General features: G+C 37.6%; 18 protein-coding genes, 2 non-coding genes and 1 pseudogene across 23 annotated transcripts; 12 read left to right on the plus strand and 9 right to left on the minus strand.

Moving 5' to 3' along the window:
- The first annotated feature begins 4,040 nt into the window (after positions 1–4,040).
- Positions 4,041–5,718, plus strand: LOC116200566 (peroxidase 15-like). Its single transcript, XM_031531402.1, has 4 exons — positions 4,041–4,211; positions 4,559–4,719; positions 4,869–5,038; positions 5,336–5,718. Exons 1-4 carry the CDS (start codon positions 4,041–4,043, stop codon positions 5,716–5,718), a joined length of 885 nt encoding a protein of 294 aa, XP_031387262.1.
- A 377-nt stretch (positions 5,719–6,095) lies between these two features.
- Positions 6,096–6,437, minus strand: LOC116200568 (aquaporin SIP1-1-like). The gene has a single exon (XM_031531403.1). It carries the CDS (start codon positions 6,435–6,437, stop codon positions 6,096–6,098), a length of 342 nt encoding a protein of 113 aa, XP_031387263.1.
- A 4,591-nt stretch (positions 6,438–11,028) lies between these two features.
- LOC116198862 (peroxidase A2-like) lies at positions 11,029–12,963 on the plus strand. Its single transcript, XM_031529114.1, has 4 exons — positions 11,029–11,378; positions 11,674–11,865; positions 12,001–12,166; positions 12,433–12,963. Exons 1-4 carry the CDS (start codon positions 11,163–11,165, stop codon positions 12,843–12,845), a joined length of 987 nt encoding a protein of 328 aa, XP_031384974.1. The 5' UTR covers positions 11,029–11,162; the 3' UTR covers positions 12,846–12,963.
- A 4,790-nt stretch (positions 12,964–17,753) lies between these two features.
- LOC116200569 lies at positions 17,754–18,602 on the plus strand. Its single transcript, XM_031531404.1, has 2 exons — positions 17,754–17,939; positions 18,027–18,602. The coding sequence occupies exons 1-2, from the start codon at positions 17,754–17,756 to the stop codon at positions 18,600–18,602; spliced, it is 762 nt and encodes a 253-aa protein (XP_031387264.1).
- A 5,110-nt stretch (positions 18,603–23,712) lies between these two features.
- LOC116200570 lies at positions 23,713–30,836 on the plus strand (annotated as a pseudogene).
- A 1,286-nt stretch (positions 30,837–32,122) lies between these two features.
- On the minus strand, positions 32,123–32,464 carry LOC116200571 (aquaporin SIP1-1-like). The gene has a single exon (XM_031531406.1). It carries the CDS (start codon positions 32,462–32,464, stop codon positions 32,123–32,125), a length of 342 nt encoding a protein of 113 aa, XP_031387266.1.
- A 4,665-nt stretch (positions 32,465–37,129) lies between these two features.
- On the plus strand, positions 37,130–39,065 carry LOC116199016 (peroxidase A2-like). The gene is made up of 4 exons (XM_031529306.1): positions 37,130–37,478; positions 37,774–37,965; positions 38,101–38,266; positions 38,533–39,065. The coding sequence occupies exons 1-4, from the start codon at positions 37,263–37,265 to the stop codon at positions 38,943–38,945; spliced, it is 987 nt and encodes a 328-aa protein (XP_031385166.1). The 5' UTR covers positions 37,130–37,262; the 3' UTR covers positions 38,946–39,065.
- Positions 39,066–46,304: 7,239 nt separating this feature from the next.
- LOC116199280 (cation/H(+) antiporter 2-like) lies at positions 46,305–50,077 on the plus strand. Its single transcript, XM_031529579.1, has 5 exons — positions 46,305–46,556; positions 47,154–48,143; positions 48,348–48,770; positions 49,042–49,478; positions 49,703–50,077. The coding sequence occupies exons 1-5, from the start codon at positions 46,404–46,406 to the stop codon at positions 49,968–49,970; spliced, it is 2,271 nt and encodes a 756-aa protein (XP_031385439.1). The 5' UTR covers positions 46,305–46,403; the 3' UTR covers positions 49,971–50,077.
- A 264-nt stretch (positions 50,078–50,341) lies between these two features.
- On the minus strand, positions 50,342–52,738 carry LOC116199254 (protein trichome birefringence-like). The gene is made up of 5 exons (XM_031529552.1): positions 52,023–52,738; positions 51,666–51,858; positions 51,378–51,571; positions 51,127–51,285; positions 50,342–51,039 (listed from the first exon to the last, which is right to left on the minus strand). The coding sequence occupies exons 1-5, from the start codon at positions 52,640–52,642 to the stop codon at positions 50,664–50,666; spliced, it is 1,542 nt and encodes a 513-aa protein (XP_031385412.1). The 5' UTR covers positions 52,643–52,738; the 3' UTR covers positions 50,342–50,663.
- A 172-nt stretch (positions 52,739–52,910) lies between these two features.
- TRNAA-AGC lies at positions 52,911–52,983 on the minus strand. Its single transcript has one exon. It is a non-coding gene; the product is annotated as a tRNA-Ala (tRNA).
- A 2,858-nt stretch (positions 52,984–55,841) lies between these two features.
- LOC116198835 lies at positions 55,842–56,518 on the minus strand. Its single transcript, XM_031529090.1, has one exon. The coding sequence runs from the start codon at positions 56,347–56,349 to the stop codon at positions 56,083–56,085; it is 267 nt and encodes an 88-aa protein (XP_031384950.1). The 5' UTR covers positions 56,350–56,518; the 3' UTR covers positions 55,842–56,082.
- Positions 56,519–63,977: 7,459 nt separating this feature from the next.
- On the plus strand, positions 63,978–67,512 carry LOC116200297 (metal tolerance protein 4-like). 2 transcript variants are annotated; one of them, XM_031531155.1, is made up of 8 exons: positions 63,978–64,298; positions 64,977–65,146; positions 65,333–65,531; positions 66,182–66,360; positions 66,454–66,604; positions 66,779–66,909; positions 67,021–67,249; positions 67,418–67,512. In XM_031531155.1, exons 1-7 carry the CDS (start codon positions 64,097–64,099, stop codon positions 67,198–67,200), a joined length of 1,212 nt encoding a protein of 403 aa, XP_031387015.1. In that variant the 5' UTR covers positions 63,978–64,096; the 3' UTR covers positions 67,201–67,249; positions 67,418–67,512. The 2 variants fall into 2 exon arrangements, with proteins under 2 accessions (XP_031387015.1, XP_031387014.1); XM_031531154.1 differs by having other exon boundaries at positions 67,021–67,454.
- A 119-nt stretch (positions 67,513–67,631) lies between these two features.
- Positions 67,632–70,412, minus strand: LOC116200298 (protein PHOTOSYSTEM I ASSEMBLY 2, chloroplastic). 2 transcript variants are annotated; one of them, XM_031531157.1, is made up of 6 exons: positions 70,255–70,412; positions 69,928–70,034; positions 68,997–69,162; positions 68,357–68,449; positions 68,127–68,257; positions 67,632–68,026 (listed from the first exon to the last, which is right to left on the minus strand). In XM_031531157.1, the coding sequence occupies exons 1-5, from the start codon at positions 70,325–70,327 to the stop codon at positions 68,127–68,129; spliced, it is 570 nt and encodes a 189-aa protein (XP_031387017.1). In that variant the 5' UTR covers positions 70,328–70,412; the 3' UTR covers positions 67,632–68,026. The 2 variants fall into 2 exon arrangements, with proteins under 2 accessions (XP_031387017.1, XP_031387016.1); XM_031531156.1 differs by having other exon boundaries at positions 70,246–70,409.
- A 2,987-nt stretch (positions 70,413–73,399) lies between these two features.
- LOC116200132 (casein kinase 1-like protein HD16) lies at positions 73,400–78,334 on the minus strand. Of its 2 annotated transcripts, none has more exons than XM_031530847.1 (16): positions 77,642–78,334; positions 77,159–77,287; positions 76,929–77,002; positions 76,776–76,845; positions 76,643–76,698; positions 76,393–76,464; positions 76,188–76,282; positions 76,007–76,073; positions 75,787–75,916; positions 75,492–75,710; positions 75,279–75,409; positions 75,024–75,201; positions 74,820–74,910; positions 74,452–74,609; positions 73,786–73,974; positions 73,400–73,693 (listed from the first exon to the last, which is right to left on the minus strand). In XM_031530847.1, the coding sequence occupies exons 1-16, from the start codon at positions 78,011–78,013 to the stop codon at positions 73,634–73,636; spliced, it is 2,091 nt and encodes a 696-aa protein (XP_031386707.1). In that variant the 5' UTR covers positions 78,014–78,334; the 3' UTR covers positions 73,400–73,633. The 2 variants fall into 2 exon arrangements, with proteins under 2 accessions (XP_031386707.1, XP_031386708.1); XM_031530848.1 differs by having other exon boundaries at positions 75,024–75,198; positions 77,642–78,333.
- Positions 78,335–79,355: 1,021 nt separating this feature from the next.
- Positions 79,356–81,039, plus strand: LOC116201268 (pentatricopeptide repeat-containing protein At5g66520-like). The gene is made up of 2 exons (XM_031532436.1): positions 79,356–80,033; positions 80,112–81,039. Exons 1-2 carry the CDS (start codon positions 79,483–79,485, stop codon positions 80,950–80,952), a joined length of 1,392 nt encoding a protein of 463 aa, XP_031388296.1. The 5' UTR covers positions 79,356–79,482; the 3' UTR covers positions 80,953–81,039.
- Positions 81,040–81,297: 258 nt separating this feature from the next.
- Positions 81,298–82,162, plus strand: LOC116201269. Its single transcript, XM_031532437.1, has one exon. The coding sequence runs from the start codon at positions 81,626–81,628 to the stop codon at positions 81,986–81,988; it is 363 nt and encodes a 120-aa protein (XP_031388297.1). The 5' UTR covers positions 81,298–81,625; the 3' UTR covers positions 81,989–82,162.
- Positions 82,163–86,564: 4,402 nt separating this feature from the next.
- On the minus strand, positions 86,565–86,969 carry LOC116200572. The gene has a single exon (XM_031531407.1). It carries the CDS (start codon positions 86,967–86,969, stop codon positions 86,565–86,567), a length of 405 nt encoding a protein of 134 aa, XP_031387267.1.
- Positions 86,970–103,058: 16,089 nt separating this feature from the next.
- On the plus strand, positions 103,059–104,503 carry LOC116198799 (transmembrane protein 45A-like). The gene has a single exon (XM_031529039.1). It carries the CDS (start codon positions 103,250–103,252, stop codon positions 104,180–104,182), a length of 933 nt encoding a protein of 310 aa, XP_031384899.1. The 5' UTR covers positions 103,059–103,249; the 3' UTR covers positions 104,183–104,503.
- A 7,189-nt stretch (positions 104,504–111,692) lies between these two features.
- Positions 111,693–113,143, plus strand: LOC116199105 (transmembrane protein 45B-like). The gene has a single exon (XM_031529398.1). The coding sequence runs from the start codon at positions 111,954–111,956 to the stop codon at positions 112,863–112,865; it is 912 nt and encodes a 303-aa protein (XP_031385258.1). The 5' UTR covers positions 111,693–111,953; the 3' UTR covers positions 112,866–113,143.
- Positions 113,144–121,122: 7,979 nt separating this feature from the next.
- On the plus strand, positions 121,123–122,581 carry LOC116199276 (transmembrane protein 45A-like). The gene is given in 2 exon segments (XM_031529572.1): positions 121,123–122,165; positions 122,167–122,581. Coding segments are annotated over 2 exon segments (918 nt in total). The 5' UTR covers positions 121,123–121,290; the 3' UTR covers positions 122,210–122,581.
- A 2,768-nt stretch (positions 122,582–125,349) lies between these two features.
- LOC116202121 lies at positions 125,350–125,456 on the minus strand. Its single transcript, XR_004156003.1, has one exon. It is a non-coding gene; the product is annotated as a small nucleolar RNA R71 (small nucleolar RNA).
- Between the last annotated feature and the right edge of the window lie 9,866 nt (positions 125,457–135,322).

Here is a 135,322-nt window from a genome sequence, read left to right on the forward strand (position 1 = left end):
CTTGGCTATAGTGGCGCTTTGCGTAGTTACGGGGTTCGAGAGAGGTCTTGCTCAGTTGTGTTGGAGAAAAAGTGGGAAGTGTGTGAGGACAATTGTCCCACACCGGTCAAAGAAAGATAGATTGGGCAGTTAATATAAGACAAATGCGCAGTAACCTATTGGCTTAAGCTTTTGGGTTGCATATGGACTCAAGTCCGAATTAGGCCCATTTTATTTAAAAATTTATCAAACTGGTATCAGAGCCTATGGTTACAATCCTGGGCGTGTAAGGCGCCGAAGTGCGTGTATGCGCGGGTCCGTGTGACCCGTAGGCTCCAGTGTATGCGTAACGTGCGCCTCGAGCAGGCACCCGTCATTGAAGTGAGGGCGGGTGTAGTTAAGTCGTGTGGTCCTGTCGATTGGTTAATGTCACGTGGCTCGTGTAAGATGACACGATACCACGTAAGTGGGAAGTGTGTGAGGACAATTGTCCCACACCGGTCAAAGAAAGAAAAATTGGGCAGTTAATATAAGATAAATGCCCAATAACCAATTGACTTAAGCTTTTGAGTTGCATATGGACTCAAGTCTGAATTAGGCTCATTTTATTTAAAAATTTATCTAATTTTTTTTTTAAAAGATGAACACAGCCCTTTCATTCATAAACTGAACAACCACACATACACTATCTGATATACTCAATACATATAAAGATAACACAACTGCTTTCGGCAAGTTACATTTAAAATTCAAAACACAACATCCACTTAACTGTCTACAAGAGACCAATTGACTTCCAATAACCAACTTATAGACAACATAACTGATAGAAAGAAAAAATACAGACAGACATTAACATGGATCAGTGAGTGATCCATCCTTCCAACACTCCTCCTTGGATCAGGAGCTGATACAAACACCAATATTTTGTCTGAGACGATTAAATCGACCAACACTAAAAGCCTTAGTGAACATATCTGCTAGTTGGTCCTCTGAGCTACAATGCTCTAGCTTAACTTCACCTTCCTGCTGCACTTCCCTTAAGTAGAAGTACTTGACTTTGAAGTGCTTTGTCTTCCCATGAAATACTGGGTTTTGTGAGATTGCTATGGCAGCTTGGTTGTCCACATACAATGTAGTAGCCTCCTCTGCACCACAACCTAAATCATTCATTAACTTTCTCAACCAAATTGCCTGATTTGCAGTAGTAGTTGTTGCAACAAATTCTGTTTCTGTAGTGGATTGGGCAATAATGTCTTGCTTTTTCGAACTCCATGAGAAACATGCTGATCCCAAAGAGAAACAATAGCCTGATGTGCTCTTCATATCATCCATCGAGCCAGCCCAGTCACTGTCAGAGTAACCATGCAAGTTAAACTGGTCACTCTCGCAAAACTTCACTCCCAATGATTGAGTTCCCTTCAAGTACCTGACCACCCTTTTTGCTGCCACCATATGAATTTCACTTGCACAACTCAAATATCTCGAGAGCATACTTACTGCATGCAGGATGTCTGGTCTTGTGGCAGTTAAGTACATCAGACACCCTATTAAACTTTTGTATCTGCTTGCATTAGTAGCTTCTGATCCATCATCCTTCTTTAGTTTTTCTTTCAAGTTCATGGGAGTTGAGGCACTCTTGCATTCTTCCATTTGAAACTTCTTTAGAATCTCCCTTAGATACTTCTTTTGACAGATAAACACCTCATTCTTTTTCTGTTGAACCTCCATTCCCAAAAAATAGGACATCTCTCCTAAGTCTGTCATCTCAAACACCTTCTGCAGATCACCCTTTAGCTTCTCCACTTGAACCTTATTATGTCCAGTTACTAAGAGATCATCAACATACAACGAGAGAATCACTATACTGTCCATTTCCTTCTTCACATACAATGGGGATTCACTCAAACATTCAAGTCCTGCAGATAAGTGTCTATCTTGTTGTACCAGGCTTTAGGTGCTTATTTCAGACCATAAAGGGCCTTTTTGAGTTTATAGACCCCATCTTCTGCTCCTTTTACTTTAAACCCATTTGGTTGCTCTACATAAATTTCCTCATCGAGCACCCCATTTAGAAAGGCAGACTTCACATCCAACTGATATATCTTCTAGTTCCTTTCTACAACAATTGCGAAGAGAAGCCTTATTGTGTCAAGTCTTGCAATTGGTGCAAACATTTCTGAGTAGTCCACTCCCCATATCTGAGCATACCCCTTGACTACCAGCCTTGCTTTATACTTGTTTACACTGCCATCAGAGTTGAGTTTGGTTTTATAAATCCATTTTACCCTAATGACTTTCCTGTTCTTAGGTCTCTCAACCAACTCCCATGTTTGGTTCTTCTCGATCATGTTGAGCTCCTCTTGCATTGCTGCAACCCATCTCCTATCTGCATTAGCCTCCTCAAAGCAGGATGGTTCAAGCACAACCACATTACACCTTTGGTAAACATCAGTTAGCAATCTGGTTCCTCTTACTAGTGGATCATCACCAGTTTCCTCTACTGAAGCTTCTCCAGTTTGAGTCTCAATAAGTGTGATCTGTGGCACACTCAACTGAGTTTTCTTCAACACTGACTTCTGCTGAGTACCTGCATTCCTATTCCACTCTTCATCTTCAAGAAACCTGATATCTCCGCTGATGATCACTCTCCCATTTGTTGGCTGGTAAACTCTGTAAGCTCTTGACTGCTCACTATACCCAATGAACACTCCAATTTCTCCTTTCTGGTCAAGTTTATCTTGTTTGACAGAAGGAATGTAAGTATAGCAAATGCAGCAAAATACCTTTAGGTTGCTCAAAATTGGCTTAACTCCACTCCAAGCCTCTAGTGGTGTCTTCATCTCCATTGCCTTGGTTGGCAACCTGTTCTGCAGGAATACTGCAGCATTAGTAGCGTCAGCCCAAAAACTCTTAGTCACATGCTTTTCTTGCAGTAGACATCTGGTCATGTCCATGATGCTTCTGTTCTTCCTTTCACTCACCCCATTTTGTTGTGGTGAGTATGGGACTGTGAGCTGGTGTTTGATACCAGCCTCTCCACAGATTTCTTTGAAACTGGCCGATATGTACTCTCTTCCATTGTCTGATCTTATACCAAGTATCTTGCATCCACTCTTCTTCTCCACGAGCCTTTTGAACTTCAGAAATACCATATTAACTTCTGACTTTGCCTTCATGAAGAATATCCAGCACATTCTGGTTTTGTCATCAATGAAAGTAACAAAGTACTTACTACCATTTAGAAACTCTACTGGCATTGGCCCACAAATGTCAGTGTGTACCAACTAAAGCCTGTCACTAGCCCTCCAATGATTCTTCTTGAAAGGCAGTCTAGTTTGCTTTCCTTCCATACAAACCTTACAGTTCTTCAGTTCTCTGTGCAGTGAAAGCAGCCCCTCGACCATTCCATGTTGCTGCATAAACTTCACCCCTTTGCTGTTGAAATGACCAAGCCTCCTGTGCCAAATCTCTTCCTCATCTTCCAGACTTGACATAGCAACATGTCTCTCCTCTAGAGGGTTGAATGAGAAGCACTTCTCCCTCATGGGAATCTCAAATGGAACCTGTCCCTCAGCATCACCAATCACACATTTCCCATTCTCAAACACAACTTTATAGCCTTTCTCGACCAACTGACCTATACTTAGCAGGTTTTGGTCTATTTCTGGAACAAATAGCACACCAGAAATCAATTTGGTGCATGCTGGGCCCTCAAGCATCACATCACCCTTTCCTTCAACAGCTATGAACTCTCCATTTTCAATCCTTACTCTGGACTTTACAGACTTGTCCAGAGTTCTAAATAAGGCTTCATTGCTAGTCATGTGATTAGTGCATCTACTGTCGACCAACCACCCATCCTTTACAACATTTGAGATAAAGCAAGTCACAACAAAGAGTTGCTCTACCTCAGTAATTGCAGCATTGTGACTGTCTCCCTGGTGCTCAATGTGTTTTTCCTTGCAGATGGCTTCCATGTGTCCAATCTTGTGACACTTCTTGCACTTAACATCCGGCATTTTCCAACACCTAAAGTGAGCATGACCTTTCTTTACACAATGCCTGCAGGAACCAGAACTCCACTTCCTCTCTTGAACACCAACTTCTACAGCAGTTCGTGCCCGAATGTTTCGGCCATTGTACGTGGAGTGATGGAGCAGGCCCAGCAGAGCGATGTCCAGATCGGGGCCAAGCCCATCCGCCTCCATTTCCACGGCTGCTTTGTCCAGGTTTCGATCTCTCTCCCTTAGCTATTGTATCACACTTCGCATGGCATACAAGCCCTTATTGAAAAACTGCACCTCATAGACAAACACATGTTTGAATTTTCTACTATGTAACCGGCTCTACCACACGCTGACGTCGGAAAAACATACTTGTTTTCAAATTAGCATAAGCGCAAATATATCAACTTATGTTATAAGGAACTGACCCATGTCTCAAAATCCAAGTTCCATAACTGGCCCCGATTCTTATGTGTGGTACTTCATTTTGTTTCCGTGTACATATAATTTTAAGGTAAATGGTATCATGTCAACTGGTAACCTGGGACTAAATTTGCTGCTAATAATTGTAGGGATGTGACGGGTTAGAGAGTGAACAAGATGCTAACCCCAATGCAGGCTCAGTCACAGGATTTGAAGTGGCCGACGACATAAAGGCCGCACTTGAGAACGCTTGCCCTGCCGTGGTGTCATGTGCTGATATTCTAGCCATCGCGTCCCAAGTGGGCGTCTAGTTGGTAATTGCTGGCATACACTCAGCTTTCTATATTTCTCATGCATGATTCAATGCGTTTCTACTAAACAAACTATAGAGATTGTTAATCGAAGAAGGTCGAGTTATCAATAAGATTTACAAGGAAGACTCATCTGTAAGTTCTGTAGCAGGCAGGGGGGGTCAGATTGGGAAGTTGAATTGGGAAGAAGGGACAGCAGAACAACAAACAAGGCCGAAGCTAACACTGCCCTCCCGAGTCTCTTCGACAACTTCGATGAATTGACCCACAGTCTCTCCGCCATGGGATTAGACTCCACCGATGTTGTTGCATTGTCTGGTAAGATGATTTCAAGCTTTCCAGGGAAGTCACGGTTCTAACCCAACCGGTACATAGTGAAGATTCAATTCGAGATCACGAGTGAAAGATATAAATTATCTATAGAGACGACGTACAGAAAAGCGTTGGCGAGATTTAGATGATCGAGATCATATAATTCGAATGATATATATATATATATATATATTAAAAAATAAAAAACTCCATCTCCTCAAAGTGTATAGATCATTAGATTGTACTACATTTGTTAGGACGATACGAACATCGGTGATTCATGTTTTTCTTCAAAATTCACAGTGGCACACACATTTGGAAGAGCCCAGTGCGGCACCTTTAGCCCCTGCCTCTACAACTTCAGTGGCACCGGCGGCCCCGACCCCACCCTCGACTCTGCCTTCCTCAACACACTCCGGCAAATCTGCCCTCCGTCCGACGATGGTGACACGATGACGGACCTCGATTCCTCATCTCCTGACAGTTTCGACAACAACTACTTCACCAACCTCCAGAACAACCAGGGCCTCCTCCGGACTGACCAGGAGCTCACCTCGGGCGCTACCGACATAGTCAACTGGTTCGCCGGAAGCCAGAGCGAGTTCTTTGACGCCTTTGCCAGGTCCATGGTGAAAATGGGAAGCAGTCGGCCACTAACAGGGAGTTCCGGGGAAATTAGAGTTTGATGGAATGGTTGGCCAGACCACTTAATAAATCAGATCCTTAATCTAACGTTATCTTCTTGCTCAATGGATGCCAATAAGTTATTGAAAAATGTATGAAACCAGTCAAATAATTACGATGTTGTTCAATGAATGATATTAATTATATTATTATTTAGGATTAATTACACCGGTGGTCCAAAAAGTTTCATAAATGTTTCAAGTTGGTTCAAAATGTTTTTTTGGTAACTTGATGGTACATTAAGTTTCAAAACCATTTCAATATAGTACATTCTGTCATCTTACGCTTGACGCCGTTATACTCCAAACTTTTTAAAATTGCAAAACGATCCAAATTTTTGAACTTTTTCAATTTTGCCCCAACTCCCCTCTCTCCTCCACTATTCATCGTCTTCCTCCTCCCCCTCCACTGTTCCTCCTCCCGCTCCCCTCTGTTCGACTTGGCAAGTTCCCGTCCAACGGCCCCTAGAGATCGGCGTAGAACGACGCTGTGGCGGTGGGGTTGAGCTCGCCTCGCCGATTGCTCCACCGATGACCTCGAAGACGATGATGAGGACGAAGACGAGGGCCATGGTGATGGCCAGGGAGGCCCACGGCAGGACATCCTGGTTGAGCCCGAGCAGGAAGGCGATGACCATTGTCGCCGCCCCGAGCGTTGAGGTGCAGAACACCCACCCGAAGGTCATTATCCTGTCTGCGACCGCCGGCTTGATTGCCCCCATCGTCCCGCCCTGTGAGACAGCAGAGAATCGAAGATAGAGGAGAGGGTTTGCAGGGCCGTCCAATCGAAGGGGCGGATCTCGGAGGTCGTTGGACGGGAACTCGACAGAGGATAGGTTTTACAGGGCCGTCAGATTGGAGGGGCTGATACGGGAACTCGCCAGAACTTGCAGAAGAGAGAGAAAGTCGAGAAGGAAGAGAGAGAATGTGGAGCAAAATTGAAAAAGTTCAAAAAATTTAGGTGGTTTTGTAATTTTAAAAATTTGGAGCATAACGGCGTCAAGCGTAAGATGACGGAATGTACCATATTGAAACGGTTTTGAAACTTAATGCGCCATCAAGTTATCAAAAAAATATTTTGGACCAACTTGAAACATTTATGAAACTTTTTGGACCACTGGTGCAATTTACCCTCATCTATCGTTATATTCTTGCTCAATGGATGCCAATAAGTTATTGAAAAATGTATGAAACCAGTCAAATAATTACGATGTTGTTCGATGAATGATATTAATTATATTATTATATATTGAAGTCAGTCAAGTTTTGTCTAGATAGAATTTTCATCTAACACATTGGCAACATTCTTTGCACATATATTTGATAAATGCATACTAAATGTATGTGTTTGAGTAACCAGTGCTAGACAATACATTATCACTTCAACGAACAAAAAGGAAAAAAAAAGTTGATTGATTTAGGTGATTTAGACACCTCTTTCCACGTAAGATCTAGAATTTTAGTTTTGTAAATAAAGAAAATAACTAACAAAGTATTGGTTAAGTGGTAATCAACTCTAATTTCATAAAGTAAAAAACACGGGTTTGAGTCTCGAAAAACGCACTTGTTAGGAGGGAATAATCTTTATACTTGATATCCCAGAATTAGATAGCAATGTCTCCCACAATATATATATATATATATATATATACACACACACACTAGTGGTAGAGCTCATGCGTTGCACGGGATGGAACGTAATTTTTTCATATTTTATTATATAAATGACTAAATTTACATGTTAATCAAATATTTACGATGTTGTTCCATGAATTATTTTGATTGTATTATTATTTATTGAAATCGGTCAATTTGTTTTTCGACATATAGAATTTTCATCTAACATATTGGCAACATTCTTCCACATATATTTGATAAATGCATAGTATATGTGTATATGTGTTAATGAGTAAGCAGTGCTAGACAATACATTATCACTTCAACGAACAAAAAGGGCAAAAAAAAAAATCGTTGATTGATTTAGGTGATGTTGGCACTCTTTCTTTAAGTAAGATCTAGAATTTTAGTCTTGTAAATGAAGAAAATAACAAATAAAGTATTGGTTGAGTAGTAAGTAGTTATAACCCCTTAAGGTGGAAAATACAAGTTCGAGTCCCAAAAAGCACATTTGTTGGGAGGGCGAATTTAATACATGATCTTTTAGAAATGCAAGAGAAATGTCTCATTATATATATATATATATATATGTATGTATATGTATGTATATACTAGTTGCGAAGCTCGTGTGTTGCACGGGATAGAATTTGATATTTTTTTAAAGAATTCTATAATATAGTGTATTAAACAGTTATGTATGTTAATATATATCATACATAAATAAAAAATATTTTTAAAGATATCTCATCATAAAAGTTGATTTCTTGATTTCATTAATAATGTATTCGAAATAAATGAGAAAATTTTATTATATGTATCGATATTATTTAATAATCTTGACTTTTTAAAATAAAAATTAATATTTCATCATATTAATATTACCATGAAAATAAGTATATATTAGTATATTTATTTATGCATAATATAAATGTACTTACTATATGATTACGTGGATATCCTTCAATATATATAGGAAGAAAAAATATATATAAGTTTTATGTTTTTATAGATATCTATTTTTAAAAAATAGATTAGATAATATTTTATAAATATATATGAATTATATTTTCTTTTCAGAAATAAATCAGATCCGTTAACCAAAAAAGGAAAACAATTCATATCATATTTTATCTATATTCTATATGATAGTTATAAATATAAATCATCTTACACATACACATGGTCCTATTCAGATCTCAAACAATACTACAATTAGACGCGAGCTCTTCAAACATATGTCTATTCTTAGGTGCAAGTGAGTTAATTAAATATATGCTTTGATTTTTTCTCTCATTTTTATCGTAATTTTTCATTTTTTATTTTTCTCTAATTTTTGCTTTTTTTTTTCTTCTAATATCATTTCTCAAGATTGGTGGTGTTACTTTCATCTCCCGAAAGGCTATCCTTATATTCAAGCTCTCAGAAAGTAAGTTCGTCTATCACTAAACATGAAGAAGGTTATTTGTTTATTGTGTTATTTATGTTTCACTTTTGACTTTTGAATGATTTTTTTTAATTCTCAATTATTAATTATAATTTCTTTTCAGGTATATTATCCTGTGCAATGCACGGGTTCCATGACTAGTATACATTATATAATTAAATATGAGAAAGACATCATATAGTAATCAGTAATTGGAAGTTTGCAGGCATGCCCATGCAACTCAAGATCTGCCCTCGACCAATCTCTATAGAGCAAAATATAATAAAAGATATCTATATAACCCCCAAAAAAAAAAGATATCTATACACATGCATGGAGTCCGCGCTAGAATCAAATAAAAGATATATATATATATATATATATATATATATATTCAAAAATAAAAAAACGAAACAAAAGATATCTATATATATGTACGAGTCCACGCTAGAAGCAAAAGATCTTGTTAGATTTTTATTGATAATTTTATAACAAAATTTTTTTTAACTCAAAATAATGAAAACAAAATTTCATTTAGAAACGGAATGTTTTGAAATCATATGAAAATAAGATAAATTACATAGGAAAGCTACAAAGAACAAAGGCTGAACTAATAGAATAAAATATCACAGTAAACAACTTCTTCAAATAATACAGTCCTTATAACAAATAATGTACAGTTCGTGTTACATTTAACCTAGGATACCCATCGTCAATATCACGCTAAACAGCTTCTTCAACATCCTACAGTAATATGAAGCAATAATATACAGATTTTAGAAAATATTGTTGATAATTTTAAATAATTTAAAATTTTAAAAACTCAGAAAACCGAGAAAATTTCATTCAGAAACAGAGCGTTCTGAGATCATTTGGCCGAGCCCACCTTCTATCTTGCTTATATATATGTACGGTGGAGTGTTTCCCACAATTTTAAATGGAGAAAATATATAATTAGGAGAGTTTTACTATTTAATACGCGACAATATTGATTAGTAGGAGCCTGTTAAATTTCCTAAGGGATACCGGGTAATGCAAACTGAAAAAGAAAAAAACGTAAATACGTAGGGAAATTCTTGTCCATGACCCTAAATCTAAATCATTGGACTCTTGGCAAAGGGGATCTACTCCGTGCGATATACCGAGGAAGCTGTATTCCCCTGTTAAGGTGACGTTGAACCGATAGCCCCTTCGTTTTCATTATGTAGGTGATAGAACAGTGACACCCCTTAGTATCATCGGATTCCCTATTGTTGCACCTACTATCATGTTTGGTCCATCGAACAAAAAGAATTTCAAAAGAAGATGATGATGTACATGTATATATCCTAGAATAATTTACCGCAACGAACACAGGAAGCTTTCATTTTGATCGAATTTGCCCTCATTCGGCTTGGGACAACTAGGGTCATGCAAGTATACTCGCTTCAATTTCGATGATAGTACTATTTTAGAGTTCTGTTGATCGCATGTAATTTTAAATGATGAATCCAGTATTGGCTTTCTAGAACATATACCTGAAATATGTAGTAATTTCTGTGAAAAATCCCCTCAGGGTGGCGTGCTTAGCAAGCGGTATAGGTACGCGATTAATTATTCCTTCTGGCAAGTATGGTCGGTCATGAAATTCAATTAGAAATGCACTCTGGTGAGCGTACGTATATCCATAATTGGTGAGGTTGACAGAGATATGGCGTGCGATGTGAACGTTGCGGGATATTTCTATGAACAAGATCCACATGTATGTTTGAGATTGTTAAATGAATGGTGATCTTTCTCCCGTTTATCAACGACGCGTTTGATGATCTACCTATAGCTTGTAATCCACTAAGGAATTATACCAGCCAGCTAGGTTTTGCAGATTTAGTAGTTTTCCTTTGATTAATTTCCTGGAAGTAGGTAAGGCTTCTAATTAAGGGGCCATACCAAGTCTTATTGCCCGCGTATGACATTCACATACATGCATACTCAGTCTAGAAATTGATAGCCCAACATAAGAGAGTGGACTTTGGCTAAGCCAAGCCCCCACTCCCTTAATCAATTTGGTTTATTTATTTACTCTTTTCCGTTGAATTAATTGACTTGAACAGTTCTCCTCCAAGCAGAGCGTGTATTTGTACTAAATTTCCATGGAAACTTTCTTCTTAAGTAATATTTTAAGAGAAGAAACATTAAGCAATGAACTGCCCAACTTGATTTTTATAATATCCACTTGATGCCGTCAACGTCCCTAGCAAATGACCCCTCCCTATAAATATATATGACCCCCATCGTGGTTGTCCCTCCTCACTCAATCCTCATTCAATTCAATTCAATTTCAAATCCTCCTCTTATTCATCATATTTGCTAATTTCAAGTGCATAAGAGTACCGAGAGACCTCTACTAGAGAAAAAAGAAGGAAAAAAAATGCCGCCTTCAACTCTCGTCGCATTGGCTATAGCAGCGTTGTGCGTAGTTATGGGGTTCAGAAGCGGTGTCGCTGAGTTGGAGGGCGACTTCTATGAGGATTCGTGCCCAAACGCTTCGGCCATTGTACGCAGAGTATTGGAGCAGGCTCAGCAGAGGGATGTCCGCATCGGGGCCAAGCTCATCCGCCTCCATTTCCACGACTGCTTCGTCCAGGTGCGGGTCTTCCTGATCTCCTAATCTATTCACTGCACGCTCAAGTTCACATACAAGCCCTTAACGAAAATGTGCACTTCACAAGACAAACGGTTGTATTCTAATTAATCAGCTCAGTTACCTACCGATAGAAACACATACTTATGTCTTGTTGAATAATTAGTGAGCTCGATATCTTTGAATATATCGGCTTATGGTACATGGAACTCGCCCATGTTGTCCCTAGTTCCTAGGCTGGCAACAATGCCCTATTCTTATATTAACACCAGGCCTAACTTTGCTGCTACACTTGTAGGGATGTGATGGGTCGATTCTGCTGGTTAATGCAGAAGGGATCGCAAGTGAGCAAGATGCACGCCCCAATGTAAACTCAACTGCGGGATTTGAGGTGGTCGATGACATGAAGGCCGCACTCGAGAACGCCTGCCCTGGCGTGGTCTCATGCGCGGACATTCTAGCCATAGCATCGCAAGTGGCCGTCTCCTTGGTAACCACTCATATACTCTCTCATATGTACCTCAAATTATGATTTATTGACATTGAACGAAGATCAAATGTCGATATGGTTAACACGACAAGCATTCCATTGACTGAAGAATTCATGTGAAAATTTTTGTCGCAGGCGGGTGGGCCAAGTTGGGAAGTTGAATTGGGAAGAAGAGACAGTAGAACTGCAAACAGGGATGAAGCCAACACTGCCATCCCGAGTCCTGTCGACAGCCTTGCTAACATGACTAGCAAGTTCGCCGCTGTGGGCTTAGACTCAACTGATCTTGTTGCATTGTCTGGTAAGATTTCAAGCTCTCATGACACTTGTGGAGGTCGTTATTGTTACCATGTCCATACATATTTAAGATTCAAGATCACGATTCAAGGATATATATGTTAAAAAATCTACATGGTCAGATTTTACAGATTGTACGATATCCGTAAGAATGGTATGACATTGGTGATTCTTTTATGGTTTCAGTGACACTTTCTGCCTGCAGACTATGGTCAGAGTTCATGAAATGGTACAGTCTGTGTGATCTCTGTCTTGGTTCAAAATTTTCAGGGGCACACACATTTGGAAGAGCCCGATGCACCACCTTCAGCCACCGCCTCTACAACTTCTCTGGCACTGGCGGCCCCGACCCCACCCTCGACTCCGCCTTCCTCGAAACACTCCGGCAAATCTGCCCCCAATCCGGCGACGGGAACACAATAACGAACCTCGACCCCTCATCTCCTGACAGCTTCGACAACAATTACTTCACCAACCTCCGGAACAACCGGGGCCTCCTCCAGACTGATCAGGAACTCTTCTCGGGTGCTGTCGCCGACACTGTATCAGCCGTCAATCGGTTTGCTGGAAGCCAGAGCGAGTTCTTCGATGCATTCGCTAAGTCCATGGTGAAGATGGGAGGTATCCGGCCACTCACGGGGAGTTCCGGTGAAATTAGAGCCAACTGCAAACGAGTTAATTAAGTGTGATTACATGTTTAATCAGTCAATTGATTAATTAAATTGTTCTTAATGTTACTATTCTTTATTTGATATGATCAATGAGCGGCAATAAATTAGTAATAAACTGTGAAATTAGTCATATATGTTTACGACTTACGATGTTGATTCTATTATTATTATTTATTGAAGTCACAATTTTGTTTCGGCGAAGTTGATTTTTCTTCCTTTCCTTTTACTTAATAATTCAAGGAAATGCACCCCTTGTCCAAGCTAATTAAAGGAATCTGACAAAAAGAAAAGATATGTGTTATTACTCAAAATATTAAAAAAAAAATCTTAAATGATACTATTATGATTTCTATTTCATTATACAAGATATGTGGACCTCTGTTGCAATCGAAAAAAATCTTAAATGATCTTCTTCTTCTTTTATAAATCTTAAATAGTTCTAATTCAAAGTGATGTGAAGAGAAAAAATCAATAAGATTACATCAATTATGAACAAATATAACAATTATTTGAGTAATTAGAACTCATTCTCTGTTTGTTTCAATCTCATCTAAGTGACAATGTAAGATCACTAAAAAATGCTTCAAACGAGCCCTCATACGGTACCAAATACAGAAAAGATGAACTTGAAATTATCCTAGGACATTCTAAAAAAAAAAAGTTATATATATATATATGCTAAGACATAAGAAATTATTGCTTGAATTTACGAGTTCAATATATATATCATGGTGCAAGCATTTATCTCTATCTGATCGTGGTGCCGGTGATTCCTAACATGATTTTTTTTTCTTTTCCTTTGGGCAGAGCTAACACGATTCTTCATGTCTCGATAAACTTATGGGTATGATACAATCGATGGTAAAATTTCATTCTTAAATTACCGCATATGCATTCTTCTAAATTCGAGTTAAGATAATATTATTACTCTGATTTGTGCTTGACTCACTGCCATGATTGCTCCAAAATTTAGCTGATTCCTACGAAGAATTCCTGAAAGAAACTCCAAGCTCAATCCCAAATCCAAACCAGGCAAGTTTTATATCAAATTGCAAGGGTGGTCTGTAGCTAATCTTTCTGTGAATGGATTATTGAGTTTAAAGCATGGGAAGTGTTTCTTTCTTGTGGCAGGCCAATCATTATGAAGATTGATCATCGCACTCTCGGAGCTGGTCAGTTTAGGACATACACACTAACACTATATTTTCATCCGTGAATCCATGATTAGGAATCCTAGTCAGGTATATGTGTTTGAAGTGGAGGCACTAGTACTAAAATCTACAGGTTATCTCAAATGTGAATATGGAATCGTTCGGCTGCACACATTAATAATAGATTACTTCCCTTCCTTCCTATTGTGATTTTCTTTCTCCGTGCCTTGTGAAGGGTCTTGACTCCTGAGGGCATGTTTGGTTTGTAGGAAATGATAAGGAACGGATTACCTAATCCGTATGGAATCCGAAATCTGACGTTTGGTTCGCATGTCATGCGGAATAGGTATTCCGGATAGTGCTACCAATCCGGCTTAGATCCGGATTGAGGGAGCCTCAGGTGGAGATCCGGATTAGCTAAGGAGCATCCGGAATTAACTGTGAAAAGACTAAAATGCCCTTGCAATTGTTTATTAATTACAAAAGCTGCCATCGTTTTATCTTCTCAAATCCGATCCTCCCTAAACCTGAAAGCTCGACGATAGCACATCCTTTCTGGAAATCTCGAAAGAACTCCGCGACTTCAGCGCCTCCTCCATCGAAGCTCGACGCCTCAACGCCTCGACGACGCCATTCCAGTCGGAGACTCCAGTCCGTGAGTCAAAGTTTGCTTGTCACTCACTTCCCCGCTTGAAGCACCTGAACTCCCGCGCTCTGCCGAGGTAATGCGCTCGGTTTCTAACCCACGAATCCATTGTAATTTGCCTTTTGCTGCTGCTTATCAAGTCAAAGCTTTCAATTTTGATTCTAGGGTAGTCGATTATCAAGTTAGGGTTTTCAATTTCAAGTTCCGGGAAGTGATTTTGAGGTTAGGGTTTGCGAATTCTCCCCCACAATTTCAATGTTTGTTTGTGGAAATATGTCTCAAGAAATGTATGCCATCTCTGTGATTTCACCTTTGAATTTGCTCGACACTGAAAGAGTCAAATGTGTATTGACTGGATATATTACTTTAGCATGAGATATGAAATTTTTGGCAAAATTCTTAGCCCTCCGAAGAATCAATTAATAGCTGCTTCCGAGTTGATTCTTTCTGGGGATCTTGCAAGGTTTGTCTGAATATTATCTGCTAAAGATCAGAACTTTACATCTCCTGCATCGACAGCAGATTTTATGTAAGACTAACGGCTTAATTGACGAAGCTGATTATGTGAAAGTGCAAGTTGATTAATCAAACTTATCTTTTCGAATTTCAAAACGCATTATTCTTGCTTCTTGGTTTTTTACAGCTACAGTGACCTGGTTGCCTTATTGGTTGTTTGGTTATTCCTGACTTTCTCAGAGAACTGTATCATGCAATGTGAAAAGAATGAATCTTGTACTGCTCTCCTTTGTTGCTTAGTGTGAGAAAATCAAGCTGACATCACAGTACATTTTGGACTTAATATCCAGTTGGTTAAAAGGAAACACACAGTTGGGGATTCTGTGCCTTTCTGGATATGATTGACTCACTTTAATGCTCACAAGATTCTCCTATTGTATTGTGCATATTTATGGGCTGATTCTTTTTCCTGCTTTTTGGTTGATCAATGAAATTTCTCATCTTTATTGTTAGAAAAATAAAGTAACCTGAATACCTGACATCTAGGTTGAGATGCTCCATGGTTCAAATTGAGCCAAAGAGGTTATTAATGATCAAATTCAGTCTCAGCTTAATCAGGTGCCTTTGTTTGGTTGAAAATATAGAAACTATTGTTTATATCAGGAGAAGTTATTCTTATGTTTGGAGAAAGTGTGGTAGATGGGTTGATGGATCTTCCTAAGCTAAACTTTGGTATAGTAGTGCCGCTTGCATTTTGCATTGAACTTCTGAGGAGTCAATTTGCTAAGATAGGTGGTACGTTTATGTGATGGGTCCTATAATTTTGACATAATCATACGCACCTATGAGATCCATTCTTATAATATATTTTGAATCAATTTTGCAATTATGGATCAGTTGAGTTTGCAGAGTAAGAGCAAGAAGAGGAAAGTCGTTGCTCTAACTTTCTTTATTCAAATGTGTACTATATTTAGGAGTCTGATGGGAATATTGTTAGAATTAGCTGCTCTATATGGTCCTAAGCCAAGCATTAGGTCGTACAAGTTAAACTATTATGGTAGTAGGGATTATATTAGGAGGCTTGTATATGCGGATGATGTGACTTGTACTGAACAACTAAGGATGGATAGGAATGCTTTTTTTAAGTTGTGTCATATGCTTCAAGAAATTAGGGGTCTGAAAAATACAAGAAATATGCATGTTGATGAACAAGTGGCAATGTTTTTATATGTTTTGGCTCATCATTTCAAGAATCGAGTCATTAAACACCAGTTTGGTAGATCGGGTGAAACCGTAAGCCGATATTTCCAAAATGTTCTCAAAGCAACTTTGCGTCTATAAGCTCATTTATATAAGAAGCCCCAACCAATAGCTGCTAACTCAGAGGATCAACGTTGGAAGTGGTTTAAGGTACCCAAACAAATGCTAAATTTAGTCTATTTAGGGTGCTAGAGAGCTAATATGGTGCTAATGTTACATTTTGGTTTAATGTAGAATTGTTTAGGTGCTCTAGACGGGACGTATATCAAAATTAGAGTGCCCGAGGTTGATAGACCTAGATACAGAACTCGGAAAGATGATATAGCAACCAATGTGTTAGGAGTTTGTACATCAGATATGCAATTCACATATGTTCTTCCCGGATGGGAGGGTTCTGCAGCTGATAGGAGAGTATTACGAGATGCTCTTTCTAGGGAACATGGACTTAGGGGGCCAACTGGTGAGTATAATAATTTTTTAGCATTCATAATATTAAAAGGTAAGCTTAATAACATATAAAGTAATATAGGTCTTTTGTCTATCTTTTTGAATATAGGTTGTTATTATCTCGTTGATGCTAGTTACACAAACTGTGAGGGATTTTTGGCTCCCTTTAGAGGTCAAAGGTATCACCTCAATGAGTGGCGTCAAAGACATCGACCGAGAAATGATGAGGAGCTTTTCAATTTGAAACATGCATCTGCTCATAATGTCATTGAACGGTGTTTCGGCTTGCTTAAGATTCGATGGGCCATTCTTAGAAGTCCTTCATTTTATCCTGTTAGGGTGCACAATAGAATAATAATTGCTTGTTGTCTACTGCATAATTTCATTAGGAAAGAAATGGCTTTTGATCCTATGGAAGACCAACTGAATGAAACGGTTGATGACAACTCTAATGAGGATGTTGATCTTATTTCTGAGATTCAAACATCAAATGTTTGGAGTAATTGGAGGAAACAGTTGGCAACTGATATGTTTACTGAGTGGAACTCATCCACTACATAGTTATATGTTGTGATTGGGAGTTGTAATGTAAACTTTGAGGGGTTGTTTTTTCATTTGCTTGGGATTGTATGTTGTACTGTCATTGCTTTCTGAAGACAATATGTTGAATCTATTTCAATGCGTTTGATTTTCAAAAACTCTTTCCATTGCATATATTCAATTAAATACAGCTCCTTATTGCTATTTATTATGCAAAATAATTATTTATATCATGTATGTGTTCTTAGTATTGAAAATGGAAGGCAGTTCTGCTTCTGTTACTTCCCAGATGAGTAAGAGTAGCAAAAGGAAATGGACTATGGCTGATGATGCAGCGCTCATATCTTGCATGATTGGAATATGGGCAGTCATAATGCCGACACAGGGTTTAAGTCTAGCTACTTGCCATAACTTGAGAAAATGCTATTCGAAAAGCTCCCGAATAGCAGTATCAAGGCGAGGCCTCACATTGAATCTCGACTGAAGACACTGAAGAGGGAATGGGCTATCGTGTATGATATGATGCTTAACACATCTGGCTTTGGATGGGATTCAACATGGAAGATGGTCACAGTGGAAGATGATGTTTGGGAGGCTTATGTTGCGGTAATAAATACATTATCTATGTATTTCGATATCATATCGTTATGTTTATATATTATGTTACTAACACTCTATTCTTTATGTTTTTAGAGTCACAAAGAAGCCGCTCCATTTAGACAGAGAAGTTTTTCTCATTTCGAAGAATTATCTATGATATATGTAAAGTATCGAGCTACTGGAAAAGATGCTCAATCTGTTGAAGATATTCTACAAGAGCTTGATATTGAAGATTTGACTGCAGCAACCGAAGAAGCGGATGTGAATCATTCAAATCCAAATGAATCTGGCAATGCAAATACCCCTACATCAGGAGATGTTTCCCGTGCTTATCAGCCACCTACAGATGCAACGGGAAGTGCTTCTGCAGGTAAAAAAAGGAAAAAGAGTGAAGCTAACTTCTCCACAATTTCTCATGCTGTGAATACAATGGCCTCCGACATGAAAGAGGCTTGCATTATGCTCTCGAAGAGTGTCCACTCGGACGTCCTTCAAGAGAAGTTCCTTGAACTTCCGGGAGCTCTTCGTAGTGTGGAGGGCCTTACTTCAGCACAAGTTCGCATGGCAATTCAAAAGTTCGGAAACCATCCGAATTATATCCTGTTTTTCTTTGGTACCGAACTAGAACACCGCTTGGAAATGGTTCAGGATTTCATTGCAAATCACTGAAGCAGGACAACTAGGTATATTTCTTCGTCAAAGCTTTTTGGGACCTTGCTGATATGATAAAAAAGCAGGTTGTGCTAATGTTGAAGTAGTAGTTTGAAAATAGTATTTTTGGGACCTTTCAGTAGTTTGGACTTCTATTATTGCAAATTTGTATTTGTGTTTGGACTTTCAGTAGTTTGGACTTCAATTATTCAGTTTGAAAGTAGTAGCTTGTGTTTTCGGATGAATGTTGTATCAAGAAATGTGTAACATCCCTTATGTTTGTTGTTATTACATTTTGCCTTGATCATTTAATTACGCAATATGTTGGGAATAAGCTAGTCGCGAATTTGGGAATAAGCTAGTCACGAATTTGGGGGCAGTTGCACAGGCGATCATCAAATTGTTGCAGAATGGTTTTTGATGATTCACAATACGAATGCAATTGTAATTCTTACGATTAAGTAAATGGTAAATGGCACTTTGCATGTGGGCCTATCCTTTAATAACTGTAAAACTGCCAAATAGTGATTATTTGAAATGTAAATGTAGTAGTGTCACTACCAACAAAATTCATATGACAACAAAATTAATTTTTAAAATTAATTAATTTTTAAAATTAATTAATTTTTAATTTTTTTTAATTTTTTTAATTAATTAATTTTTAATTTTTTTCCTTAATAAAAGTATTTAATATGCAAAATTATTTAATTAAACATTAATTACAAAAATGTTTTAAAATTAAATAAATTTTAAAAATTTTTAATTAATTAATTTTTTAAATTTTTTCTTAATAAAAGTATTTAATATGCATAATTATTTAATTAAACATTAATTACAAAAAATGTTTAATTTTTAAAATTTTTAAATTAATTAATTTTTAAATTTTTTCTTAATAAAAGTATTTAATATGCATAATTATTTAATTAAACATTAATTACAAAAAATGTTTTAAAATTAATTAAATTTTAAAAAATTTTAATTAATTAATTTTTTAAATTTTTTCTTAATAAAAGTATTTAATATGCATAATTATTTAATTAAACATTAATTACAAAAAATATTTTAAAATTAATTAAATTTTAAAATTTTAATTGATTAATTTTTAAAATTTTTTCTTAATAAAAGTATTAAATATGCATAATTATTTAATTAAACATTAATTACAAAAATGTTTTAATATTAATTAATTTTTAAAATAATTTACTTTAGAATTATTTAAAATGTTTTTAATTAAAAAAATATTACCATTAAAGTTATTTATTTATCTTATAAAACCCATTAAATTTAGCATCAAGGGCATTCTTGTCATTTCACCATATTTCTATTCTTTTCCATTCCTCATTCAATCCAACCAAACATCAAAATTTTAAATCTCTGTCATCCTATTCCCTCCAGCCAAATACAAAAATTTCATCAGAATTTCTATTATATTCCCTGTCTATTCTATTCCCTGTCTATTCCGATACTGCCCAAACATGCCCTGAGTATTTGAATTACTTGTAAAGGGTCTTGAGTGCTCGAATTACTTGGCCACACGACATTGAGGAGGAGAAAGCAATTTGAGTTTGCCTGCCTCTTTTCTCTCGATGAGCGGTTGGGTTCCATTGAAGTAGCAGGGACAAGTAAATTCTGTTATATATGGAGGATCCATGTTCCCCTACGCCCATGTTGGAGGCTCGGGAGAAGATCGACGTTGCCATCGAATTCCACCATACCCTTGAGATTAATGGACCAAATTATTGGGGAGGGAAAGGAGACGCTGAATGCAAGATTTCTTCGTTGCCTACTATTGATTGTCCAGAACTGTGGAATGCGATGCGATCATGAGAGAACACAGGACAAAATCTTTTGGAGTTACTGCACCGAACATCAGGAGAGTGGTCCGCAGCTTCGAGAATTATGATCATCGGATTTTTATGTTGTTATTGGTTCTTGTACTTGGGAAACTGGGTTACCATGATTAGACCACAGTGGATTGTACTTTCCATTGTGCTTTGAAGAGTTCTGTCTTTGACGTATTTTCCCAGAAATTGTTCCGACATCTCGAAGCTCAGTGACCAATAGATATTTTCCTGACCTATAATACACAACCTCATCATCATGGGACATGGAACTTGACCTTTTCATCATAAGTATATAAACCCGGAGAATTTTCATATCTGCGCTGTGCCTGCGTTTGTCAATCCTTGTTTGATGGCAGACAGTTTCCGGCTGTTAATGAGAGGGAGGGCTCCACTGGTCCGAGTTTATCGGTCGACCCGGCTTGTTTTAGTTGGCCAAGAAATATAAAATTCTACATGCAGAGGGTAAGCTTCTAAAAAGGTACATATCAAGTCTTCTCCCCCCGCGTTTGACAATTTACAGAGTCTAGAAGTTGAACCCACCCTTCGACGTGTCAGGCCATGGGCCATGATTATTTGTGTTCTTCGACCAGCCAACGTGTTGCGGTACTTGATAGGAAAGAAAAACGAAGGATTTTCTTCTCTTTTTTTTTCCTTTTTTTTGGTTGAGATTGGTAATGAGAAGAGGAGACGGAGACAGAGACACATGGATATACAGCAGAAGGTACGGATAGTCCTATCGAACATGCGGCCTTTAGGTCAACATTTGAGGAAGTACACCGCTACGTTACACCTTCTTTTGATACTTTCAAAGTACGATTTATTTACATTACATCAAACAAAGAGATATATTATCAAAGGAGGTCAAACAGAATTACTCAAAAAAAAGGAAGAAGCCAAATATCGAATGTGTTAGAATCCCTACATGACCTTTCTTGGTAACACAAGCTCAATTTCTTTTATAAGATGACAGATAGTCTTAGTATCTCCAGAATTGTTTCGTATGGGAAGCTCATCCTTAAAACCTGCTTCGTCTATGTTTGGATCTCTCTCCCTTAGTCTATTTTCTGTCGTAATACACTTCGCGTTGCATACGAGTCCTTACGGAAAACCTGCACCCCATAGACAGACAAATGTTTGAATTTTCTACTATGTAATCAGCTCTGCCACAAGCTGACGTCGGAAAAACATACTCGTCTTGAAATTAGCATATGCTCGAATATATCGACTTATGTTATAAGACCAATGTCTCAAAATCCAAGCTCCATAACTGGCTACGATGCCCAATTCTTATGTGCAGTACTTCATTTTGCTTCCCTGTACGTATAATTATGAGGTAAATGATCTCACATCAACTAGTAACCTTGTACTAAATTTGCTGCTGATAATTGTAGGGATGTGACAGGTCATTTTTGCTGAAAAACGCAGACGAGATGGAGAGTGAACAAGACGCACGCCCAATGCAGGCCCAGCCGCCGGATTTGAAGTAGTCGACAGCATAAAGACTGCACTTGAAAACGCTTGCCCTGGTGTGGTGTCATGTGCTGATAAATCTGTGAAGTTAGTCATATATATTTACGACTTACGATGTTGCTTGTATAATTTATTGAAGACTAAATCTGTACATAGTTGTGCTATTACTAAAATTGAAAAAAATAATTTTTTTAGTGAATGAAAAGAAAAATAACCTAGGTTGAGATAGAGATGGTGTGGGGTTGAAGAGAAGTAAGTAAAATGTAGAGTGAAAGATGATCATGTGTGAATTGACGGAGGAACGAGATAAGACATATTAATTTAAAATTTGAACAGTTTTATAGTTTTATTCTTGTATTAAGTTTTACTTTTCTTCAATAGAGTAAAAAAAAATATTTCATAAAATTATACAAAAACCTATACATATATTTAGATATAGTGATTTGTCATTAATATATTAATTTTGTATACACTTTTTTATGTTACACATATGCAAATACTATTATTAATTTATATACATATATATGTTTCCATTTAATTTAATATATTATTTATTTATTTTATTATAAAATTAAATAAAATAGTTTTTACAAATATTATTATTTTCCTTTGATTATTTTAATTTTAATTTTAATTTTTAAATACCCATGGGATCCACTTGGTAGATTTCTATGTTCCATGTCTATAATGTTAGTGCCATGTTAGAAAAATCCGTTAAAATTGACAAGAAAGTGATGGCACACTATACATGATAAAAAACTCATAATTTGTAATTTTTCAATTAAAAAATCCGTGCTAGAAATAATAAAAAGGCCAATTTTTTACTTTTTTGAGTCATCAATCCTCATAAATATTATTAATTATTTTTATTTTATTTATTTATAAATTAAAGTAAGAATATATTTTTAACTAGAAATGATTACAAATTCATTCAAAATGAAATACTATTAAACTCATAATTTATATTTTTTTAAAGAGTTTTCCCATATATTCTGTCATTTAAGTATTATGTACTTTAACCGTATCAAAGAAACATTATAAGAAAATGGTCTATGCTGATGCACTTTTGAACTTTTTTCAATGCAAAATTGTGTCAGCATAAACCTTGCCAACGCATCTTTCGACACATTTTTTTGCTTCATAATAGCTAGGCTTACCGACGCACCTAAAAAGTGCTTTGGCAGAAGCTAATCTTTGCTGACATAAAAAAGTGCATCGAGTCGAGTTCTCGTTGTGCTGATGCACTTTATGTGTCAGCAAATACATTTTTCTTAAAAAAAAAACTTGTGCTCATGCATTTGTGTGTCGGCACATGCTTTTTTTTAATTAAAAAAATTAACATGTTGAGAAAGGAGATGTAGTGCAGTGACTAACGCCCTCGCCTAGTAATCTAGAGGTTTCAGGTTCAATTATCATTAGTGGGACTACTTGTGCCCATTTATTTAGATTTTCTTTTCATTCCTTGTATTAGGTCATGAGTCTCCTATTGTAATCGAAAAAAAAAGCATATTGCCTTTGAAAGGCAGCATATTGTTTTTTTTATAAAAAAAAGAGATAAGAAAATATTAAAAAAAAGGAGAATCATAAGAGTTTTGCTTCCTTTTCTTCCAATTTCCAAATCAGCACCGCAAGCTTTGATTTGCTTCTTTTTTCTTTCGGATTGAAGCTGCCGCCCTATATCCTTCTTGCCCTAAAAGAATTGGCTGCCACTCCAATCTCCTCCTCCTTTCCCAACCGAGCTTTGCTACTCTTGTGCTCGCTCCTCTGCTCCCTCCGAGCTTTGCTGTTGTTGGTCGTTCTTCCTCCCAGCCCCAATGAGTTATGTTGCTGCTACTTGCTCTTCCTCCAACTCGCTGTTGTTGCTGCTCTTCCTCCTACCGAACTATGCCGCTTGCATGTTGTTGGTCGTTGCTGCTCCTCCTCCCAGCTCGGCTGCTCCCTTCGACTGTTCTGCTGCTTGGTAGAGAGAGATTGAGAAGAGACAGATGAGAGAGAGAGAGAGAGAGAGAGAGAGAGAGAGAGAGAGAGAGGAGTAGAGAGAGGAAGGGAGAGACAGATGAGATTGATTAAATTTTCAAAATTGGAGATGGTAGAAGTGTCAAAGTGGGAAGGGATGATTTTAAATGTGCTAATCAAATTCTTCAAAATGGATGAGAGGGAAATTTGTGTTGAATTTCATTTCCAGCCTATCCTTTCCGGATGCTATTTGTGTCGGTACAGACATGCACATATGTCGACGCACAAAATTTGAGTCGTCCCGTGCCCCTTATATTGCCAACACTAAAAATGATTCATCCTGCAACACAAATTGTATCGGCATAGCCATCTTCCAAGGCCGACGCACTATAATCCGTTGCCAAAACATTATTACGTTGCCATATAAAAAAATTTACCGACTCACTTTAAGTGCGTCGGTGTAGCCCAATATTTGCTGACACACTTTTTTGTGTCGATAGAGGTCACTTCATACAATCTTTTGCCAACGCACTTAAAGTAAAAAAGCATTAGGATAGACGTTCTCTTTTAGTGAATGTTTCATTTGCAGCACACGTATAAATTCACTAGTATCAATAAAATTCTCTAGCAAACAAAGTCCTTAGTTGCCAAAAATGAAAATACTGAGCAAAACTAAAAAAAATTCTAAAATAGAAAATAGCACCCTAAACTCTTCATTAGGCCAACTAAGAGAAAGTCGACCCCAGCGATGGGCCTTCCTCTTGAAGAGAGTTTCCCAGAGACAAGGGGAAGACCTAAATAACGCACAGGAAGCACACCTTTCTTAAAACCAGACCAAGTCATCAGGTCAGTCACAGACTCTCCAGAGATGCCTCCCGTAGACTTTTCAGGGTTCAACTTCAAACCATACCAATAATAAAATGTGTTCAACATATCAAGAATGACAGTGATGGACGTCTTAGAACCATTTGTGAAAAGTAGCAAATCATCCGCAAAGCATAGATGGGTTAGTTTAAGTGACTTACATCTTGGATGATAGCCAACTTTACCTTCAGCTGCAGCCGAATCCATAAGCTGCGAGAACACCTCCATGGCAACGACGAAAAGAAATGGGGATAGCAGGTCACCCTGTCTGACACTTCACTGGCCTGGGAAGTATCCTGCTAAGGACCCATTAATAGCCACAGAAAAATAAGGCGAGGTGATGCAGCCTTTAATCCACCAGAGAAAAATGGGAGGAAATCCCATGGCTTACAAACTATTGAGAATGAAATCCCAACTTAACGAGTCAAAAGCCTTCATAAGATCTATCTTTATAGCACATCGAGGGGATACTCCTTGCCTTTGGTAGTTCTTGACAAGCTCATGAGTAAGTAAAACATTATCTGAAATTCTCCTTCCTTGCAGAAATGTTATTTGGTTTAAGCTTATAATATCAGTGAGCACTTCTTTCAATCTATTGGCAAGCACCTTTGTAATGCATTTGTAAACTACATTACAGCACGATATAGGCTGAAAATCTTTCATGCAATCAACTTTCTCCTTCTTTGGAACTAGGGCAATGATAGTCAATTTTATCTCCCTTCGAAACTTTCCTAAGGAGAAGAAGTGCTGCACAGCACTAGTGACATCCTTCTGAACGATGTGCCAGGCATGCTTATAAAAAAAAGCTGTGAAATCATCCGGGCCCGGTGACTTGTCATTACCCATCGAGAATAAGGCTTCTTTGATCTCCGTATCCACTATGGGTGACAGGAGCATATGATATTTGAAAAGGGGAACTTTCCTCTTGAGGATGGAGGAAAGCATAGAGGTCGAGACTCCCCTGATGCAGTCATCCTTCCTCCCTATAAGACCCTCATAGAAATTTATCTGCAATTTTCCTTCTTCATGCCCTGTGAAAGAGTCTTGGGTTCTCCATAAGTTGGCCTCATGATATAGAGGGAGGAGGAGAAAGCAATTGGGAATTTGCCTACCCTTTTACTCTTGACGGGCAGTTGGGTCCTCATTGAAGCAGCAGGACATTCGGGTATGAAAGAAGTTCACCTATGCCTGTTGTTCCCTGGGGGCTCGGCAAGCGTATGTGCCATCGAATTCCACCATCTCATTGAGCTTAATGGAGTAAGTAATGAGTTCCATCATCTTCTTGAGCTTGATGGAGTAAGTAATCGGAGAGAGAAAGCAGAATCGTGGTATTTGATCATTCAAGGACTCAGGACAAGTCTTTTGGGATTTATCGCACCGAACATCAATGGGATGGTCTGCAGCTTTCAGAGTTATGATTATGGGATCCTGTTATCAATTCTCGTAGGCTCGTGTTGTTATTGAAACTTGTAGGCTGTATGGGCATTACGTTCCGATAGGAGCTCTTATTCCTTGGGGAACTGGGTACCATGGTCAGACCAGTATGTATTTGGACTTTGAATCTTCCCTTTAGTGACGACTTTCATGCTAAAAATGAACAGAAGTTTGTTTAAGAGACTGCGGCTTTGATGTATGTTCCACGGAAATGGTTTTGACCTGATGAGCTCAGTGCCCTATCTACAAGTATCACTAGATGAAATCCATAATGTGGATCCAATCAATATCCGTGGGAGGGTGGGAGCTCGTACGCCCGATGGATACTTCCCTCATTCGATCATGCACGACCACCTCACAGGGACGTGGAACTCCACCTTTTCATTAGTAAACCTGAAGAATATTCATCTGTTGATCGTGCGATTGTCGGCGCTCGCTTGATGGTAAAAGTTTGCTAGCGGACCATTCGAGCAAGCTGGGCTTCTGTGGTCCCAGTTTACTGGTAACCCCGGCCATTTTAGTTGGCCAAGAAAATAAAATTCTACTGGAAGGCAGAAGAGAGCTTGCAAGCAGGCAGGATGAAGGGACGGTAGCAGTTTCCCTTTGACATTTACGCAGTCCAGAAGCTGAACCCGAAAGATTGGACCAAGCCCCTCCCGTTCTCCCATCTTCATCTCGGGGCCATGGGACCCCGCAATGGGACCGAATATTTGCTGAATGGGTTTTTTTTTCCATTGAAATGCGATCACACGTGTGAATAGCCCTCGAACTCAAAGGCATTTTGATGCGGCAGACGAGCTGGAAAATTGGTACATGAAGAAAAATAGGTTTTGACGACTTTATCTCATTGGAAATGGTCTCCGGAGCAAAACTCATAGCCTTTGGCTATGAAATTTCAATATTTTAGGCGAATTTCATCGTTTAGGGCCTCAAACAGGTAATTTTATGTTAATTAGGGTGTTTTCGTAATTTTAGGAAAGTTTATTTCTTTTTGTGCGATTTAGATTTTTTTTAAACCCTATTTAAGCTTTGTAAGCCCTTGGCTAAAGGAGTCGTCTTTTGGATTATCAATAAAAATTGGAGCTTTTGTGCTCTTTGCCCAATTCTCGGATTTGTTCGAGTTGGATACTAATTTCCTAGGAATTCGAAGAATCAATAGGGATTGAAGGTCGTAGTTCCGGTATTCGTGCGCGAATCAACGGGTCTGTGACAGGTTACTTGCGTGTACGCTGCATCAGTTGGTACCAGAACGTAGTGGCAACGACATCAGAGATAATTCGGACTATGACAATTCGAGAGCGAATTCTCTCCATCCATGGGAGAATGATGCGGCAGACGAGCTGGAAAATTGGTACCTGAAAAAAAAATAGGTTTTGACGACCTTATCTCATTGGAAAAGGCCTCCGGAGCAAAACTCACAGCCTATGGCTGTGAAATTTTCGATATTTTAGGAAAGTTTATTTTTTTTTGTGTGATTTAGGTTTTTTTAAACCCTATTTAAGTTTTGTAAGCCCTAGAGCTAAAAGGAGTCATCTTTTGGATTATCAATAAAATTCAGAGTTTTCGTGATTTGTCCAATCTCGGATCGATTCGAGTTTGATGCCTATTTTCTGGTATTCGTAGAATCAACAGGTATAGAAGGTCGTAGTTCCGGTATTCATGCGCGAATCAACGGGTCTGCGACAGGTTACACGTGTGTACACTGCGTCACATTTACATCAGAAGCTTCCGTTCGGCGGGAGGAGAATGAACGTCAAGGGAGCAGGTTAGAAAAGGTGTTGCTATTGCCTCGCCCTTGTATCGGGCACTTGCGCCATGACGATTTTGGAAATGCGTTGAATGGATATGGTACCTCCAAACCAAGAACAAGGCGTTGTAGCACTTGATTCTCTTTAGGTGCTTCGGTTCTTTACGGCATATCCAGGCATCATGTACGTATAATACATGATTGTTCGGAATCTCTTTGCAACTTCCTCGGAGGCCATGGGACCCCTATAATGGGAGCGAGTACGTTTCCATAACCGTAATCAATTAATGGGTTTTTACAAGAGACGATTGAATGTGTCATAGCCTCCAAAGGTGTTTGCCTTGGCGGAGAATCGAACTCACAGCCAGATGAAGAGCATGCGCTACACTAAAACGCGATAGACCACCTCAGAAAAGTCAGTCGAGATCCCTCTCTGTTTCTTCTTTAATTAATTTTTGTTTTTTCCCTTATATTTTTTTTTTGGTTACAAAGGAGGAATAAAGCCTAGTATAATGAAAGAGAAATTCTAAATAACTAATAAAGGGGCACGGATAGTCGCACTAGATATCGAACCTGCGATCTCTAGATCAATAGACTAGGACGTACATCACTGCCCTATACCTTTTTAAATTTTCTTTGAACAGTTCTCCATAGGAATTGCCTTACGTTGCAGTTAAGTTCTTTAGAAATATTCTTCTTGAACCAACCTAAGTTGGTTTAAGTAGTTCGGTGCTTGTTCTCTTTAAATAAGGTCTTGGAATTCGAGTCTTGTGAATGAAGAAATCGACAGTAAGAGAGTTTTATCCCTTAATGGGCCCAACTCGAATTGAGTCAGTCGAGATCTATTGAACTTTTGGAGTGCACCCCGAAAAATGAAATATTCTTCTTGAAGTTCACATAAGAAAATTAAGCAATCCACAGCCCTAATGTGAATCTAAATGTCAACCCAAGCATTGCCTCTCCTCCCTCCCTATAAAAATGGGCTCCGACATTGTCCTTCTCGCTCACCACTCATCATTCATTCAATCATTTTCTTATTCATCATCTTTAACTTTAAACAAAGAAGTAGTTAAGTAGTAACCATACTGGAGAAAATGACTTCGTCTCCTCTCGCAGTCTTGGCTATAGTGGCGCTTTGCGTAGTCACTGGGTTTGAGAGAGGTCTCGCTCAGTTGAACACCAACTTCTACAGCAGTTCGTGCCCGAATGTTTCGGCTATTCCATGGAGTGATGGAGCAGGCCCAGCAGAGCGATGTCCAGATCGGGGCCAAGCTCATCCGCATCCATTTCCACAGCTGCTTTGTCGAGGTTTCGATCTCTCTCCCTTAGCTACTGTATCACACTTCGCATGGTATACAAGCCTTTATTGAAAAAACTGCACCTCATAGACAGACACATGTTTGAATTTTCTACTATGTAACCGGCTCTACCACAAGCTGACGTCGGAAAAACATACTTGTTTTTGAATTAGCGTAAGCTCTAATATATCAACTTATGTTATAAGGAACTGACCCATGTCTCAAAATCCAAGTTCCATAACTGGCCCCAATTCTTATGTGTGGTACTTCATTTTGTTTCCGTGTACGTATAATTTTTAAGGTAAATGGTATCATGTCAACCGGTAACCTGGTACTAAATTTGCTGCTAATAATTGTAGGGATGCGACGGGTCGATTTTTCTGATCAATGCAGTGGTATTATGTCAACCGGTAACCTGGTACTAAATTTGCTGCTAATAATTGTAGGGATGCGACGGGTCAATTTTGCTGATCAATGCAGACGGGATAGAGAGTGAACAAGATGCTGACCCCAATGCAGGCTCAGCCACAGGATTTGAAGTGGTCGATGACATAAAGGCCGCACTTGAGAATGCTTGCCATGCCGTGGTGTCATGTGCTGATATTCTAGCCATCGCATCCCAAGTGGGCGTCTCGTTGGTAATTGCTGGCATACACTCAGCTTTCTATATTTCTCATGCATGATTCAATGCGTTTCTACTAAACAAACTATAGAGATTGTTAATCGAAGAAGGTCAAGTTATCAATAAGATTTACATGGAAGACTCATCTGTAAGTTCTCTAGCAGGCAGGGGGGGTCAGATTGGGAAGTTGAATTGGGAAGAAGGGACAGCAGAACAGCAAACAAGGCCGAAGCTAACACTGCCCTCCCGAGTCTCTTCGACGACTTCGATGAATTGACCCACAGTCTCTCCGCCATGGGATTAGACTCCACCGATGTTGTTGCATTGTCTGGTAAGATGATTTCAAGCTTTCCAGGGAAGTCACGGTTCTAATCCAACCGGTACATAGTGAAGATTCAATTCGAGATCACGAGTGAAAGATATAAATTATCTATAGAGAGGACGTACAGAAAAGTGTTGGCGGGATTTAGATGATCGAGATCATATAATTCGAATGATATATATATATATATATATATATATATTAAAAAATAAAGACTCCATCTCCTCAAAGTGTATAGATCATTAGATTGTACTACATTTGTTAGGACGATACGAACATCGGTGATTCATGTTTTTCTTCAAAATTCACAGGGGCACACACATTTGGAAGAGCCCAGTGTGGCACCTGTAGCCCCTGCCTCTACAACTTCAGTGGCACAGGCGGCCCCGACCCCACCCTCGACTCTGCCTTCCTCAACACACTCTGGCAAATCTGCCCTCCATCCAACGATGGTGACCCTATGACGGACCTCGATTCCTCATCTCCAGACAGTTTCGACAACAACTACTTCACCAACCTCCAGAACAACCAGGGCCTCCTCCGGACTGACCAGGAGCTCACCTCGGGCACTCCCGACTTTAGTCAACTGGTTCGCCGGAAGCCAGAGCGAGTTCTTTGAATCCTTTGCCTGGTCCATGGTGAAAATGGGAAGCAGTCGGCCACTAACAGGGAGTTCCGGGGAAATTAGAGTTTGATGAAATGGTTAGCCAGACCACTTAATAAATCAGATCCTTAATCTATCGTTATCTTCTTGCTCAATGGATGCCAATAAGTTAATGAAAAATGTATGAAACCAGTCAAATAATTACGATGTTGTTCAATGAATGATATTAATTATATGAGTAAAATGCAGTTTGCACCCCCACCATTGAGCTTAGTGGTAAAATGCCCCCTAACCTTTAAAATTTTACAATATGCCTCCTGACCTATTTAAAAGGAAGTAAAGTGCATCCCGAATTACTTTTCCAACCACTTTTTTTTGGCCAAAAATTAATTTATCATTAATTTCAATTTCAAAATTTTAAAAATAATTTCAAAAATTAAATAAAAAGAAACAAAAGAACGTAAGAGAGAGAGAGACCCGCTGCCAGTTTGCCAGGTGGTCGGGCAGCTAACCCCCACCTCTCCCCTCTCATCCCAAATCTCTCGCATATAACATCCTTGCTCTTCCCCGTTTTTCACATAAATGTGATTTCATTCAACCTATGTTTCTCGTTACAATTCAGCCTTTTCAGATTAATTCAATTGACCGATTAACCAAAACCCACAGTGACAGCTACTTTGTTTGGTTGTCCTCACATAGCAGATTGTGCCTGCATGCTTCAGCTTCATTAAGTTATAAGGAAATGAAATTTGTGCATAAGCTTTTGATCCTCTATAACAAATCAAATGCCTGCAATTTTCGTATTGAGCTCGTGGGTGAGAGTGTAAGCGTTGTCCTGTTCGTGGATGGTTGCGTTTGTGTTAGAGAGAGATTTAGAAATAGAAGCTCTCTTTTCCGTTTAGGATTTGGTGGTTCTTCCTTTAATTTCATATTTAAAATTTTCAAATTATATTTTAAAAACTGAAATAAATAAATTGATAATAAATTAATGTTTGACCGAAAGAAGTGATTGGAAAAGTACATGCGATGCACTTTGCCCTTTTTTAAATAGGTTAGGTGGCATAGTCCAAAATTTTAAAGGTCGGGAGGCAATTTGCCAACATGCTTAAAGGTGGGATGCAAACCACATTTTACTCTAATTATATTATTATTTAGGGTTAATTGCATCGGTGGTCCAAAAGGTTTCATAAATGTTTCAAGTTGGTCCAAAATATTTTTTTGGTAACTTGATGGTACATTAAGTTTCAAAACCGTTTCAATAGGGTACATTCTGTCATCTTACGCTTGACGCCGTTATACTCCAAACTTTTTAAAATTGCAAAACGATCCAAATTTTTGAACTTTTTCAATTTTGCCCCAACTCCCCTCTCTCCTCCACTATTCATCGTCTTCCTCCTCCCCCTCCACTGTTCCTCCTCCCGCTCCCCTCTGTTTGACTTGGCAAGTTCCCGTCCAACGACCCCTAGAGATCCGCGTAGAACGACGCTGTGGCGGTGGGGTTGAGCACGCCCCGCCGATCGCTCCACCGATGACCTCGAAGACGATGACGAGGACGAAGACGAGGGCCATGGTGATGGCTAGGGAAGCCCACAGCAGGACGTCCTGGTTGAGCCCTAGCAGGAAGGTGATGACCATTGTCGCCGCCCCGAGCGTCGAGGTGCAGAACACCCACCCGAAGGTCATTATCCTGTCCGCGACCGCCGGCTTGATTGCCCCCATCGTCCCGCCCTATGAGACAGCAGAGAATCGAAGACAGAGGGGAGGGTTTGCAAGTCCGTCGGATCGAAGGGGTGGATCTCGGAGGTCGTTGGACGGGAACTCGACAGAGGGTAGGTTTTACAGGGCCGTCAGATCGGAGGGGCGGATCTCGGGGGCTGTTGGACGGGAACTCGCCGAAACTTGCAGAAGAGAGAGAAAGTCGAGAAGGAAGAGAAAGAATGTGGGGCAAAATTGAAAAAGTTCAAAAAATTTAGGTGGTTTTGTAATTTTAAAAATTTGGAGTATAACGGCTTCAAGCGTAAGATGACGAATGTAACATATTGAAACGGTTTTGAAACTTAATATACCATTACGTTATCAAAAAAACATTTTGGACCAACTTGAAACATTTATGAAACTTTTTGGACCACCGATGCAATTTACCCTAATCTATCGTTATATTCATGCTCAATGGATGCCAATAAGTTATTGAAAGCAGTCAAATAATTACGATGTTGTTCGATGAATGATATTAATTATATTATTATTTATTGAAGTCAGTCAAGTTTTGTCTCGATAGAATTTTCATCTAACACATTGGCAACATTCTTTGCACATATATTTGATAAATGCATACTAAATGTATGTGTTTGAGTAACCAGTGCCAGACAATACATTATCACTTCACCGAACAAAAAGGAAAAAAAAAAAAGTTGATTGATTTAGGTGATTTTGATACCTCTTTCCACGTGAGATCTAGAATTTTAGTTTTGTAAATGAAGAAAATAACTAACCAAGTATTGGTTAAGTGGTAACTAGCTCTAATTTCATAAAATAAAAAACACGGGTTTGAGTCTCGAAAAGCGCACTTGTTAGGAGGGAATAATCTTTATACTTGATATCCCAGAATTAGATAGCAATGTCTCCCACAATATATATATATTAGTGGTAGAGCTCATGCGTTGCACGGGATGGAACGTAATTTTTTCATATTTTATTATATAAATGACTAAATTTACATGTTAATCAAATATTTTACGATGTTATTCCATGAATTATTTTGATTGTATTATTATTTATTGAAATCGGTCAACTTTTTTTTCGACATATAGAATTTTCATCTAACATATTGGCAACATTCTTCCACATATATTTGATAAATGCATACTATATGTGTATATGTGTTAATGAGTAAGCAGTGCTAGACAATACATTATCACTTCAACGAACAAAAAGGGCAAAAAAAAAATCGTTGATTGATTTAGGTGATGTTGGCACTCTTTCTTTAAGTAAGATCTAGAATTTTAGTCTTGTAAATGAAGAAAATAACCAATAAAGTATTGGTTTAGTGGTAAGTAGTTATAACCCCTTAAGGTGAAAAATACAAGTTCGAGTCCCAAAATGCCCACTTGTTAGGAGGACGAATTTAATACATGATCTTTCATAAATCTAAGAGCAATATCTCATAATATATAGATATATATATATATGTATGTATGTATATACTAGTTGCGAAATTCGTGTGTTGCACGGGATATAATTTGATATTTTTTTAAAGAATTCTATAATATAGTGTATTAAACATTTATGTATGTTAATATATATTATACATAAATAAAAAATATTTTAAAGATATCTCATCATAAAATCTGATTTCTTGATTTCATTAATTTTTATAATTTATATAACGTAATGTATTCGAAATAAATGAGAAAATTTTATTATATGTATCGATATTATTTAATAATCTTGAACTTTTTAAAATAAAAATTAATATTTCATCATATTAATATTACCATGAAAATAAGTATATATTAGTATATTTATTTATGCATAATATAAATGTACTTACTATATGATTACGTGGATATCCTTCAATATATATTGGAAGAAAAAATATATATAAGTTTTATGTTTTTATAGATATCTATTTTTAAAAAATAGATTAGCTAATATTTTAAAGATATATATATATATATATGAATTATATTTTCTTTTCAAAAATAAATCAGATCCGTTAACCAAAAAAGGAAAACAATTCATATTATATTTTATCTATATTCTATATGATAGTTATAAATATAAATCATCTCACACATACACATGATCTCATTCAGATCTCAAACAATACGTCTACAACTAGACGCGAGCTCTTGAAACATATGTCTATTTTTAGGTACAAGTGAGTTGATTAAATTTATGATTTGATTTATTCTCTCATTTTTATCGTAATTTTTCATTTTTTATTTTTCTCTAATTTTTGCTTTGTTTTTCTAATATCATTTCTCAAGATTGGTGGTGTTACTTTCAACTCCCGAAAGGCTATCCTTATATTCAAGCTCTCAGAATGTAAGTTCGTCTATCACTAAACATGAAGAAGGTTGTTTGTTTATTGTGTTATTTATGTTTCACTTTTGACTTTTGAATGATTTTTTTTAATTCTCAATTATTAATTATAATTTCTTTTCAGGTATACTATCCTGTGCAATGCACGGGTTCCATGACTAGTATACATTATATAATTAAATATGAGAAAGACCTCATATAGTAATCAGTAATTGGAAGTTTGCAGGCATGCCCATGCAACTCAAGATCTGCCCTCGACCAATCTCTATAGAGCAAAATATAATAAAAGATATCTATATAACCCCAAAAAAAAAAGATATCTATACACATGCATGGAGTCCGCGCTAGAATCAAATAAAAGATATATATATATATATATATATTCAAAAATAAAAAAACGAAACAAAAGATATCTATATATATATGTACGAGTCCACGCTAGAAGCAAAAGATCTTGTTAGATTTTTATTGATAATTTTATAACAAAAAAAATTTTTAACTCAAAATAATGAAAAAAAAAATTCATTCAGAAACGGAACGTTTTGAAATCATATGAAAATAAGATAAATTACATAGGAAAGCTGCAAAGAACAAAGGCTGAACTAATAGAATAAAATATCACAGTAAACAACTTCTTCAAATAATACAGTCCATATAACAAATAATGTACAGTTCGTGTTACATTCAACCTAGGATACCCATCGTCAATATCAAGCTAAACAGCTTCTTCAACATCCTACAGTAATATGAAGCAATAATATACAGTCTGTGTAACAAATAATATACAGATTTTAGAAAATATTGTTGATAATTTTAAATAATTTAAAATTTTAAAAACTCAGAAAACCGAGAAAATTTCATTCAGAAACAGAGCATTCTGAGATCATTTGGCCGAGCCCACCTTTTATCTTGCTTATATATATGTACGGTGGAGTATTTCCCACAATTTTAAATGGAGAAAATATATAATTAGGAGAGTTTTACTATTTAATGTGCGACCCGGTTAAAATCTTGATTAGTAGGAGCCCGTTAAATTTCCTTTCGGATACCGGGTAATGCAAACCGAAAAAGAAAAAAAACGTAAATACGTAGGGATATTCTTGTCCATGACCCTAAATCTAAATCAGTGGACTCTTGGCAAAGGGGATCTACTCCGTGCGATATACCAAGGAAGCTGTATTCCCCAGTTAAGGTGACGTTGAACCGATCGCCCCTTCGTTTTCATTATGTAGGTGATAGAACAGTGACACCCCTTAGTATCATCGGATTCCCTATTGTTACACCTACTATCATGTTTGGTCCATCGAACAAAAAGAATTTCAAGTTAATTAATGAGGGAAGTTAATGAGCCGGAGGAGCGCATAAAAGAATATGATGATGTACATGTATATATCCTAGAATAATTTACCGCAACGAACACAGGAAGCTTTCGTTTTGATCGAATTTGCCCTCATTCGGCTTGGGACAACTAGGGTCATGCAAGTATACTCGCTTCAATTTCGATGGTATTACTATGTTAGAATTCTGTCGATCGCATGTAATTTTAAATGACGAATCCAGTATTGGCTTTCTAGAACATATACCTGAAATATGTAGTAATTTCTGTGAAAAATCCCCACAGGGTGGCGTGCTTAGCAAGCGGTATAGGTACGCGATTAATTATTCCTTCTGGCAAGTATGATCGGTCATGAAATTCAATTAGAAATGCACTCTGGTGAGCGTACGTATATCCATAATTGGTGAGGTTGACAGAGATATGGCGTGCGATGTGAACGTTGCGGGATATTTCTATGAACAAGATCCACATGTATGTTTGAGATTGTTAAATGAATGGTGATCTTTCTCCCGTTTATCAACGACGCGTTTGATGATCTACCTATAGCTTGTAATCCACTAAGGAATTATACCAGCCAGCTAGGTTTTGCAGATTTAGTAGTTTTCCTTTGATTAATTTCCTGGAAGTAGGTAAGGCTTCTAATTAAGGGGCCATACCAAGTCTTATTGCCCGCGTATGACATTCACATACATGCATACTCAGTCTAGAAATTGATAGCCCAACATAAGAGAGTGGACTTTGGCTAAGCCAAGCCCCCACTCCCTTAATCAATTTGGTTTATTTATTTACTCTTTTCCGTTGAATTAATTGACTTGAACAGTTCTCCTCCAAGCAGAGCGTGTATTTGTACTAAATTTCCATGGAAACTTTCTTCTTAAGTAATATTTTAAGAGAAGAAACATTAAGCAATGAACTGCCCAACTTGATTTTTATAATATCCACTTGATGCCGTCAACGTCCCTAGCAAATGACCCCTCCCTATAAATATATATGACCCCCATCGTGGTTGTCCCTCCTCACTCAATCCTCATTCAATTCAATTCAATTTCAAATCCTCCTCTTATTCATCATATTTGCTAATTTCAAGTGCATAAGAGTACCGAGAGACCTCTACTAGAGAAAAAAGAAGGAAAAAAAATGCCGCCTTCAACTCTCGTCGCATTGGCTATAGCAGCGTTGTGCGTAGTTATGGGGTTCAGAAGCGGTGTCGCTGAGTTGGAGGGCGACTTCTATGAAGATTCGTGCCCAAACGCTTCGGCCATTGTACGCAGAGTATTGGAGCAGGCTCAGCAGAGGGATGTCCGCATCGGGGCCAAGCTCATCCGCCTCCATTTCCACGACTGCTTCGTCCAGGTGCGGGTCTTCCTGATCTCCTAATCTATTCACTGCACGCTCAAGTTCACATACAAGCCCTTAACGAAAATGTGCACTTCACAAGACAAACGGTTGTATTCTAATTAATCAGCTCAGTTACCTACCGATAGAAACACATACTTATGTCTTGTTGAATAATTAGTGAGCTCGATATCTTTGAATATATCGGCTTATGGTACATGGAACTCGCCCATGTTGTCCCTAGTTCCTAGGCTGGCAACAATGCCCTATTCTTATATTAACACCAGGCCTAACTTTGCTGCTACACTTGTAGGGATGTGATGGGTCGATTCTGCTGGTTAATGCAGAAGGGATCGCAAGTGAGCAAGATGCACGCCCCAATGTAAACTCAACTGCGGGATTTGAGGTGGTCGATGACATGAAGGCCGCACTCGAGAACGCCTGCCCTGGCGTGGTCTCATGCGCGGACATTCTAGCCATAGCATCGCAAGTGGCCGTCTCCTTGGTAACCACTCATATACTCTCTCATATGTACCTCAAATTATGATTTATTGACATTGAACGAAGATCAAATGTCGATATGGTTAACACGACAAGCATTCCATTGACTGAAGAATTCATGTGAAAATTTTTGTCGCAGGCGGGTGGGCCAAGTTGGGAAGTTGAATTGGGAAGAAGAGACAGTAGAACTGCAAACAGGGATGAAGCCAACACTGCCATCCCGAGTCCTGTCGACAGCCTTGCTAACATGACTAGCAAGTTCGCCGCTGTGGGCTTAGACTCAACTGATCTTGTTGCATTGTCTGGTAAGATTTCAAGCTCTCATTACACTTGTAGAGGTCGTTATTGTTACCATGTCCATACATATTTAAGATTCAAGATCACGATTCAAGGATATATATGTTAAAAAATCTACATGGTCAGATTTTACGGATTGTACGATATCCGTAAGAATGGTATGACATTGGTGATTCTTTTATGGTTTCAGTGACACTTTCTGCCTGCAGACTATGGTCAGAGTTCATGAAATGGTACAGTCTGTGTGATCTATGTCTTGGTTCAAAATTTTCAGGGGCACACACATTTGGAAGAGCCCGATGCACCACCTTCAGCCACCGCCTCTACAACTTCTCTGGCACTGGCGGCCCCGACCCCACCCTCGACTCCGCCTTCCTAGAAACACTCCGGCAAATCTGCCCCCAATCCGGCAACGGGAACACAATAACGAACCTCGACTCCTCATCTCCTGACAGCTTCGACAACAATTACTTCACCAACCTCCGGAACAACCGGGGCCTCCTCCAGACTGATCAGGAACTCTTCTCAGGTGCTGTCGCCGACACTGTATCAGCCGTCAATCGGTTTGCTGGAAGCCAGAGCGAGTTCTTCGATGCATTCGCTAAGTCCATGGTGAAGATGGGAGGTATCCGGCCACTCACGGGGAGATCCGGTGAAATTAGAGCCAACTGCAAACGAGTTAATTAAGTGTGATTAAATGTTTAATCAGTCAATTGATTAATTAAATTGTTCTTAATGTTACTATTCTTTATTTGATATGATCAATGAGCGGCAATAAATTAGTAATAAACTGTGAAATTAGTCATATATGTTTACGACTTACGATGTTGATTCTATTATTATTATTTATTGAAGCCACAATTTTGTTTCGGCGATGTTGATTTTTCTTCCTTTCCTTTTTCTTAATAATTCAAGGAAATGCACCCCTTATCCAAGATAATTAGAGGAATCTGACAAAAAGAAAAGATATGTGTTATTACTCAAAATATAAAAAAAAAAATCTTAAATGATACTATTATGATTTCTATTTTCATTGTACATGATTTGCAGACCTCTGTTGCAACCGAAAAAAATCTTAAATGATCTTCTTCTTCTTTTATAAATCTTAAATAGTTCTAATTCAAAGTGATGTGAAGAGAAAAAATCAATAAAATTACATCAATTATGAACAAATATAACAATTATTTGAGAAATTAGAACTCATTCTCTGTTTGTTGCAATCTCATCTAAGTGACAATGTAAGATCACTAAAAAATGCTGCAAACGAGCCCTCATACAGTACCAAATACAGAAAAGATGAACTTGAAATTATCCTAGGACATTCTAAAAAAAAAAAGTTATATATATATATATATGCTAAGACATGAGAAATTATTGCATGAATTTACGAGTTCAATATATATATCATGGTGCATGCATTTATCTTTATCTGATCGTGGTGCCGGTGATTCCTAACATGATTTTTTTTTCTTTTCCTTTGGGCAGAGCTAACACGATTATTCATGTCTCGATAAACTTATGGGTATTATTGATGAGTAAAATGGGATAAATCTCACATCGAAAAGAAAAGGAAAATCCATGGGTTAATATATGGCTTGGGTACCACCACTTATCAGCTTGAGCTTTTAAGTAGAAATGGGATCAGGTCCGTATAAGCCCAGTGAAAATTCAATATGGTATCAGAGCCTAGGTTACGCATATACGTGCCTACGCGAGTGTGCGCACTCACACCACGCTAGGCCCAGTATGTCGAGTGCAGCCAAAGTGTGCGCCTCGTGTTAGTCCCCCCTCGCCCGAGCACGGAAGAAGAGCCCGACTCGAGGTCAATTGTTGAGGGCGGGTGTTTAAGGGCACGTGACAACGTGTAAGTAAAAATGGACCACACGTTGCACGTGAGGGCAAGTGTTGATGAGTAAAATAGGATAAATCTCACATTGAAAAGAAAAGGAAAATTCATGAGTTAATATATGACTTGAGTATCACCACTTATCAACTTAAGCTTTTAAGTGAAAATGGGCTCAGGCCCGCATAAGCACAATGAAAATTCAATAGGTATGGTACAATCGATCGTAAAATTTCATTCTTAAATTACCGCATATGCATTCTTCCAAATTCGAGTTAAGATAATATTATTACTCTGATTTGTGCTTGACTCACTGCCATGATTGCTCCAAAATTTAGCTGATTCCTACGAAGAATTCCTGAAAGAAACTCCAAGCCCAATCCCAAATCCAAACCTAGCAAGTTTTATATCAAATTGCAAGGGTGGTCTGTAGCTAATCTTTCTGTCAATGGATTATTGAGTTTAAAGCATGGGAAGTGTTTCTTTCTTGTGGCCGGCCAATCATTATGAAGATCGATCATCCCACTCTCGGAGCTGGTCAGTTTAGGACATACACACTAACACTATATTTTCATCCGTGAATCCATGATTAGGAATCCTAGTCAGGTATATGTGTTCGAAGTGTAGGCACTAGTACTAAAATCTACAGGTTATCTCAAATGTGAATATGGCATCGTTCGGCTGCACACATTAATAATAGATTACTTCCCTTCCTTCCTATTGTGATTTTCTTTCTCCGTGCCTTGTGAAGGGTCTTGACTCCTGAGTGCTTGAATTACTTGTAAAGGGTCTTGAGTGCTCGAATTACTTGGCCACACGACATTGAGGAGGAGAGCGGTTGGGTTCCATTGAAGTAGCAGGGACAAGTAAATTCTGTTATATATGGAGGATCCATGTTCCCCTACGCCCATGTTGGAGGCTCGGGAGAAGATTGACGTTGCCATCGAATTCCACCATATCCTTGAGATTAATGGACCAAATTATTGGGGAGGGAAAGGAGACGCTGAATGCAAGATTTATTCGTTGCCTACTATTGATTGTCCAGAACTGTGGAATGCGATGCGATCATGAGAGGACACAGGACAAAATCTTTTGGAGTTATTGCACCGAACATCAGGAGAGTGGTCTACAGCTTCGAGAAGTATGATCATCGGATTGTTATGTTGTTATATGTTCTTGTACTTGGGAAACTGGGTTACCATGATTAGACCACCGTGGATTGTACTTTCAATTGTGCTTTGAAGAGTTCTGTCTTTGATGTATTTTCCCTGAAATTGTTACGACGACTCGAAGCTCAGTTACCAATCGATATTCATGTGAGAGCGGGAGCTTATACTCCAGATACATATTTTCCTGACTGATAATACACTACCTCATCATCACGGGACATGGAACTTGACCTTTTCATCATAAGTATATAAACCCGGAGAATTTTCTTATCTGCGCTGTGCATGCGTTTGTCAACCCTTGTTTGATGACGGACAGTTTCCAGCTGTTAATGAGAGGGAGGGCTCCACTGGTCCGAGTTTATCGGTCGACCCGGCTTGTTTTAGTTGGCCAAGAAATATAAAATTCTACATGCATGTTTGACAACGGTAGGAGTTTCCTTTCCTCTTCCTGCAGAGGGTAAGCTTCTAAAAAGGTACATATCAAGTCTTCTCTCCCCGCGTTTGACAATTTACAGAGTCTAGAAGTTGAACCCAAGAGAGTGGACATATATAGGCTAACTCCCTCCCCTTCTCCTTTCTTCTTTTTTTTTTTTCCTTAAATGTCAAAGGTTTTTAAAATTTTGCGGGGCGAAGGGTGATGGGACCTTACAATGGGACCAAATTTTTGTCATATCTGCGATGAATGGTTTTTTTTAACTTAATTTTTATTTGGGCCTACATATGATTTAATCGAAGCGTTAAATCCAAAGGTTTAAGCTATCAGGTGATCACACTCAATCCTTTTAATTATAATCTAATGGCTTCTTGTTATTTTTGCTACGAAGGATTTTATGATCCTTAACACTTGAAATATGATCACACATTCGAATAGCCTCCAATGGTGTTTACACATCGACAGCCTCCGCTTGGCAGGACGGCAAAATGCAGGTGGAGGAAGCAGGGAAGAAAATGTTATCGTTATCGCCTCACCCTTCGACGTGTCAGGCCATGGGCCGTGATTATTTGTGTTCTTCGACCAGCCAACGTGTTGCGGTACTTGATAGGAAAGAAAAACGAAGGATTTTCTTTTTTCCTTTTTTTTGGTTGAGATTGGTAATGAGAAGAGGAGCCAGAGACAGAGACACATGGATATACAGCAGAAGGGGCGACAGAATCAGAAGCAGAAGGAAGATAAAATTAATTTGGGAAGCACTAGGGTCCTCAAATCTCATATAAACTCATAGTTATTCTTTTATTTTTTCTACGTGGGATTATCATTCCCAACTGCTTCAAACACAGTAACTGTACGTATTTGAGAATGACTTCGTCTAGAATTCGTCTTGGCTATAATGGCCTTGTGCGTAGTTACGGGGTTCAAGAGAGCTATCACTCGGTTGGAGACCAACTTCTGCAGTACATCATGCCCAAATGCTTTGGCCATTGTACCTAGTGTGACGGAGCAGGCCCAACAGAGTTAGATCCAGATCGGGGCGAAGCTCATCCGCCTCCATTTCTATGACTGCATCGTCCAGGTTCGAGTTTCTCTCTCCCTTATTCTATTTTTGCCGCCATAATCACACTTCGCATGTTATACGAAGCTCTCATGGAAAAACTGCACCTCATACACACACGATGAATTGTACTGTAATCGACTTCATGATCACCTACTGGGGAAACACCTGCGTATTTATCTTTTTGAATTAGTAAGCTCGATTAGTATCTTCAAATACATCAACTTATGTTATTTGGATTGGCCTTGCTGCATCAAAATCCAAGTTCCATCACTGGCTACAAAACCCTTATTAACTAGAGTAACTTGATTTCTATTTGCTGCTTAGTGTAGGGATGCGATGGGTCAATTTTTCCGAACAATGCAAACGGGATAGAGAGTGAACAAGACGCACTCACCAGTGAAGACACAGTCGCAGGACTTGAAGTGGTAACACAAACTCAATTTCTTTTATAAGATGACAGATAGTCATAGTATCTCCAGAATTGTTTCGTATGGGAAGCTCATCCTTAAAACCTGCTTCGTCTATGTTTGGATCTCTCTCCCTTAGTCTATTTTCTGTCGTAATACACTTCACGTTGCATACGAGTCCTTATGGAAAACCTGCACCTCATAGACAGACAAATGTTTGAATTTTCTACTATGTAATCAGCTCTGCCACAAGCTGACGTCGGAAAAACATACTCATCTTGAAATTAGCATATGCTCGAATATATCGACTTATGTTATAAGACCAATGTCTCAAAATCCAAGCTCCATAACTGGCTACAATGCCCAATTCTTATGTGCAGTACTTCATTTTGCTTCCCTGTACGTGTAATTATGAGGTAAATGATCTCACATCAACTAGTAACCTTGTACTAAATTTGCTGCTGATAATTGTAGGGATGTGACAGGTCATTTTTGCTGAAAAACGCAGACGAGATAGAGAGTGAACAAGACGCACGCCCAATGCAGGCCCAGCAGCAGGATTTGAAGTAGTCGACAGCATAAAGACTGCACTTGAAATCCTTGGTGTGGTGCCATGTGCTGATAAATCTGTGAAGTTAGTCATATATATTTACGACTTAGGATGTTGCTTGTATAATTTATTGAAGACTAAATCTGTACATAGTTGTGCTATTACTAAAATTGAAAAAAATAATTTTTTTAGTGAATGAAAAGAAAAATAACCTAGGTTGAGATAGAGATGGCGTGGGGTTGAAAAGAAATAAGTAAAATATAGAGTGAAAGATGATCATGTGTGAATTGATGGAGGAACGGGATAAGATATATGAGTATAAAATTTGAACAGTTTTATAATTTTATTCTTGCATTTAGTTTTACTTTTCTTCAACAAAGTAAAAAATAATATTTTAAAAAATTATACAAAAACCGATACATATATTTAGATATAGTGATTTGTCATTAATATATTAATTTTGTATACACTTTTTTATGTTACACATATGTAAATACTATTATTAATTTATATACATATATATGTTTCCATTGAATTTATATATTATTTATTTATTTTATTATAAAATTAAATAAAATAGTTTTTACGAATATTATTATTTTCCTTTAATAATTTTTATTTTTAATTTAATATTTAAATACCCATGGGGTCCACTTGGTAGATTTCTATATGCCATGCCTACAATGCTAGTGTCATGTTAGAAAAATCAGTTAAAATTGACAGGAAAGTAATAGCACACTATACATTATAAAAAAACTCATAATTTGTAATTTTTCAATTTAAATAATAAAAAGGCCAATTTTTGCTTTTTTTGGTCATCAACCTTCATAGATATTATTAATTATTTTTATTTTATTTATTTATAAATTAAAGTAAGGACATATTTTTAACTAGAAATGATTACAAATTCACTTAAAAGGAAATACTAGTAAACTTATAATTTATTTTTTTTAAAGAGTTTTCTTATATATTCTGTCGTTCAAGTATTATGTATTTTAACCGTATCAAAAAAACACTACAAGAAAAGGGTCTATGCCGATGCAGTTTTGAACTTTTTCAAATGCAAAAGTGTATCGGCATAAATCTTGCCAACGCATCTTCCAGCACATTTTTTTGCTTCATAATAGCTAGGCTTGCTGATGCACCTAAAAAGTGCTTCGGCAAAAGCTAATCTTTGCCAACATAAAAAAGTGCATTGGGTTAAGTTCTCGTTGTGTCGATGCACTTTATGCGTCAGCAAATACATTTTTCTTTTTTAAAAAAAAAAAAACTTGTGCCCATGCCTTTGTGGGTCGACAGATGCTTTTTTTAATTAAAAAAAATGTTAATTGTACCGGTGGTCCAAAAAGTTTCATGAATGTTTCAGGTTAGTCCAAAATGTTTTTTTGATAACTTGTTGGTATAAAAAGTTTCAAAACCATTTCAATGTAATGCATTCCGTCAATTGCCGCTAACGCCATTAACATTTTGCCGACGTGGCGCGTTCTATGTGTCACTTTTATTACATTGAATTAATCATAGTGTGTCACGTCATTTAAGAGGATATAAAATTTGAAAAAGTCAAATAAAAATACAAAAAATAAAAAAATATAGAAAAATACTAAAAATATAGAAAAATAAAATAAAAAAAATATTTTTAAAACTTTTAAATGTTTTAAAACTTTTAAAAATAATAATATTAAAAATAATATTATTATTATTTTTAAAAATTTTTAAAAATAATTTTAAATTAAAAAAATAAAAATAATTTAAAAGTTTAAAATTATTTTTAAAAGTTTTTAAAATTTTAAAAATAATTTTTTTATTATTTTTTGTATTTTTATTGGACTTTTTCAGATTTTATATCCTCTTAAATGACGTAGCGCACTGTGATTAGTTTCATGTAACAAAAGTGATACATATGACGCACCATGTCAGCAAAATGTTAATAGCGTTAGAGGCAATTGACGAAATGCACTACATTGAAACGGTTTAGAAACTTTTTGTACTAATAAGTTACAAAAAAATATATTGAACTAATCTGAAATATTCATGAAATTTTTTGGACTATCAGTGCAATTAACTCATGGAAAATAGCACCCTAAATTCTTCATTAAGCCAACTAAGAGAACGTCCGACTCTAGGGATGGGCCTTCTTCTTGGGCTTCTATCTATCAATCCAGTCCATGAATTCATTGGCCTACTCAATTTCTATTCGATCTGTCTCGCCAATAATTCAACACGCTCTTCATGTCCCAGTGAACTTATGGGCATGATAAGTGTAAGATCGTTAATTCCGTCATTAAATTATCAGTTATGCATTGCTTCTACGTTCAAAACCATAATAAATTATAAGATTCGAGTGAAGATATATATTATTATTACTTTGATTTAAAGGAAAAGAAAAGGATAATGAAAAAAAAAAGAAAAAAAAACATCATGCTTAAGAGAAATTCGTGTTATTGACCCCTAAAACATCGGTCTCTTGTTAGATCAAAAGACAAGAAATGGTCAACACTCGATCGAAACTGAACTCACTGCCACGTTTGCTCCAATACTTAGCTGATTCCTAGGAAGAGAAAAACTCCAATCCCAATCCCAACCCCAATTCCGATTCTTCTTCTTCTTTTTGTCTGTTGTTGTTGTTGTTTGTTCTGCTTCCGGGTTACATTATATTTCTGATCTAGCTGTCTCGTGGAAATCTATGAACGCGACACAAACGTTCATATGTCAATCCGACTTGATCAACCCTCTGGCCACCATGGGCCTTCAGATGTCCTGCATCCTGGTCCTCTCCCACATCTTCCACCTCGTCCTCAAGTCCATTGGCCACTCCGGCCCCATCGCACAGATTCTGGTCCGTATCATACACTATTCCTAGCTAGGAATCTTCTTCGCGCTGATCTTTTGTATCATTAGTTTTTCTCTTTTGATGAGCTCAATCTTTGAATACCCCACCTCACAAGCACAAGCATTTGGATATATAAGCTTCATAATCATATGGTGCCTTTATCTCACTAAAAAAAATCGAGGGCAAGCCAGTGGAAACCGAACCTAATCGGGGGACTAGTCATTGAGCTTCACATGTCCTTATTGCTGCTCGACCAACAGAACATACATACATATATATATATATATATATATATATATATGTTAAACTGTTGGATTCTTGTTATCTTTTGGGTGGATAAGATCTATGTATCTTGCGTTTGGTACGATCAACATGGTTTCTTGTTTCACTCTACAAGAACACCTAAATCATTCTACACCAGAGAAAAGAAATATATATGTTGCTTGATCAATCGTAATGCACTCAATATGTTGAGCGGAATCGATTCATATGGATTCCACGTAATTTTATGTCTCTAATTCTTTTCGAATGCCATGCCGTCCATGATCTCAACTCTCAAGTTGCAGCCAACAATTTTCATCTATTTGTGTTCTGTGCTGGCAGGCTGGATTAGTGTTGGGCCCCAGCGGGCTGTCCCGGATCTCGAAGATCAAAGAATTCTTCTACCAGCCATCGGCTTACGACTACTACTCGGTCATTGGGTTCTTCTTCAGCATTATATTTACGTTCCAGCTCGGCCTCGAGACAGACATCCCCTACACCGTCCGGACCATCCAAACTGCAGCCACTGTGGCATACTGCGGCATCCTATTTAGCTTCGTGTCGGGAGGAATTGTCTCCATCTTCCTCTACAAACACCTGGAATTCATTGGCAGCAACTACTTTGTTTATGGCTTGTTCGTGATCATGATACTGGCGGACACAGCCCCACAGGGAACTGCCCGCATGGCAGCCGAGCTCAAGATTGCGACCTCTGATGCTGGCCGATTGGCTGTCTCCTGCTCCCTGATCAACGACCTATCATGCATTCTGTTATTCTGCCTGATAGTCAGTCTCAACTCCGGGAAAGGATTTGGGCATGGGATTGTCTGCCTCCTGATAACCATTGGGATGATATTCATCATCAAGTACTTGGTGAAGTGGTTCAACCGGCGGAACCGGAATCAGAAGTATTTAAAAAACACGGAAGTCTTTGTAATTTTATCTCTCGTGATTGCGCCCTCAATTATCATTGAGTTGATGTCCTTTAACAGCATGGTGAACTGTTTCCTGATAGGCCTCATGTTCCCTAGGGAGGGAAAATCCGCACGAACTTTATTGTTCAAGCTCAGTTACTCGCTTCACAACTTCATACTCCCGATTTATTTCGGATACATTGGGCTTCAGTTCAATGCTGAGTATTTAGGAAAAGTGAAAAACGTGGTGCTCGTCTTGATCATAGTAGGGCTGAGTGTTTTGGGGAAGATTTGTGGGACCCTTGCAGCTTACCAGTATCTGAAGCTTCCATTGAATGAGGGACTCGTTATGGGTTTTCTCTTGAACTTGAAAGGGCATGCCGACCTTGTCCTCCTCGGTGGCATCTCGAAACTCATCGTAAGTTCATCTCGGCTTCGTTGATGATTTCGGAGAATGGTCTCCACTTTTCTGTTTTCTCATGGATAAAGCTTTCATGCTTTTGACTGAAAATACTTCCAAGGTGCAGTTGAAACAGAGTTATCAACACTTAGAAAAAAAAACACCAATTTTTCTCATCATCTCGGGCTAGACATTCTGAGAATTTCGTGTTGGTTTTTGCAGACATGGACTTTGAGATCGCGTGATCTGCTGACAATAACAATAGTACTGAACTCAGTTATATCAGGTATAGGCATTGCTGTCTTCATGAGAAGAGAGGAAGCGAGACTGGCCCACAGGTACCGTTTCCTTGAGCCACAGGATACTGACCAGGAGCTTCGGGTCCTCGCCTGCGTGTACGGGTCCCGTCACCTGGCAGCCACGATTGCGGTCATCTATGCCCTCAGAGGATCCAAGACCGCGCCCATCGCCCCTTACCTGATGCACCTAATCGAGCTCTCTGAGAAGCAGAAGTCCTTGAAGTCGTACCACGAGCTTGAGGAAGATGAGCTTAACAGCGAGGAAAATTATGGTGGGAATGATGTGCTCGAGATCAATGATGCTGTGGATGCCTTTGCCGTCGACAATAAGATTTTGATCCACCAGGTCAGTCGGAACAAAAATCCAGCAGTTTGATTTCATTAAATTTCAGTTGAAAGTATTTCTAGGTGAATGAAACTATTTGGGTATGTATGAACTGAATCGGAAAAATTGATATTGTCCAAAACACGCGCAAGAACAAATAATATGAACGGATTGAATTTTATCAGCCGAGCTGCATTGTGGCTTAGTTTAATATACCCGATCAGGATTTATGCATTCATCTGCAATTTATATTGAATTTGATGACTTTTTTCATTGGCTGAAACTTCGGCAGCTTAAAGCCGTATCATACTTTTCCACCATGTACGAGGATGTCTGTGATGGGGCCGAGGATCTCCGGGTCTCGATCGTACTGATCCCTTTCCATAAGCACCAGCGGATTGACGGGAAGATGGAGAGCGGGAAGGAAGGGATCAGAACAACAAACCAGAGGATCCTCCGCCATGCCCCATGCTCAGTGGGAGTCATTGTTAGCCGGGGCCCTGCCGGAGTCCCAGGTTTCACACAGATCCTGAGCGGTTCAGTACAGCACGTGGCATGCCTCTTTTTCGGCGGGTCTGATGATCAGGAGGCCCTAGCCTGCAGTAAGCGAATGGCTGCCCATCCAATGGTGAATTTGACGATTATCAGGTTCGTGTCCATGTCCTCGTCCCTGTCTGCGGGCTCATCAAACGTGGAAGATGATGTCTACTTTACAGACTTTTACAACAGGCAAGTCATCAACTTATCCTAAACCTTTAAGCTCTGGTAGAAAGTGCGCTAATGTATTAATATTCCTGTTAACGTGCAAGCAGAGCTGGACAGATGCGGCTAAGGGTGGATAGTAACATTAGATTATATAGATAAGATTTAGGAGATTAGCATGCTTCAATTCAAAACCAGAGTTTATCCTAATTACCAAGTTAAGTGACTTTTTCAGTCCTGTCGACTTTCAGGTACATAAGGTCGGGGCAGATTGGGTACGTGGAGAAGCACGTGAGGAACGGGGCAGAGTCTCTGGGAATCCTCAGAGAGATCGGGGAGATGTATTCTCTATTCATAGTAGGAAAAGGAAAGAGGGGGCACTCCCCGATGACGACTGGCATGAGCGACTGGGAAGAATGTCCCGAGCTCGGGATTGTTGGAGACATCCTGGCTTCCTCAGAGTTTAACATTGGAGGCTCGGTTCTCATAATTCAGCAGCATAGGAACACAAATGTTTAATGGTTTTCTTTAAACGAAAGCGATTTGGTTTTAAGGACAGCAGCAATAGACTTCTATAATAATTAGAAATTTTTTAACATGCTTGATCAGTGCACGTTGGTCTTAAACTCCCATATTTGTTCTGAGAAACTCCCTATCAACTTATATGCTGGACATGCTGAGATCGACTGAACTACATTGAACTGAATTCAAATCGTTCCTGTTTATAGAGGTCAGAAGAATCGAACCATAGTTCCGATAAATGATTGAACTTACAAGAATGAAAACTGTACTTGGGTGATTGGCCCATCGTTAGAGGGAAAACAGAGCTATCAATCAGAGGAGTCGGGAAAGCTGGTTCTTCAACTGGAGAAAGAATGAATGCCTGAAATGTTCCGAACGCGGGAACTCATCTTGCTCGATTACAAGGATTTAGCAAATTCCAACAGAAGAAAGAGTTACCTCGCAGGGTGGCTTCACCATCTCTATCACTTTCTATTATGAGCTATCGGCTTCATGAGCTTTGCAAATTACAGGCTACAGATTACAACATGACAAACACAAATACTATATTAATCGGACTTACATGGAGAAGATCAGGCTTCTCGGCTCCATGGAGGTGAATAAATCGAAACTCTGGGACCTATATATCTAAAGAATAACAATAGATGCTAGTTCCTATAAATTGAACTCTACTCTCTAAACTCTTTTTGGCTACAGTCCTGTCCTCAATTTTCCCTGCCACTGCCTCTTATGCCGCTTCTCGTAAAGCCTTGTGAGAAGATGGTAGTACACGAGCTCGTTCCACGTGTCGGGAACTCCGGGGAGGCACCAGTGGCTGCAATCTTGTGGGATAGACGGCGATCTTCTCTTCTCTTCGGTGGAATTCTGTTCCCTGTAGATTGAAGGGTGCGCATCCTTCCTAAAGTCGGACATCTTCGTGATGTTGAGAAAGATCACGGGCGTCTTCATCCCCTTCATTACTGACTCAAGGATCCTCATTTTCTGTGGATAGAATGACAATTTTTCCTCGTCCAGTATTGGCTCGGTCTCTTTGTCGCATTCCCCACCCGAGTTCCACTGCCCCCCACTGCATAAGACGTTCTCAGTTTCAGTTGCTTTTATCTTAATGATATCGCAATTGCAAAGAAGCAGAATTTTCATTGCTCAGGCTTACAAGAAATGGGAAGAAGAGTAGCCTCTGAAGAACACGGTGGTCCTGGTCGGGTCCACATTGGAGTCGACCCATCTAGCCCAAGTCAACATCGCCTTCCAAAAGGCTAGTCGAGCACTCAATTCACTGTGTACATGCTCGCCTTCTTGATAATAGCCCTTCCTGAAAATTTAGTCTAAATAACATTTCACTTATGCCAGATGTTTATAGTTTCCGTTATGAAAAGATTGGTGAAACTGGAAACTAGATATTACCCCATAAGAGTCTTCTCGTGAGTCCACCAATGGCCCGTGTTGAAGATGAGAACATCGGCATTCTTGTACTTATCAGATGATCCCTCCACCAAATCGAGACGAAGGGTCTCCTTCTTCGACCCATTTTTCTCCGGGACTTCCCATTCCCGAACTAAAAATGGCGTTCTGAAGAACTCCACCGAGGAGTTATAGTCCTACAAATGGATCAGAACAATAGCGATTGAGATCTTCATTCGGGATGAATATGACCATCAAGAAACCATCAGACATTGCACACGAATGGTGTACCTGAAATATGAATGAGTAGGATCCCTCTGCTCGGAATTCCTCCTTCCCGGAGGCCTCAAAAACTTTGCTCTTGTCCGTAACCGAATTTCTCAGTATACAAACAAGAGACTCCCACATGTTCCGGTTGAGGGAATCGCCAACGAACACGAGCCGCTTTCCTGTCAACATCTTGAGCATTTTCTTGCCATTCAACCTGCAAATGACATCAATTTACCGAAACAAATGGATCAATGGACAGAACAGTCCGATAAACGATAACTGTGAATCCCCGTGCCTTCTTCTAACAGGGCTTATGCTTTTAGATCAGATAGCGAGCGATCTCTTCAGAATTGACGAACTCGGCTTGAGAGATTCTACCTTGGGATATTGCAACCCCGGGGCTGCCACCGGTACCAGAGAAACCTGGAGTCAGGCCGACCATTGAGGTGGCAGTCGAAAGGCTCGTCGATGTGGGGGCAAGATCCGGGCGGGTACAGAGGGTAGTAAGAATCATCTTTCACCCATCTCCCTTGGTATAAATTGCAGGTCTTGCGCTTCTTCTTCGCCGGCCCATTTCGCCTCTTCCGCTTCCTAGAGTGGGGGTGGGGAGAGGCGGAGGCGGAGGCGGAGGCGGAGGCGGAGGCGGAGGCGGAGGTAGAGGAGGAGGCGGAGGAATTGGGACGGTTAGGTGGCTGGGAAGAAGGAGGAGGGGAGGTGGCCGGGGTGGTGGGGAGGACGATGAAGTGGGAGGAGGGGCTGGAGCTTGTTCGGAGGAGGGGCTGGAGCCAAGGGGAGGAGGTGGAGGAGGAGGAGGAGGGAGTGAGGGCGACGGCGAGGAGGAGGGTGAAGAAGATGACGGTGAGGGCGAAGCTGAAAGCGATGGCCTTGGTGGTCGGAGCGGTGAGGAGGAAGGAGAGCGAGGACTTGTGGTCAGGTTTTTTCGGAGTGTGGAGGTTCACAGGCGTTGCAGGCGGCCGCGGTGATGGTGAATCCGCCATGGGAAGTGATGTCAGGGAGAGAAGGAGGAGGAGGCAGAGTAAGAAGAGGTGGAGAGAAAGTGAGGGAGCAGAGAGTTCGGTTGGGGAAGGGAAGAGAGAGAAAAACGCGAGGGAAGAGACACAGTTTGACTGATTAAAATCATTTACTTTAATTTAATTATAAATAACAAAAGCATTTTTGGGGTGATTAATGTGCTTCGAAATCGAGACAGACAATTAAAAGTTATTAGCAGAAAATAATAGAAGCAAAAAAAAAATGAAAAAGGAGTGGAGATGCGGGGCATCGATCCCCGTGCCTCTCGCATGCTAAGCGAGCGCTCTACCATCTGAGCTACATCCCCTGCGGTGTACACGTGCTCCTAAGAAAACTAAAGCGTTAAAATGAAGAAATGGATGTGGTCCGATGAGCCTCTTTGTGGGCAGGGGCGAGGCGACTGACCCCCTCAATCCATCATCGGTCCATCCCTCGTTGTAACCCTTTAAAATGGTCTGATCGCACTTCAGCCTAAAAGCCCATATATAATGTTGAAGCCTGTTAGTTGATTAGCTGATAGATAATCCAATCCAATATATACCATTTTTGCTAGATCTTATTAGGGCTGGCAATTTGTGTTGTGTCGTGTTTATACGTGTCGTGTCTAAATGGATTTGTGTCATCAAAGTCATAACACGTACACGACACGATTATTAAACGGGTCAGGTTTTGGAAACACAAACACGACCTGTTTATATTCGTGTCAACCCGGATATGACACGTTTAAACCTGTTTATCGAAACGTGTCATAATAGGTACACATGTCCGTACACGACACGATTATAACCGGTTACCCGACACGTTAACACGACCCGTTTATCCAATCAACCCGATTATACGGACATGTTAACACGACTCGTTTATTCGACACGTTAACACAACCCGTTTATTCAACACGTTAACACAATTACAACCTGTTTAACACGACCCGTTTATTTGACACATTAACACAATTATAACCTGTTTATTCCGAATAAAAATTTCGAAAAAGTTAACCATACTTATTTCATTCATAGAAATGGATCATAATTTAGGAAGTACAAAGATCATGAGATATAAGTCTACTCTTAAGTCTTAAAATAGATTACAATAACTTGTAATAGCATCATATCATTGATGCTTCCAAAGTAGGCATTCATCATCAGAACTCAAAAGGAGCATAAACACATATAAATATATATGTTCATAATCACCTTTAAAACTTTTCTCTAATTGTCCAATCATCTTGAAGAGCTGATCGAAATGGGGCTTGCAGTATAACACTCCGTCATAGGAGGAGTAATTACTCAGCTGCAAAACATACATGAAGTCAAACACTGAATGGCATAGGAACCGGAGAACTCAAACTCGTCTTGAACTTATCAATCTTCACAAGAGAAGGCCATAACAAGACAATCATTCCAAGATGCAGCTATCGATGAATATCGAACCATTGACTAGACAGATCAATTTTAAGGAACTAATCAATGAGTTGCCGTCATGAATCATGATCATCGAGCTGGTCCTTGATGTCAAATGGAAAGAACTAAAACACAGGCAGGACAAAGTACTAGAAAACAAAAACTTCAGCTTCAACCAATTCTCGCTAGTGTTTCTGAACAGATTCATAACCTGGCTCAAGCAAACACATATAATCGGTCCCATTCAATTCAAGGCACAACATGGCTTTCTTTTCCATTATCAATTAATTTGATGAAGCAAAGCAGAGTGAAAAATTAGACGAAATCAAAGATGCAGCAAAGCAGAGCAGGGAAGGGGAGTGCAGCGGGCGGGTCTGCAGAGCAGCAGCAAGGATACCTGAGGTCGAGGTCGTGCGGTTGAGGTCTTGGTGACGTCGCAACGGCTGAACAGTTAGAGGCTCAACGGTCGACGACTCGAGGGTCGCGGGGTGGAGGTCGCGGGGTTGAGCTGGGTTCGAGGTCGACATCGTATGAGGTCGAGGACCGAGCCAACATCGCTTCGTTTGAGACTCTAAGGTCAGAGAGAGGGCTCGAGTCGAGGTTCGGGGGGTCGCGGTCACGGGGGTCCGAGGTCGCAGGGTCGAGCGAAACAGCGGAGCGAATCGTGGACGATGGAGCGATGGAGGCTTCTTCAGTTCTTCTGCTGACAAAGGTGGAGGCGGAACGCCGGAATCGAAGGAGGAAGGGAAGGGACGAAGTCACTGACTCACTGTCACGAAGGGTTACGGGGTAAGGTTTCGCGATCGAGCGTACAGGAACACGAACGGGAAGGCTTAGGCAATCAGTACTCAGTAGCACTAGCACCGCAGGTCGCACCGTCGCGGATTCGCAAGACAGGAGGCGCGACTCACAGGACAGGAGGCAGGAGCAGGGCTGCAGGACAGGAGGAATTTCAAAATTAGGGTTAGTGGAAGGCTATATTGGTAAATTCGATTAGATAAACGGGTTAACGGATTACACGATTAAATAACACGATTAGACACGTCTAAATAAACAGGTTTAATTGTATCTAATCGAGTTATGCGGGTTCAACCCGTTAAGACACGTTTATTAATCGTGTCTAAACGGGTTGAACCCGTTTAGACCGAATATCAAAAAACCTCAACCCGAACCCGTTTAACTTCGTGTCGTATCCATGTCGTGTTATCCTGTCGTGTCAAATATTGTCGGCCCTAGATCTTATCATGCTTGAATTTTATACCCTTGCTTGCTCGATTTTTGTCGAGAGGTCGAGCGAATCCTCACCACATCAAAAAAGAATATCTGATGATGCTAGAATTGTTCATGAGGATATACGTACATCGCATTCATACGAGCTTCTTGCATCGTACAACTAAGTTTGAACATTTCACTATCATAACATCATTTCATAATTTTATCCATATATACTCTGCTTACTAGGTATGCCTTGATTTGATTGTGACCCCCCCGGTTCATGTCCTTGACATTATCAAACCTGAACCCAAGGGAGAGTCAAGAGTCTTGCTGTCCACGGAAGGCTTACCCGATCAAACTAAAACGTATATCCTATCAATAAGTTCGACAAATTCGTCATATCATGGACGACCCTCTCAAAAATTGGCACGATGATCTGCTTCCGATATTCCCTTTTTGTCTAGTATATTTAGCATCTCTACATCGATAATTTTCAATTTCGAATGCATCTATCATTGTAGAACCTGCTGCATAAATTCAGAGAATCGAGTTTTCCACCCAAAATAACGTTTGATATTCTTCTTATTGAAATAAACAACAAAAGAATCATAATTTACAACAGCATCTCTTCAAAAAAACCGCACACACTAACTTATATATATGCAAAATCTCACACTATCAATGATTCAAATCCTGGTAAAAAGAAGATTTAACTCTTTCATATTATACAATCAATCATTAATTAACCGATCTGCACCGGTTCGGTTGCGCAATATTCCTCGGGCTCGTACTCAGTCCTCATGGGTGGTCGTCAGACTCGGGGGGCTGCGGGGAGACGGGGATGGCTCGCCGCCAGCAGGCATGTCGGAGAGGGCGGCCATGAAGCGGCGGATGCTGACCGAGCGGACGGGCCGGAAGCTGAGTGACTTCTTGGCCTTGTCCTTGGAGAAGACGTCCGAGGATTTCGAGAGGATGAGGTAGACCAGAGCCTGAACCAGCACGAACATCCCCACCTTCAGGAGGACATCCCCTAGCGAGTTCGTGTCCATCAAGGCCATCGATACACAATACCGAAGATCGATCGATCGATCAGAGAGTTATCTGCCGGGATTCGAGATGTGGTGAAAGTTCGGATTCGCAGAGGTAATAGTTGGATGTCGGGAAAGGACGATGAGATTCCTAAGACGAACAATCGGTCGCTTTATATATATAAATTGCGAGAGAAGGATAAGGGCGGAAGTAACCTGCGGAGAAGATTAGAAGATGAAGGAGGGACGAAGAAGCAAAGCCGCCTCTTTGACTTGGAAAAGGAGTTAAATTAAAGGAGTCGTGTTTTGACTCCATGTCAGCTCACGTAATGACACGTGGACGTGGACTTTATCTGGTAAAAAGCGCGTCCCGGTTATTCTTTTTGTCACGTGACCTAAATCTAAGGATCTGGATTCCGCACGTGGCTGACTAGGTACTGCCCAAATCTAACAAGGGGAAGGTCCTATCCCTGAAAGGGCGGAGTGGCAGAATGGTAAATACGGGGAAATCCGGGGGGTTTTCTTTAATTCTATTTAGAGGAGGAGGTAGTCTAGAATTAAGGATTAAGAAAATCGCAAATCGAAAAGTTAACAAGAAAATTATAGATTTATGTGCAGCTCGAGTTTCTAGATGGATATATGCTCAATCCTGTAAGCTCAATGGGAATTTCATAAGGTATCAAAGTAGATTACATATACGTTGAGCTCAATTTCGAAAGCAATCAAAGTGTGCTTTATGTTAGTTCAATCCGAATGTGGAGTTTATGGTAAGCAAGTTTGAGTGGGAAAGAGTAAGCCCATCTTGCGATCATAGCACGTGATGCCCACACATTGTTACTTGAGGTTGAGAATTAAGGATTAAGAGCATTTTACATAAGAAAGTTAATAAAAAAAAACTATGAATCTATAAGATGATTCACGATCACTTGAGCTTTTGGGATAAATGGTAGACTAATCGCTTGTAGGATTGGATATGAGAAAGAACTAATTAATTGAATTGTACGGAACAAACAAATGAATTAATCATGGGATGGGCATAATATGCAAATGGTATCCATCTTAACGGATTTAATTTCTTTCTTGATCTTTTAATTTTTTTTCTTGATCTTTTAATTTCTTTTTATCAAATTGCAAGTTCTCTTCTTTTTCTTGTTTTTGCTCAATAAGTTTTCTTCTTTTTCTCTCCCCCGAGGAGTTGCATTTCTTTATCATTTTGGAAATTCTTGTCCTAAAAAAATCTATGTTGTCGTGCTCTCCTTCTATAAGTTCCCTCAATTTCAAAGTTGTCTTCTCTTATTACTTAAATTTGATAATGTATTCTCAAAATTACCTTTCTTATATATATATATTAAATTCTACCACGGTCGGCTAATGAAAATAACTATGTTGGTTGTTTTTATTTTAGTTGTTAGATTTTATTATGTGAGATCTAAACCATACACGTGTCCATATTTTTGTAACACAAATATTCCCTACCTATATTTTTAGCTTTTGATGTTTTCGGCCACATATATTTTCAAAAATGCTCGGTTGCACATGAAGATGAATTGACCTGATTCGTATTATTTCCATAATGAACCGGCAAGTTCATTAAATTAAAAAAAATCAATATATATAATTTTAAAAAAATCAATTGATATAATTTAAAAAATTCAATTTATGTAATTATTTCCAAAGTATATAAAAAAGCAATAGACAATAATTAAAACCCCATTAAATGTTAAATAAAAATTCCAATTGACATTTCCTCTGCAGATTGAACTACAATCAAAACCAAATTAAACATTAAACAAGAAAGAGGAAACCCCTAATTGACTATTTAGATTGTGTTTTCTTCGATCAAAATAAAGGATTTTGTTTGTATTGATCACCAGCAAATTCGAATTCTAAAAAGCAGAAAAAGGAGATCTTTGTATATGAAGAACTGTGATTTGTTTCAACTTTGATTTTATAATTGAAAAATTACTATTATTTTAATAATAAAACTATCTTGTAGGCCACCCATTACGCGAGCGCTTTGCATTTTTTACTTTTAGTTAATATTGTTGTATTTATTAATTTTATAATACAAATGGCTAGAAATAAATAAAAGACATTAGGAGTAATTTCATTAACTAATATCTCTAAATAAATTGTTAGAATTTCTTTGGAAACATCTAGTAAAATATATATATGATATATAAAACTAAAAAAGCGGAATCATGATAGCTCAATTTGCGAACACTCAGCTTCTAGTAAGAGGTTCTTGATTGCTCGAATCATTCCATTTGATAACCCCCAGCTCTATGTAAATTGACCTTTCATTTTTAGTTAAATGAACTTAAACTATATTTTATTGGTGTTATATTCAACGAATATTAAAAATTTGTCTTGATTATTTACATATAATAATACATAATAAATTATTTCTAAAAAATTAATGTTTCATCGATAATCAGAAAGAACTCATCGAAATACGCAACATTCTTCAAGTTCAACGTGCTAAATTCTCTATATATACCAGACAAAATTCATTTTATCCATCATTTTTCTATTCACTATGCTCTTTTCTTAAGCGATAATACATATTACAAGATTACAGTCTCTTTATAAGTGTATTGTTCACTTTATATGTCTAGAGTATGTGTTTGTTTATTGTGATTATGATTTTACTCATGTGACATTTTTTATGTGTATTTTTTTTTATCTATATTCATTTATAAGTCAAATGTGTTGATTATTTAATTTGTAAAAGAAGATGAAAAAGCTTTATATGTCTACAACATGTGTTTGTTTATGTGATCATGGTTTTACTCATGGGGTCTTTTTTTATATATATTTTTATCTATATTTGTTTGTAAGTCATATAAATTGATTATCTATTTCGTAAAAAAAGATGAAAATTACAGCGCAATGTGCGCGGATCAACTAGTTAATTATAAATATATTATGGAAATCTGGAAAAAAAAAGAATGAAAAAAATATGAGTATATATTAAGAGGGAGACTTGAAGAGGCGATCGATTACTAGCTAATGATTTATCCAATATACTTATGTGGAAAACCCTTGTTGTACGAATGGGAGAATTCGGTGAGAGTAGACTAAATTAATATATATATATATATATATGGATATAGGTGGGCCGAATCTGAAATGTGAGATTAAAATAAGAATTAATAACAAATGTTAGACCCTGTTTGGTTTCATAATATTATTTTAAAATCACAATTCTAACTTAACTCTATCCACTACAAAATAAAATAACTCATATAAAGTCAAAGAGTGGGCCCCATTTATACCACTTTTTTCCACAACAAAACAACATAACTCATACAAAGTCAAAGGGTGAGTCCCATTTATACCATTTTTTTTTTAAATTAAAATCTGATTTTAAAATCCTACTATGAAACTAAACACAACATAAAATGAACCTGTGCAACACAGTGGAGGGAAGAGTAATAGTTTTGAAAATTGCAAATGTCACATAAGACGATTTCTGTTCTATATGTTAAAGGCATTTACTAATACATGCCCCACTGATCTCTTTCTCATTTCCCCGGATGATAGGTAACCATTATTTGCTGTGGAGGCAATGCCATGGAGGATAGATGTCGTTAGCTATAAATGATCATCGTGGATCGTGAATTAGATCATATACACTTTTATTACATGTGCTGCATGGTGCGATACATCGATTTAAAAAAAAACCAGAAAATGCATAGTATATATTCTACATAATAACTATTTATTTATTTATCAAGTGAAAATAACACATCGATTAGGCATTTCATCATTATCCCATTGTATTGACATGCGATATCGAAACACGACGAGATACCTTCCTGTGGAGTGAATCTAGTGCTGTGTATCTAACGTACGTGGTAAGAAATTATTGTTTGATCTAAATATATCTGCTTTCTTTGTCACGAATTTAATGAACTGTACTTTTTAAAAGAATAGAAAGGAGAAATACACGTACGAATCTAGACCACATAATATAGGAATAGGATTCTCCATAAAAATTCGGGGGAAGATCCTCCGGCTATCTCTCACAACAAAAGTTGCCTTTGACTTTTCTGAAAATTACAAAAGTCGTTTCGAAAGATACCATCATCATAAATGCATACAAACATTATCCACAAAGAATCAATTTCCCCTCGCTACTCTAATTTGAATTTCTTTTTTCCGTACATTAATTCAAGAAAATTACAGCGCGTTTGTACAAAATTAATTTTTTTTAGTCGGGACATTCGGTTTCAGGGTTCTACCTAATTCTCATCTACATATGTTCGAGCAGGTCATAATACATATACACTGCAAGCTTTACGAAAATTACTTTTCTCGCCTTATTTACTGTGGAAGAGTTTTACTCTTTAATAAGTCGATCCAGTTCGAATTGAATTAGCTGGACGAACACAAGAGTACACGCCGAAAATATAATTTAAACTTACAATGTCAAGTAACGAACAAGTTCACCAACGTGGCTTTGCTCTTTTAGAAATCAAAACTTATAATTGGAACTAAAAGAGGAAAGAGTCTTAATATGGTGGCACGACACGTCGACTCTAAATCAGGAGGTCCTAAATTTAATTCTCACGTATGAAATTTATATATCTCTTTATTCCACCTTATTTCATATTCTTAGGCTCATCAACCTCCTAAAATAAAGAAAAAAAAAATCCAACTTGGACCGGTCATTCCAACCAATTAGAGGCACACATACTGGCTGTCCAACTTGGGTTCTACCAAAACACGTAAGCAACATATATGGAGAAATACAATTGACGGGAACTCATCCCATTTTCTCTTGCGTAGCGTATGCTTCAACATAGTTTCTTCATCCATTGCAAGATCATTACACTGTCTCTAGCGGGGTCTCTCTCGCGACAAAGACTCTGACATGACATCGGGAGAGACGCCATGTGGAGAGACCACCTGCTGGGACGCTTAGTCTCCGGCTCTCAGATCCTTCTCTCAAACGAGAGACGAATGGGCTGCTACGCGTGGCAGTTTTTGAACCACACGCAATAGCTTTTGCTACTTTTTTTTTCTTTTGTTTATTAAATTTAAATTATGTGATGCACTTTAGAGATTATAGTTGGAGTGGTGAGTCTCTTTTTTTGTTGAGTGTGTCTCCGAATAATACTGTGATTATGTGACAGTGAGAGACTCATTTTAGAAACTCGAATTAGAGTCTTAGAGAGAAATGATCTGATCTTATTATATATTTAATGGTATCGTACTTAGGTGAGTGATTGTATATATTTTCGATAAAAATGAAATTTTACAATTTATCCAGTAAGAAAAAAAATTAAAAATAAAGAAATAAAGTGATCACATGTTTGTTACTTTATCAAGTCCCTTCAAGTCTCCATGGAAATTATTATTATTTTTTTCTCGGTACCGATCTCTATTGGTTTATTAGATTAGTTCATAGATTAGCGACATAAAAAGTTGACCCGACCATTATAACAATTCGGGACTAGTTTTCAAGGGAACAATAGATAGATAGATAGATCTTTATATTATTCATGAAAAAATAGATCTTTATATTAGCCAAGAGACGGGGTCGTATCTTTATATTACGACAGATGGGGCCACAGAAGCTGGAGCCAAAGTTGACTTGCCATCTGTGTGAGTAACTTGTCGAACGGCCAACTAACTCCAATTATATACATAATATATAAATATACATATTCGATAAGTACCACCTAATAACCACTAGTCCAATGAGTTTCAATTAGTTCATATTGTCGTGATGTATCTCGGGCCAGCATGGCTAGCTCGAGTTTGACTGAATGGTTAGGAGACAAAATATATGTCCCTACTCAAGACTAAGGCCGACAGTATTTGACACGACATGAATACAATACGGAGTTAAGCGAGTTTGGGTTAAGATTAAATGTGTTTTGTGTCTAAACCGATTAAATCCGTTTAGACACGATAAATAATCGTGTTTAAACGAGTTCAACTCTTGTAATCCGTTTAGACACGGTTAGACCTGTTTATATTATGTATTATCGTATTAATAAATTTTTTTTCGCATATTATATCAATTTATAAAAGAAAATACATTAAAATCATCTAAATTTGTTTATATAAATCACCTGTTTATAATATTTTTATCATGTCAATCATGTAGTGATATGTAATTAAAGTTAATAGTGTTATATTATGTAGGTAAAATAAATACCTAAAGGTAATATTATCATATCGTGTAAGTAAGTATACATACACATTTAGACACGTTTAGTTAAATGTGTTAGAAGTGTCATGTCCATATCAATCCGTAATTAAACATGTCGTGTTCGTGTCTGAAAATTTTGACACGTTTATTAAACATCTCATGTTCGAGTTTAGAATTTTTTGACATGAACTCGTTTAAACACGACTCATTTAAATACGATACCACACATATTGCCACCGCTACTCAAGATGGAAATAACCTATTCGCTCTATTCAAGAAAAACTGGGAGCCGAGTTCTTGCAATTTGACCTTTTGATTCGTGCAATATTTCGATAAGAGGATTATGCGGATAGCCCGCATAGTAATTCCTCATATGGTGTAATCATACAGGTCTAAATGACATCGCATAATATTTCATTTTAGAGATAGAGTTTTACGTTTCCTTTTTTCCATCTCTTTAATGATTAACGGAATTTTTCATCTCAATTTTGAAAATTTCTTTATCAAAATTGAGTCGGACTTGTTCCGTCTCAAAATTTCGTCTTCATATAAGCGAATTCCTATAGTGATACTATTACTGCAAGTAGGTTCGATAATAAATATTTTGATTCATGCGATAGTTTTCAAGTACCTATCCCATTAGTAATCATAATCAGAGAAATTTCGTATACAATTTAGTCAAGATAATTAAAGTGATATAGGTTCCATCGCGATCAATGTCGGGCCAACAACAATGAATAGCACCAGTTGCTTTCATGCAAGAGATACGTTTCATGCCCGATGCAGGCAAGAAATTTTCGTTGAACAGCAGCAACACTTTGAAGCAAAGGACACCCATGAGCACACATTTTTACTGTTACCACGAGAATCCAAACCGAAGAATGTAACTATCAGCGAATTTCTTGAGCGATCGAAACTGGGTGCTTCACGTGCATGGATCGTGAACACGACATTTTTTTTTTTACTAACTCGGGGTATTCAGGTTTTGTCCGACTAATTTCGGGGCTCTGTGAACCCCGGCGGCGCACATAGCGGATAATCACGCTAAAAGCGCTCCAATAGCTTCAAGGGGATTTGAATCCGGAATCGGGTGTAAACTTAAGCGCACCTTAACCGCTAGGCCAAACCACTTCACGACATAAATATAAATCAGAGGCATAATTTTTTTTTTTCGGTAGGCTGTCAAACAATTGCTTAGTTACATTTTTCTTGGGCACAATCATTCATTTTCCTTTTATATAACGATTTCTGGCTCTTTTTAGTCGAACCAGGAAATTTAATTATAACAATGATGATCCTGATTTAGCATTTTTATTATTCGAATATCCCCAAATTTTGTATGACCATCATAATTGGAAAAGGAAAAAAAAATGATAAACACTTCCCGTTTCCCGACAGTACATAACCGATTTTTTTTTCCCAACCTTTTGATATAAAAAAAAATTTGGCAAAAAAAATCTTTTATTTTTTTAAAATTTTATTATTTTTCAATCTGATTCGGACCTTTTACAGGGGGAAGAAGTCTTGCCTTGGCTTTCTTGAACTGCGTCATCTCCTCTCTATATATTGCCCGTCGGCCGTTTGAGTCGGAGGAAAAGAGCGGCCGAGTTCATGGATTCAGGCTCGAAGTCTCCGCTGCTTACGGCGGCGAACGGAGGGAGGCGGAGTGGCCGCCTGCGGCGCCGCAACTCGGTGGACACGCTCAGGACCGACTTCGTGGCGAAACTGCCCGATAAGATCCGCTCAAGCATCGACGTCGATCCGGAGTCTCCCTATGACATTGACTTCTCCAAGGCCAGAGGCTTGAGCAAAGGTCCCTTCTCCCTCCCTCTCTCCCTTTATGACGTGTCCATGAATGCCCGAGTATGGATTGTAGCCCGTAATGGTAAGAGCTAGCTGGGTTGCTTGCGTGCTTAGCCTTCGGCTTTCTGCAGGGAGAAGACGATGAAGCGACACCATTGGAGAGTTGTTTATGTTTATCGCGGGAAAGCCATCTTTTTTCTTGTTCCTGCTCGGCCTTTGTCTTTGGCTAGAATCTTCTCCAATTGCTTTTTGTCGTGTCTGGCGTTTGGTTCCCGACAAAGGGGAGCCAACAGCACGGGAGAATATGAAATAAAAAGCCCTCTTTTCCTATTTCATCTCTATCGAATTTGAATATCAGAATAGTGGATATAGTCATGATTCAATGGGTTAGGTCTACTTACTTTTTCTTTTCTTGATTTCTTCTCCCACTTTGACTGGAGAATCTTCAAAAGTAGAGAGTAGTAATTTAAGTTTGTTCAAGTCAATTGTACATGTGAAAGATGCTTTCTTTTTCGATAATGAGATGCTTTACCCAAAGTCCTGATGCTTCGATCCCGAGCTTAAAGGTTCTCTATTGTGATGCAGTGCGACAGTCACCCCAAATTTTTTCCTAGGGGGTTCTGCAGCTAATAAGAACTTTGTCGGAATGAACCCTTTTTTTTTTTTTTTTTTTTTCACCCCATTGCAGGGCAGAAGGAATACTATGAAAAGCAGCTTGCTACCTTGAAATCGTTCGAAGAAGTTGATAGGTTGGTGGGTTCTGACAGTATTGATGAGGAAGATCTCGCAGAGCAAGCGCAACATGAAAGAGCAATGAAGATTTCTAATTATGCTAATATAGTCCTATTGGTGTTCAAGGTACGAACCCGATTTCTATTGCTTGTGGAGGACTAAACTTTTCCTTGTTCCATAGACCATGGCTATGAAATGGATCATGGCATGTGACAATTGTTTTATTGTTGTTATATGGTCCTGCTATGACTTCCTTACCCCAAGAATTTTTTCATTAATTGTTTGCCATACAATGTGTATCACCATATGCAGATCTATGCTACTATAAGGAGTGGATCAATAGCCATAGCTGCATCAACCCTTGATTCTTTACTCGATCTCATGGCTGGTGGCATACTTTGGTTCACGCATCTGTCAATGAAAAGCATAAATATCTACAAGTATCCTATTGGGAAACTGCGAGTGCAACCAGTAGGCATTATCATCTTTGCTGCCATCATGGCTACTCTTGGTAATGAAAACATTTGCATTTCTCTTTATTCCCAGAAAATTATAATTTAATTTATTGGACTTGGGATGTTTGTTCTCTGTCATTTGCTTCTTTAGCATCACCTTAAACTTCCGGAAAAGTAATAACATGTTTTTGTTTATGAAGATGAAGTATAAAGGATGTTGCATATTTTTTGACATTTGAAATTTTCTAGTATCAATGGTGGATAGCCTAAAGATGTTTTGAAATAATTTATCTCATTTTTGTGTAAAGTTTTGCATGACATTTCAATGACCATTATGTTGAGTAATATCTCAATATGTTTACATAAAATGTGTAATGGGGTTGAGCAAAAGAGATGTGAATCTTTGGAAGAATTATTTGCTCGATATAATTGCAAATGCATGCATGAACTAAATGAAAAAAGATGTTGGAAGCACTCCAGCCATGTTCAGTTATACAATATGGAAGGTGTGTGGAAGGAGCAATTACTTGACAAGTCCTTCATTTATATTATTGCTAAAGCTTTGATTGAAAATGCTTTGATACTTGTGGTTGAATATATGGGTGGCCCCAATCTGGCAATCCTAGGTCCCACTGATATTGCAACCCAAGCTTCAGTTATATGCTAAGCTTAGTGATCTTAAAAAGCCACTCCAATTCGTTCATAGGCTTTCAGGTACTGGTTCAAGCTGTAGAAGAATTGGCCAAGGATGAAGTTCCTGATAAGATGAGTGAGAATCAATTAGTGTGGTTGTACACAATCATGTTATCTGCGACTGTAGTAAAACTCGCACTCTGGATTTATTGCAGAAGTTCGGGGAATGAAATTGTCCGTGCTTATGCAAAGGTACCGTGCAACGACTTTGAGTAGTCGCATTCGATGAATTCTTTCTGCAACTAGGTTGAAATTCTGATTTCTATGAGAATGTGGCATTTTCAGGATCATTATTTCGATGTCGTAACAAACATAGTTGGTTTAGCAGCAGCGGTGCTTGGTGATGAATTTTACTGGTGGATTGATCCTGCTGGTGCTATACTGCTTGCACTTTACACCATTTCTAATTGGTCTGGGACGGTCATGGAAAATGCAGGTATGCTTGTCTGCATTTCTGCAAGTTTATATTATCTTCCAACCTTATGGAATTTTGGGGAGAGACGGTGCCAGGGACTATGATCAAGAGTTTCAGTGTTTAAACTTCGATGACATTTTTGGTCCAACATACCGTTTACCCGATGATTTATTATAGAAGTGCTTCTTTGTGCAGCCTCACTTGTGGGACAATCGGCCCCTCCTGAATTCTTGCAAAAATTGACATACCTGGCGATACGACACCCTCAAGTCAAGCGCATTGATACTGTTAGAGCTTACACATTTGGTGTTCTATATTTTGTCGAGGTGAGTCTTTCCAAAAGATCATGAATGTCAGAAACTGATACTAGGGTAATCATCTTTTGTTTTCCTTTTTCAGCTGAATGAAATCAGAACTTATTTACAAATCCCGTGCAGGTTGATGTGGAGCTTCCTGAGGAGACGCCCTTGATTGATGCTCATACAATAGGGGAGACCTTGCAGATCAACCTCGAAAAACTTCCAGAAGTAGAGCGAGCATTCGTCCACTTGGATTACGAGTGTGATCACAAGCCAGAGCACAACATCCTTAGTCGGCTGCCTACAAGAGAGCCTTGATAGATTCACAGCGTCATTCACTTGCACGATTCAAATTCAGGATTTACAGGTATTGTATTTTTAGCCAGAAAATCTCTAAGGATGGAGGAGGCTACATTTTTTTTCGAAACAGATAATTTCTCTGGGTGATTCGAGATTGGAATCCTCCGTATTCAGTACATTTTTGTAACTTTAGTGCATGTCTGATGTATGCCTTCTTACCTTATAAATTACATAGGCAGGTCGAAGGCAGAGCCCCGTATTGACTTCCATTATATGGATCAATCCGTGCAAGAGCAAGTATAAAGCAAATTTTATATCCTTGAGTTGTCATGTTCCGAATTACAGACCAGTCTGTAATTAGACCCTCATGTTTTATGACTCTCATGTACACCAACCAATTCCAGTTCGGAGATATGTGAGAGAGGATTGACAAGGAGACGCACGTAGAATTGATGATAAACTGATATTGCCATAGCTCTTCAACAGTCTCAAAGCTGCATAAATGTTCACTGTAATTCTTCCGAATGCCTCTAATAGACCTTTAGCCGGTGGGAGCACTAAGACCAAAATGCAAAACTTAGCATACAGGGAGACTGATTACAACTAAGTATAGTGCTCAAGGATTAGTACGAAACATGCTTCAGTCGTGAAGTAGATCGTGTTTACTTGAGCTAGTATCAGAGCATACAATCAAACTCGGGAGCCCTCTCTAGCGTTCAACAACCACCTGAGGAGAAGATGGAGGACAGGACTCTTTCCCTAGGCACTGCTGTTATGTAGACACTGCCCCCTTCAATCGAAAATCAGAATCAGAAGCTCCATTTGCATCCGAAGAGCCACCAAGCTGCAGAATTTTGAAATTATCACGAAACCTCGAATAATGCAAGGCCAAAAGAATGAGTTGTCACAATGTTAAGCTATCCAATGAAGGAAAGACAGCTCACCTAAGACCTTGGAAGTAGTCGACCATTATACATCTTATCAAGCAAATCTCGAGCATCAGGTCTCCTAAGGAGACCTTTGTTGTTTGGTAAACCCGTCCCCAGACAAACTGGGCATACAAGTTTTCCCCGTCCTGCAAAAAGAAGTTTCAATCTGATAATGGCAAAGAGAAGTTGAGACCCTTTTCAGACATGACAACTACTTAATTCACTTAGACGAAGATGGTTCTTACCATAGCAATTTGGACATTCTGTAAATTCATACACATCTTTAGCCCTTTTCCTGTTGAGAGCTTTCCATTTTCCTGTACCACCACACATGTCGCCTAAATAGAAGCAGATAGAAATCTCAATAAACTTGCAAGATCACAGAAATTTGGGGAAAAAAAAAAAGAGAGATATCTACTTCTAATAATGCAAGTTATCAAACGGTAGCCACTTAGAAACCCGAACACTCGATTTTGTGGTGGAATAAACTTGGCAGGAAAGTCTATGTGATAGCTTCATCCGTCAATACTAAGACAACTTATCAATTGAAAAACAGAGACAGGTTATCAGTTCAGGAAAAGAGATGAGAAGGTTAAGATCATAAGCATAAGGGGTTCAATTATACAGCCAAACCCTGTAGTTTTGACCACTATTAGATGAATGTAATACTGATTTCAACTGTACAGCCAATCTCCATAACTTTGATCACATTATGTAGTCGAATCCTATAGTTTGACTTCCCAATTAGACTCCACAAATTGACCAATAATTTCATGGAGGAATAGGCATATTCAAACATTATGAAGAGCCTAGATTACACACAGATACTCTCACTATGTGACTGAGTACTAAACCCGAAGAGATAAAGGAGGGGACCCAACTTACAGAGTACAGCACCACTGCCTCCGCAGTTCCGACAGACTGCTCTTTCCTTTCCGTCAGGCGCCATAGTCTTTGGAACAGCAATGGATGTCCCAGAATTGCAAATCAATCCAATGGATGAACATAAACATGTAAGACACCACCTCCGTGAAGTTGACGACTGAGACCCCTGCAATGTTGATGATATACTTGCTAAAGAGCCAGGAAAGAACATAAAGTAGGACAGCACATCATCATAACAGAAAGATGAAATGGTTAAAAGGAGAAAAAGAAATTCATGATCCCAATTCTACCTTTTCAACCTTCTTTCGGTTGACAAAGAACGGAAAATTATTTCCCTTTACTCCCACCAAGTTCTCTCATTTCAAGTCATGGAACGTAATCCTACTGTACGGTTAAGTGAATATCAATATACACAAATTCCATTCCGTACTTCCACCATGGAAACAAGAAATACAGAAGCTTTGCTAGGCAACATTTAGCAGCCTAAGACTTCATACTACAGAAAAAGATTGATATCACCGAAATTGTTACTAAAGCCATGTATATTTACTACATTTGGACCTATCTCATTATATACTCAACATAGCGACACCGATGCTCCTAGATGCTCAAAACGAAGAGCCTCTTCCTCTCCTTTACTCCCTTGAATTATAATATCAAAAACCCTTTGGACACCCATAGAGATATCGAAAAAGAAAAATATTCAAGGTATGTCAAATGTCGATTAACAACTGCCAATATTTACTGCTAAATAAGCTTTTCCGAATAGCAGTTCTCGTGTTTCGATTCCCGATTTGCCTCTTCTTCTATTCAGGCTGTCCAAGCAAATGGAGAATGAAATAGCACAACCACGAAAATAAACTTTCTGAATGAGTCTGCAGCCGCATAACAGTGCGAAAAAAGTAGAAATAATGGAAGGTGAGAGCGAAACCTTTGGTCCGTCTCTTTCCGACGAGGAGGACGGACCCGAATCGGGGGTACTCCGGTTACCATCAACGGCGGTGGACCTCACCCGGAACCTTATCGAATTTGAGCTAGCTGCAAATTGTTTCAGATGATAGGACATGATAAGGCCGCACACAAAAAGTTAACCACTAAGAAGCTTAAGCCCCCCCCCCCCCCCCCCCCACATATAGAAGAACCTCTGGGCAACTCCGGCAGATGCTGATTGTTCCCATTTGAAACAGAAGAAACTAAACTTGACAAACCAGAGGGAGTGGGAAAGAGACAGAGAGAGACAGAGAGAGACAGAGCTCACGGTGGTTCAGGTGAGAAGTCGAGGTGAAGGAGAACCGGTTGGGGATGGCAGAGAGATGAGGAGAAGACGCCATTCTCCCTCTCTGCACCTCTCTATCGCCTACTTTCTCTGGTGTAGGAGAAGCTTCTGTATATTCGTGGATGGAGGGGAATTATCTTCGGAAGATCTTATTTTTGTTTTTTTGTTTTTAATTATTATAATTCCTTAATTAATTCTCGTTTCCCCGCTCTCCGTTTGAAGTATGGTAAGTTCGCCATAGTTGGATTACGTGTGAAACTTGGATTACACTTGACCCAATAACATTCTGCAGGGAACGCGGCATCGAATATGAAATTATTGTATTTGATAAGTATATTAGATTACTAAAAATATAGATAATTTGATGCGCCCGGTATGTAAAATAAATTGATAAAAATGAATATTATTTTACAATAATATCCCTCTCTGATAATCAAATATATTTAAAAACCAAAGGAAAGTCCCACTAGGGTTCACCTAGTGGATAAAGGATGGGACGATCAAGAGGGAGTTCCAGGTTCAAATTACGTCCCGAACGTCATGCAGGAAAATTACTTTCTATTAGGTCATCTGCACAACTTGTGACCGAACTTACATGTTCCGTGGGCTTGCAGAGTGTTCACTTGAACCGTTGGATTAGTTTTACAGAATGTTCATGTAAATCGTTGAATTAGTTGAACAAAGTCCGAACACTCTCGTTATCAAAAAAATATATATATATATATACATATTTAAAAACAATAGTTGATTGAACAATTTTGCAGTCAACCGATCCAGTTTACAGTTAAGACTGGGGCATTCTGCAGTCGCCTGCTTTGCTCTCAAGTATAGTCCACTCGGCAATTTTCGCAATTTCTCCCTGTGAGTAGAGGCTATGGAAACACTATCCAAAACTGCATCCGCTGCGACATTCGCTAATTGGTTTCTCTCGTTCGGGGGCACGGGTAGCCTATCAAAGTACTTTAGTAGCTCAGGGTCGGCCTCATCGAGGCTATTGAAGGTGGGTTTCTTCTTCGGGACTGAGTAGTAGCAATTGTCCTGGAAATTAATCGGTGTGTGCTGGTCATCCGACCAGTTGGACTCGTTCATAATCATGATCTTTCGACGTTGGGCTCCTTCATAATTATGAACTTGTCAAAAGCCTTCCACTTTGTCTCGAGCATTTAATCAAGTTCTTTCCTTGAGCTTTGATACCAGAGGAACAATCTCCTTCGTGAGCCTTTTCGGGATCGGAGCGAGTCAATGTCCACAATGAACTCGTACTAATTGTTGTAACTGTTGAACTTAAAGACAGGGGCAATCTTCTCATCATAAGTGGAGGCCGAAGTCGAGGGGTTACATTGGTTAGGGCTTGGTCTCGTACCCGATATCAGCATCGACTTTGAATTGCTGCAATGGAGGAAACGAAGAATTCTTGAGGTGGATCGGTGACTGGGAAAGGTGCGGGAGGTGAGAAGAGGAGCGAAATGTGTGAAATAGAAAAGGGTATGTTAGGAAAGATGTTGCTTTTTTCACATTACAATAAAGAGCCCAACTTCTTAATCTAAGAATACCATGCGTGAGAAAAAGCTTTATTTGGATTAATTTATGTATGAATTCTTGCCCCAATCTGGAAAATGTTATTCGTAAAAAATTAATTTTTAAGTAATAGGTTAATTATACAATATATGAAAGAACTAAAATTTATAAGCATAAAGTTTGATATATATTGTTAGACTATTGCAATACAAATATTCTAAGATTTTAAAATTATCATGAAAATTTTATCATAGCAAATAAAATTTATATTATGTATAACAAATTAATCTTTTAATTGCATAAAATGATGACATAATTAATTGTGCCTTGGATCCTGCTTAGTTTATGAAAACTACTTTATTCAAATTGAAATTATAATTAATTTTGAAATATATAAAAATTCTCCACTGAGGAAAAAAAAAAAAGAATTTTAGTCTTACATCTAAAGGCAAAAAATCCAACAACTCGACATAGAAGTTGCATAGGTTAAAAATTCTAGTATAATAGTAATAACAGTAATACGCTGATGTTACTTATATCTAATTTTATTTTCTCTAAAAATACTCAGCTATCAAATTAAGAGAAAGTTAAGGAATGATACAATAACATACAATTACATTTTAGCTAATCCATTTTGAAGTTTCACGCTCTCACGGTATCTCTTTCCGTCACCTATCGCCCTTTTTTTCTTTCCTTTCTGAATTTCAACGAGTACTTTAGTTACGATTTAAAAATCGTTTTCAAAATTTTTAAATTAAATTTTATAATCGTTTTAAAATTTTACTATAAAAGTTCACCAAAAGAGAAGATCTATTACAAAAGATATTTTTTAAATTTCAAAATTGTAAAAATTGATTGTACATATATTAGAGACAACGAAATAAGATGATGCATTGCATAATGGGTTGTTCAAAATCTGATCAAAACTAGAAAGGTAATTTGCATTATATCGCATACAACACGGCATAAATCTTCTTCTTCTGTTTTTTCAAGAAAATTACAAATACTTAACCCCGATTGGAACGATGAACATTTCGAGCCTCTGAGATCTCCTCCTCCCTATCGCACTCAACTTTTTAAGTAAATAAAATCGGAACGATGAACATTTCGAGTCGCTGAGATCTCCTCCTCCATATCACACTCAATCTCGACAGCATGACCTCCGAACCCCAGGCAGCCTCTCCCTGACCTGGCTACAACCATTAGCAACCACGAGTATGCTGCTCCGTGATTTTGTTGCTCGGTCAGTCTCCATCTGCTGCTCCCATTCGTTCCTCCTCTCTGCTCCCTGCTGCTCCAGCCTTGCCCCTCGCCCATATCGCCGTAACTCCTCCCCGATCCCGACCTTGACCTGCTGAGCCTCCTCTCTCTTTCCCTGTTGCTCACTCCCTTTCCAACTGCCCCTCAAGCTTAAGCTGCTCATTTGATCACGAGTCATGCTCGCGCTTGGCTGTTCAAGCTCTACTTCATATTCCCACACGTCTATAGCAATCACAAGTCATTATTCTTCGAACTTGAGTTTGAACTAAAACAGAAGAGGCCCATTGTCGGCCTATCTTTTACGGCAAGGAGCCCCACCCCTCTCGGGTTCAAGGATTGAGGAATAATATGTTGTGTTCAAGAGAAGGGATTAAATCACGAGTATCACAGGATAAATAGATACGGCTTCTGCATTTTAGATGTGTATACAAACAACAAAACCCTCTCTACAGGCAGGCCCGAAGGCTCGTACAAATCGATTTTACAATTCGAAAAAAAAAAAAACAGGAAAACATTTTCGAATACAACCTAATTTAGAACCCTACCGATCTTTCCTCGTTGCAAAAGCAGCAATACAGTTGGATCAGGCCACTGTCCGTCCATAGCACAAACAAGAAAGATAGAGATTCTTTGCCCATTTTTCCTGCACAACCCCAAAAAATGTTGGAACAATCTCACAAAAGATCAAATACTAATATATGACTAAAAATTTGATAAGGATAGAAAATGATGTACCTTAACATGTGTGCTCGGAAATTGGGAAGTGCGCAGAGTTTCCTGAGTTTCATCACCAGGTCTGCGCCTAGGAATGCTCAGAATAAGGGCGGCTTGATCCCAAGTCGCAGCTGTGGCAGTTATACGATACCCATTGTCCCATCTCCTGTGGATTCCCTCGCTCGGGTAAAGAAAATCAAGCTCCACAACCTACGAAGATTAACAATAAGATTGAGCATACACGAGAGAGATGACTGAAATTATTGGTCCATAAGTGGAACCATAATCAAACAAATGAGTCTTTGCTTGAGTAGAGCACTGTAGGTTTTGATTCTGACATTGTAATATGAGCTAATTTCAGCTACTCGAAAGTCGATTTGGGTTAGTGGAGATTCCATGCATAACTTTTGTTCAAATAAGATGCCTTATGCAGTTCATTTGAGTTCCCTTTGTTACTAAGGATGCATCCAAAACTCAAGTATCTTCCTCATCCTCTCAAACTCGAGGCGACTAGAGTTCGTTGAGAAACAAAATATCAATTCTCAACAACTTGCTGATCCAGAATAAACAAGCATAATTGAGATAGTCCTTCAACCCTCCAAAGTCCAAACGCAAATTGAAACTAACAATGGTTTCATCTTTCATTCGACAATCAAAGAAATTTAAGGAGAGTTAAAAGAGCTCAACCTGGTCACTAAATCCAGCATTCCGAGACATGACCACACCCCATCGGGTCCCAGCAGTTGCCATGGAGGTAACATGAAATCCTTCTTTCCATTTCTTGTTTATCCATTTGAATGGAAAAGATTCGCTTACTTTGTAAGACTGTTGAGTGTATTGAGTACCTGCAAAAATAATCTACTTAATCAATTTTTCGACTAAGAACAAAACATACATGATAAAAAAGTTACTAAAGTATAACTGCCAAAGCAGCCCAGTTCATTCATCTGATCAGTTCATTAGAAAGAAAAACGCTACTCTAACAGACCAACTCATAAGGATAAAGATATTTAACATGGGAAGTGTTCAACCGATATGGTTCAGATATCACACACCTTTAGACATTACAACAAGGGAGCTTCCATTAGTTGCACCAGCTACAGAACTAATATAATAGTTCTTTTCCCAATGTTCCATAATCCATTCCTGTAAGTTAAGAGGGGTTTAAAAATCCGATTAATTGCTGTATAATCTGAAAGGGAATACTAGATACATTAAAGAATAAGAGAGACAGAAGAAAGGCAAGAGGGATAAATCACCTTGTGAAAGAAGATAGGTGAAAGCTCATAAACTTGGTTAGAGAAACCAGTGCCAGCATCCATGATAAGTGCCCAAAGATTGGAACAAGATGCTACGCAGCTTATTAGGAGACCATCTGCCATTCCTCTCTCTACGTGTTGAGGCAACCTAGCATCTGCAACGTTATAGTGATACCTGCTAAAACATAAGCAGTCGATCACTAAAAGGGATAAGCCCGTGTCAGAATTAACATGTAATTTTTCACATTCTTCAACCTTTGCTTCATTGGTAATCTTGCATTATAAATTGAGATCCATTGTGTAGCAGGAACACCCAAACGAACTTTCTTCTTTGGCTGGCCATCATCATCTTCTTCAACATTCAACCTTCCACGCTTTTGTCCAACCTGACAGACGACAAAGGAAATGTCATATTAACAGTCCACACCCCCAAAGAACATTTAAGCATATTAAGCAGTAGCTATTTACCTTCTGAGCACCATCAGTGTTTATTGGCCGTACAGCCGGATTGGGACCGATTAAACTATCAAACAAAGAAATTAACTTCGAGTAATTGGGCTCTTCATCAAATTTCATATTCACCACAATCTCAAGAAACTGTTTGAGAGGTGATGGGCAGAAACAACAGAGCATTTCAGGAGAAGTTGCCATCTTCTTTTTGCAAACAAGGAATGACTTGTTGTCCCCCTGATCAGGAAAAAGATATGGCTCAAGTTAAAGGTCAGTTCAAAAGGACAACAAATTTAATGATTGCTAGCACCACCTGATAGCCTTGCCAGGGTAGCCTTCCTCGATGAAGGAATATCAATGTATATGCAAGAGATTCAAGATCATCTCTTCTACTAGCAGTTCGTCCTAGGTGAGCATGAACACTAGCATAACGTACAGTCCCTCTGAAAAAATAAGATATTAGTTACGGATATCAGGTAGCTGTTCAGAAAAGAAAGGAAATCAATGGTCATAAGCAAAAACACAATTTTTACCTAAACATATCAGGGTGTTGATCATACTCAACATGATGCCCACTGGCTCCATCTCTCCACTTAGTCGCTGCAAAATTGTGCGGTTAGAAAATAACAAATGAAAGATATACAATTTCCCCGTCCCCCGGGGACTTGCGGTAAGATTGCAACATAAAGACAACTGCTAAAAGACCCTGCCCACCTAATCCAAGATCAACTAGAAAGAGCTTCTTTTCTTGTGCGGTAGATGGCTGTCCAAGCAAAAAGTTCTCGGGTTTCACGTCCCCATGCACATATCTGAGAATCAATAATTCGCATTTCAGATGAAAATCATTAACTGAGCTGTAATAGACGAGTACACCAATATTTCAAGCAAACAAACGGTATTATACATCATATAGCCATACCCTCTAGCGTGCATCCTCTCCAAAATTGATAAGGCCTCGACTGCAATGCAGGCTACCATTTCCGAGGACATCCTGCTCGAATAAGAAAGAAAAAAACAAGGAGATAAAGAATATAGGACCAACATATATGAAAAGACAGAAAAATGATTGACATGAGATATTTGAGGGAAAATAACTACAATTATCTGATAATGCATTCCTAGAAGAATCCAGAGACTATCAAATCGGTTATATATGGCATAATACTTACGCTTGACCTGATGTATTCCATACATCCCATAAGCTGGGTCCTAGCATGTCCATTACCTGCCAAGTGTATTTGAAACAAATTGAAACCAAAATGTCATACATGGACTATAAACATGATAGAAAGAAATTCATACCATCACATAATAGTCTCCCTGCCTGCCTTTGTAGTGCACTTTTGGAACTCCATGACTACCACCAAGAGCACTGTTCAAGAAAACACTATAAATGAGATCCACAATAACTTAAATGAGTAAACTATTTTCAATAACGGAAGAATCGACACGTACGTGTAGACTTGCCACTCATACGGAGGACCGTAATTGCAGCCTTTGCTATTCCTGTGCTCAAACTTAAGGGCAACCTGCCAGAGAACGAACCAGATGATCAGCATAAAATTATGAAGCAAAACCACGACAAGAAAAATCTTATATTAAACCAAGAAAAGGAAAATAGACATGATGCGCAGGGCTACTGCAGATCAATCGTTAAACTGGACTAGATCATAAAGTGACCTTACCTCCAAAGCCCCAGCACCTGTAGCTCGCTCGTTACCCCCATTGGCACGCCGCCCAACGAACACCTGACCAAATCCACCTTTTCCCAACTTCCGCTCCACTTTGTAAAGAGGTGATCCTCCGACTTGGACCTGCACATAATATAAGAATCAATCACAAATTATTACAAAAAAGAACACATACAGAACCCAAGAGCGCTTAATATTTGCATTCACCATGTCAGAATCGGTAGTACACTAGGATCAATCTTTAGCCAATTAAATTCAACATATAGGTATTCAGACGGCTGCAGCTTTTTAACAATACATGCGCAGCATTACTAACGACACACAAGTCTAATATGATCAGAAGCCAAAATGAAGTAATCCCAAATTCATGATTTTCAAATTAGCAGACAAACTTAGTTAATGACAGTGCTCACAAAACACAATCCAGCAGAAAAACGAAGTGAAGAACCCAGAAGAGAAAGGCCGAAAGAAACGCACCCGTTCAGGGAAAGGCGCAGTATTTCCTTCTTCTTCCTGTCCCCCGGCCTTGTTAGCGCTCAGCCCACCGCTATCGTCACCCATTGCGCCCTTATCCTCACTCTCAAACTCCTCCTCCCCCTCCTCCTCCTGCTGGCACTTCTCTTCAGCAGCCTCCTCTTCAACGACCTGCACTCGCTTATTGACCTTCCTCTGCCTAAGACTCTTCTTGGCTTCTCCCAACCCGGTCTTCCCCCGGCCCTGCCTCGCCCTCTCTCTAGCAACTGCGGCGCGCGTCTTCACGTACCCTCCGACAGGCGGCTGCGGCGGCTCCGGCAGCTTGACTTCTAGCCGAGGACGGCCTCTGCGAGCACGTCTGCGAAGCTCGGGCATCGTACGGCGGCGGCGTTACAGCCCATGCAAGTGGAGGAGGAGCCTGATTGTTGGACCATGATATACATCAGAAGAACTCAGAAGCGGCGGTTTCCATGGCGAGACGGAGCTTCTGGGGGTGCAGATCGTGGATGAGATCGAGCTCGAGGGGGCGTTTCTCCGATCAGATGGCTCGATTGGACGATCTTGAGCTGCAGAATTAGGGATTAGGGTTCGGTGGAAAGGGAGGAGATATTGGGGGAAGAAGAGAGAGAAGGCGCCGACTCAACTTGTTAGGTGGTGAGAGGAGAAGAAGACATACAGAGTGGGAAACGTCGAAAAAAATTGCAAAATATCCGAAGACCAAAAAATAATAAATATATATATATATATATATAATATTTTTAAAATTTGCAGATGGATTGTGCCACGTAAGCAAGGAACCGCCACGTGAGGCCGCATCCACGTCTATCCGCTCCGGCGAAGAAGAGGCCGGGTCGGGTTTTGGGTCGGCGAGGAGCCGGATCTGTAATTCGGTCGGGCACCCCGAATCCGGCTTAATTTGGGTGTGCCGATTCTAATATTACTAATAATAGGTAACTAATTGCATAGAAACAAATAAAAAATGGAGAAACGAAATGAAGGCAAATATGTTTCCAGGAAAAAAAAAAGGAAAAGAAATGAAGGCAACACTAAGGGGGCATTTGGTTTCAGAGTTAAACTAAGTTTGATTTTGATTTTGATTTTGATTGTGGAAAAAGACAAATGAGATGGTATTATAAATTTGACTTGGGAAACGTGTGTTTTTGTTGTGTAGTGGGTAGAGTTAAAATCAAAATCATGATTATAAAATCACATCATGAAACCAAACGGGCCTTAAAACTTAAAGTTACAGCATTTTGAAAAATGAGAATTAACCTCGAGCAATAAGACGTTAAATTATAATTAAATTGAACTCATAAAATGATTTTTCATTTGAAATTAGCAGTGCTCTTCATTACGGTATATGAAAAACTAACATATGTGTGGGCTATAGAATGAGCTTAAAAGCATTCTTAGGAAGATGAGCATATCCTCTAGGATGGGCACGTAAGTTCAACAAAAAAAGAAAGAAACGAATAATAATTGTTTAGGCGATTTTTTTTCTCGAAACTGAGAATTCAAAATCAGATTTTAAAATCTTAAAAATTAAAAGACAAAACGAGGTTTACTGGAAAAACGTGGGAGGTCAATTGGATGCATTTGGCTAATAGGTAATTTAGATCAGCATGATAATGGGAAAAGCCAAATTGCACCAAAAATAATAAGTGGGAACAAAAGAGAGAAGGAAATGGGAGGCTGGGAAATTTGTGGAGCCGTTGACGGTAAAGCGGGTCGGTCTGGTAATCGGACGGGTCGAGTCTCATGCCCCGTTTTATCTCCACTCCATCTCGGCATCTACTCCTCCTCCTCCTCCGCCCACGACACGACGGCTCTAATCGAGCCGACAGATGATCTCCCGCCAGATCGAAGCCCTCCTCGAGCGGCCAACGACCACGTCCGACCTCCTCCAGCTCCACGCTCTCCTCCTCAAGACCGGTCTCTGCCGCCACTCCTTCTCCGTCTCTCGCCTCATCCACCGCGCAACCTCCATTTCTCTGCCGCTCGCCCGGTCACTCTTCGATGGCCTGCCCGCCGATCCTTCTCCTCCTCCTCCGCCCTTCGCCTGGAACTGCCTCATTCGGGCGCACGCAAACAGCTCCACCCCTGCTGAATCAGTCAGGATCTTCGCTCGAATGCTGAGGGCTGGGCTCAAAGCTGACAGCTTTTCGTACCCCTTTGTTCTCAAAGCCTGCGGGCAGGGTTCTCTGATAGGGGAGGGAAGAGGAGTTCATTCGTTGATTTTGAGGACTGGGTTTGAATCGGATAAGTTCGTTGGGAACACCCTTCTGGGCATGTACGCTGCTTGTGGCGCAGTTGACCTTGCAAGGCAGGTGTTCGATGAAATGGCTGTAAGAGATGTTGTGTCGTGGACCTCATTGATCGCTTCATATATGGCATGGTATGTTTCTTTACGCTTCTTGTATATTCATCTTATGGCGTGTGATCTTAGTAACACTCTGTTTTCTGGGGTTCACAGTGATTCTCCGGTGGATGCTTTTAAGGTATTTCGGCTGATGAAGCTCGCAGGAGAAAAGCCAAACAGTGCCACATTGGTGAACCTGCTTTCTGCCTGCTCTCAGTCAGTCAATATCAAGGCTGGGAAGTCTGTTCACGCGCACGTGATTGTGAGCTGCATGGAGCTTGATGCTGCTCTGGGAACAGCCCTTCTCGAGATGTACTCAAAGTGCGGTGACATAGAGAGAGCTTTACAAGTATTCAGTTCACTCGGAGACAAGAATTTGCAGTCTTGGACAGCCATGATCTCCGGGCTTGCGGAAAGTGGCTTTGGAAAAGAAGCAATTTTATTTTTTGCAGAGATGGAGCAAAGTGGGTTGAAACCCGATGGTGTGTCCTTCTTAGTGATCCTTTCTGCTTGTAGCCACTCGGGTTTGGTCGAAGAAGGTCGACAGTATTTCGACCAGATGGAGAGAGTCTATGGTATCAAGCCATCAGTCGAACACTATGGTTGCATGGTGGATCTGCTCGGACGGGCTGGCTTGATTGAAGAAGCTTACGAGATGATCAAGAAAATGCCTATGGAGCCGAACTCCATTATATTGCGGAGCTTCATAGGTGCTTCCACAATCCATGGCCTGGCTGTTCCTTCAGACGATACTTTAAGAAAACTTATGCTTGAATTAGAGCCTGAACTTGGAGCCAACTATGTCCTCGCTGCAAACTGGTCTTCTTCATCTTGTAATTGGGATGATGCTGCCAAGTTGAAGTCCACCATGAAAGAGAGGGGTGTAAGGAAAACCGTGGGGTCCAGTTGGGTGGAGGTGAATGGTGACGATTATGCAGAAGGTGCAGTCGGTTAAAACCTTGAACTGGTCAGGGGTTTGATATCATAATTTTCTGGATTATGCTCCGGCTGATGGATCACTCGTAAAGCAACTCGAACAGAAGAGAAGTCAACCTTGTTTCTGTTCCAAGGTGTTAGAGCAATCAGATCCCAGTGTTACCTATCTATGGACTGTTCGCTGAGATCTGAAGCATTAATCTTCCATTTTAGCTGATGATGGAGGCCAGCATGAAGTGCTTTTCCATGTCAGAACAGCGATTTTGGATGCAATTTACCGTGAAAATCGTTGCTGTGGTGAAAACTTGCTTCGGTTGGAACTGGTAGTGTACCTCACTTCACCACCAGTATTGCTGCATTCGCCTTGAGAGTTCTTGCTCAGGAGGTCTCCATTATTGCCCTAAAGTTTATATCTGGTTCCGAAGATGCAGCCAGAGGTCTTCCTTTTGAGGTGTCGGTTCACCTCGATAAACCCTAGAGTAAAACCAGTCTAGAAGGAAAGTAAATCTATCTTACAAGTCACGTGCCTTCACATGAGTTATTCCCGCTACCAAATATCAGACAAAACAAAAGTTAGAAAACACTGGCCCTCAATAATTTCCCTCATTGACAGAACAGGACACCAACACGACCAACGTAAATACCACTACCTGTTGGTTTAGCTTAAGCTGCATCCTCAAGCAAAAATCTCCATGGCTGCAGCTTCAGGGACGAGCTCAAGGCACGGCATTTCTTCCGGTTTCAACCTATCGGAGCAGTGGCTTCTGACTGGAGCCAGCATTCTTGTCAGCGGGATACTGGGCTATGTGGTGTATGATGCAGTTATGGCAACCGCCTCCGAGCTATTGCAGCGTCTGCTTGTGATTTCTCCACTGCTGCTGGTGATTTCCGTCCACTGGCTCTCCTCGGGAAGCCAGTTCGGCCTCCCGATGCCCGGCTCTGAGCCCGGAGCCATCCACCGGGCTGGTGGGTCCGCATGGGGCGTGGCTTTTATCTTACTGCTGCTTTTCTTCCTCATTTCATACCAGCCTTCCTTCGCTGGGCTTTTATTTTAAGTGAAATCCGTTGAATGTTTCCCTTGTGGAGGCAGAACTAGGAGGATTATTATTTATGCTACTTTTGGGACATGGAGAACTGGGCACTCGGCCCATGTCGTGTATGTATTGTAGTTCTGGTGCTATGCGTGACTTGAAATGAATGGAACTTGATCTTTTGGTCGGTGTATTGTATGTGAAGTCCTGTCCATTCCGTACTAATTTTTATCTCGTTTGCTTAATGCGAGAAAATAAGATGTGTCAGTCTCAGATCCTATGGTCACGGGGCAGAGATTTCCTTAAAATGTAGTTCGATTAACGTTTGAGAAGAGCCGTTAGAGCAAAAGTAGTTGCCACCATAGCTTCCTCCTCCTCCATGGCCATGGTGATGAGTGAATGCTTCTCAGCTTGAAGCTGAACCTCCGTACATCAATGGTGGTGGTCCTCTGCCTTTGCCTTCACAGGGCCCCGTTTTCACGTGCAGCACTCCCTACACCATTTAAAGGCTTCTCTGACCTCCGGCGACTTAAAGACAGCGGAAGTTATAAGGTCCAGAGGCTGAAGGAGAAGTGCTATTTTGTTTTGTTAAGGTGGCCTTGTATGGGTGATTGAGAACTCACTTTTTTATTTTTTTTTTAAATCACACTTACCCCTTATAATCAGTGGTAGCCCACCCCCACTAGTCAAGCCTACCATTTTTATTTTTATTTTTATTTTTCTTGTACATCGCCTCCAAGCATGAGTACGACGCTCTGTCTCTCTCTAGTTCATTTGCGCCGTAATCTAATATTAGTCTTGTACGAGATCCATAAGCACGAGTACAACTCTCCGTCTCTCTCTAGTTCATTCATGTCATAATCCAATAATGACCTTGTACAATGCCCCAAGTACAAGTACGGTGCTCTGTTGCTCTCTAGTTCATTTGCGTCGTACACTAATCATGAGTACGGCGTTTCATCCCTCTCCAGTTCATTTTTGTCGTACTCCAACATTAGTCTTGTATAATGCTCATAAGCATGAGTGTAACACTCCATCGCTCTCTAGTTCATTTTTCGTCGTACTCCAATAATAGCCTTATACGACGCCCCCAAGCACGAGTACACGCTCCATCGCTCTTTAGATCATTTGCGTCGAACTCTAATATTAGCCTTGTAAGACGCCCATAAGTAAGAGGACAATGCTCCATCGCTCTCTAGTTCATTTGTATTGTACTCCAATAATAGCCTTGTACGGCACCCCCAAGCATGAGTACGACGCTTCGTTGCTCTCTAGTTTATGTGCGTTGTACTCCAATCACAAATGCGACGTTCTGTTGCTCTCTTATTCATTTGCGTTGTACTCTCTAATATTAGCCTTGTATGATGCTCCGTCCTCTAATTCATTTGCGTCTACTCCAAGAATAGCCTTGTACAACGCCCCCAAGTACGAGTACAAGGCTCCTCGCTCTCTACTTTATTTGCATCGTATTCTAATCACAAATACGACGCTCTATCGCTCTCTAATTCATTTGCATCGTACTCTTGAATATGAGCCTTGTACAACACTCATAACCACGAGTACGACGCTTCATCACTTTCTAATTTAGTTGCGTCGTACTGGAATAGTAGCCTTGTACGACTCTCCATCGCTACGTAGTCATTTTTGGAGACGATAAGCAGTTGACTGCATGAGATGGTTAAAATCAACTGACAATAGAATATGGTTTTCTCTTTATGCGTCTTTTTGCAATTGACTGCCTTAGGTATTACAGTCGACAGCCTATAGTCTCCTAAAATTTCTAAAAAGTGAAAATAAAAATTGAAAAGTTTCAAAGGATTTTTAAATTAATAAAATGTTCTAAATTGAAGAAGAATAAAAAATATTCAAAAAGTATGGAATAAATAGAAAACTATATAAAATTTAGAAATTTCAAATAAATATCTAAGATAATCAAATATAAAAATTAAAATTAAAATTAAAAAATTCAAAATTAAATAAATATAATTACGATACTACATTCGGTGATGATATCGCATGCTGAGAGACACTATACAGTTAGTTAACTCTACTCATCGCGGCACACTTGTCAAGGGAATGTTTGCTTGCTTTCGTAGATTTCCATCTCGGGTCAATTTATAATCGACAAGTTTCAAACTTGGTTCAAGCTTTAATCAAGCAAATTCTGGAGGCTTCCCATCAAACTCAACTCAAATCATAGTTGACAAATTAAGCTCGACTTGAAAAAACCAAATTAAACTAACGAGTCCCACCAATGGATACAAGTGGAAAATTCAAGTACAGAGTAAAATTTAGCATTCCATGTCGTGGAAGATTTGCTCAGTAGCTGAGCCCTCGTGAGACACTGCAGATTGGAAAATGCGACGAAGAAGTGAAGAAAAGGCTGAGACCAAACTCAGTCAGCTGTAGTTTCTGCAGACAATCAACTGCTTTTTTCACATGCAGTCAGGCTGAGACCAAAGACATTCAACTGTGGGATATGCGGCAGCCAACTATATACGGAGACAGGCAGGTAGAGACAGATCATGGAGACAGTCCAAACGATCACGTAATTAATAAATATAACATCCATCATTCATATATAATTCATCTTAGTATTTATCTGTCGTAGCAGCATTAACCATTGTCAAATGCAAGTGTTCCATCTACAACATTCTCCTCTCTCCTGCCACTGCAAGAAAGTTGAAGGATAGGGACGCATTTTTTCTGAAACACTAAACAAACAGACAGTACTTGTCTCATACAAAAATGTAGTATATTTAGATTTAAAAAAAATGACCGGACCATAGAGGTGACTGAGAGGAGCAATGCGATACTACACAAAGAAACAAAAAAGAACCAGTAAATATCATTGACAAGTCTTGAGACCTCTTCTATCATGATATATATATATATATATTTTACTTCATCCTTGACACAAAGCACAAAGTTAACAACTAAATTGATACATCATGTCCAGTGTAAATTATTCATAAAAATATTAAACTCCGTACGGAATATCAAATTACAAGGGCACTAACTTACGCAAACTAATAAATTAAACCTGGAGAGCTAAACTCAGCTCATATGCTCTCATATTTCATATCGGTCTCCATCTAGAAATTCCTAGTATCATATACCAAAAGAGAACCGATCTAACACCGGTTTCTAGATAGCTTTGCCAAGTTATTTCTTTAAGCAAGCAAAAATTGACAAAAACAAATCCACCAGATCCCATTTGTCTTGAGTCTAAAACTTTAAATAGATATGTCTCTAGCATGCCAATACAAATCACTCCTTCTCGTTTTTGCCAAACACTATAGGACTCGTCAAGTTTCACAGATCTCCATAATGGCCTTCAGAGAGTTTCCAATACAACAGAAAACAAATATTGAAAGATACCACAATAACAACTAAAAACTTCTGAAAAAGATCAGACTCTAATTCTTACCTTGTTCCTTTGAGAGAATAGATAATATCGGGTCCACAAGATACTACGTGAAACAAATGAGTTAGAACATAAGTAGTTCATAAATCATGTATTCAAAACTCAAAAGCCTTATTCTGGAAAGGAGAAAGCAAATAAGACCTGAACCAAACAAAAGTGAAACCATGAACTTCAAGCATTATGCATTCACAATATTTTTCTGTACTAAAGTTGATATTTCAGCAAATTAGAAAATGAACATTTTCAGCCACATAGGACAAAAGAGTGGTCACTGACCACATATCACAAGCAACCTATTGATCCAAAAAAAAAAAAGGAAAGTTATACTTCTAGCTCAAGGAGGCAAATGCATGCTTATAACATACAAGAAAATGCATTTAAACCTGTCTTCTTCTTTTTAGAAAGATCCAACTAGGTAAGAACAACCTTGAGCTCTTTTATACAAAGATGTATTTGCTTGTCCTGTAAATATTACAAATTTTCGTGAAATTTATAATATGAACAATACTTTCCTTTGGTTCAAGTTCCCTTCACACAATAGAAAGTGCATGAGTTTGAAGGGGAAAAAGAGCCACTTTCGCAATTCACACAACATCATATATGTTGAATATATAACAATCCAGAGGTTAAGGGGCCTAATGGAATGAAAACGATAAAAACTAATTTTGCCGGCATCCCATGCCGTTGGATCGTTCCACAGAGAGAGATAGACAAGGGGGCTATCCGGTTTGGATACAGCATCCCAGCACCGCAGGAGCGCCTATAGTTTGCTTCTACGGTTACTTGGAGCCTGCTATGTTGTCTCTTGACTAATTTTGAGCTTCTCATGGTTTGGACTATTCCTAGTTGATGATTTTCGCTTTGTGATTTTTCCTGTCCTTTCATTTCCGCTAAAACGAGGTCTCGCAGTTTGTTACATTCAATAGGGTCAAAACTCAGAAGTTGAGCAACACAAGCCCGGAAATTAGCAAAATTTAACAGCAGTGGACAGCTAAAGAGCTTTATAGACCAAGAAAGAAGATGAAAACATTCCGTGCTCCGACTGCACCTCGACATACACACGAAACAACTATATCTACACAATTAGCCCACCTAATCTCTTAATATGATATAAGCTTCTTCCATATATTATCTTATATATATATATATATATATATATATATATGATGATCATCATCGTCTGGTGACTAGAGGGAACCAACTCTGATGGAAGGAGGACTGATGAGAAACCAAGAACAGGATGATCACAAGCACCAGAGCGACCCCAAAAGGAGAACCGCCTGCCCTGTGGATCGACTCCTTCTCATCTGCAAGGAGGGGCACGAACAGTGGGACCCGCCTCCGGTTGTCGGATGATAGGAAGTGCAGGATGAGCAGCAGGAAGAGAGGGCTCAGCATGAGGAAGAACTTCACTTGGCTGGTAACGTCCTCGTACATGTACTCATAGTTGATGTACCACGAGAGGCACGCCACGAGGAAGAGCACGAGGAGGAAGAGGCATAGGTGGAAGGGGAAATCCGACAGGTACTCGGTAAAGTATTCCCAGTATGAGTAGTCATGGTATCGGTTTCTCGCCATTCCTAGTCGACAATGAGTTCGAGAGGGTAATTGAGTTGAAGAAGGTGAGGCGAGAAGGGAATTGCTTGAAATATATTGCGAGGACAGTTGAGAGAGTAATCTCTTTTTATACTCGATGACATTCTGTAAGTTCCACCTTTACCATGAAAAGCATTCACAAATGCAATTAATTTTTCGATTAAAAGAAATCTAATGAGTTTTGACCAAATAAAAAGATAAATAAATAATATAAGAAATCTTTTTTTTGGCTAACCCGGGGTGTCCAGGCTTCGCCCGACTAATCCCCGGGGCTCCGTGAACCCCCGGCGACGCACGGAGCTGGTAATCACGCCAAAAGCGCTCCGGTGGCCCCAAGGAGATTCGAACCCGGGTCTCGAAGCAAACTTGGGTGTTCATTAACCACTATGCCAAATCCCTTGGGGTTAATAATATAAGAAATCTCACTAGAGAGAGTAGAACAAAAAAATCTCTTGATTTTTAGCTAAGCACTTGCACTGCTGCACCACGTCTCTTTTATTCTCAAATTAAGTAGTAATTAAAGGTGCTAAGTCGACTCAAACTCTAGAGTTGCATATACCGGACCTCCTAACTTGAATAACTATCTGTAATTCTCATCCATTGGAATCAAGTAAACTTGGGAATCAGTTGACATCAACCAGTGGATATTCTCCGAATCTCTAGACCCACTTTTTGCTTATAATGATGCATCATTGGCGACAAGGTTATATACTCGATAGAGCTGCAACCTATCCACACGAACTTGCAAAATCGACGCGATGCAAGCTTTCCTCGGGCCGGCTACTCATGAGGGGAGTACTGTCAGGAAATTAGGGGAGTTGATGTTGCCATAAAATGATATGTGTGCTATGTCGTTCTTTCGCATTTCTTGCCTAAATTTCAAAACTTTGGTCCCAATTCTTACGGAGAACATCATGGATTAGGGGAGTCTGAGAATCTTGCTGGCTAAGGTTGCACTCCGTAAACACCACATGTGCAAAGTAGATGCCTTGCGCAAAAGAAGATAAGAGAATGCAACTTTGGATGAACTTTGCATATTCGGTATCCCATGACCTTTCCCTCGGTTGTTCCTTCCCTTCCATAGTCTTTTTTTCCCCCCCTCAATCGGTACAGGCCATATCACTCTGCGAAATTATTCGATAGAATCCCGCATTGCCACTCTGAAAAGTACTCATCTTTACTCTATAGCGATATCGATCCACTTGCCCCGAATTGCTTAGTTTTACTTGAGATGTGGCCAACCGACCATTATCCTTATTTTCTTACTTTAAATGTTGCCGTGCCCATATGTGTTTTCACTTTAACGCTGGCAGTGTATGATAAATAAGGCTACTTCTTATCCAACTCGGACATCTTATTATTGCAGCTTTTGAAGATTTTGGGCCGCCCTTTGCCTTAAGTTGGCCAATTCTCATAGGATAGAAAGGCTGCGGGCCGGCAGACCTTAACATGTAATAAGACACCATAGAGTAATTAAGCGACAGATCACCATATAATCGATGTGATAAATTGATAACGAATTAATTAAGGACCTAATTGAAGCGATCAACGTTATATTCAGATCTCAAATCATTAGGAAATTTAGCTCATCAAAAACCATCGATGTAATATCAGCATGCGCAACGTGTTGAGGCCTGTGGTTGATCATATCCACATATGCATATATACGGCATATCCTATTCGTGTTTTCAATGAGGTCACACGGGGCCTAATTTAGCTGCATTATGAGCCCCAAAAGAGGAGATGATTCACCACTGTGGTCGGAGGCAGCATGAGCAGGGGCGGCCCAAGAAAGTAGGTGGCCTAAAGCGAAAAATTAATATGAGACCTTTAATTTATATTCGATGAAATTAATACAATATTTTCTTTAAAATTTATTTTTAACTTTTGAGATGCGAATTAATAATTAATTTTTATAATAAATATATTCTAATATTTTATGTCAATCATTTTGAACAATTTTTTTTTTATTTTTGTTGCCTGCAGCAAGATAAAAATAAAATTTATTTTAAAAACTACTGGAAAAAAATACTTATAAGTGAAAGAGAGAAATAAAGAGAAAAATTGCAGGATTATTCGGTACCAAAAAAAATAGAAAAGATAATGACTTGGAGAACAAATTTAGTTTAATTGAATATTACAAAAGACGTGCAAATTTGATCAGGATAAAGAAGATTAGAAAAAAAACTGAATCAATTAAATCCATGAATGGTTGATGGGTAGAATAAATAGGAATTGAGAAATATATGTCATAAATTGGGAGGTAGATAGAGAGAGAAATTAGGAAGCATATGAAATTGATTAGTATGTTATAGTAAGCTAATTAATACAACTGAAGAAAAATGAGATGCATTTGGAATTGTTTTTGCTAGTAAGTTTAATAGAATTAAGTTAGATAAATTATTACTATGAGGATTCTTAATCTTTTATGAGTAGCTACAATAAAATATTCCTCAATTATGGAAATTTTTTTTTTCTAAAATGGAGGCCTAAATTATATTCTCTAAATTAGGGGGCCTAAGGCAAGGCCTTACCGTTGGGCCGGCCCTAAGCCTGAGCGGTCATGCTACGGTCAGGACCTGCATTGTGATTGATTCACCAAGATAAGGTGTCGCGGACCTAACCTGGTCCCGGTCGGAGCCTCCCTTAGAGCAAGATTTTGAGCTTGAAGTCCCGCTCAGGCAGGCACGATGCGTGATATATAGTTTTGGAGTTGTAAAAGATAATTCACGATACATGATAAAGACAAACGTTGAAATGATGAGAGTGCATAACATGGATGCAACATGTGTGAATCATGATTCCTCTTAGGAAATAGGATTTGTGAAAATTATTCGATTTAAGAAACCGTCCCCTATGGACTACACAATAACTGTAACTTAGGTTTCATAAAACTAACGGTGATTGGTTCAAGCGATTCGGCGTTTATTCCTTCTAAATAATATCTCAGAATCGTTGGATTTTTTAATATCAGGGTGAAAAAAAAAATCAACAGCTTACAACTACAAGAAATGGCAACATTTGGCGTGCAATTAAAATTAATCACGTGCTGAGCACCCTTGGGCCAAAAGACGAGGCTTCTGGCTTGCTAACAAGCATGCAGCGGAATATTTCCCACGTAGAGGCCCAAGCCCATGGACCTATCTGGGCATTTATCTCCCTCCCCCTCCTTCCTTGCTTTTGCTGAGGTGCTCTTACATGCATTTCACTGTACGCAACACGTACGTTGATTGGACTGGTGAACAACCTTAACCCCCACAAGGAGAATATAGGGTTTGAATCCCAGCATACGCACTTGTTGGGAGGAGGAGCTTTTTTCGAGTGTTTTGTTGCAATCAAATGCAAAATCACTTGGCTTCCACATGCGGACACTATACACAAGGTGATTTTCCACACAGTGCTAAGCATGCCAAGCCTAATCCCAAGGTAATTACCAAAGTATCGAGAGTAATGTGCAATCAAGCTTGAAACCTTCATTTATCTCTGTAACGTTAATGTACAAAAGTCTGTAGCTTCTACAGCTAGGACAAGAAAAGAAATAATCTATGCTTGCCAAACTGTGTACAAACTAATTAAAAATAGAGAACTAAATACAGTACATAATAATACTACATAAAGGAAGAAAATCTCCCCCTAAATGTAATACTCCCTTCAAGTTGGAGAATAAGGATTTCGAATTCCCACCTTGCTAAGGAGAAAATGAAAACGATCACGTACAAGCGCCTTGGTGAAAATATCCACTAGTTGTAGACGCATGGACATATAACTGGTATTGGCAACTCCTGAACGAGTGAAATTGCAGTCAATCTCGATGTGCTTGATTCGGTCATGGAACACCGGGTTGGAAGTAATGTGTAAAGCTGCCTAGTTGTCGCAAAATAAGGTCATGGAGCTGGTATGAGAAACTCCCAAAGATGTGAGGAGGCTACGAAGCAAGAGAAGCTCACTAATTGCAGCTGCCATGACACGTTATTCTACTTCGGCGGAAGAATACGAGGTAATAGTCCGTTTCTTCGTTTTCCATGAGATGGGATTGCCACCAAGTGTTACGAAATACCCAGAAAGAGAACGCCTAGTGATAGGACATGCAACCCAATCTGCATCATAATACGCAGTTAAATGAAGTGAAGACGATCGTAGAAAGATCCCCTACCCCGAGGACTATTTCAGATAGCGAAGTACACAAGTGGCAGCATTCCAGTGACCCTGACGCGGGTCATGCATGAACCGAGAGAGAATATGGATGGCATAGCTGAGATATGGCCTAGTGATCGTCAAATAAATGAGTCGACAATGACACGATATTTTGTATTGCCTTGGATTAAAAAGATGATCGCTGGAGTCTTGGGAAAGACCATGTTGCTGCTCCATAGGAAAGTATGTTGGTCGACATCCTAGCATGCCGGTCTCTGTGAATATGTCAAGAGCGTGCTTCCATTGGCTGAGGAATAGGGCAGAGTCACAACGCAGAACTTCTATGCCAAGGAAATAAGATAGAGAGTCAAGATCTTTGATGCGAAAACATTGATGAAGATACTCCCTGAATAAGGCACATTGTTTTGCATTATTATCGGCGGGGATCATGTTGTCGACATACACGAGTACGGCAAGAAAGATGGTGCCTCTGGAATAGGTGAAGTGAGAATGATCAGCTGCACACTGCCGAAAAGCCATACCGAATAAGGGTAGTCGCAAACTTGGAGTATTAGTTGCGAGATGCGTGTTGTAAGCCATATATAGATTTGTGCAAGCGATAGACACGCAGATCTCCAGGGGTCCGAAAACTCGACGGCAGTGACACGTAGACTTCCTCATCAAGGTCGCCAAGAAGAAAAGTGTTATTAACATCTAACTAATTAAGCTCCCAGCTGCGAGCAACAAAGACAGTCAAGAGGCATCGGATGGTAACGAACTTGGCAACAAGAGCAAAAGTCTTTGTGAAATCAACTCCTTCAATTTGTGTAAAACCCTTGGCGACCAAGCATGCCTTAAAACGCTCGACGCTGCCATCTGCCTTGTGTTTAACCTTGAAGACCCATTTGTAATCGATGGGCCTTTTTCTAGGCGGAAGCAATATTAGGGACCATTACCATTCTCCTCTAAGGCGCGTATTTCTTCCATCATAGCTAATCGCCATCGAGAATCTTGTAGGGTTTGCTTATGAGACTTTGGTCCGAAACAGAGTCAACAATAGCTAAGAACGACATGTGATGATCATCCATATCCGAATAAGTAAGAAAGCGTTCAATCGGGTAGGACATACCTGAAGAGGTCGATGAGTGGACGTGGAGAGTGGGGGTCGGGTCATCGCAACGAGCAGTATGTGATCTGGAAATTTTGGGCACATCAACAGAGTCCTTAAGTCGGGCTGGAATCTGTCTGTTCCGCTTGCTTCTGGAACAGCCGAGCGCCCAGGAGAAAGCGCTGTCGGGTCAGAAGCAGGGGGCGGAATCTGGTCGAATTGCGGGCTGACAGAATTGGACTCCCCCTGACTAGATGGGCTGGGCCGTGACTCCCCCTGTCCAACAGCATCTCCTGGGTCAGGCTCGCTTAGGAAATGTAGCCCACTCCGTTCCTGCTCTGTTGCCGGCGTTACCGAATTAAAAGGAAACGTCTTCTCATCAAATCGGACATCTCGCTACACAAAAATCTCCTGTGATCAAACAAACGCCATCCCTTCTTGCCAAAAGAATACCCTATGAAGGCACATTTACGAGATCTTGGTCCAAACTTATCTCTCGTCCTCGAATTGTTGTGAGCATAACATAAACATCCGAGGACCTTTAAATGGTCGAATTGAGGAAATTTACGAAAAAGAATTTCATAAGGTGTCTTTCCCGACAAGACAGTGGATGGAGTTCGATTAATTAAATGAGCCGCGGTAAGTACACAATCTCCCCAGAACTCCAATGGCATGGAAGCTTGAAAAAGAAGAGCCCGAGCCACATCGAATATGCGACGATGCCTGCGTTTGACCCGCCCATTTTGTTGAGGCATGTCAATGCAACTAGTTTGACGGAGAATTCCATGGGCAAGGAAAAAATCTTGGACCTCATGAGATAAAAATTCATGTCCATTGTCACTTCGTATCGTCTTCACAGTCCGGTCAAATTAATTTTTCACCATGGTGCAAAAACTAATTAGATGACGACTTGCTTTGGCCTTGTCACGTAACAAATATGCCCATACCGCTCTACTTTAATCATCCACTACCGTGAGAAAATATTGAGATCCAGAAATGGAAGCAACATTATATGGTCCCAGATATCAATGTGCACCAATTGGAAAGGAAACCCTGCTTTATTATATAATTAATTATAACATGCGGTTGGACCTATCGAAATCCCAATTGAACTTGTGAACTTATGTCCTACCTAGCTCGCTGTCCGGTCTGATTTTAATAACACTGCTTTAAATAGAAGATTTCTCCATATGCCCACCATTTCCATAATTTGCGTAGATCTTTGAAGGTAATAACAAGTTTTTTAGAAAATATTTGGAACCTTATCATATTAAATCTATTTATTTAGATGCTGTTTAAGAGATAGAATTAACTCATAATCCTAAGAGCAAATTTCACCTCCGGCGACCTCAACGGAGCGTGCAAATGCTGTGGTATCTGCCCCCTCACTCTCTTGCGAAGAATATGTGGTTATGGTGAAATTCCACTCCCAACAGCTTAACGGTGAAAATCAAATATATCATGCTACAAAAGATTTGTGAAAAAGAAGAAAAAACTACAAAAAAGAAAACGATGACATAGGACTTTTACCTCTCTATTCCCCCCGACCCCCCTCTTTCTCATTCTTCTGAGTTCTTTTTTCTAATCTATATCTATATATTAATTAAATTCAATAGAAATGGGAACCCACTTAATCCCATTTTCATGTGTACGATAAGAATGTGGCAATATATATATATATATATGTATATATACGATCAGAATAAAAAAAATTGAAATCATTTATATTATTAATTAATTAGATAATTTTGCTTTACAATAAAAAGCATGTGTGGATTGAAAAAAAATCCTAAAAATATTAAAAAAATTAAAGGGGAAAAAAATTTCTTTCTGACAAATGTAGAAGCACGAATGGATTAAAGTGGTCCACTTGCTCCCTCATTACGAGAAGGGATCAATTTTCATTTATTTATATTATATAGTTTAATTAAAATTAATAAATAATTAATTAATATCAGCTATTGAACAAATGGGGCAATTGGCGGGAAAAAGTAATGAGACCATGTAATATAAGTTATCCATTATTTAAAAAAAAAAACCTCTCACATCAATGAATGAGTTTTTCTCTCATTTCCCTAAAATCTTATAAGTTCCCAAATCGAACCCTATGTAATACCGTTGATGATAATTGTTTTCACTTCAATTCATGTCTTAAGCCCTAATTTCAGGGTGCGAAAAAGAGCATAAATACAAGAAATTTAGAATCATTACATCTCATTAGAATTCATATTCATATTTAAGATTTCTCTTTCGTAGGAAATCATGTTTTCCCTCCATAGTTTGCTTCCTTTCTATCATTCATCCTCTCACTTGGCTCGGGTTCAAAACTTCATAGTTTGAGTTCGCTTATTCGATTTTAGAACATTAATTGGAGTGTTCAGAATCGCCCTTCGAGCTTGGATCAACTATCAGAGAGTTGGAAACTCTACCATCCGGATTGTATCATCCGCCACTAGAGCGGTCTAAAGGTCTTTTCACCGTCATTCTTGTACGTGCTACATTCCATTTGTATAAACTTATCACGTTTTTTCGCTCGGCGAGAACAATTTAGCCTTTCTGGTGGAGGAAGCCGCGTGCAAAAATCAAATCCAGCAGAAGCAACCTTTCTTTTATGCCTTGGGGAAACCCACACTCTTTGTTATTGCCTCAATCATTATATAATAATGTTAGTGATCATATCAACAAAACACGTGAAATATGGGGATAGGGCCAACACAGTAAATTGATCTCACAATAAAGCAGACTTTACCTTCAACGTAGGAATTTGAAATATATTGAAGATACTTTGAGATGAGGTCCAATATAACGTCGGAAAATGAGGATAATTTCAATTATTAAACTGAAAATAACCGTAATTCTTCCTGGGGAAAAAAAAAAAACAGATGGTCTCAATTAAGCCCAGCCAATTCCATATTTTCTTTTTCCCCTCCAAGATCATGGTTTCTAAGCAAACATTCCCTTTCAGCATAGTTAATTCCTCTTCGAGCCAGTCCAAACACATCATTCACTTCGTTCCAAGCGTATTGGTGGTCCGATTAGGCAATTATCCAAAAGTGGCCCAGTTCCATGACAAGACCATCATCACGAAAGGAAGCCTAGCAATCCCCTAAAGTAGCTATCGACATCCCCAATGGGGACGAGTATAAATCTCCTAATTATCCAATTCTCGAAACAATCACACAAAACCCCACCTGCTCCCGTCTACTCAAGATTTTCTTAGGCACATATGAAACACACTTCGCTACATAACACATATGACGAAAAACTGAAAGCGCGTTAAGTTTCTTTCCTTTCAAGAAATAACCGAAAACAACATACTGGACCCTGAAAATCTCGGCCCTATCAAGATGCATACGAAATTCATGAAGTGGACATATGGAAGTATCTTATTATGTATCGTCGATCGCAATTTTTCCCTTCTTCCTTCTTTTTTTTTTGATAAATTCCCTTCTTCCTTCTTGAGTTGGCATACGCAAAGGGACAGCCACAAGAAAGAGCAGTACGAGTCAGCAGCTTCGCCTGTCCATTTGAAAATTAAAGTTATATATGTATATAATAAAGTAATGTTGTCTTTCCGTCTGATTATTGTGGATATATATAATATCCTCAAGAAAAAAAACAAAAAAAATAAAGAAAAGAAAATAAGTCATTTTTTCGTTTAATATTGGAAAAACACAACTGTCCTCCTTATTGGTCCTAAGAAACTCAATAAATAGAAAAACTTGAAAAAATCCGATTAGTAAGCCGGACGCATCGAATGTCAAGGCAAAAGAAAAATGATCCATTCTATTTGGGCCAAGAGATATCAATAATATTTCGCGGAAAGGACACATCTCCTCTTTAACATGTTCGCAGATCTCGGTGTGTATGATATCGCTGCTTAATCGAGCTTCCGCATTAAGAAAGGAAGCTTCTGAGGGTTTCACAGGCCTGCCTAATTCTCCCACGAGCTCGTCTCAACTCTCCATCAATAAAGTGAGAATAAAGTGAAATAAAGGGAAATATAAATCCCATTATTGATGATCGAAATTATGACTTCTTGATTTTGAGTCGACGGCTTGTGTCACTACACTCAGACTCCTTCATTTATTTGATCATTTTAGATTCAAGGGAAAAGTATAAAAATCCTCATTTGTGGTTTGGGATTGAAAAAAATTACACCATGTGTTTTTATTAGGGACAATTAGCCCTCCTTATGGCGTACTCCATTAGACATAGAGGGTTACGGCGTTAGTTTTTTTTTCCATTTTCAGTCCTCAATCTTTAGCCTTTTAATCATTTTGGTTCCAAATTTTTTTTATCATTCTTACCCTCGACTTTCCATTTTGTTTCATTTTAGTCTTACAAAGAAAATCGAAAGGGAAGGAGGGGTCGAGGCCGCCAATCGGGGACGTCCTTTGTGGGTACCGACGACCTTGGTGGAGGGGTTGAGGTCTCCAATTGGCGGCCCCGACCCCTCCTTCCCTTTCGATTTTCTTTGTAGGACTAAAATGAAATAAAATGAAAAGTTGAGGGTAGGAATGATAAACGAAAAAGATATGGAACTAAAATGATTAAAATGTTAAAAATTGAGGATTAAAAATGGAAAAAAAACTAACGCCGTAACCTCCTATGTTTAACGGACTACACTACACTACATGGGGGCTAATTGTTCATAACAAAAATATATAGTGTAATTTGTCCCGATCCCAAATTAGAGTGGGGAGTTTTTGTACTTTTCCTTAAATTAAAGGAAGAAGTGGTATAAGCGCCTGCTGTCTAGGATATAGGTAGGTCCCCTCGGTTATATATAACGGTAAATGTGGCATATCCTCATGCATTGACACGAATAATCTGAGGTCCCTATCCTACCATGCATCAGTTTTAATTAAAACTAGTAAATAGTAGATATTACCAAACACGATGCTGACTAGGGCAGATTAAGGAATAGTCCCAGCTGGTGAAAGTAAGGAACAAAGTCCAAGGCAAGGGAAAGTTTAGCAGAGGTAAAGCAACTATAAATCAAACAGGATTCAACGCACCTAATTAAAAGATTTTATGTTTGATATTTTATGAGATAATTTATATTTATTTATTAGTTATTAGAATTTCTATTCCACTGTAGCAAATTCATATACCTCCCTTATAATAAAAAAGAAGTAATAGTGAAATCGTCAAGTTAAAGGAGAATTAAGCAAAATAATTTCATGAAAAAGAACCATGAAGTTGACCAATTATATTAAATATATTATAATTTGTATCGAGTTCATGGCAGGCGGCCACACCTGCGCCCCCAGTCCGTCCCCGGTTGTTCAGGTACAAACCCCTGTGCTCGTCCTTGGATGCGACTAAGTATAAAAAAACAATTTTATCAAATAACTTCCAATAAAACTCGGAGGTTAAGAAATTATTATGATAAACAATCATATCTTAACAATATGGTTATCTGTTTGATTTGTCTATAATCTATATATAATATATAATTGCAACACAGAGAAGAAGGATTAATATCGCCGCTCCAATCTTTAAATCCTTAACTCCTCGCTCAATCCTTCATGTGCCACATAACATTAATTAAGCCTTGACTTTATGACATGATTAACTTTATTAACTCATAATATTAATTAAATCATGAAAATTCTCAAAAGAAAAAAATAAAAGAACATTAATTTAGTCCATACATAATATAATAAAATTATTATCTAATGATCTATTATAATTTAATATAAAATATACAATTGAATCATTTATTAGAATCAGCCAAAATTTAATTCATCAACTTTTCGATCACAAAATTTCAATCAAAAAATAAAAATGAAAATAAAAAAGAATGAGTTTTGATTAGATAGCAACAAATATGCATATCTGAAATTAAAATATACTATTACAAAAATATTCAATTCTTTAACACGTATATAACAATTCTAATTAACAATATTGAAAATAAAACAACAGATCATATTTGATAAATAATTAACCCATTTTAATGTAGTTCAACAGTTAAAAAGTTGAAAATACAAATTAAATAAAGGTTATATTTCTTAATATGATAATGACTTAGTATGTAAAATTAATCTTGAAGTTGTTTACGAATTGATTCATTCAATTTTTAAGGAATAAAAAATCAATTTGATTATACATTGTCTGTATAAAAATAAAATAATATTTGCGATATTATATGGACAATTATAAGTTTTTTTTGGGTAAATTGCACCGGTGGTCCAAAATGTTTTACAAATGTTTCATGATGGTCCAAAAAGTTTTTTTTTCTACATGATAGTACAAAATGTTTCAAAATTGTTTCATGATGGTACAAACCATCAACTCGAGCTGACGCCATTAACATTTTGCTGACGTGGCGTGTCCTATGTATCACTTTTGTTACGTGGAACCAATCATAGTGCGCCACGTCATTTAAGACAAAATAAAATTTTAAAAAATTCAAAAAATACAAAAAATAATTAAAAATACAAAAAAGAGTAAAAATTTTGAAAAAAAATAAAAAATATTTTAAAATTTTGAAAATTTTAAAATTAGTAAAAATTTCGAAAAAAAATTAAAAATTTTTTTAAAATTTTGAAAATTTTAAAATTCTTTTTAAAAAATTTTTTTTTTTTCTTTTTTTTTTCCCTATTTTTTTTTTTTTTTTCCTTTTTCCTTTTCTCCCCCTTTCCCCTTTCCTCTTCCCCTTCTTTCCCCTTTTCCCTTCCCCTTCCCGTTTCCCCTTATTTTTCCCGTTTTTTTTTCCCCTTCTTTTTAAAATTTTAAAATTTTTCGAATTATTTAAAATTTTTCGGCCACGTCAGCAAGGAGGTGACACGTAGTAGTCACGTTAGCGTCGGCTTGACGGTATCAAGTTCGAGTTGACGGTTTGTACTATCATGAAACAATTTTGAAACATTTTGTACCATCATGTAGCGAAAAAACTTTTTGGACCATCATGAAATATTTGTAAAACATTTTGGACCACCGGTGCAATTTACCCTTTTTTTTTATATGTGATTAGAGAGTGCTACGACCAACTTGCGCACTCCTTCAATTATCTACTGTCATGATCGAGTCAAAGTTAGGCCGTCTACGATTGGCCTTAAACAAGATACATTAATTTGATTTGATGAAAATAATATTCCTTAAATTAAAAAAATTGAATAAACATATCAATAAATGACATGAAAAGACAAGTTGTTCCAGAGAAATTTAGAAATAAAAACACAAGTCTAAGTTTTCAAGACAAAACACTTTAACGAAAATGTTATTTTGACAATATGATGCATGAATGCAATGACTATGTAAATTTACATTATTTTAACTTGAAAATTTTAAATTTTAGGAGTGCTTTATCATTTCTAGAAGATTTAGAGTGATTTCATGATATCAAAATATTTTTACAATTTCCATAAAGAATAAATAAATCTGTTAATTTTGGTTAAAATAACTTTACTGACTCTGTTTTACTGCCTAGTTAGGAAAATATATAAAAGTAGTGCTACTTGAATGAAAACAAAGTATTTTCGTAATTGTGGAAAAGATATTTTAGTAGGAATAACTCGTGAATTTTTATGTATTCTATTAATAGATAATTTAAAAAATATTTAAGAGTAAATTCTAAAATAATAAACAAATTACCTGTTTTCAGACCAAGTTAATTTGCATAATAAGATATACTGACTTTTTTTATGAATTATAATCCTACGGCACACGCAGGTAAAGTGGATTGTTATTATATTAATTGAAGCATTGAACCGATAGTAATGATTTAAGCTTATGCACGTTTACTATATATTTAAAGCTTCAATTAATATAATAATTAGCTGTTTCACCCGCACGTTACACGAGATTATAATTCGTAACAAAAGTTAGTATATTTCATTATTTAATTTAATTTGGTTGAAAAATAGATAATTTGTAAGAATTATAAAGATTATAATAATTAGTGATGAGGTTTATTAAACTTGAAGACATTTATTAGAATTCTTTTAGAAAACTCTAAACTCTTACATATGTTTATATATAATCTTTAGGCATACAGTTATTATATAGTCTTATTCAAGTTTATATAAAAGTAACCAGGCTATTGAATCCTGCGTTGCACAAATTTTATAAAAAAAATTATTATGAAATGTTAGATATTAAGACAATTATTAATATTGATTTACAATTTATATTAATATATAGAAAAATTATTTTTATACTATATAAATTTTAATACAATAAATTTCACGCCCATGCTAGATATTTAAATTTAAGAGCTCATAAATAAATAATTCATATAAATTATTTCATAGAAATGATCATAAACATCAATTCAACTTATAAGAATATAATTATAAAATCCAAAAAATACAAAATTCTAACTTTAGTTGATGAAAGGTTAATAATCATAGAGTCAATAAAATTTTAACATTTATTCGCAATTGTCATTTTCTCACTCATGTTTTATATATTAAGTTTTGTAAATTTAAATAATTTTAGATAAAATGACTAACCACTTCGATGTGAGATTTATTCAATTTACCTTTTATAAGGCTAAAATTGATTATAAAAATTAATTAAGTAAATTTTAATTTCTTTGAAATTATATATTTATTTATTAATAAAATAGAAATTTCTTATAAAATAAAAATAAGTGATTAGAATTCTTTTCTTTAATATTTCTTCTTGATATATTTTCTTTAATAAATAATAATAATTAATATTATTCAATTTCAATGTAATATACTAATTTATTAAGATATTATTCTTCTACCCCCACTTAAAAGGGTGGGATACAACTTTTTTATATATATATATATATATAGATATATTTAATTACTGTAATAGTTAATATTATTCAATTTCAATATAATATGCTAATTTATTAAGACATTTACTCTTCTATCCCCATTTAATAGGGTAGGATACAACTTTATATATATAATATAGATTACATATACATATATTAATTAAGTATAAATTTATTGAACTTATCATTGACACCAAATCAATACTTACGCCAGATCTAAAATTTTAGTAAAATCATACTTTTATTATGTTAATTACTTAATAATACATGTTCCTAATTATTTTATAAATTATAATAATAAAATGAAACAATTATATATTATAATATATTTGTAAGTATATCTCATTATTTAATTTATGTTATTATTCGTAGATTTTTTTTTTGCTTAAAGTTCATAGAAGTTATTATTCATATGTAGCGAATGGGTAACATCTTATACAGAAAGACCCGTTTCCTTAAAAAAAAGAAAAAAGAAAAAAAAAGTGATTTTCACTTATTGGGACATTTTTGTATTAAAAGTAGTGAGTTGTGTTATTATAAAAAAGTGAGAAGAGTTAATTATTTAAAAAAGATAGATGAGAGAGAAAGCAGATGTAAAGACTCAAGAAGACAGCAAAAGCAATCGACCCAAAGAAAGATAACAGTAAAAACGCTGTTTACCACCCAACTGAATTGATTCAGGTGATTTGATATTTGTTTCTCTTAAATAAGATTTTAGAGAAAATCTTGTGAATAAAAAATGTTTAGGATTGTGAGAATTTTATCCATCGGTGATAAATTCGGCTCGAATTGAATTAGTTAGAGTTTATTGGACTTTCAAATACTAAGGTGGACGGAAAAGAAGAAGAAGAAGAAGTTATTTTTAGGGTGATTTTAGAATAGCTAAAAGCATGAAATCAATTATGAAAATGGATACTTTTTATACCGTTAGATTTTAGTAGAGAAATTCGATCGTACATGTGGCATCATTCACGAAGAAGGAAAATCCTATCCTAGAGTTTTATTTTGTTATACTTTCCTTATATATATTTTTTGATATTGTGCAACCGCTCCTGAGGTTGATGTGAATCATGAGATTATAAGGTGGACCAACTGAAAAAAGTCATCGACCAGAAAGTGGGAGTTCGGACTTGGCGAATGGCGAACCGTGCGGAGCCCCCCGAGTTCGTCGTTTGGACCCAGAGAGCTGCCTTCGCTTTTGGGTAATAGTAATAGTTTATGTATAATGCGCGTAGAAAAAGGTGGCAACTAGCCCCTTGTTTAACAATAAAAGCAACCCCAAAGTCATAGTAATAGTAATAGTAATAGTTTATGTACATGTATAGACGTACAGAAGTAAAGATATTGTTAGGTCATCAAAGAAGGTGTGGTGTTAGTTTATTTATTTATTATTTTGGGAAACAAGGTAACAGGCAGGGAAGCTGAATTTACTGCATGGACTAGCCCAACTATTTAAAACTGGTCCTCCCTTCTTTGACAGCCTTGGGAACCTGTGAGGTCGGGTTATCTTTGTGTTGGTATATGTTATTATCTCATTTCTTATAGTTATCTTCTCGGTTAGCTTGGTGTCCACTGCTTGTGTCTTCTAATGTTGAGTCTTCGTAATCCATCTTGTTTATGGGGGGTGACTGTTGTCTTTGTTTGTCCTCCCACTCTTGTAATTTTGAATTTATTGATGAAATGTGCCCATTCTTATTTCAAAAAAAAAATGGGCGTAATGTTTTGAAAAGAAAAAAAAAAGAAAGTGTAACGTAATGACACATGTTTTCACTTGATAACAAAAAGTTTTTAAGTTTAATACTTGTCGTAGGATTATCTCTGCCCCTTATTAGCCATTAAAATTTCTATTTCATGTACTAGATTCGTTGTGTCTCCTTTACAATCGAAAATAATATAGGTAGGTTGTCTTGGGAGCTCTCTTGTTGACATCTGTGCGAGAGCCTTTTTTTATTTACCCAGTAAAAAATATATATTAGCGAGAATTAATTTTTATCATTCGATTAAAAACACTTCGTGATCATATAAAAAAAAATCGCACGTGCTCGTCTCTTCTATAAAAACCTATAGAAACCCATGGGATTTCACCATCCCCTTCATTTCCTCCAATCTGCCTCCTTCCCTCCTAAAATCCCCCCAAATAAGAAAAAAGAGAGAGGGAAAAAAAACAACCCAAACTATGAGTGCATAGGGAATTGAGGTTCTTAATTACAATACCTAATTAGTTGCTGGGGAGAGAATTGTTTTCCGTCAAAGCAAGACATGGGCTCATTGGTGGGGCATGTAGCACCAGGGGTCGGCTTCTTTCTCATAGGCCTGTGGCACCTCTTCAACAACATCAGGCTCCACGTGCGGTCCCCGAGCTCGTACTCATCGCTGCCCTGGTTCCCTGCCCCGAGGATCAGGTACCTGGAGTTGTACGTGATATTGTTCGGGTGTTCCCTGTCCGTTGCAATGGAGCTCTTCATAGGCCCGGACAGGCACCAGCCCCTGGACCCCGATGGCACCATCCCTTCGAACCACCTCCGCAACTTCGAGCACTCTTTAGTCTCCATCTCCCTCTCAGTCTATGCAGCCGTGGCCATCGTCTTCGATCTGATGGCGGGGCCTGCGAAAGCTCGTTCCGGGGTTCTATTCGATCTCACCCAGCTAGTGGGAGCAATGGCCTTCGCCCAGGAGCTCCTCCTCTTCCACCTCCACTCGACCGATCATAAGGGCCTGGAGGGGCAATACCACTTGTTGCTCCAAATGGTGGTCTTTGTCTCCCTCACCACGACCTTGATCGGGATTGCTGTCCCGACGAGTTTCGTCGTCATCTTTGTGAGGTCTGTCAGCATCTTACTCCAAGGAATTTGGTTCATAGTCATGGGCTTCATGTTGTGGACCCCAGAGCTTATGCCCAAGAGCTGCTTCATAAACAACGAGAACGGCCACTTGATAGCCCGCTGCCACAACGATGAAGCCCTCCACAGGGCAAAGTCGCTAGTGAACATCGAGTTCAGCTGGCTTCTCATTGGGGTCACGATCTTCTCCGTATCCCTCTACCTCATCCTAGCAAAGATTTATGGAGACAAAGTCCAATATCACTCTTTAGACACGCAAACAAATGATGTGGAATCACAGAAGATAAGTAAGATTCTTAGCCACGAATCATCAGAGAGTTTTATTCAATTAGGTAAAATATACAATTTGTAATCCGTCCTAACAGGGAAAATTGAACTAATCACTTGATCATGGCGTACACGATATTTTTAAGTTTGCAAAGTATTATGTTGGATTGGTGGTTATGTCTGTATATGTTGGAAGATGCAGAAGTTTTTTCACATTGATCGTATAATGTTTTTAACTTATTGATTGAAATTAGTTCACGTTGCTATAGCAGCTTAACACTGGCTAGGGAGTGCTTCCAATTGGAAGCCCGCAATGCTAAATCCACTCACATGGACTGTACTTTGCCAACTATTTTGTATATCGTCGTTTGTGAGATGTGGGAGTTCATCATTGTATTTTTTTTTTCGCGGTGGATAATAATTGCACTTAAGATTGGGTTTGTTGCGTGTATGTTGAAAGAGTTAGACATAAAGAAACTTCTTATAAAGTAAAATTCTCATCTTTCCTATTTCATAATTTCGCAAATGAGAAAAAAAGAAGTCATATCCTGTGGAGAGTTAGTATCCTACATAGGAATATTGATAAGAAATCCATAAACTTATCATAGATGGTATACCACAATTTGTCAATTCGAGTTTTTAAGTTGAAAAATGACTCACTCGCTTATAGACTTAGTGAAAATTTGATATGTTATCAGAGCGGATTACGTTTGCTCGCGTGAATTCACACGATACCAAACTTAATTTTGGGAACAGCCAAAGTGCACCCTTATAGCCAAGCGCATGACAATTTTTCGGATCTCACTTTTGTACGTATAGTTATACTAGTGAATTTACACGTGCATTGCACGTAAAATCTTCTTTGATAAGGTTAAAGTACATAATACTCGAGAGATTGAATATATAAGAAAATTATAATAAAAAAAGAAATATATAAATTATAAGTAAATTAATAATATTTCTTTTTGAATGAATTGTGATCATTTTTAATTAGAAATCTGTACTTCCTTTAATTTATAAATAAATAAAATAAAAAATGATTAATAATATTTATGAGGGTTGATGATCCAAAAAGCAAAATATTGGCCTTTTTATTATTTCTAGCACGAATTTTTTGAATTGAAAAAATTACAAATTATAAGTTTCTTATAATGTCTTGTATGCTATCACTTTCCTATCAATTTTAACAGATTTTTCTAACATGGCACATGAAAATCTACCAAGTGGACTACATGGATATTTAAATATTAAATTAAAAATAAAAATTATTAAAGGAAGCTAATAATATTCACAAAAAATATTTCATTTAATTTTATAATAAAATAAATAAATAATATTAAATTCAATGGAAATATATATATATATATATGCATATATATTAATAATAGTATTTAGATATGTGTAACATAAAAAAGTATATACAAAATTAACATACTAATAACAAATTACTATATCTAAATATATGTATCAATTTTTGTACAATTTTACAAAATTATCCCCATTATTTTTTACTCTATTGAAGAAAGGTAAAACTGAATGCAAGAATAAAACTATAAAATTGTTCAAGTTTTAAACTCATATATCTTATATCGCTCTTACATCAATTCACACGTGATCATCTTATGCTCTACTTTTTACTTATTTCTCTTCAACCCCCACTCCATCTCTATCTCAACGTAAATTACTTTTCTTTTATTTTGCTAAGAAAATTATTTTTTAAAATTTTCATCACAATTTTTTTAGTTTTTTTAATAATAGCACAATCATATAGAATTAGAAATGGTATATAATGAAGAAAATACAAAGGCAACATTTTAAACTATGTTTTTTTTTCCCATTACACGTAGCGCTGGTGCATAATCTAGCATATGAATAATAAAAATTTGATACGTACGATTAAAATATCGGAAATTATTTTTAAAAAATAAAATTAATGCAATTTTAAAATAATTTATTTCAAGAAAATTTTTCTAGTTGATATATTTTTCTATTTTGATCTTTCATTTCAATAGAATATCCTTAAGAAAAAAATAGAGAAATGAATTTAAATTTTTAATAAAAGTTTAGAAAATAATTAATAGGAATATTATTTTCACAAATAGTCTTGCAATAACACCCATGACTCGAAAATTCAGAAAAATTCGACCCAAATCGATCGAAAAATTTCATAAATTAAAGACCTTAAGGGTCAAGTTTAAGTTTTAAAGAAAGAAAATTGGAAAAAGTTGATCAAACTCGATTTTATGTATATATAAATTTATTTTAGTAATTCATATTATATATTATAATTTATACTTAACGAATCAATAAAAAAATAATACACTTTAGATCCCACCTAAGGCACAAGAGTAAATTTAATTTCAGTTGTAAACTGATAAGTTGTATTAATAATCGATATTACATTTACATTGGAACAACTTATCTCTCCATTTTTCCACACGTATTCTTGAGGAGCAAGAATGAAAATTTACCTAGAGCTTGTAAAGGAGGACATTGACAGCATGAAGACTCTAAGCTTGTGTAATGTTGTTAGCAGGTGGTGGTAGCAGGAATTATAGTGGCAATGAATAAAACGGTAGCCGATGTCTATGGACAGAAGAAAAAGAAGAGAATTAGTATAGGGAGCGAAGAAGAATCTTGAGATGAGAGAAAATAAAATTAAATAAAAAATTAATAATATAGTATTTCTTTTCTTGAAACTCTTCTTATCTTTATTTCTTTTTTATTCTTCCAAATGCGTACTTTTGTATCCATAGAATCTCAGAATAAAGTTTGATTAGGACTTTGAAACCAAATTACAGATGAAATAATGTCTTAAATAATTTTTTAAATAAATTAATATAAATTTTGAAAAAATCGTCAAAAAATATAAAATTTTAATCACATGATATAAATATCCATCTATAAAATAATTTTAAAAAATTTATAATATAAATTTTGAAAATCCATTGAAATGTAAATAGGAAACATGAGAGAGGAACCGTGAGCATTGAATGGAGAAGGTATTTCATATTTGATACGTTCCTCAGAGGGAATAATTTTGGGAAAGTACAAGCTATGCAATTTTTATAGTGAAAGCATATGAAAGGGTGCATTGAAATCGAAAGGTCATGAGAAAGAATATGTATAAGTTGTTTGAAGCTTTTTAAAAAATAAAAGAATTATGGTCGAAGAAAGAGAATACGAAATTTTTTTCCATTGATTAGCAAAGTCAAAGAATAAGAGTAATTAAAATGATAAGTAATTGAAATCCGAAAGAGAAAATAGAAAAGATGCAAATGTAAATTAGAAAGGGACGAGAGGGACCGTGAGTATTGAATAAAGAAATTATTTCATGTTTGATGCATTTATCGATTGAATAATTATGAGAAAGTACATCTTAGGTTGTTTTTTTAGTGAATAAGTATGAAAGGGTGACTTGAAGTGGAGAGATCATGAGAAAAAATACGTAAAAATTTAATTTTTCTATCAAAACAAATGAAAGGATGCCATGCTATTGGAAAAATGTGATATTTCGTTGCATTTGTATTATTTGATTAAAATGATAAAATAGTAATATAATTAATTTACCAGGGACAAAACGAAAAAAATGTTGGAGAAACACTTTGGGAATGATCGTACTTTAGAAGAAATCTACAAAGTTTAACTCGCCTGAGGCAATATATGATAGAACATGCGAGACATTGAATGTTGAGAATAAGAATAGAGTTGAAAGTGCATGAGAAAATGTCATACTAACAAAGCACACCAAAAGTGTGGGAATAAAAGGTATGAAAAAAATGTAGAAATTTATGAAAAATACATGTATTTTTTGAAACAAAAATTGGGAAAACATGAAATCTTGAAAACAACCCCGTGATTCATAGTGACGGGACAAAAAATGTATGAACTTTTTAGGATAATAGACATTGATAACAAACATATGGTGCAATGAAATTTTGAAACTATAAATTATTATGAAATAATAATAGAACAAACGTACTTGTGATGAACGACTAACTCGGTTGAGAGAGATATGAGGTAATAAAGCGTCGAAAATGAGTAATGAATAGAAAGAGCTAGTTTATATATATAATGAAAATGTGCGATTAAAAATTACGAGCCAAAAAAGTGTGAGAAAAGTGACGAGAGTATAAAGTTATTTTAAAATATTAAAAATTAGAGATAGTTGTTTCCGTCTCATCCGGCATTCGGGCATTTCTCACCAACAAAAAGGGGGGGAAAATAAAAAAAGAAGAAGAAACAATACTGTCCTTGCCATCCTTGATGGACAAGCAATCACGCGTATACGAAGAGAAATCAGCACCAAGTTAGGTTCATGCAAATTTTGCACGCATGATTTCACCGTGAAAACTTTTTTTTTTTGTGTGAATTGAAAACTAAATTTAGCTTAATACATCGTAAGTAAATGCAACTCTAGTGTTGGCTTGTCATGTATATAATTGATAAATGACTGATTACCAGGGGGAATATATGATACAAAGTTTGCAGATAAAATTAAGGGCTTCATTTTAAAAATATCTGTAAAAAACTTTAGTGAAAAAAGAATATAAATGCAGTGATACACGCTTTCGTTTGCTAATTTAGAAATTATTAGTTCAATTCTCGTGATGAAACTATCATTTCCCTTTAATAGATTTCTATTATATTAAACCCATTAATCATTCTATATTTTAGAATATGTTCCTAATTCCATCCACCGAAAAAAGAAAAATCCTACTGTCTTATAAATCATTCCATATTATCCAACAATGCATTTGTTCAATCCATTTTATTCTCTGCCAATTCTCCATCAATTCCATTTTTCAAAACCAAACCTGTAGTATTATCATATTATGCATCAAAACCTCAAAAATTAACTCGAGATGATTCTGCATTTTGCTCTATAAATCGTTATAAATTTTAGCAATCTAACTATAAAGATGATCTTATGATGCAAGAGTTCGAATTGTCAACCTTTCCGGAAATATTGGTTTCCAAATGCCAATTCCATTGATTATTATACTCGTAAAACAAATTGTGTTTGGTTTTAGAGTTAAGTAGAGTTGAGTTTTGGTTTTAATTGGTTTGTAATGATTGTGTTGTTGAATTATGAGAAAAAGTGTGAAAAAGTAATAAACAGTTGAAAAAAAGTAATGATTGTATTGTTGAATTATGAAAAAATTAATGAATAGTTAAGATAATTTAGTATTAAAAATTTAATTGAATGGTTAAAAAAATGAAGAAAAAGGAAAAAATAATAATTGTGTTATTGAATTGAAGATAAGTGGAGTAGAATTAAAAAATTTTCTAAAATCAAACAGGAGTTAACAACTTAATTAAATAAAGCGTGTTAAAGAATTATGAAGCATGAGCTGCACTAAAATGTACAATTTCTCTTTTTGTGTTAGGGTGGGGGGAGGGGCGGGGGCGCTCCAAGAGCGTTATTTGTCGTCATTATTTATGCAACAAATAATATCAATAACCAAATTCTCAAAAGAGGCTCTCCCAAGTCCCAACACCTTAAAAACGGAGTCGTGTGAGTTATATCCATACAATGGCTTCCTTAATGAACATCGAGCAGGTCGCATCAAAACCCGACCAGGTTCACGGTTCGAGTGAATATAACTCTAGAAGCGGACAGGCACGCAAGAAATTTTAATAATAGGTAAAATCTAATAAGATATTGTGCCCACACGTCACATCAGTACACAAGATAGGATATAAACACAAGATATTTGATTGATTGAAATTAACTTTCTCTTGCACGAAATTGTTTTAGTCCGTCAATAATCCTCATACGCAAGACTCAATCAATTATATCAGCCAATGAACAAGTGGGGTCAATGTACATAAACTACCCGTTAAAGAAAAGTGGGGACGAAAAGAATATACGGGTGAATGGATAGTGCGATATTAAATTCAATTAGGTAATTATGCGTACATTGCTTGCAATTTAATTAATAGATCTAGTAATTTATCAAAAAGAATAATTAATAGAAGTAGAACTAGTCAAAATGTGCATTGCTTGGAACTGTTACTGATAATAAGAATTCGTATATTTATTATTTGATTGGATTTTTAAAAATATTAATTAATTTATAACTGTAAAATTAATTCTTTGATAATCTTTAATTCATTACATTGAGTTAGCTCTATCAAATACTTTATTATATAAAAAACAGTATTTTAAGGTTTTTAGCAAAAAATATGAACTTTGCACATTTTTTTAAATTTAGTACAAACCTTTTTTAATCACAAAAATTGATCAACTTTTCATTTATTCACAAATCTAGTATCAGTCAGTTTTTTTTGTTTATTTTTGATGACGTGGCAAATGGATGGTTGACATGACATTAAAAAATTCAAAAAATCAGAAAAGTTTCCAAAAATTCAAAAAATACAAAAAGTTAGAAATTTTTTATAAAGTTCAGAAAATCATAAATATAAAAAAATTAAAAATAATTTTTTTATAAACTTTCGAGAATCATAAAAATATTTAAATGAAAAATAAAATTTAAAAAATAAGAAAATATAAAAATTTCAGAAAATGAAAAAAATACATAACATTTAGAAAATATTGGTAAAGTTCAAATAAATTCAGATAAATATAAATAAAAATTAAATTCAGAAAAATTTTAAAAATTAGAAAAAATAAAATTATGTAAAAATAGTAAAAAAAATTTAAAAAGATAACATAAAAGAAATTTAGAAGAAAATGCATAAACAATTCAGAAAAAAGGAAACTAATAAAAAATACAAAACAAGAAAAAATAAAATGAAATTCAAGAAAAAGAGAGAATAAAATAGAATAATTAAATACAGCGTAAGCGACCTAACAAGCAAGATGAATATTGATTGGTTAATTATCTTAATGAGAATTCAAAATGTTAATTAAAATAAATGAACGAAATGTTGAAGTTAAAACTTTACTTTAAATTTTTGGATAAACTTTTTACTTTTAACTTACTTACCCACATTTAATTAATTGTTAGTGTATTTAAATATGTTACTTAGATCTCTTGGCTTCGAGTCTTGTGTATGAAGAAATTTTTTTATTAAGATAGTTTATTTCTTAATGGGCGGAACTGGGCTCAAATTAGATTAGTCGGAACTCATTGAACTTCCGAATATTAGAGTGTATATCAAAAAAATATCTCATTCAGATTGACACAAATAGTAGGTCCACATCCAATTATGAATGATTTTAAAAAAAATTTAATTAGGGACATTCATGTGTAGTCAAGGTATGAGAATGAGAGATAAATAGTTGGAAAATTTTCTAATGAAAATTGTATTTAAGATCACTTAAATTCAGGCCTAGAACGAGCTGAACCATATTTTTCTCAAACGTCCACTTTAATTAAACTAGAGAGGTAATATTGGAGGTGCTGTAGTAACTCATCGTTCTCTTAAATAAGTGATTTAACACTTGTTCTCTTTAAATAAAATTATATTCGAATCTTGTGAACCTTATTAGGCCTTTTTGTGAACATTTTTTTGAAGGATTCATTAGTCTTTCAGATATCTAAGTATGCACTTAAAAAAAAAAACCACTCCTATGCTGTCTAATATATATTTGCTGAGTGAACAAGAAATTCGCTCCTTCTATATGTATATGGAGCACTCTATACCCTTTAGAATTTCAACTTCAATTGCCTCTTCTCATCTTTCTTTTTAGAACCGTTTCAAAGCTCTCCTCTTTTCTTCCAAGCACCCTCCCAAAAAAAAAAAACACAAAACACACATAAAACAAGGACCAAAGATTCTAATTAGTTGTTATTACGAGTTCTTCTTCTTTTTTTCTTTTTTCCTGAGTGAACTTATTACAACCTAATTAAGTTTGAGCTAATTCTTTCCAACTTATAAACCAACAGATGGGGTCGTTGGTGGGGCATGTGACACCAGGGTTAGGTTTCCTTGTCATAGGCCTATGGCACCTCTTCAACCACATCAAGCTCCACTCGCAGGGCCCGAAGTCGAACTCATCGCTGCTCTGGTTCCCGGCCCCAAAGATCAGGTACTTAGAGTTGTACCTGATTATGCTTGGATGTTCCCTGTCCATCGCGATGGAGCTCTTCATAGGCCCGGTAAGGCACCAGCCCCTAGACCCCGACGGCACCATCCCATCCAACCACCTCCACAACTTTGAGCACTCCCTCATCTCCTTTTCCATCTTCTCCTATGCAGCTTTCGCCATCCTCTTTGATCGGGCAACAGGGTCGATGAAAGCCCATTCCGGGGCATTCTTCGGTCTGACCCATCTACTTGGGGCCGTTGCCTTTGGCCAAGAGCTCCTCCTATTCCACTTCCACTCGACCGACCACAAGGGCTTGGAGGGACAATACCACTTGTTACTCCAAATTGTGGTCCTGGTCTCCCTCACTTCAACCTTGATAGGGATTGCTCTCCCGAGGAGCTTCCTTGTCATCTTTGTAAGGTCAGTCAGCATTTTTTCTCAAGGGGTTTGGGAAATCGTCATGGGATTCATGCTATGGACCCCGCAGCTTATCCCTAAGGGCTGCTTCATGAACCTAGAGGAGGCTCACTTCGTGGTCCGGTGCAACAGCGACGAAGCCCTCCACAGGGCCAAGTCGCTCGCGAACATATTGTTCAGCTGGTTCCTGATCAGTGTTACGATCTTCTCGGTATGCCTCTACCTTGTCCTCACAAAGATATATGAAGATAAAGTCCAGTGTCACCCTCTCCACATAGACACAGGTGATGCGGACTTGAAGAAGTCGAGCAAGATTCTTAACCACGACGAGGCAGAGGACTTTTTGCCGTGAACTATTGTCAGTGATTAGCTTATTCGTCGCAATAGTACATCCCTTGTCCACATGTGTATATTGGTTTGTCGCAAGTGGTTGAATTTAAGCGATGGACGGTGAAGCTTCTTATTGTGTTGTTTTGTAACATAATAATTACAATAGCCATGAAATGTTCACTTTCATGGAAGAAACTGGTGTAGTTGTCACAAAATAGTTTGTAATAATGATACCATATAGCACTCACAAAATCCCGTGTTGCTTCACGAACTATTAACACAAATATTTTTTGTGATCGATAATTATCCCGCTAAAGCATAATCTTTCTAGCACCATTTATTAACTCGTGGCTTATGGTATTACTAGCAACCGCGAAGTCTCTGTGGTAAGTAAACTATAAACTACCTAATTTCGGCCCGATCTCTTGGGCTACATATAAATCTGGAAAAATTGGGCTTCACTTCTTTATCGGGCCCCCATAAAATAATTGACAGTAGGGCGAATAATCCAATTCGGCCCAATCTCTTCACTCCAGATGTGCACCAAAAATCCCGAAATTTGTTTATTTTCTCGAATCTAGCAAGAATTATTTTTTTTACGAAAACATGTAAACTTTTACTTCCTTCTTAGATCAGTTTTCTTCTCATTGGAATGCCGACATGGTATTAAAAAATTCCAAGAATAATATAAAATGAATTAAGAATTTCAAAAAAATCTAAAAAATCATAAAAATTAAAAAATCACAAAAACAAAAAAATTCTTATAATTTTTTTTAAAATTCGAATCAAATATAAAATATAAAATAAAAATTACAAAATAAAAAAATACAAATTCAGGAAAAAGTAAAAAAAAAAGAGAAAATACAAAAGAAAGAGAATGGATATGTTAAAAAGTTCAAACAATATATAGAAGTAAGAAAAATTCAATGAGAATGAAATGAAAATTCAAAGATCAAGAGGGAGGTATATTAATTGGGTAATTTTCCTAATGAGATTTTGAAAGCTCAATTAAATTTACACGTTAAATGTTTAAGTTAAATTTTTGGTTTAAATTTTGAGAAATATTTTTTTAACTTTAACTTTCTATACCTACATTTAATTAATTTGAAATTTCAAGAGAACAATTGACCCTCCAAGATCAACTTGCATCATTCTTAGTTTATCATGCCACTCACATTCTACTTTGGATACCCTTCATTCGCCTCTTAGGTCAAGCTCATCATAGCTCATTTCTAAGATTTGACCTCAAATGCTTGGTCTCCGTCAAGTCCAACAAGTTCACAACTGGGCTAATCTCGCTCTAAAACTCCCAACTTCTAGTAAAACTTGTCGTACGTCATTGATCCCAATGTAGCCGATGAGACTTTCGCATCAATTATTTCTCCCTCAAGCAATAGCTTACCTAACAATTAAGGGGGGAAAATAACTATTGCGGAAGCCACATCGATTCCATCAACCTCAATAAAGTCCAACATGCTTCACTAGAAGTTGAGAGTTTTAGCAAGATGCTTCGCTATGAAGGGCTCAACCTGACGCAAATAAGGCAATCACAGTAGAATGTGAGTAGCGTGGTAGTTTGTGAAGGAGGCATGCTGATCATGGAGGGGCCAATTCAATTAAATGTAGGTATAATAAATTAATATTAAAAAGCTTTTCTAAAAATTTAAAGTAAAATTTTAATTTAAACATTTAATGGTACATTTAATTAATTTTGAAAATTTCGTGAGAATAATTACCTAAACAATATATATCCGTCTTTACGTGTCAAACCACTTATTTTATAGTTAATTATTTAATTTTGTCTTATTCTTTCTTTAAATTTCATTTTATTTTTCCTTGAATTTTTCATATATTGTTTAATTTCTAATTTTATAATTTTCTGAATATATTTTTATTTAATATTTTTCTATTTTTAAAATTTTTAAGATTTTTCTGTTTTTCTATAATTTTTCCTTAGTTTATCTTTATTTTTAAAAAAATTTTACTTTTTATGTTTTATATTGTCTTTTGTTGAACATTTGTAAAATTTTCTGATTTTTCTTTGATTTTTTTTTATTTTTTCCTAAATTTTCGGATTTTTTCAAAGTTTTTTATTTTCAGAATATTTTGATATTTTGAATTTTTTATATTACTAATCAGAAAGCCATGTGTGTTGCACGTTGTATGCATCTCTATGCGTTGTCTATATATATATAATTTCCATTAATTTTAAAAACGTCATTTTGATATATAAACTTAATACACTTTTTCCAGTTCAGAATTTTAAAATGAGTGATGCCATATAAGAGTGCGCATATGGTGTGGACCAGTCTCAAATAATGACAATTCTCAATGAATAAAAGAAAATACCAAGAGTGATAGTTGCGGTTCACTTGAATCATGAAGTATACATCTTATATTATAAGTTTTGTACCAATTACGTCATTTTCTGCTCTAATTAGGTTCTTGCATGCATCAATCAATTTCTTATTGTTTCAATTAGGTCCCTGCATGTACCAATCGGGTTCTTCTTGTTCTTCTTGAAGCGCTGACAGTTTTAAAATATGGAGAAATTTTTATCAACTACTTTCTTTTCTTTTCTTGCTTTTTCCATATTTTCATTAATTATACCCCTAGCTTCTTGCCTTATAAATTGGCCCCTCCACGTCTCTCATTTTAAAGTGTATTATTCCAAAAAAACAATGTATATGTAAACTAAAAAGAAAAACAGATGAAGCAAGATGAGTCAATGCCCTCGAGCTTCATCAATTTATCTGCAATAATAAAAATTGATTCTATATGTCTTCCATCCCGTAGTACATCTAAACCATTATGCTCAATAACAAAGGCGACAATATCAACAAAAAAGAACTCTCATTATTGTCAACATATTCGGTGACCTTGGCCGATGTACATGAGCAATAAGAATCAATCCCAAAAATCCATGATATAAAAAACTCATCGAGTATTAACGTAGTACACAACTTACGGCATTAATCGAATGATGCAGCTACAATGAGGATATCAACATGAAATCTGGTGATTGGTTACTGCTAAGCAAGACATTCAAAGCACATGAAACAAGAGTGCAGAGCTAAACTCAACGAAGTAAATTGCTTGGCATTTTTTTTGGATAAGTGGTCGGACTTTATTCAATATAATTGGATATGTACAGGGGGGGGGGGGAATATACAAATTCATAGCAAAAATCATTAACGTACTACCTAGTTAAAAAGATACATCAAGCAGGGACAAAACTTTAAACTTGATAGTATCTATAATTCTTGTTATCTATCAAACCAGAGCTTGACACCTTCTTTTGAAAAATCCGGGCATTTCTCTCAAGCCATATAACATATATTAGACTGACCTGAGCAACTTCAATCCAATCGTGTCTAATTTCCGACCCTTCAAGCTCATTACCCATCAGATCTCCGTAGTACAGCCCTGCACTTGTTTATCAATATGTACTTTGCTGAGGACACGAAGCCACAAACCTCGAGTAACTTGGCAACTGAAAATGGTCCTTAGTCTCTGTCCCATCTCCACAAAATTCACAGACAGTAGACACCATAACGGTCCCTGATTCTCATAGTTGATATTTCCTGCCCAACCTATTTAAGATGGCTAACCAACATGTGAATGGGTTCTGGGAGATACCCAGCAAGCCAAATGGCTTTATTCCACTGAACCTTTACCTTTCTGTGTCTAAGACATTTTCAAGCACTTGAAGATGAAAAATGCACCAGACTTGTGATGGGTCCAGATCTTTACATCTCGAGTACCAGGTGTTCTGGCTGATGCTAACCTCCTGATTTCTTCAGCTTGCGGGTCAGTGCTTCTTGGCCATTGCCATTCATGAATCCTGTAGATCTTTGCTGAGAGTAGGGCCCAAATGCATTCATCACTTGGTAATCAGTTCATGTCACAATAGCAAAACAAATAACTTAACAGCGATCTTGGGATCACTTTGTGGCCTCTTCAACTTCTTCATGCTTCTTCACGATCTTCTTCGCCAACAGAATCCAGTCGGGAGGGCTCTCATCTGACCACTGCCCCTCGCTAAGAATATTTGCTTTTATTGACTCGATTTTGGATAAAAAAATATATTATTAAAACTCATGGGGTGATTATGATTACCATATATACCACTGATATACATGCTCCTCATCTTTTTCTTCGACGGGTCAATGGTTGAAATGCTTATGTGACTTGGCAACCAGATGACAAGAGCAAAAACTAATGCTCAAACCCAGCCCTTCGATCAAATATGCAAGATGACCGAGGCAATTATAAAGTTAGCAATCATCTCATACCATATAGATGCAACAAATAGGAAAAAATAATTCAATGTGTCTTCCAAGGTATCATGTATAAGGACTGCTGATTACAGACCTAATTCAGTTCAACAATTCAACATGGTTAATTGTGCACTCTTGAGATTTGGATTAGACAATGTCTTCCCATCTACTATCGGTGAGTGAAAGCCCGCTCCCATTCGAGCTTCTCAGAGAATATATAAAAATCTGCAACAAAAACACCTCCCTGGGAACCAGAAGAAAAAATTGCAGCAAAACAAGCAGATTTCTTGATGAGCTCAAAAAGGAAACGCTTGCTTGTGATAGCCCAAGCAACAACATGGATCGAATGATGAATGAATAATTATAGCAGTAAAAAATATCATAGAAGCTTAAATGTCCAATCGAACCAACAAACCGAACATCTTATTCTCTCTCCATCTCTTTCAAGGAAAACTGAACATTTCCCTTCGACTTGAATAATGTGTTATAACTGGAAAAGGACGGCCATGAAGCGATCATGAACAATTCTTCTCTTCCTAAGAAAAGGCTTGGGAAGGAAGCGGATATATGTGCATAGCACGGGCAAACAGTGCAGAAAAATTAGCCGAATTACGAGATGGAGAGCGGCAACATTCCTGACTTTAAGTAAAGGGCAAACGGTCAGTGGCAACATCCACGAAGACGATATTGGCATGAGTGAGAGGATGCATACGGTGCCTACCTGACAGAAAACCAATCCTCATATGCATCTTCTTGAGCACTTTGCGGTCGCACGACATGGGTTAAATTCAACAGAATGACAACAACGAAGAGCACGTAGGAAGGGATGCGAGAGGGGAGTCCTTCATGGATTAAGTAGTATAAGAGTATCTACCAGGAAAAGCACCAAATGGCATGCAAGGCGGCAGGGTAGCAATTGCAGGGGTTGTCAGTTGGAAGGAACTTCTGAAGTGACCATTTCCGATGCAACGTCCGGCCGTCAAAGGAGGGTGGGCGAGCGGGAAGACAACGATCGGTGGAAGGGTAGGTTAGGGGTGAGGGTACGAAGCTAATCAACAGAACGAGATAGAGCAATGAGGATTCCAGGGGAGCCAAATTTCCTCACTGCTGGTCCGGTGGAGGGTGTTCATGAGGGACGACGGCCGAAGAGAAGGTAAGGGGCAAGGGAAGGAAGCTGGGCCGGAGGAGGACGGGCGATCGTAGATGGAGAACCAGCGCCGAACAGTGACAATGTAGAGGCAGGAGTAATTACGGGATTCTGAAAATGTGGATCCACAAAAGAGTTACAGAGGCAGAGGCAGGGTGATACACAAATATCCCAAACTGCAAAGACACGGTTGGCATGCGAAAGTGTTGCATAGACAAAGATTTCGCACCCTCCGCGTGTGAAAACACTCGAGTGAGCTTCACATTTTTTATGTAGAGTATATATATAGATTTTTGAATTCTTAGGGCCTCCGACAGGAAAAAGTCTTTTGTTCGTTAAACACTTTTTAAAGATCACAGCCGAATTCTTAGAGGCTAACCGAAAATTGAATTTCATTGGCTTTGAAACTTTCTACAAATCAAACATCTGAAAAATTAAAAAGCCAACAACGTTGGAGGCTACTCTTCTTTTTCGCATAGTATTACTATACTGACTTAATATTATTATTAACGAATTCGGGGAAGAAGACAAAAGAAAAAAGGAAAAAAAATGAAGAGAGAACCTGTCTGTGCGTGTATAAACACCCATTTTACTCACTTTGGTGCATATGGTCCAGTTTTCATTAATTAGAACTAGAGCACAACCCTGCGCGTTGCTGCGGGTCAAATTGCTCATTGACAGATTATATGTAATTGCTTGTACTACTAATTCATGAGATATAATGGGTCTCAAAAGTAATGAATATGAAGTTCATCTAATAATATTTAGCAATTTCGTACCGGATTCGAAGAAAATGAATCTTTTTAGATGGGCACACATGTCTAAGGAAATTCTACATTCCAATCTCGTCAACACCTACGAACATAAAATTGCAAAAAAGCACATTAAGACTATTTTAAGCAAAATATTTATTTAATCTATTGATGTAACTAAATTAGACTAAAATTGGAAAAAGATTACAACGGAAATGAGAGTAAGGATAAGCACTCATCCGTTTGGTCCTTCTCCAGAGGAACATATTTTAATTATATAAAATTATATTGTCATCAACCAGTATGATTTATTATACTTTTTCAAGTGTACATTAGATTGTATATTTAAAATTCTAGAGAATATGATCAAAATCATGGTATTTCATTGTCATTGTTATGGAAAATTACTTGGCATTATTTAATTGTTGTTGTGAATAGAAGCAATATTTAATAGGACTTATTTGTTCCTCTATCTAAAGTAATATTTGAATTATCAATGTAAATTGATTGAGGTGGTACGACACCTCTTCCTTTTAAGAAAGGCCATTGGTAAGAGTATTGTGAATGGAGATAAATTTACGATTGGAAAATTTTTACCTTTCAGTAGGCTAATCAAACTCGAATTTAGATTAGTTGGGACCCATTGAGCTCCCGAATTTCATTTATAAATCACCGAGGAAGAAATAGTAATATTTATTATTTACTTGTAGGGAAAAAAGGAATGATTTGGAAAAGGAGAAGAAAGGCCAAAAAATGAGGAGCCAACAGATGGCTGAACGAAGATAGGGACCCATTTTCGTTTCTTGTAATTGTTATGGAAAATTACTTGGCATGATCCCTGTTTGGTTTTAAGATATTATTTTAAAATCACAATTTTAACTTAACTCTACCAATTACAAAACAAAATAACTCATACAAAGTCAAAGAGTGGGCCCCATTTATACCACTTTTTTTTTTCACAACAAAACAACATAACTCATACAAAGTCAAAGGGTGGACCCCATTTATACCACTCTTTTTCAAAATCAAAATCTGATTTTAAAATTCTACTATGAAACCAAACACAACCTTAATTGTTGTTGTGAATAGATGCAATATTCAATAGGACTTATTTGTTTCTCTATCTAAAGTAATATTTGAGTTATCAATATAAATTGATTTAGGTGGTACGGCACGTCTTTCTCTTAAGAAAGGTTTTTGGTTGTGAATGGGAAAAGATCAACAATTGAAAAAATTTCACCTGTTAATAAACTAATCAAACTCGAACTTAGATTATTTGGGACCCATTGGGCTCCTGGATTTCATTTATAAACCACCGAGGAAGAAATAGTAATATCTATTATTTAATTGTAGGAAAAAAAGAAAAATCTGGAAAAGGGCAAAAAAAAGGCCAAAAAAAATGAGGAGCCAACACATGGCTTGATGTGGATGAAGATGGGGAACCATTTTCATTCTATAAAACCATCGAGGAAGAAATTGTAATATTTATTATTTAATTGTCGGAAAAAAAGGAAAATTTTAAAAAAGGGAAAAAAGAAGAAGCCAAAACACATGGCTTGATGTAGATGAAGATAGGGACCCATTTTCGTTTCTTGTATAGATAGATTGATAGATAGATATTGATATAGATAGATAGTTATAAATAATAGGTCAAGTAATAGTTAAAGGAAAGAAAAGGAAAAGTATATAGTAATAGATCACCCACAAAAGAAAAAAAAAAGTAATAGTAATAGTAATAGCATAGTAATTATGTATGTATGTATGAGTATATATGTATATGTAGATGTATTCATTAAAAAAATGTGTATATAGATGTATAAAAGTGTAGATAAAATATAGGTGTCCTGGGAGCTCTTTGTCGACTTTCTAGTAAAGATTTTTTTTAAAATAAATAAAGGAGGCTTATGAATCTAGAAATAAAATAAAAATATTACTAGCTAATAAAATGGTACGAATAGTCATATAACGAATTGACAGCCTCCTAATTATTTGGCTAAGACTATTTTTAATAATTAAACTGAGAGCACTGTGTGTTCACAATTTAAAAAAAAAAAAACACTCTCATGCTCGTCTCTTCTATAAAAAAACCTCTGGAACCTATAGGATTTCAACATCCTCTTCACTTCCTCCAATCTGCCTCCTTCCCTCCAAAAACCCCAAAATAAGAGGGAAAAAAGAAGAAGAAAAATTGACCTAGACAGAGTTAAGGTTCTTAATTACAATACCTAATTAGTTGTTTGGGAGAATAGATTTCCATTAAGGCAAAACATGGGCTCATTGGTGGGGCATGTAGCACCAGGGTTTGGCTTCTTTATCATAGGCCTGTGGCACCTCTTCAACAACATCAGGCTCCACCCGCGGGCCCCGAGCTCGTACTCATCGCTGCCGTGGTTCCCTGCCCCGAGGATCAGGTACCTGGAGTTGTACGTGATCTTTTTCGGTTGTTCACTGTACCTTGTAATGGAACTCTTCGTAGGTCCTGCCAGGCACCAGCCCCTGGACCCTGATGGCACCATCTCTTCCAACCACCTCCGCAACTTTGAGCACTCGTTAGTCGCCCTCTCCTTCTTAACCTATGCAGCCTTGGCCATAGTCTTTGATCGGGTGGCAAGGCCTGCAAAGGCTTGTTCCCGGGCCTTATACGATCTCACCCGGCTAGTGGGAGCAACGGCCTTCGCCCAGGAGCTCCTCCTCTTCCACCTCCACTCGACTGACCATAAGGGCCTGGAGGGGCAATATCACCTGTTTCTCCAAATTGTGATCTTTGTCTCCCTCACCTCAACCTTGATCGGGATTGCTGTCCCGACGAGTTTCATCATCATCTTTGTAAGGTTGGTTAGCATCTTATTCCAAGGAATTTGGTTCATGGTCACCGGCTTCATGTTGTGGACACCAGAGCTTATGCCTAAGGGCTGCTTCTTAAACAACGAGGATGGCCAATTGATAGCCCGCTGCCACAACGATGAAGCCCTCCGCAGGGCAAAGTCACTCGTGAACATCAAGTTCAGCTGTTTTCTCATGGGGGTCACGATCTTCTCCATATCCCTATATCTCATCCTTTCGAAGATTTATGGAGGCAAAGTTGAATATCGCTCTTTAGACACAGAAACAAATGACATGGAATCGCAGAACATAAGTAAACAAATCATCAAAGAGTTTTATTCAACTGGGTAAAATGTATAAGTAGACCTAACTAGAAAAATTTGAACCAATCACTTGATCATGGTGTACACAGTATTTTGTTATAAGTTTGCAAAATTATGTTGGATTGGTGGTTAAGTTCCCATATGTTGGGAGATATGGAAGTATTTTCATCGAGACCAGGAATGTTCACAATTTATTGGTTAAAATTAAGGGTCGATTGGGCAGCACTTCGCGCTGGGCATGGAGTGCTTCCAATTGGAATCCTACACTGCTAAAAGCCATTCACATGGACTGTAGCCAACTATATTGTACATCGTTGTTTGTAAGATGTGGGAATTCATCATTGTATTTTTGTTTTCGGTGGATAATCATTGTATTTAACATATTCACCGGAAAAAAAAATCATTGTATTTAACTCTGGGTTTGTTGTGTATGTTAATAAAGAATATATATATATATATATATATATATATCTATATAAATTATTAAAATTGAGATGAGATGCCGGAACACTCCACGTAAGATAGAGCAAAACCTTCGTTGCGTGTCTCTTCAAGTCACAACCAGTAATGATATGATAAATGGAGTGATATCTCACTTCCACATTAGAAGCCGGAAGGATAATTACTCATAAAAGGCCATAAGTTGCATGCTTATAATTTACATTTATATTGAATTATATATAATGATTATTACTATTTTTGGATATGTAATGATTCGTGATTCTCTTAAAGTCAAAAGATATTAACTATTCTTCAGATTTCAGTAAATATAATAAAATTGCAAGTTGATTTAACCAATTTTTAATGTAAATATTCACAATAGCATTTTCAATAATTTTCTGAAGTGAGATTATCGATGAGGCAGCTTTTTTTTCAAGTCCGTTGCCTTTGATGAAATAAAGACTATCTAAGAAGTCATTTCAGTATTTTGAAAACTCCGCGAATCCGCACTAGAATTCTAACTTGAGAGTACGAGACGTTTTTCATGGTTATCATTACAATTTCATAATCGTAGTTGGGACCAACTATGGATGTAATGTTTGTTTGTGAACCAATTACTTTATAAGATAGTATTTTTCATAACTTAGTTGTTGAATTCATAGGCTTGTTTATATATAATCTTACTAAAATAATCTCATCAGTATACAAGTTTAGAGAGACATGCAGAAAACTCAATATTCTAATCTCAATCTTCATGAGAAAGGAAAGAACAAACTCTTTGAACAATAATAAGATTTAATACCTTTTGAGTTGAGGTAACAAGATATTATAATTTTATTTTATTATCGTTCTTAACAAGCATTATGATAAGGGCATATTATACTCATATTTTATTGTGCAATTCATGTTAAATTATTATTAATTTTATAGAAATTATAAGAAGTCGGTGCTTAATTATGTGTAATTTGATATTGTAGGTCTTTGAGGACTTAGATGGAATTACGAGCAATATTGAGGAGTTTTGCGCAATTTGGAGCCAGCATATATCTTTCGGAAATCTTTTTTTTGTTGTGGATATAAATACTCCTCATAACAAGATTAGGAAACCCTAGGGGGGAGCCATCTTTCACCATTCTTTTAACCTAGAGAGTTTTTGGAGAGGGTCTTGTCTGGAGCCGTCACCTGGATCAATTGATTTGAAGCGAAGAATTGTGGAAGAGATAATTCCTTAAAGGAATTGTTGGGTTTTTGTTTTAGGATTCAATATCTTGAGTTTACTGCTGAATATGAATTCTATTGCAATGACTCCTTGGAATTATAATTGTGTTTTCAATTCCATGATATTCTAAGCTTCTTTTGTGGGAATATGATGAAACCCTAGGTAGCTAATATGATGATTGTCGCCATGTTATAGGATTAATAGATGTGTTGATGATTCATGATTGCAATTCCTATAATTTCAATTTTAATTCTTAATTGGTTATAATTGTTAGAAACACTATTGATACGGGAGTTGATATGGTGTTTGTTAGGAATTCTTGATTAGACTAATTAGTTAAATGCGATAGCTGCGTTAATTAGTTTAATTAGAGATTATCCAGGGATTAATGCAATGTTTCTAGTTAGTTATTCGCTAAGACATTAGGGATAATTAATTTAGGGCATTAGACAATCATAGCACTGGAAGGTGTATGATTATAATTTAGAGTCCACTATTAATTAGAGATGCGGGAGCTGATTGATTAATTAGAGGTTTAAGACTTTAATTTTAAAGGCTTGATAAACTCACTTGAATAATCACATAGCTATCAGTCTATATAACATGATGGCAATCTGATTAGTGAAACTAGGGTGGATTCTGTTTTTCCCACTTTCAATTGATATATTTTCGTACAATTCTCTTTCTGCTCTTTGTGACGATTTAGGTTGATTAGTAGTTAATTAGTTAATTCTCTTAATTTGATTGCTTAGATAATAATAGAATCTAATATAGGTTTAGTACTTAATTAATCCTTGTGGGATCGACACTCTATTCATCACTATATTACTTGATCTGACCCAGTACACTTGCTGGTAGAATTTGAGCTTATTTTTATATATATTTGCAAAGGGATCAAGTTTTTGGCGCCGTTGCCGGGGATTAACTTAATATTAGACCACCTTTAGTTCTATTGTTAATTTAGGCGCACTTTACTGTGTGTTTATTTCTTGTTCTCTTTGCAGGTATTCTATGCGCAGGAGTAGAAGTGCTGAACTTCTACCATTAGATCCTGAGATAGAGCGCACCTTGCATCGGTTGAGAAGAGAGAACAGAAGAAGGGAAGAATTGCAGGTAGTTGAGATGGCAGATGATGACATCAACCGCCAAATACAGGGTGCTGCCAGAGCACTTCGAGACTATGCAGTACCTACTATTATGGGTTCTGCGATCAGAAGGCCCACTATTCCAGCTAATAACTTTGAACTGAAGCCAGCACTCATCCAGATGGTTCAATCAAATCAGTTTGGAGGATATCCCAACGAGAGTCCTGATGAGCATATTGCAGGATTCCTCCAATACTGTAACACGGTAAAGATGAATAATGTCACTGATGATGTTATTAGATTACAGCTTTTTCCTTTCTCGCTTAGGGATAAAGCGAGAGCCTGGTTCAATTCACTGCCACAAGAGTCCATCACCACCTGGGCCGACCTTTCATCTAAGTTTCTCAGGAGATTTTTCCCACCAGCTAGGACTGCAAGATTGAGGAACGAAATCACTAACTTCACCAAGTTCAATGGTGAATCACTTTATGAGGCATGGGAGAGATTCAAGGAGGCAATCAGAAAGTGCCCACATCACGGATTGCCAGATAATCTCCTAATTGAGGTCTTCTATCTTAGCCTGGATGATACATTGAGGTCTCTAGTAGATGCTGCAGCAGGAGGCGCACTGATGGGTAAGAATTATGATGAAGCAAGTGCTTTGATAGAAGAGATGGCCTCCAGTGCACATAATTGGCAGAATGAAAGAAGTAAATTAAGAGTGGCATCAGTCAATGACATGGACACTATTGCTAATTTGACAACCCAGATTTCAGCTCTCACTACCCAGGTAAGTAAACTCACCTCAGCACATTCTTTTAATACTAATCAGGTTGCTTTTTGTGAGTTGTGTTCAGGACCACATTCGACTCTTGAATGCATGTCTGGAAATCCCTCGGCTTCACCCAATGGAGAGCAAGTGAACTTTGTCAACAACTTCCAACGGAGTAATCAAGGGCTTTATTCGAACACTTACAATCCCGGGTGGCGTAATCATCCTAATTTCTCATGGAGGAATGAGAATAATGCACTTAAACCGCCACCTGGATTCCAAAAGCAAGGCCCTGCTCAGAATGCTCCACCTCAGCAAAGTCAGTCGAGAATGGAAGAGCTCATGTTGAGCTATATGCAAAAGACTGACACCATGCTACAGAATCAACAAGCCACTATTCGAAACCTAGAGGGTCAGATTAGTCAGATTTCTCAGCAATTGAGTAATAGACCATCAGGGTCTTTACCCAACAACACTGAAGAGAACCCCAAGGGTGTCAATGCTATAATGCTGAGGAGTGGCAAGGAATTGGAAATAGTCAATAGAAAAGCTCAAACTCAGGAGGAGAGTCCGGAGAATGACAAAGGTAAGCAAAAGGTGGAGGAACCAAGGCAGAAGTCACTAGGGGTGAAACCGTATGTTCCTCCTGTCCCTTTTCCAGGAAGATTGAAGCAACAACAGTTGGACGCCCAATTTGCTAAATTCCTAGATGTTTTTAAAAAGCTGCAAATCAACATTCCATTTGCAGAAGCACTCCAGCAGATGCCTTCATATGCTAGATTCATGAAGGATCTGCTCACTAAAAAGAGGAAGTTTGATGGGAGTGAGCCTGTGATGCTTACAGGAGAGTGTTCTATGATTCTCCAAAAGGACTTGCCTAACTTACCACGCAAACAAAGAGATCAGGGGAGTTTCACTGTTCCTTGTACTATAGGGAATTTTCATTTTGAGAACGTTCTTATTGATTCAGGTGCAAGTATAAATTTAATGCCTCTGTCTATTTTCAGGAAACTTGGACTTGGAGAATGCAAGAAAACTCATATTACCTTGCAACTTGCTGACAGGAGTATCAAATATCCAAAGGGTATTGTTGAGAATGTCCTGGTGAAGGTAGACAAATTCATATTTCCAGTCGACTTCATAGTCTTGGAGATGGAGGAGGACAGAGAGGTGCCCATGATCCTTGGCAGACCGTTCCTTGCGACAGGTAAAGCATTAATAGATGTGGAACAAGGTAAGCTCACTTTAAGAGTTATGAATGAACAAATAACTTTTAATGTTTATGACGCCATAAAGAAATTTGATGATGGCAAATCATGTTACACCATTGATATTATTGATGAGCTTATCTCTGAGTCTGTGGAGGAGAAAGCAGGTGTGGATACAATGGAATCAGTCCTTAGGGATCTGGACGATTGGAGTGATGATGATGAGCATGAGGAAGAATCTGTGGAGAAGGTATCAGAAATCAAGGCTCGCTACTATGAGGAGCTGGGCACTAGTGCGACAAAACCAGTATCATCTTTGACACAGTCCCCGGTGCTAGAACTTAAACCATTGCCTAGCCATTTAAAATATGCCTATCTTGGAATAGATGATACTTTGCCAATAATTATCTCTTCTTCCTTGACAGGTGATCAGGAGCAACAGCTCCTAAGCGTGCTGAGAGAGCACAAGGAGGCAATAGGATGGACTATTGCAGATATCAAAGGGATCAGCCCTTTGATTTGCACTCACAGGATAATGTTGGAAGCTGAGTGCAAACTCATAGTGCAACCACAGAGGCGACTTAACCCAACTCTCAAAGAGGTAGTGAAGAAAGAAGTGCTTAAACTGTTGGATGCAGGTATTATCTATCCTATCTCAGATAGTAAATGGGTTAGTCCTGTTCAAGTAGTGCCCAAAAAGGGTGGTATGACTGTGGTTAAAAATGAGGTCAATAAATTAATCCCGACTCGTACTGTGACTGGGTGGAGAGTTTGTATAGATTACAGGAAACTAAATGATGCTACCCGTAAAGACCATTTCCCCCTCCCCTTCATTGATCAGATGCTAGAAAAACTTGCAGGGCATGATTATTATTGTTTTCTAGATGGTTATTCTGGTTACAATCAGATTCATATAGCACCCGAGGACCAGGAGAAAACCACATTTACTTGTCCTTATGGCACTTTTGCCTTTAGGAGAATGCCTTTCGGTCTCTGTAATGCACCTGCCACTTTCCAGAGGTGCATGATGTCTATATTTTCTGACATGTTAGAGAATTTTATTGAAATATTTATGGATGATTTCTCTGTTTTTGGGAAGTCATTTGAATCTTGTCTGACAAATTTAGGCTGTGTGCTTAAAAGATGTAAGGAGACTAATCTGCTTCTGAACTGGGAGAAATGTCATTTTATGGTAAGAGAGGGTATAGTCTTAGGTCACAAGGTGTCAAAGAAAGGGATTGAAGTTGATCGAGCAAAAGTGGAGATAATAGAGAAGTTGCCACCACCCACTTCAACAAAAGGAGTAAGGAGCTTCTTAGGACATGCTGGCTTCTACAGGAGATTTATCAAGGACTTTTCTAAAATCTCTAGACCTCTTTGTAATTTACTTGAAAAAGATTCTGCTTTTGTTTTTAATGACAATTGTTTGCAGGCATTCAATTTATTGAAGGAGAAACTCACTTCTGCACCAGTGATCGTTGCACCTAATTGGGAGCTTCCGTTTGAGCTGATGTGTGATGCCAGCGACTATGCTGTAGGAGCAGTACTTGGGCAAAGGAGAGGTAAGGTATTTCATGCAATATACTATGCTAGTAGAACTTTAAATGAGGCCCAAAAGAACTATGCCACAACTGAAAAGGAGCTTTTAGCAGTCATATTTGCATGTGACAAGTTTCGGCCTTATCTGATAGGTTCTAAGATCATAGTATACACAGACCATGCTGCCCTGAAATATTTGTTTGCCAAAGCTGATGCTAAACCTAGGCTAATTCGTTGGATTCTACTGCTACAAGAATTTGACCTGGAAATTAGAGACACAAAGGGAACTGAAAATGTAGTGGCTGATCACTTATCCCGTTTGGAATCTGATTGTTTAGATTCACCCATTAATGAAAAGTTCCCTGATGAACAATTGCATGTAGCAGAAATCCAAGGATTACCTTGGTATGCTGATATAGTCAATTACATGGTTAGCAACATCACACCATATGGTTTGTCATCTCAACAGAAAAAGAAATTTTTGCATGATGTGAAATACTATTTTTGGGATGAACCATATCTGTTTAAATATTGTGCTGACCAAGTAATTAGACGCTGTGTGCCTGAAACTGAACAACTTAGCATAATACAACACTGTCATTCTAAGGAAGCAGGAGGCCACTTTGGTGTGGAAAGAACTGCAACTAAGATCTTATCTTGTGGATTTTATTGGCCTAGAGTATTTCATGATTGCAGGAATTACATTATGTCTTGTGCTCCATGCCAAAGAACTGGCAATATTTCTAGGAGACATGAAGTACCACAAAATAGCATTCTTGTAATTGAGCTTTTTGATGTGTGGGGAATAGACTTTATGGGTCCTTTTCCCTCTTCTTTTTCAAATAAATATATTCTTGTGGCTGTTGATTATGTTTCAAAATGGGTAGAAGCAGTTGCTCTACAAAGTAATGATGCCAGAGTTGTAATCAGATTTTTGAAAAAGAACATCTTTTCAAGATTTGGGGTACCTAGAGCCATTATAAGTGATGGGGGATCACATTTTTGCAATCGGCAATTTGAAAAATTATTATCAAAATATGGAGTTACTCATAAAATTGCCACCCCTTATCATCCACAGACTTGTGGACAGGTTGAGGTGTCCAATAGGGAAATAAAGCGTATCTTAGAGAAAACAGTCAATGCATCTAGGAAAGATTGGTCTTTAAAACTTGATGATGCATTGTGGGCTTACAGGACAGCTTTCAAAACCCCCATAGGAATGTCCCCATACAAGATTGTTTATGGTAAATCATGTCACCTACCAGTAGAGCTTGAGCACAAAGCATATTGGGCCATAAAATACCTTAACTTTGATTTACAAGCTGCAGGTGAAAAGAGATTGCTCCAATTGAATCAGATGGCTGAGATGAGAGAGGAAGCATATGAAAATGCTAGGATATACAAGGAGCGAGCCAAGCGATGGCATGATAGGAACATCCTAAAGCGAGAGTTTTTGCCTGGTCAGAAAGTCCTATTATACAACTCTCGCTTGAAGTTGTTCCCAGGTAAGTTAAAATCTCGATGGTCTGGACCATTTGTTATTTCTAATGTTTTTCCCTATGGTGCAGTTGAGCTGAAGTCAGAAGATGACCGCACTTTTAAAGTAAACGGTCATCTTCTCAAGCATTACTTTGAAGGGGAAAATATTGATGGTGATGCCACTACGGTGGATCTAGCAAATTCGGTTGAAGAATTGGAAAAGTCGAACTAGCGACTATAAACTAAGTGCTTCATGGGAGGCAGCCCATGTCTGAGAGCTAAAGTCCCTGTTGGCTCTCAATTCTTTTGCTTCATTTGTTTTATTTTGATTTGCTGTTGGTTTGTACTTTATCAAGCACCCACTCATTGGGTAGACTTGGGATATTTGCTATTTGATTGTTTTAGTTAAGATGGATTATCTGCTATTTTTGTTCTTTTTGTTGTTTTCTTTTTGTTTTTGAAGCCAGGGTGGATAACAACTGCTGACTCTCTCTATTGCTATACCAGTTGGAACTCCAATTGCTTCAACTTAATTTTTCGAAACCGGGGAAGTACTAGTATCTCTTTTTCTCTTATGTTCTTTATTTTTATTTTCGTTTTACTAGAGCTACATTAGGAACAGTGAGGACACTGTTTAATCTAAGTGTGGGGAAGGGAGATACTAAACAGATGGAGTATAAAATTGAGTATAGTGTTGATGTCTGAATTCTGTGATTTAATTTGTTACTCATGACATCTGATGCCTGTCTTTGTTGATAAATAGTTATACTTCCCTGTCACCTTGAATTATAATTGTCCTTAAGTTATCTGGCAATTGTTAGGCCAAATTCTTTTTTTTTTTTTTTAATTTTTTTTAATTATTGAAATCTAGAGATTGTACGAAGAATACTGTTGATAGCATTTGTTCAGGAATTGTTTGAAAAAAATTGACTCACTTAGGCGCCCTACTCACCACTGTTGTGATTTTTGTACTTAGTTAAAATTAATTAGTCAAATCTTTAGAAATCAAATTTACCTAGTTTTTAGCCCTAGAGTTTGAAGTTTAAGAGTCGGTCAAGTCCTTAAGTGAAAAATAAACAGGTCTACTTCTAAGCAAAGTTAGTTAGTATATCCTCTTTTTAATTATTCTAATAGCACTTTAACATTTAGTGAAAGAGGTAGAAGAAGCTTTGTACTTAGTGATTCCTATAAAAGAAGTCTGAAAAGTGTTAGTGAGCATTCAAAAAAAAAAAAAGCAAGCATAGCCTTTACTCCAATGACTCAAGAATTGAGTTATGAGTATCCTAACTTGAATGTTAGAGTGAGGAAGAGTTCGTAGGGGTCCCTTTAAAACCCGGTCACTTGGGTGATGAGCCCGGGATGTGCCGACTCAATGAACTCACTATAACGAGAAGAGCGGAAAGGCACAAGTTCAAACAAAAATTGGACTTGAAAAAAAAAAAAAAATTTGCTTCTTAAACAGAAAGGAAAAATTGAATGCAAAAACAAAAAAATAAATTAAGACTTGTAATAAAAAGGAAGAAAACCTAGGGACGAAGCAGATACCATATGCTTTCACTACCTTGTTGACTTGCTTAGAGGGAAAATTAGAGGGATTATATGCCTGCTAACAGCTATGAAGTTTAAATGTGTATTTTTCCTTATAGGACTGAGTATTTACTTTTGAAATAGAAATCTTAGGCTAAACGCTTGGATTAAAATTTGCTTTCTCTAGATTAGCTGGTTAATTTCAACTGTAGTACTCTGATCACATGTTTCCAGTTTGGTTTGAGCAGTGGGCACCACAAAATAACGAGTAATAAATTATGAGATATCAAATGCTTAAATCAGTGAATATGAAAATTTGTACTCTCTCTGATAGATTTCTTTCCTTGGTCTTATTTATTTTGCTTGAGGACAAGCAAAAGTTCAAGTGTGGGGAAGTTGATAAGGGCATATTATACTCATATTTTATTGTGCAATTCATGTTAAATTATTATTAATTTTATAGAAATTATAAGAAGTCGGTGCTTAATTATGTGTAATTTGATATTGTAGGTCTTTGAGGACTTAGATGGAATTACGAGCAATATTGAGGAGTTTTGCGCAATTTGGAGCCAGCATATATCTTTCGGAAATCTTTTTTTTTTTGTGGATATAAATACTCCTCATAACAAGATTAGGAAACCCTAGGGGGGGAGCCATCTTTCACCATTCTTTTAACCTAGAGAGTTTTTGGAGAGGGTCTTGTCTGGAGCCGTCACCTGGATCAATTGATTTGAAGCGAAGAATTGTGGAAGAGATAATTCCTTAAAGGAATTGTTGGGTTTTTGTTTTAGGATTCAATATCTTGAGTTTACTGCTGAATATGAATTCTATTGCAATGACTCCTTGGAATTATAATTGTGTTTTCAATTCCATGATATTCTAAGCTTCTTTTGTGGGAATATGATGAAACCCTAGGTAGCTAATATGATGATTGTCGCCATGTTATAGGATTAATAGATGTGTTGATGATTCATGATTGCAATTCCTATAATTTCAATTTTAATTCTTAATTGGTTATAATTGTTAGAAACACTATTGATACGGGAGTTGATATAGTGTTTGTTAGGAATTCTTGATTAGACTAATTAGTTAAATGCGATAGCTGCGTTAATTAGTTTAATTAGAGATTATCCAGGGATTAATGCAATGTTCTAGTTAGTTATTCGCTAAGACATTAGGGATAATTAATTTAGGGCATTAGACAATCATAGCACTGGAAGGTGTATGATTATAATTTAGAGTCCACTATTAATTAGAGATGCGGAAGCTGATTGATTAATTAGAGGTTTAAGACTTTAATTTTAAAGGCTTGATAAACTCACTTGAATAATCACATAGCTATCAGTCTATATAACATGATGGCAATCTGATTAGTGAAACTAGGGTGGATTCTGTTTTTCCCACTTTCAATTGATATATTTTCGTACAATTCTCTTTCTGCTCTTTGTGACGATTTAGGTTGATTAGTAGTTAATTAGTTAATTCTCTTAATTTGATTGCTTAGATAATAATAGAATCTAATATAGGTTTAGTACTTAATTAATCCTTGTGGGATCGACACTCTATTCATCACTATATTACTTGATCTGACCCAGTACACTTGCTGGTAGAATTTGAGCTTATTTTTATATATATTTGCAAAGGGATCACATTATCGAGCATTTTAACTTTTTAATAATTCTAATATGCACATACACTTGGCCTTTCATCCAGTCATCTTACTACACAACCCCAAAATAAAGTAAATTAGGCCTTTCCTTTTTCATTAACTTTGGAAATGAAAAAAAGAAAAATAATGTCCCACTTTTGTATAGTGTAGTATTTTCTTTGGACTTCGATCTCGTTTTTTATTTTTTCTTAAAAAGGAAAAAAAATTGGAGACGATTACTGTTGACTCCCCTATCCTTGATGGACAAGCAATCACGCGTATGCATTGTTCTTTTGGCAGGTGCTTCTACATACGAAGAAAAATCAGCACCTATTGAGGTTCATGCAAATTTTGCATGATTTTACCGTGAGCCTGTTTATTTTTGAAGAATTTGCTAAAAAAATTTTCATTAATGTACAAGCAAACATATTTTTTACGATTCTCAAATTTGTAAAAAATAATTGAGAATGGTAAAAAAATATGTTAGTTTATGTAGAAATGAAAAAAAATCTATTTTTTTTCACTATTCAAATTTGTACATGAATTAGAAAAGTTTTTTTCTTCTTTTAAGTTCTTCACTTTTTCATTAGCTAATTGTTTCTATTTCTATCTTCCAATTTATGACTTTCTTTTTTTTATTTGCTTTTCTATTTATAAATTAAATTAAAAATTTTCATGAATGATGATTATCTCAAAGCAAAAAATTTTCTAAATTAATATTAGTAAACATTTTTTATGCTTTTTTATTGAGAAATAAATTAACAAAAAGGGTAGAAAAATAGAGATGGAAATAAAAAATCTATTCTTTAAAAGTAAACAGATCCTAAAATTGAGTTTTAGTACATCATAAATGAAAATCTAGTGTTGGCTTTTCATGTTTATAATTACTAAATAACTGATTACCTGAGAGGATACTGTTATGGACTTGTGATTCGGGTTGAATACACATGCGATCCTCATGCTCTCAAACAATCTGCAAAAAAGGGGAATATCGGGGTTGTGGCTCAATTTTCCTCTCTGACGCTCAAGTCAACTAAGATTCTCATCAGAGTAGTAATATGTCTATTGTAGATAATGGGCGTACCTTGATATGTATACATGATCATGAAGATATTCATTACCTTGTTCAATAGGATCCTTGAATATTGCCCGGATATCGTATCTCCCTAAATTAAGAAAGATACTCAGGCTCCACATTAATCCAAACAAGCCGCGTGCTTCACTAGGCCTCACTGGGCTTCGTTATGGCCAACGGAGCTTCCCTAAGCGGGCTTCAGAGGCCCTCATGGCCCACAGGGTAACGAGCCCAAAACTCGGTCCCTAATATATACAATATAGTATTACACAATTATATCTTGAACTGTAGGTCCTAAATGTTCGTGCTTTGTAGGCTTTGTAGGCGAGGACCTTCTAGGAGACGCCCTTCGCAGCAGACTCCTCTTACCCCCCCTGCATAAAGCCCTTAAGGTGTTCCTGCTGGATGAGTTTTTCTATCGCCTGACCAAGCTCCTTGCATCTATCCGTTGCATAGCCATAAGCCTTATGGTAGGCGTAAAACTTGGACTTTTCCTTCCAAAGCTCTCTCCCTTCATGGGAGGCAGAGGTGACTTCAGTAGGCCCAACCTCTCTATCTTGTTCAGCACTAGGAACCGTGGACCTGTCAAGGGGGTGAATAAATCTCCCAACGGACCATGTTTCCGCTCTTCTGTTGGCAGTTCCTTTCGCTTCTCCTTGACCTTCATACGCAATGATTTGGGGAAAAGAGAATTTGGGCGGCAACTGGATACTTTGAATCACCGCAAATAAAGGGAGAGCGACATTAGAGTTAAACACAGGGACCCCTATCCTCTTCCTCTCCATCTCCGTGAAGCGTTCCTCGATCATTTTATTGACCTCCTATGGTGTGAGTAGGGCCGGAGGCGTTGTAGTGGCCGAGAGTAGCTCCGCAGGCCGGGAAGCGCTCTTCTCTTTTAGCACCTTCTTTTGCTTCTCGGGAGACTTCGAGTACTCCGACTGGACCGAGCCTGCAGGACAATTGAGAGCATCCTCCTCCGACCCCCTCATCTCATCCATGATCATCTTGGCCAAAGCATCCTCCCAGCGGTTGATCATGGCACGAATTTCCACCCTAAGAGCCTCGGGAAGGTTGTTGATCAGTTGTTCATCTGATCAGGGGCTTGAGCGGGTGGAACACCACCTACTGCACGTAGAGTAGCCTTGGGGAGTTGGGCATCAT

Source organism: Punica granatum, chromosome 3 (assembly GCF_007655135.1).
Source record: "Punica granatum isolate Tunisia-2019 chromosome 3, ASM765513v2, whole genome shotgun sequence".
In the NCBI taxonomy this organism is placed as follows: domain Eukaryota; kingdom Viridiplantae; phylum Streptophyta; class Magnoliopsida; order Myrtales; family Lythraceae; genus Punica; species Punica granatum.

What these genes read in the sequence shown, in the direction of transcription:
- LOC116200566 (XM_031531402.1), top strand. Translation starts at nt 4,041, where the DNA reads ATGCCTGCAGGAACCAGAACTCCACTTCCTCTCTTGAACACCAACTTC. An exon ending in TCCACGGCTGCTTTGTCCAG is followed by an intron (nt 4,212 to 4,558) that starts GTTTCGATCTCT and finishes TAATAATTGTAG; the next exon opens with GGATGTGACGGGTTAGAGAG. An exon ending in CGATGTTGTTGCATTGTCTG is followed by an intron (nt 5,039 to 5,335) that starts GTAAGATGATTT and finishes CAAAATTCACAG; the next exon opens with TGGCACACACATTTGGAAGA.
- LOC116200568 (XM_031531403.1), bottom strand. Translation starts at nt 6,437, where the DNA reads ATGGGGGCAATCAAGCCGGCGGTCGCAGACAGGATAATGACCTTCGGG.
- LOC116198862 (XM_031529114.1), top strand. Translation starts at nt 11,163, where the DNA reads ATGCCGCCTTCAACTCTCGTCGCATTGGCTATAGCAGCGTTGTGCGTA. An exon ending in CGCAAGTGGCCGTCTCCTTG is followed by an intron (nt 11,866 to 12,000) that starts GTAACCACTCAT and finishes TTTTTGTCGCAG; the next exon opens with GCGGGTGGGCCAAGTTGGGA. An exon ending in TGATCTTGTTGCATTGTCTG is followed by an intron (nt 12,167 to 12,432) that starts GTAAGATTTCAA and finishes CAAAATTTTCAG; the next exon opens with GGGCACACACATTTGGAAGA.
- LOC116200569 (XM_031531404.1), top strand. Translation starts at nt 17,754, where the DNA reads ATGCTATTCGAAAAGCTCCCGAATAGCAGTATCAAGGCGAGGCCTCAC. An exon ending in TTTGGGAGGCTTATGTTGCG is followed by an intron (nt 17,940 to 18,026) that starts GTAATAAATACA and finishes TTATGTTTTTAG; the next exon opens with AGTCACAAAGAAGCCGCTCC.
- LOC116200571 (XM_031531406.1), bottom strand. Translation starts at nt 32,464, where the DNA reads ATGGGGGCAATCAAGCCGGCGGTCGCGGACAGGATAATGACCTTCGGG.
- LOC116199016 (XM_031529306.1), top strand. Translation starts at nt 37,263, where the DNA reads ATGCCGCCTTCAACTCTCGTCGCATTGGCTATAGCAGCGTTGTGCGTA. An exon ending in CGCAAGTGGCCGTCTCCTTG is followed by an intron (nt 37,966 to 38,100) that starts GTAACCACTCAT and finishes TTTTTGTCGCAG; the next exon opens with GCGGGTGGGCCAAGTTGGGA. An exon ending in TGATCTTGTTGCATTGTCTG is followed by an intron (nt 38,267 to 38,532) that starts GTAAGATTTCAA and finishes CAAAATTTTCAG; the next exon opens with GGGCACACACATTTGGAAGA.
- LOC116199280 (XM_031529579.1), top strand. Translation starts at nt 46,404, where the DNA reads ATGAACGCGACACAAACGTTCATATGTCAATCCGACTTGATCAACCCT. An exon ending in ATAAGATTTTGATCCACCAG is followed by an intron (nt 48,771 to 49,041) that starts GTCAGTCGGAAC and finishes AAACTTCGGCAG; the next exon opens with CTTAAAGCCGTATCATACTT. An exon ending in TTTACAGACTTTTACAACAG is followed by an intron (nt 49,479 to 49,702) that starts GCAAGTCATCAA and finishes GTCGACTTTCAG; the next exon opens with GTACATAAGGTCGGGGCAGA.
- LOC116199254 (XM_031529552.1), bottom strand. Translation starts at nt 52,642, where the DNA reads ATGGCGGATTCACCATCACCGCGGCCGCCTGCAACGCCTGTGAACCTC. An exon ending in CGGGGTTGCAATATCCCAAG is followed by an intron (nt 51,859 to 52,022) that starts GTAGAATCTCTC and finishes TGTCATTTGCAG; the next exon opens with GTTGAATGGCAAGAAAATGC. An exon ending in CCTACTCATTCATATTTCAG is followed by an intron (nt 51,572 to 51,665) that starts GTACACCATTCG and finishes ATCCATTTGTAG; the next exon opens with GACTATAACTCCTCGGTGGA.
- LOC116198835 (XM_031529090.1), bottom strand. Translation starts at nt 56,349, where the DNA reads ATGGCCTTGATGGACACGAACTCGCTAGGGGATGTCCTCCTGAAGGTG.
- LOC116200297 (XM_031531155.1), top strand. Translation starts at nt 64,097, where the DNA reads ATGGATTCAGGCTCGAAGTCTCCGCTGCTTACGGCGGCGAACGGAGGG. An exon ending in GGCCAGAGGCTTGAGCAAAG is followed by an intron (nt 64,299 to 64,976) that starts GTCCCTTCTCCC and finishes ACCCCATTGCAG; the next exon opens with GGCAGAAGGAATACTATGAA. An exon ending in GACGGTCATGGAAAATGCAG is followed by an intron (nt 66,605 to 66,778) that starts GTATGCTTGTCT and finishes TTCTTTGTGCAG; the next exon opens with CCTCACTTGTGGGACAATCG.
- LOC116200298 (XM_031531156.1), bottom strand. Translation starts at nt 70,327, where the DNA reads ATGGCGTCTTCTCCTCATCTCTCTGCCATCCCCAACCGGTTCTCCTTC. An exon ending in CCTGAACCACCGTGAGCTCT is followed by an intron (nt 70,035 to 70,245) that starts GTCTCTCTCTGT and finishes AACAATTTGCAG; the next exon opens with CTAGCTCAAATTCGATAAGG. An exon ending in AGGCAGTGGTGCTGTACTCT is followed by an intron (nt 68,450 to 68,996) that starts GTAAGTTGGGTC and finishes GCTTCTATTTAG; the next exon opens with GCGACATGTGTGGTGGTACA.
- LOC116200132 (XM_031530847.1), bottom strand. Translation starts at nt 78,013, where the DNA reads ATGCCCGAGCTTCGCAGACGTGCTCGCAGAGGCCGTCCTCGGCTAGAA. An exon ending in TGGAATACATCAGGTCAAGC is followed by an intron (nt 76,465 to 76,642) that starts GTAAGTATTATG and finishes TTATTCGAGCAG; the next exon opens with GATGTCCTCGGAAATGGTAG. An exon ending in ATGCTGGATTTAGTGACCAG is followed by an intron (nt 73,975 to 74,451) that starts GTTGAGCTCTTT and finishes TAATCTTCGTAG; the next exon opens with GTTGTGGAGCTTGATTTTCT.
- LOC116201268 (XM_031532436.1), top strand. Translation starts at nt 79,483, where the DNA reads ATGATCTCCCGCCAGATCGAAGCCCTCCTCGAGCGGCCAACGACCACG. An exon ending in ATCGCTTCATATATGGCATG is followed by an intron (nt 80,034 to 80,111) that starts GTATGTTTCTTT and finishes TGGGGTTCACAG; the next exon opens with TGATTCTCCGGTGGATGCTT.
- LOC116201269 (XM_031532437.1), top strand. Translation starts at nt 81,626, where the DNA reads ATGGCTGCAGCTTCAGGGACGAGCTCAAGGCACGGCATTTCTTCCGGT.
- LOC116200572 (XM_031531407.1), bottom strand. Translation starts at nt 86,969, where the DNA reads ATGGCGAGAAACCGATACCATGACTACTCATACTGGGAATACTTTACC.
- LOC116198799 (XM_031529039.1), top strand. Translation starts at nt 103,250, where the DNA reads ATGGGCTCATTGGTGGGGCATGTAGCACCAGGGGTCGGCTTCTTTCTC.
- LOC116199105 (XM_031529398.1), top strand. Translation starts at nt 111,954, where the DNA reads ATGGGGTCGTTGGTGGGGCATGTGACACCAGGGTTAGGTTTCCTTGTC.